This window comes from Cololabis saira, chromosome 15, assembly GCF_033807715.1.
Source record: "Cololabis saira isolate AMF1-May2022 chromosome 15, fColSai1.1, whole genome shotgun sequence".
Taxonomy (NCBI): Eukaryota; Metazoa; Chordata; class Actinopteri; order Beloniformes; family Belonidae; genus Cololabis; species Cololabis saira.
The window spans coordinates 4,804,501-4,934,981 of record NC_084601.1 but is presented as its reverse complement, the minus strand read 5'-3'; the positions used below and the strand labels follow the sequence as shown (position 1 = coordinate 4,934,981).

The 130,481-nt window shown below is 40.8% G+C and overlaps 6 protein-coding genes and 1 long non-coding RNA gene across 8 annotated transcripts; 6 read left to right on the top strand and 1 right to left on the bottom strand.

Moving 5' to 3' along the window:
- Positions 1 to 964: 964 nt before the first annotated feature.
- On the top strand, positions 965 to 30,265 carry prrc2a (proline-rich coiled-coil 2A). 2 transcript variants are annotated; one of them, XM_061742186.1, is made up of 16 exons: positions 965 to 1,063; positions 8,250 to 8,401; positions 9,419 to 9,596; positions 9,697 to 9,793; positions 11,663 to 11,744; positions 12,703 to 12,846; positions 13,037 to 13,275; positions 13,364 to 13,452; positions 14,046 to 14,173; positions 15,193 to 15,295; positions 15,410 to 15,572; positions 16,886 to 17,426; positions 17,765 to 18,018; positions 18,520 to 18,814; positions 21,411 to 21,633; positions 23,718 to 30,265. In XM_061742186.1, the coding sequence occupies exons 2-16, from the start codon at positions 8,287 to 8,289 to the stop codon at positions 26,713 to 26,715; spliced, it is 5,649 nt and encodes a 1,882-aa protein (XP_061598170.1). In that variant the 5' UTR covers positions 965 to 1,063; positions 8,250 to 8,286; the 3' UTR covers positions 26,716 to 30,265. The 2 variants fall into 2 exon arrangements, with proteins under 2 accessions (XP_061598170.1, XP_061598171.1); XM_061742187.1 differs by lacking the exon at positions 965 to 1,063 and adding an exon at positions 1,235 to 1,271.
- A 625-nt stretch (positions 30,266 to 30,890) lies between these two features.
- On the top strand, positions 30,891 to 41,594 carry csnk2b (casein kinase 2, beta polypeptide). Its single transcript, XM_061742183.1, has 7 exons — positions 30,891 to 31,014; positions 32,332 to 32,413; positions 33,582 to 33,684; positions 34,860 to 34,975; positions 36,975 to 37,050; positions 38,153 to 38,342; positions 39,568 to 41,594. Exons 2-7 carry the CDS (start codon positions 32,342 to 32,344, stop codon positions 39,656 to 39,658), a joined length of 648 nt encoding a protein of 215 aa, XP_061598167.1. The 5' UTR covers positions 30,891 to 31,014; positions 32,332 to 32,341; the 3' UTR covers positions 39,659 to 41,594.
- A 2,768-nt stretch (positions 41,595 to 44,362) lies between these two features.
- LOC133461395 (uncharacterized protein K02A2.6-like) lies at positions 44,363 to 48,430 on the bottom strand. The gene has a single exon (XM_061742282.1). The coding sequence runs from the start codon at positions 48,428 to 48,430 to the stop codon at positions 44,363 to 44,365; it is 4,068 nt and encodes a 1,355-aa protein (XP_061598266.1).
- A 12,172-nt stretch (positions 48,431 to 60,602) lies between these two features.
- spaca4l (sperm acrosome associated 4 like) lies at positions 60,603 to 83,078 on the top strand. Its single transcript, XM_061741761.1, has 3 exons — positions 60,603 to 60,780; positions 79,026 to 79,136; positions 81,775 to 83,078. Exons 1-3 carry the CDS (start codon positions 60,618 to 60,620, stop codon positions 81,999 to 82,001), a joined length of 501 nt encoding a protein of 166 aa, XP_061597745.1. The 5' UTR covers positions 60,603 to 60,617; the 3' UTR covers positions 82,002 to 83,078.
- An 18,752-nt stretch (positions 83,079 to 101,830) lies between these two features.
- On the top strand, positions 101,831 to 103,106 carry LOC133461382 (uncharacterized). Its single transcript, XR_009784189.1, has 3 exons — positions 101,831 to 101,937; positions 102,169 to 102,362; positions 102,593 to 103,106. It is a non-coding gene; the product is annotated as an uncharacterized LOC133461382 (long non-coding RNA).
- A 1,148-nt stretch (positions 103,107 to 104,254) lies between these two features.
- Positions 104,255 to 108,160, top strand: LOC133461010 (sperm acrosome membrane-associated protein 4-like). The gene is made up of 3 exons (XM_061741759.1): positions 104,255 to 104,409; positions 104,785 to 104,895; positions 107,736 to 108,160. Exons 1-3 carry the CDS (start codon positions 104,358 to 104,360, stop codon positions 107,948 to 107,950), a joined length of 378 nt encoding a protein of 125 aa, XP_061597743.1. The 5' UTR covers positions 104,255 to 104,357; the 3' UTR covers positions 107,951 to 108,160.
- A 6,330-nt stretch (positions 108,161 to 114,490) lies between these two features.
- Positions 114,491 to 117,824, top strand: LOC133461320 (protein Bouncer-like). Its single transcript, XM_061742181.1, has 3 exons — positions 114,491 to 114,639; positions 114,918 to 115,028; positions 117,465 to 117,824. The coding sequence occupies exons 1-3, from the start codon at positions 114,579 to 114,581 to the stop codon at positions 117,677 to 117,679; spliced, it is 387 nt and encodes a 128-aa protein (XP_061598165.1). The 5' UTR covers positions 114,491 to 114,578; the 3' UTR covers positions 117,680 to 117,824.
- Positions 117,825 to 130,481: the final 12,657 nt, after the last annotated feature.

The following is a 130,481-nucleotide window of genomic DNA, read 5'->3' as shown; positions in this document are numbered from 1 at the left end:
ACTTTTTTCTCGACATTTCGACTTTTTTCTCGAAGTGCATAATGAAAAAAAAATGTTCCTCCTCTAAAATATTGTAAATATCTAAATATTTTTCTCCTGTCTGGCCCTAATACTCTTCTGTACAATTGCTTTGAGAAAAGGATTGATATAAGCAGTACTGGAATTGAGGGGGGATGAGGGGGGATGACATCCCCCCTGAAATAAAAACGGTCCAAATCATGCCCCCTGTAAAACCGCCAAAAAAATCTGCCAGTGGAACAAGATTTATCTACTTATTACAAGCAAAAAAAAAATCTTGTTCCACTGGCAGATTTTTCTACTTATTTCAAGTGAAAATCTACTTGAAACAGGTGAAGATTGTTGTTTTTTCCAGTGATGAGTCTTGTTTTAAGTGTTATAAGATTTCTTTTTACTACAATCAGACATTTTAACTAGAAATAAGACAAATATTCTTGTTAAGATTGTGAGTTTTTGCAGTGATCCATGTTACTTATCCTGTGAAGGACAGAGTCATATTGATAAGTTCAGAAAAGTGTTTTTTATTGTTGTGTTTTGATGTATTTGATGTAAGTCCAGTGGATATTTAAAGCTTACAGAAGGCTGCATTTAACTGCTGCTATGTCATTCCTGCAGTATTTCTGCAGGTGTTTTGGTGATTATTATTTGTAATATATTATATTATTTGTAATCAGCACAAATTATCTGTTCCCATATGATCAAATCCACCATCCCCCCTGATTTTCTTTTTTTTTTTTTTACAACTCGAGTACTGAATATAAGTATTTTTAAGAACAACCATTTACATTATACAAAGCTACATTATATCATTCAATTGTAACGCTTATTTTAGATGATTGAGGAGTGTGTTAGAAACAATAATCAAAAATAAACTAAAGTGTGTCAGTTAGTGGTTTCTAGCGTCTCAACGGCTCCCCCTGGCGGACTCAGCCAGTACTGCCCAGTAGCCGCTGACGGCTCGTTAGGTGACGGTTCCAGTCCTGCATCAACTATTTCCTTTCTCCCCCTTTTCATTTATTTTTTGGGAAAAAGAAAACGAGTGCAAGTAAGCTTAACACATTCTATAAAAAAAATATAAATATATAAATGCATATGTGCATGCGGTGCCGGCCGTATTAGAGGTAATCAGAGGTTTGTGTGCAGGACGAGCTTCAGTAGCGGCTCCAGCTTAGCCTAGCCTAGCCTAGCCTAGCTTAGCTTAGCTTAGCATTAGCTCCACAGCTGAACCTCGAGACGAGTCGGGACGAGAGCAGGTCAGTGGCCGGACAGAGCAGCGCGGCTTTCCCCGGCACCGAGCACTAATATCTGACCGGGACCAGCTGGCCAGTACTGTACTGGTCGTGTCCCAGCCGCCGTTATTCCGTTATATTCCGTTATTTTACTGTTTTATTGATTCTCCGTGCTGGTTGTTGTGGTTAGCGCCTGGTTTAGCCTAGCGTGGACCGGTCTACCCAACGCTGTTGTGGGTTTTTATTGTTATTACTGATTACACGCTGTTTTATTCCCAATTTATCTTTTTAAACGAGTCCGTTGTTCAAATATTTGTCCTTTAATTGCGACTGTGCAGTGAGCGGATAAACGTTAAGCCTGATTTATGCCTCCGCGTTAAATCGCCGCACGTAGCCTACGGCGAAAGGTACGCGGCGACGCACACCGTACACCGTAGGGGCCTGCGTCGGTGTGACGCGGAACCATAAATCAGCCTGTAGCAATAGCTGCCAGGCTAAGTCGCGTAGCTGCAGCCGAGACTGTCGCTTTATGACACGCTTCCCCTCAGGTAAAAGCGTTTTATTGGTGATTGTGAAGCTGTGGTTTGATGTTGTGCTCGACCCGCTGCTTGTTTCTGGTTGAAATGGCCATTCTGACTCCGCGAACGACCGTGGGCCGCTGCGCCGCCATTTTGTTTTGTTCTCCGTAAAGGCTGATTTATGGTTCCGCGTCACACCGACGCAGAGCCTTCGTGCGTAAGGTACGCGGCGACGTGCACCGTACGTTGCGCTTCGCCGCGTACCCTACGCACGTCGAATTAACGCAGAACCATAAATCAGCCTTAATAAAAAGCTTATATTCCGCATCGCTCCCAAGCCTCCTATTATCTACTGATAAACGACACTGTTGGGGGAAAAAAAACGTCCAATTGCAGTCAAGTCGACTCATACACGAAGTAAAGCTGGTGATGGCTCTGGGTGTATTATGAAACTGGTTTTATTCCCCTCCCCGCCGCCAGTGCAGAGGCCCCGTGTGCAGCAGCCAGTCCTCCATCTGTCTGCTTTTAGCAGTTTGGGATCATTTAAACATTCTGACCAAGGTTGCAGATGTTGTATCTGTCACTAATATGGGGCCAATATGTGTAACTGTTAAGAATTGCGAGGCATCTTTTGTGCTGGCCGTTGCTTCGTTCCTGTTAATCCCCACACATGCAGTTGACCAGCCATCCCACGACCTAATTTTTTAATCTCATCTGGCTATTGAGTCAGGCAGGGTGCAATGCTGCTGCTCCAGAATGACCATGTGAAACCTGTAATTTCCTGATATTTTTTGCAGTGATTTGTGTCATTGCAAACATTGTACATTTTTATCTCGGCCAATGCACAGTCAACGCTGTTTAGACTGGCGTTTTAATTTTACTTAAATCTCATTAATCTTATCTTTTTGATTGCTGCCCATGAAAGTGCAAAAATATGGCTGTTTTTTTTCTTTATATATATATATATATATATATATACACACACACAGGACTGTCTCAGAAAATTAGAATATTGTGATAAAGTTCTTTATTTTCTCTAATGCAATTTCAAAAACAAAAATGTCATACATTCTGGATTCATTACAAATCAACTTAAATATTGCAAGCCTTTTATTATTTTAATATTGCTGATTATGGCTTACAGTTTAAGATTAAAGATTCCCAGAATATTCAATTTTTTTGAGATAGGATATTTGAGTTTTCTTAAACTGTAAGCCATGATCAGCAATATTAAAATAATAAAAGGATTGCAATATTTCAGTTGATTTGTAATGAATCCAGAATGTATGACATTTTTGCATTACAGAAAATAAAGGACTTTATCACAATATTCTAATTTTCTGAGACAGTCCTGTGTGTACTATATGTCCATGTCCATTACCTTCTGGTATTGTTGTCCTTACCATTGCTGGTATTTATTATAAATATAAGTTAACTGTCACCCGTGGTGACAATATATATTGTTCCTGGATTTGCACGCATTGTGGTCGTGAAATGCAAAAAATCTGTCAAGTTGTTAATGAGAAACAGGGGTGGGATAAGTTTTCTTCTTCCCACTCCCTTTCGAGTGTTAACGAATTAATTTGTATTTTGAACCTGCACCTGATAAACTTGATAAAGGTATTTGTTTAATTTTCTGTTGCACGCAGGTCACTTATGTTATGTTGTATTGCTCGAAATAAATATGAATTGAATTGAAATGCACAGTCAACGCTGTTTAGACTAGCGTTTTAATTTTACTTAAATCTCATTAATCTCATCTTTTTGATTGCTGCCCATGATATTGCAAAAATATGGATGTTTTTTTTTTCTTTTTATATATATATATATATATATATATATATATATATATATATATATATATATAGAGCGTTATTTAAAATAATGGGGAACACATGATTGCATTGAATAGATCACTGTGGACAGATTTCATCCTTCATTAATAACGGAGTGATGAATTGGTTTATGCAGACTTGGAGCAAAAATCATCCTACATTCATCTTAAGTGCAATACTGTTGTTTTGACTGGACTAAAAATAAAACATAGGTAGGCTTTGAAACTACTCCTCTGAATGGACTATGTTGGGTTTTTCATACAGAAATTGTGTATTAAAATAACCAATTTCCCCCTTCAAAATCCATTCATCAGGGCATTATTGCACTCACATAATACTAGTTTTATCAATCCGGTTTATAGTTGGTCATCTAACTTGTTATGACAGTTTTACCTTGGTGTGCATGGTCGTTTGCACTCTCCAAATCAAGCTTTGTGCTGCAGAATAAATTGGTCTAAGAAATGGAAAAGGTTCTAGGGTGCAGCAGCCAAAATAGCTCTTTTTTTTAAAGATTTATTTTGTAGCCAGACTATTTCCTTACAGTTGATTTTGTGTCAATGCATGACAAGTGGATCTTTCTGTCCTTCTGCCTTGAATGTTGCTCATTTTACTAGGATTACATTTGAGTTACTAGCAATATACAAAAAAGAAAAAAATGTGAGAAAAGGTGTAAAGTGCAGTCACAATATATGTCTGTTATTTTGCTTTTCTTGACATTGCACTTCTTCAGATGTGACTATTTTACAATATACATTTCCAAATCATCGTGTCAATAGAGTAGGTCAATAAATCAATGTTATCACTTAATTTGAGTCAATAGTATATGGTGACGTTTAAAAATGAAACTGATTTTCTCTTAAGTTTTCATGATTATGGTATTTCACTGCCATCACTTTCATAATTCCATAACAACTCCACCCCTCGAGTTCTCTTAAGAGATGGACATAAATTCAGAAAGGAGCCGTTTGTGATATATTAAGTCAGTAGTTTTCCAAAAAAGAAGAAAGAAATCCCAAAACTCGGGAGTGGGTTGTATTTTCAATGTCCAATGAAGTGTCATTCACTGTTACTGTTACGTCTGTCTATGCAGTCCATGGCAAAATAAGGGTAGCACCACAGTTGATTTTTATTTTTTTCTTTCCAGCATGTGAATTGGAGGTGTGCAAGTAAATAGAAGTTTGCGTTGTGTAAACACATGTTTGCTGTAAAGTTTGTCTACATTCTGTGGCAACTAAAGGTAGCTGCACAACTAATTCATTAAAGCTATTTTATTTCAACATCTTAAGTGAATTGGAGAAGTGTGTGGCACAGAATTTGAGCTGCACAAGACAGCTGGACCCTTAAAGGAATCGGACAACCGTCGTAATATTATTTTCCTGCAGTGTTGCATATGTTAAAGTTACAGTGTGGTTTCTCATCACTAGAAATATAGTGGTCTTTTACAATATTTCATTTGTTTTAGAATAAATTAAGTCTTAAAGTCAAGATTGTACTTAATAAATTGGCCCGATCCTGTTTTAATGACCAATAGTAGAGGAGCTGGACCAAGAAGGGCAGCCTTTGCTTAATGTGGAGGACTTTTTACGTTACCTGATGCATTTCTGCATCAGGTAACGTAAAAAGAGGAGACAAGGAAATGTAAAAACAACAATGCGCATGTATAAGGAAAACAAAAAACAAAATGCATACATTTCTTGATGTAAATCAAGAAATCTTATAAGGAAAAGGAAAAAAGAAAATATATATATTTGTGCTTTTATTTTTAATTATTTCAGTTCTAGTCTTCCATAGCCCTAATCAGTGTTGCTGCAATATATTTTGCAGCCCTTGATGTAACTGCTGTTTCTCTTCCTGGTATGCAGGAGGGCAGTTATTTAGGTATCGTAAAGATTCTTGAATTTACCATCAGATATTCCATTATTTTAATCCTTTGAGTTCTCATTTCTGGGAATGTGCAGTTCATGAATTATAACGCAGAACAATGGTAAAGTGTTTGTGATGGTTGTTCTTGGCTTTTTTAGTTGTTAAAGTGGTTCCTCTCCTCGCGAATCAGTTCACAGGCCATTTGTATAGACTTACAGTGTTTTAAGACTTAATTGACATCAAGTGAATAAAATTAAAAAGGCAGCTTGAAGGAATATTCTGTTCTTTGTAGCTGTGTTAATATGAGTTGTTTGAGGTTGTGGCAACAATTTCACCTGATGGTAGCAGCATAATCGTGCTGAAATCTCACAGATGTCAGCTCTGTGTGTTTTATTGATGTGCTGTAAAATAAGTTGAAGCTAAAGGCCTGGCTGTTGCCATGGAGCTCATCCCTGTTTCAAGGCAAGACATGGAAGAATATCATTTATAATGTGTTGCTATAGAAACCATGATTTTTCCTTTCCTTTCTTTTGTACAGTGTTTCGAGAGATGAGTGATTTATTAGATCTGCTGACTTTGATTGTGTTTACTCTGGCATGATGCAGAGTCTGACTCAATTGATATTTGTGGAACGGTAATGTATTGGGACAGTTATTGAATACTTGTCCACCAGCCCAAAAGCTGTCAGAACCAGGATTGGTTAATTGGTAAAAAGTTACATGGATGCATCTGTAATGGTTCTCATAAAATTTTAGTTGATGATAAATTATCTGCAAATAAATATTGTTAAAATATAGTGGTAGAATTAATTGTAAACATTTATGCATTTGTGAGTGGATAGAAATCATTTTAGCAATTATCCAAAAATGGATTGCCATCAGTTGTGGCCAAAAATCTCTTGATTCTCAATCTCTGATGTGTTTGTCTTATTTTAAATACCACACCTGATTTCTGATTTTTAAAGGAGCTTGAGGCCGGATTGTGGCAAGATTTATGAAAAAAATCCGTATACATTTTAAGTTTTCTAGTAATAATGTCAGATGAAGCGTTCCAAACCCAAAAGAATGAGCCCTCTAGTGTATCTCTCCTTTGCCTTGAACAGGCCGTGTGCTGCAAAATGTGCTGCAATTCGGTCCCGAATTTCCCGCGCTGGGCTGTGGATGTGACGTCACATGACACTGCATGTGCGTTCTCCCCGTTCTCCCGTGCCGGCTTCACTGTTGGCTGCAGTACCCCCGACGGCCGTCGTGGTGAATGGTGGCGCTAGAGAGTCTCATTTCTTAAAAGGAGCCTCAAGCTCCTTTTAATTAAATTATTTTCTCTTAAAATAAACTATAAAATGTCCTAAATTTGACTTTAAACGTAAGAATAAATAAAGATGTGAGTAAATGTCAGTATTAACTCTGAGGCTTAATTTATTCAAAAATAAATAATAAGCATGTAATTGGGCACTATAGCATTATAATGATTAGCAGTGTGATAGCTGAAGTTAATTGTATTCAGCATGTGGTTGAATCCAGCCCTTTTCACGGTAAATGGCCCTACATGTTTAGTGGTGTGAATCACCATTGCATGTGTAATGTCGTCCCACCACCACTTCTTATCATAAGGGATACGACAGGAAAATAACGCCACAAGTGTTGCCTAGGTCTTTAAAGAATTCCCTTGTCTTGTCCAGCGAGCAGTGGGTGCCACATATTTCTTCCACTCATCTCAGATGCTGGAATGAATGAATGAATGAGTTGTGCTGCTGCCTTAAGCTACCATGGGCTGTAGGCAGCTATGGACAAACTTTACAGCAGACAGTGGTTTGCACAACGTCGCAAAAACAAACCACTTTCAGGTTACTGTGCTGTTTCGGAACTTTCTAAAGCTTGAGTTATAGTTCTGCGTCAAAACGACGCCGTGCCTACGGCGTGTGGTACGCGTCGACGCAGACCACACGCCATCAGTGACGGCGTCAGTGACGCGCACCTCCCGAAAATTGTAACTACTTATCGAGGCGACGCAGACCAAACGCAGACCGAGGGGGCTGTGATTGGTTCGCTTGGTAGCAACGCATTTCCGGTTTCCGGTTTGAAGCAGTCGTGAACTTTCAGCGCTCTTTTCTTCGTGTATGTGAGATTTTTTTTTTTTTGTTTTTTGCACAATAGTTGTCCTTATAGCGGTCATGGGGGTTACTGCACCGCGGAGAAATGGAGTGACGGAGAAGTCCGAAGGGTTCACGACAGCGTTACGGTGACGCCGTGTGCACGGCGTTGATTTGACGCAGAACCATAACTCAAGCTTTAGGAGGAAACTTATCACGTTTAACAACACACATGGCTTTGTTATTGATTTGTTTCTATCTGAAGAGAACAGTCGATCCGGAAGCACAACTACAGAAACTTGTGGGAGTGCTATACAATGATTATGCAGAGTAAAGCAAAAATCTATTTTTCAAAGATTGTCATAACCTATCAATTTGAATAAATTGATAAAAAAACAATTTATTGCCCAGCGCTACATCAGTACAAATAATTGACATATGGCTGTTATGTAATAACGTGTATTTGAACTATTACAATAATTCTTAGTCACCAAATTGAGGTTTAATTGTATCAAATTGATAACATGCATGGTGCATTCCAACTGTGGAAAAAATGCATGTGGACAGATCCTGTCAAAGGTGTCTTTTTGTTGTTTTTAAATCAGCCAACATTGCATTTTCTTAATGGAAGCAGTTAAAAATGTAAGGGTTTTACTTTGTGAGCATACCTGGTGTCAACTCTCTTTTATTTTCCCAGTCTCAGGGTTCACCATACTCAATGAGCGGACAGCGCAATGTCAGAGCGCTCTGGGCAAACTGCAAAGGGGAAGGAAGGCAAAACCAAGTATGCGTCTCTCAACTTGTTTGATACATACAAAGGAAAGAGCCTTGAAACACAAAAGCCTGTTGGTAAGTAATTTGGATGTGTCATGAACTAGCACGCACATGCACGGTTGTAATGTCAGAGGCATATATCTCCCTATGTAGTGGCATTTATTTTTCATAATTCATTTATAAATTATGTTAAATTATGCTGATTTGTCACTCGGAAATATAGCTTATTGCCCAAAGAAACAGATTCAGCTAATTCAGTTAAATTTACTAATTGTGTTCTGATTTTGAATAAAAAAAAGATCCTTACTTTGCCGCGTTTATTCTTACAATAATTTGCTGCAATTTGAATGACTTAATTCCTAAATGATGCTTTGCTGCTTTCCAAATATAGTTTCTCAAATTTCCAGCTGGCAGCAAGCTTGTTTTTCTTTTCTGGGACAGTTACTATTGATGGGTTTTTACACCTGTCTATGTAAACTTGAACAAAGATACATTCATTTAGACAGTTCCCTAGTGTAGGTGGTTAAAAAGAATTGACAAAGCCTAGCAACTGAATGGCTTCTTAGCCTTAACACCTCACCTGAACTCTGGAAACAGAGGTGCCCTGCATCAGAGTCTTATTTGTGGATGCTGATTTACTTTTATGTCAAGGCAACAGTTTTTTTTATTTTTTATTCAGAGGTTCCCCATTAAACCTAAGCAGCTGTCTTTGTCCCCAAATTGCAAAATACACATTGACACAAAAGGTCCATGCACTGCTGGTTTCTCCAAACCTTAAGGAGCAAATGAGGGATCGATATTTAGAACACCTTCACATTTCAGTCAGGTTTTTTTTGTCTTTGATTCAGCTGGGATACAGACCCTAGCAGAAATACATTTCCTTATAAAATACAATTTAAATGTTTTTTTTTTCTTAAAATAAAATTCACAATCACCAAACTTTGTGGTCTTTAGTATCTTAATTGCTTATTCACCTAAGCCAGCAAACTACATTCCTATCATCAGGTTGTTCTGTACAGCCAATAGATTTTGTAGGTTTCCAATTTCAGTGATCCATTTCTGCTAATGAGCTTCTTTCTCTTCTCGCATCAGTTCCCCCCCGCCATGGCCTACAGTCTCTTGGTAAAGTTGCCTCCGCAAGGCGTATGCCACCCCCTGCCAACCTGCCCAGTCTGAAGGCAGAGAACAAAGGCAACGATCCCAACGTCTCACTTGTTCCCAAAGACGGCACAGGATGGGCAAGCAAACAGGACCCAGCAGACCCAAAGAGGTAATGCAATATTTCAATATTAGAGAGTTAAACTCAGAAATTTTATTCACAATTTTTCATGTTTTTCATTATAATCACTAATGCCATGTCTTTTTCTCAGTACCGATGCATCGTCAGCACCGCAGCCGGAACCGCAGCCGTCTGTGGCTTCACAGATACCTGCACCACCCCGCCCGAAAACCCCGCCAGCTTCAGAGGTGCCTACTGTCCATATAGATAATTACCGTATTTTCGCGACCATTCGGCGCACCGTGTGGAAAGGCGCACCCTCATTTTTGTGTGTCATTTTTAGATTTAAAACATACATATGGCGCACCGACCCAAAAGGCGCAGTCTACAGAGCAGAGCTGCACACACGCGTGCCGCAAAACACGCCGGCCGGAAAACACACACACCCGCTGCAGAACGCACACACATGCAGAACGCACACACATGCAGAACGCACACACAAGCACACAAGCGCTTATTTAAAAAATAGAGCGGGAGCAAAACCTCTGTTTCTGCATTAAAGAGCTCCGCTAATTCAGCTGCGCCAGTCCGAATTTCCTCGGTGTCAGTCACTTTCTGCACAACAGTAAATAAACTTTTCATACCCCGTTGTGCGGATCCTCCACCGCGCAGAGCCCGTCTCTCCCCAGCGGGGTGGAGCAGCGCGCGTCACAGCGGCTTTAACCGGGAATGTGACCTGTTCGGACCGGCTGGGACCGAAGCCACCCACCTGTATGGGAGTAGGGGCTCCCGGGGAAAGACCAGCGGCATTTCGGCCGGATCTGCCCCGGGGATGGTGCGCCCTGGCCCGGCAAACCCGCGGCGGGAGCCTGGCGGCTCCTGAGCGCATCCTCTGCATCTTGGTTAGGCTACCAGAGATCAAACCGACAGATTTGCCTGAAAATCTCGCAGGGTGAAGTTGTTCCGACCTGGGACAGACCCCTGAATAAATAAAGGTAAGAAAATAAACGTTTCATACCCCGTTGTGCTGCGTTGTGCTGCGGATCCCGACCGCGGCGGTCCCGGGTCCCGCGTCCCGCGTCCCGGGTCCCGCGTCCCGGGTCCCGCGTCCCGCGTCCCGGGTCCCGCGTCCCGGGTCCCGCTCCGCGCTGGTCCCGGGTCCGCTCCCCGTCTGCTCCCCCGCGCTGGACCCGCTCACACACGCGCTGTCGGGGAGCCGGTACCGGGGTTTGTATCCGACAGGAGCTCCAGTCCGAATTTCCAGACCTGTCTCAGCCACCTGATCATCATCATCCCTTCATCCAGCCCCCCCCTTTCCATTCGTCCTTATAATGACTCCGGCTGGAAACGTCTTATGCAAAGTTTTTCTTTTAAAAATCACCATAGGTTTCTGTCCATCAGCTGCGCCAGTCAAGCGCTACATAAATGAGAATCTGTGTGTCGCGCCGCGAATACACACCCGCGCATGTCGGGGTCCGGTACCGGGTTTGTAACCGACAGATTTGGCTGCAAATTTCGGAGGGTGAAGCTGATCAGACCTGAGACAGACCCCAGAAATCTCTGCTCGCAAAGCGGCCGGGAACCAGGTCGATTGGACCGCTTGGGGAACCAGGAAGTCGGGTTGCAGCAGCGCCCATCACCGCGCTGCTCCAGCCGCTGCTTTAACCGGGGAAAGTCACCGGTTCCGACATGCAAAACACACGCGCGCTGCAGAACAAGTGTGCTTATTTAAATAGAGCGGGAGCAAAACTTAGTTTGATTGTATTTTATTTCACTTTACACATCAAGCAAATCCTTAAAAGTTTTCATCTTCTGTTTCGCATTAAACAGCTCAGTGGATGGTCTCATTCAGCTTCACCCGCCCCCTTCTCCCTTTACCGTTCTCATGGCCGGCCTTACATTACCGTAATTCAGGTAATAGACACGGCGCACCGTTTCTTAAGGCGCCCGGCACATTTAAAAAAAAAAAAAAAAAAAAAAAAGTTGCGCCTTATGGTCGCGAAAATACGGTAAAACAAAATTAGCTGTTGGATAAATAAACCACCAGAAAAAAAATTATAGCTGTCACAGTTAACAATTATCTTATTGTATTTGTCTTTTGTGTGCACCTTCTTCAGGCTCTAGCCCCAGCTTCAACCCAGGCCGCAGGGGCAAGGTCTTGGGCACAGGCCAGTGTTACACATGGAGTACAAGGGGATGGTGAGCAACCCCTTTTTCACATCTTTTATATTTTTATATATATATATATTTTTTTTTTTTTATTTATTTATTTTTTCTTTATTATTATTATTATTGCGAGCACTGTAAGAATTTACAAGATGCATGTACATGTCAAAAAAATAATATACAAATTCAGTTCATTGAACATGCAAAACTTAAATATTTTACAGTACACTTCCTGATAGTTTGCATCATATCCAGTGCTATTTTCTCCATCTTACCACCCCCCACCCACAACCTCTCCCCACCCACACGAATACATGTACATCCATATACAAAAAACCAACACAGTAACAAAACACATCAAGACAACAAATAACACAAACAAATAGAAAGAAAGAAAGAAAGAAAGAAAGAAAGAAAGAAAGAAAGAAAGAAAGAAAGAAAGAAAGAAAGAAAGAAAGAAAGAAAGAAAGAAAGAAAGAAAGAAAGAAAGAAAGAAAGAAAGAAAGAAAGAAAAGAGCTGCTATCAGATCATATTAGTGGTCGAGCTAGTTCATTCTGATACAGTTCAGAAATGGATCCAAAGAAATTTGTTTTTTCCAAATGTATAATGGAGATCATTTCATTAAGCCATTTCTAGAAACAAGGAGGTGAAGGTGTTTTCCAGTCCAATAAGATTATTCTCTTAGCCACAATCATTCCGAGCATCAGCGCCTGTTGTTCCTCAAGAGTGTAATCCAAGAAGGCTTCTGAACATCCAAAGAGAGCTACGGTAGTTGAGGGTCCAGGGGAAAGCCCTTTGAGTAAACCTTTGAAAACCAATCATAGATGCTTAACCAGAAACCATTAAGGAGAGGACAAAACCAGAAAAGGTGTGCTAGTGAACCATCTTTTTTTTAAAAACTTTTTAACATCTTTTTTTTTTTTTACTTTTGTTAGTTCAAACTATTTGTCGCCGTTTAATCTTGTTCTGTCCCCTTTTTCTGTTTTTTAGGTGGAAAGGTATCAAACCCACCGTCGCGATTCTCTCGCGAGGAATTTCCCTCCCTGCAGGCGGCTGGCGACCAGGACAAAGCTGGCAAAGAACAGGCCACTGCAGATCAGTGGTATGGGCCCGGACCAAGCCTCCGCCCCCAGAGTGAGTGTGTCTCTCAAAATACCAAATTATTCATCTAAATTCTTTTCAAGCTGTGTGAAGTCTTTATGTGACAAGGCAGCAGTTCAAATTATTTAGTTCCCTAGACATTTATTAAAACAATGGCGTCTCTCTAAAATGCCTACATCACATGTACTTACTGACCTCTCATTCCCATGTTCACTGACCACAGACGTTACAAGTTGGCGGGACGGTGGGGGCCGAGGATTGGCACCCACCCTTCCTGGGGAGGTGGCAGCAGAGGGTGGCCCAGGAGTTCTGGTAATGGATGGGGCAGCTGGTGTCCCCCCTGGAAACTCCCAGAGCCACGGGCCACCTAGAAACCCTCCTGCAGGCAGTCCCGCCCTGCCCCTGCCCCAGCCTCCTGTGGGGCCTGGGTTTCCTCCCTATCGAGGGATCATGCCTCCCTTTGTAAGTTTCATTTTTCTTTAATCTCTTGTTTTTTTAAATATGTAGAAAGATATATCTTTATAAGCTGCATCTGTTCCTTTTGCTTTAGATGTATTCTCCCTATCTGCCGTTCCCGGCCCCTTTTGGACCTCAAGGGCCCTACAGGTACCCCCCACCTGGGGAAGGGCCCCCACAAAGGTATGTGACATGCTAAAATAAGTTAGTTTTTTTTTTTTGTTTTTTAGATGGACAGAGTTTGGCTGATAAATATACAGGACTGTCTCAGAAAATTAGAATATTGTGATAAAGTTCTTTATTTTATGTAATACAATTGGAAAAAACAAAAATGTCATACATTCTGGATTCATTACAAATCAACTGAAATATTGCAAGCCTTTTATTATTTTAATATTGATGATTATGGCTTACAATTTAAGATTAAGATTCCCAGAATATTCGAATTTTTTGAGATAGGATATTTGAGTTTTCTTAAGCTGTAAGCCATGATCAGCAATATTAAAATAATAAAAGGCTTGCAAAATTTCAACTGATTTGTAATTAATCCAGAATGTATGACATTTTTGTTTTTGTAATTGCATTACAGAAAATCACAATATTCAAATTTTCTGAGACAGTCCTGTAAATAAAAAGTCATTTAAAAATAAAATTCATAATGCACAATGGGCTTTGAATGGTCATCACTTATTTTTTTTTCCCCCTTTTTTTTTTTTATTTTAAAATTTTTTTTGAAAGTATCTCCATCACACTCATTACCTTGTCCACTCTTGTAGGTTCCCACGTGGACAAGGTGGCCCTCGTGACTCAGGTGGAGAGGTGGTAAAACGACCCCCTATCCTTAAACAGGACGACCTGAAGGAGCTGGATGAGCTGGACCATGATGGAGACGAGGGCTGGGCAGGTACAGAAATACACCCATTCACAGGCGCACATGTATATTGTGACAATGTTGTGGAATCTGTTCCAATTATAAATTTAGCATCAGGTGGAGAAAAAAAGCATACAATTGAGAGGAGAAATAAAGTCAGTAAAAGCCATTTTATGTATGTAGTTAGTTAGTTAGTTAGTTAGTTAGTTGTTATATCTGCCATGACAAAGCATTTGCCACAATTGATTTGCCATCAAGTCTTATGCACAGTTGCACTACAGTGGCTTGCTGTTCACCTCTAATGGCTCACAGCTTAGAGAGCCCAGTTCAAATCCCAGTTTGGGCTTTTCTGTTTGGGGTTTGCATGTTGTCCCTGTGTATGAGCCTTCCAGGTAGTCCACCTTCCTCCTACTGTCCAACAGTTGTAATAAAAATGATAGGTTATCATTTTTCTAGCAATTTGCATGCTTTGAATATTATACAGATGGACAGAAATCTCATCAACTTCCTCCCCTCACTTACATTTAACAGTTTCTGGTTTCAAGTATAATAAATGTGTTCAACCTAGCTACATTGTTCATTTCATTTTTTCTAGGGTTCACTATAACTAACAGTACTTGTGACTTATTTTTAGTTTATTTTATCATGTAAATCTCACACCACCGTAACCCCTGTGAAACATTTTCAATTAATTCTTTGATAAGGTCATTCTAAAGAGACACATTTGTTTATTTTCATGTGTCAAACCACATTAAAATTTCACATTCAAGTGTCAATGCACATTGCAGATTATTTCTGCTTTTGAGTAATGATGAAACTGATGGTGTAATGGCTGTAGGTAAGGTGGATGCTTCGCCACATTGTGGTAGTTTTACATATCAGATTTACTGTGAATTCAAGCAGGGGTTCAAGTTGATTAGTTACTCAGTAAACAGGGGTAAGAGTAGAGGGGAACATCGAATTTGTCACTGTAATGAGTTGTAACCAATGTTACAATTATGTTGGATCCAAAACTGTTCTTGATGTCTTAAGTATTGTTATTGTTTGGACAGGGCCTCACGAGGAGATTGATTACTCTGCCAAGCTGAAGTTCAGTGACGATGAAGGCGATGAAGATGGGGAGGATGAGGGAACTGAAAGCCAGAATGACTCACGGTGTGTGACAAATTCCCAACTATTATCACAATTTTGCTTTCTGGCAGAGTTCAGCCAGACTCAGAGCTACAGTGTATTAAGTTTCGATATGCACTTTTGTCATCTTGTCTTCAGTGAGCAACAGAGAAGTCAGGATGCTCCCAATGCGACCTCGAACTCTCGAGCCTCAGACAATGGAGGAGACACCCGTCGCACTCCTCCCAATAATACTGACAGTGGCCGGGCCGAGGAGGGTGGCAGCGGCTGGGGAGGGCAGGGAGCACCACCCAATTACCAGGTAATGTGTCCAACAGCAACAACTAAAAGTGGCCTTGTGACAAACTTAAGCAATAAGTCGTGTCCAAATGTACAACACAGGGTTTTTGTTGTCACTGTCAGGGAAAGACGTATCTGTGGCCAGAGCTATGTCAGTGTTTGTATGCTTGTGTCAGTGTAGATTTTTATGGTGGACCGTGGCTAACCCGGTCTGCCTGTATTCAGGGGCGCAGGCCTGGATTGGGGGGTCCGTGGGAGCAGGGGCCGCTCCTCGGACAAGGCCCCTACTCCTTTTATCGACAGGTTAGGGCAGGGGTGGGCAAACTTTTTGACTCACGGGCCACAATGCGTTCTAACATTTGACAAGAGGGGCCGGGCCAGGAGCATTTGGATGGAGTGTTTGGGCTGGATATAATAAAGCATTGCATGTAGTGTGAGCGAACCTCATAGCACAGTAAGAACACGCAAATAAATGTACAACCCGATTTATTAACAGAGTTGCACTGAAGATTGTCTTTCAAATGTGCAAAATAGCCCTTATTAGTTAATAAGTTTGTCTCAAGGAATATGCAAGATATGGCGTTTACACACTATTTTGCACAATACTGGAAGGAAGAAAATGCAAATAGATTACAATAGCATAGTGTACGCATTTGGATTTATCCAACCTGGAGATTACTTAAGTTTTTAATACGTTTCAATCGAAGGTACAAAGTTAAAGAAATCAACATTTATTAAAAAATGAATGGAATCACTTTCAACATTCAAAACATATTATTACTCATCGAAATACTCAAGCTCAATAATATTTAATTGTGCAAAATCATGGATGGATTATCCTGACTGCGCTCTCTCTGAGTCTCTGTCCTGTGCGATTTTTTTACAGAAGGGTTCGAATGGCGACATGAAACTAAATGAAATACGCGCCACTCTAATAACGGTCAATGTGTTTGAGTGCGCATGCGCCATCTATTGGGGAAATGTGGGCATTGCAGGGAAAGGTGGAAAATGAACAAGGTTTTTATCATAATTTGGACAAGTCCGCCAGGCCCGATTGAAAAGCGCAACGGGCCGTATGTGGCCCGGGGGCCGTAGTTTGCCCATGTCTGGGTTAGGGCCTCATAGACAAGTCATCTATGTCATAAACATCCACCAATAACAGATCTTAATTCATCTTTAGTTTTAAGTTTGTGTTTTTTTTTCTCCCCCACTTGAGTTTTATTGAAGTGTATGTAATCATTCATAGAGCATTTCCTAAAAGATGACTGTAACTATCTACAGGATTTAAATTTGCACCATAGAGCATATGTCATTGTCATGTTTTCAACCCTTCAGGATCGATCACATAACCAGGGTGCACCTGCTGGTCCGGGGAAGCCCGGTCCTGCCCCGCACCAACAAGCAGCAGGGGCTCCTGCCCCTCCGGCCCAGCAAGGCCTGCAGGTCCACGGAGCCCAGGAGGACGAGGACGAGACCTGGCGTCAGCGCAGGAAGCAGTCGTCATCCGAGATCTCTGCAGCTGTGGAAAGAGCTCGGCGCCGTCGTGAGGAGGAAGAACGTAGGATGGAGGAGGAGAGACGGGCGGCCTGTGCTGAGAAGCTGAAGAGGTTGGATGAAAAGCAGCAGCAGCAAAACAGCAGCAGCACAACAGGAGGGGGCGGCAGTAAGACCCCGAGCCTGGATGGGAATTCTACAGCTCCTGCAGTCGGCAGCCCCAGTCCGTCTGTCTCAGCCTCCTCCCCGAACATCAGCCAGCCCCCCTCCCCTTGTGTGGACCCCGAAGAACCGCCAGTGCTTACGCCTCAGCCAGGGCCCGGTACCGCAGGAAACGACCGACAGCGAGCCAGCAGCAACAGCAGCTACGACTCCAGCGCAGGTGGCCTTCTTTTTCTTACACTTTTCTTTTTCTTTTTTTGCTTTTTTAACCCTTGCACTGTCTTTGGGTCAAAAATGACCTAATTCTCCTTCCTTCCTTCCTTCCTTCCTTCCTTCCTTCCTTCCTTCCTTCCTTCCTTCCTTCCTTCCTTCCTTCCTTCCTTCCTTCCTTCCTTCCTTCCTTCCTTCCTTCCTTCCTTCTTCCCTTCATCTTTCCTTGACCCGAATACAGCACAAGGGTTAAGTGCACATGACTATGAATGAGTGCACAATTGCCCAATTGTTTAAATGAGATCTTAGGTAATGACTAAAGAAGCTGTTTCACTTGTCTTTGTTCAGATGCACAGCAGTGCCCCCAGCCAGCTGTGCCACAGCCACCGCCCACACAGGACACACCTGTACCAGGGGAGACGAAGGAAGAAAGCGCGGCCAGTTCTCACATCCGTGCAGGAGGTGGAGGTGAAAGAGGAGTTGACCAGGTGAAGATTGAGACTGTTGGTGGGGGAGCAGGTCGTCAAGCCAGCGGGCCCCCCGTTCAGGGTTACTCAAAGTACCAGAAGTCTCTTCCGCCTCGATTTCAAAGGCAGCAGCAGGTTAGGAGTTTTTCAATATTCCATTACAAATACGTTTTTCTTTTCATTCTACAGTGAACATAACCATCTGTTTCAAATAATCTGCATCATGTAATTTCCCTTCAGGGATTAACAAAGTTTAGTTGAATTAAATGTTAAAATGCTGCTAAACAAGCCTGCATGGAATGGTCCTATATTTACAGGACTGTCTCAGGAAATTAGAATATTGTGATTTTCTGTAATGCAATTACAAAAACAAAAATGTCCTATCTCAAAAAATTTGAATATTCTGGGAATCTTAATCTTAAACTGTAAGCCATAATCAGCAATATTAAAATAATAAAATGCTTGCAATATTTCAGTTGATTTGTAATGAATCCAGAATGTATGACATTTGTTTTTTTAATTGCATTACAGAAAATAAAGAACTTTATCACAATATTCTAATTTTCCGAGACAGTCCTGTATATTATGAAATTTAAGGATGTTGCATTTTTTCATTTCACCTTTATTTCTCCTCAGGAGCAGCTCCTGAAGCAGCAGCAGCAGTGGCAACAACACCACAACCAAGCGTCACAGAGTCAGCTGTCTCCACAGCCCCAGGCTGCTCCAGGTCCTGCACCAGGTCCCGCGCCGCAGCCCGGACCTGGACCGAAGCCGGGCGGGCCTCTGTACCAGCCCACCAACATGGTCCGACCTCCACCTCTGCCAATGAACTTTGACCCTCGCTGGATGATGATGCCCTACATGGACCCTCGGATGATACAAGGTCGTCCTCCGCCCATGGACTACTATGCAGCTGGCATGCACCCCTCTGGTAAGTGTAATGACAAAGTAAATCATAAAAATTATAGAGCTGCAACTAACGACTATTTTAATAGTCGACTAGTTACCGACTATTGAAACGATTAGTCGACTAATCGGATAATTAGTAATTTTTTTCTTACATTTAATATGAGGTTGCTTTAATTATGTGGCAAATGATCATAAACACGAGAAAGATGGGCACTTAAATGAAAACTTCAACTTTGCCACTGTTCATACAAAAAGTAAATGAAATGTCCTATCTAAAACCGAGGACAGTGTAGACATAAATCCATAAATAAATAAACCTCTGTCCATTATTTTTCATTTTTTAAGGACAGGCAATTGTATTACCGTATTTTCACAACCATACGGCGCACCGTGTGAAAAGGCGCACCCTGTTTTGTGTGTCATTTTTGGTTTTAAAACACACATACGGCGCACCGACCCAAAAGGCGCTGTCTACGGAGACGGAGCTGCACACACACACGTTGCAAAACACACATGCGCTAAAAATAGAGCGGAAGCAAAACTTAGTTTGATATTTTATTTCACTTTTCACATCAATCAAACCCTTCAAAGGTTCATCTTCTGTTTCTGCATTAAAGAATTAAAAAAAAACACCGGTCCCGCACATAAACCTGTCTCAGCCACCAGCCCTTTTCATTTCACTCTGGCTGGAAAAGTCTGTTTAGGCAACGCTTTTCTTTTAAAAATCACCATAGCCGGCAGGTTCTGTCCATCAGCGTGGCAGGCAAGCACAAGAGTAAATAAACTTTTCACCGGGTCCCGGTCCGCCCCCCCGCGCTGGTCCTCCTCCGCCCCCCGCGCTGGTCCCGCTCACACACGCGCTGTCGGGGAGCCGGTACCGGGTTTGTATCCGACAGGAGCTCCGCTCCGCTAATTCAGCTGCGCCAGTCCGAATTTCCAGACCTGTCTCAGCCACGTGATCATCATCCCTTCATCCAGCCCCCCCTTTTCATTCGTCCTTATAATGACTCCGGCTGGAAACTCTTATGCAAAGTTTTTCTTTTAAAAATCACCATACAGTTTCTGTCCATCAGCGCGGCAGGCAAGCACCACATAAATGAGAATGTGTGTGTTTCGCCGCGAACACACACACGCGCAATCTCGGAGGGTGAAGCTGATCCGACCTGAGACATACCCCAGAAATCTCTGCTCGCAAAGCGGCCGGGAACCAGGTCGATCGGACCCCGCTTGGGGAACCAGGAAGTCCGGCTGGAGCAGTGCGCATCACCGCGGCTTTAACCGGGGAAAGTGACCGGTTCCGACCGGCCGGGACCGGAGGAGCCCGCATGGACTGGTAGCAGGGGCTCCCGGGGAAAGAGCACCGGCATTTCAGCCGGATCTGCCCCGGGGATGCGGCGATCGGACCCCGCAAACCCACGGCAGCTGCATCCTCGGTTCCCGACATGCAAAACACACGCGCGCTGCAGAACACACACACACACACACACACAAGTGTGCTTATTTTAAAATATAGCGGGAGCAAAACTTAGTTTGATTGTATTTTATTTCACTTTACACATCAAGCAAATCCTTAAAAGTCTTCATCTTCTGTTTCCGCATTAAACAGCTCAGTAGATGGTCTCATTCAAACCGCAACTCAAGGCTTCACCCGCCCCCTTCTCCTTTTACCGGGTGGCCGGCCTTACATTACCGTAATTCAGGTAATAGACACGGCGCACCGTTTCATAAGGCGCCCGGCACATTTAAAAAAAAAAAAAAAAAAAAAAAAAAAAAAATTATGTGCGCCTTATGGTCGCGAAAATACGGGATATAAAATAAAACGTCTCGTATTTTTTCTCCATCAAGTGGGTAAATGGGTTGTGGATGGCAGGACGTTCACTGGGTTGAACTGGTGTATCATTTGTTGAAACCCGTCACCATCAACCATGAGAGCTGCTCATATCACAGATCAGTATTGACTCAGTGAGGGCAGTCGCCTGTTGCTACACGTCTGCTTCTTCTGCAGAAAGGGGTCCATGGTTGCTCTTCTTCAGACTGCATGCATTTAATTTAAAATACTTTTGTCAGGCATAACGTTAAAGCTCTCTTTTAAAGCCAAGATACGCTTAATATCTTACCAAGACGAGTCCGGTTCATTCAACTGTCCGAGGTGCTTTCTCTCCAAATGCTTGCATTACCGACGTGCTCCCGCGATAAGCAAGGTCTCCTTTTGCAAACCTTGCAAGTAATCTTTTTATTTGCCGTATTCAGGCAAAAATGCTCCCACACTTTTGAAGTTTTGTTACATGCAGCTGCTGTACAGGACGCCGTCATTTTTGTTTAACCGCTACCGCTCGGCTGAGACGATTGTATTGAAGTGAGACGCCTCACTCCATTGGAAAAACACGTCTGGCGACAATGGAATTCATTGTCGACAATTTTGATTATCGATTTTTGTCGACAACATCTACGAACGCTGCAGCCCTAAAAAATAATTACTTTAATAATAACTTTTACATACAAGACAGTTGAGGTATTACTGTGAGATTAGCGAGGGACAAAATCCTGTTTGTTTGACAGCATCTCTTTGTATATTATTAATATTTTGGATATGTATCTGAGTAATTTTTATTTTTCAGGGCTCATTGGGCGTGAGCGATCTGATTCAGGGGGATCTGGTTCAGAACCCTTTGACAGACAGCAACAGCATCCAGGACATCCTCACCGTGGGACTCCCCCTATCGATCCTAAGATGTCCTGGGGGCCAGAGGTGTTCCCTGGTGGAGCGGAGAACCGTGGGCTTGCCTCTCCCCTACGACAAAAACAAACAATGGAGGATGACGATGCAGCAAAGGGGCCCAGGTATCCACACTTTAGTGAATTTGTTTTACACTAAAATTATTCAAGATATTTAAAAAAAAAAACTGTGAAAACCTTGAGTTCTTCCCCATTGTGTCATCTTTCTTACTTTAATCCTTGATGCAACATCTGTAACATACAGGACCGTCTCAGAAAATTAGAATATTGTGATAAAGTTCTTTATTTTCTGTAATGCAATTTAAAAAAAAAAAACAAAAATGTCATACATTCTGGATTCATTACAAATCAACTGAAATATTGCAAGCCTTTTATTATTTTAATATAGCTGATTATGGTTTGCAGTTTAAGATTAAGATTGCCAGAATATTCAAATTTTTAGATAGGATTTAGATTTAGGCCCCGTTTACATGGGGCAAAAACGGAGGCGTTTTCATGCGTTTTGGCCGTTCGTTTACACGTAAACGCAGCTCAAAGCCCCCAAAAACGATCATTTCTGAAAACTCCGGCCAAAGTGGAGATTTTCAAAAACTCTGTTTTCACGTTTGCGTCTAAACGGAGGAAAACGGAGGAAAACAGAGATTTAAGCTTCAGAACGTCACATTATGCACCAGAAACTCACCAGCGTCATGTGTGCGACCTGTGTTTACAATTAGTTTGGCCACCGTCAATATTTTCTTGTATTTTACCTGTTTTATATTCTAAAGTCACACTTAAAAGTAACTCCCCCCCCCCCCGTCCAGCCTCCTGCTCATTCAAGCCTGTGAGCGCGTCAGCCAGCAGCATGAAGCCTGAATTATGGTTCCGCGTTAAATCGACGGCGTAGGGTACGCGGCGACGTGCATCGTACGTGCGCGTCGCCGCGTACCTTACGCCGTAGGCTCTGCGTTAATGTAACGCAGAACCATAAATCAGCCTTAACTGGAAGTTACACACGTGTCATTTGTTGATGTTTTTCCAGGATTCTGATTGGCTGGCATGACGTTAACAGCGTTTTTATGCGGGTCCGTGTAAACGAGGATTTTTTTGAAAACGTAGAGGGGAAAATATCCGTTTTTGTAAATACCCGGCTACGTGTAAACGTGGCCTTAGGGTGCTTTCACACCTGTGGCCCGTTTGTTTTGTTCCGTTTTAGGGGCTGAACCGATACAGTTGTTCCGTTTCTCGTTTGTGGAGTTTGTGTTCACAAGGCAACCGTCTGTACCGTTTCAAAGCTGTTAATAAATTCCATGCGCGAAGCAGCTGCTCTCTGATTGGTCAAATGAACGCGGAAGGAGTTTCCTCTTCCGCACCCCGGGATAAACAACAGACTGCAGCCGTTGGCTTTGGCTGATTTATGGTTCCGCGTTACACCAACGCAGAGCCTACGGCATAGAGTACGGCGCTGCGCAAATCCTGCCCGAATTGAACATTGTTTAATTTCAAACAAAGTTTAATTTGTGCCATGCTGGGACAACATCTCGCACGTCCAATAGGAGAGGAGTTCGTGGAGGCTGCACCGACTCCTCTTCTTGCGCCGCGGTCGCACATACACATGAATGAATGGAGTTGTCTCGGGTGCTGTGTGGATTATGTTCTCACTCCAAATTTAAAAAATGAACCGTTTCAGGTCTCGATTGGAATCGGGCCGAGACCACCTCTCCTAGGCGATCTCGGAACGCTTGTTTTGTACCGTTTCAGAACGCGATTGCTGTGTTCACATATACCAAAACGTTCCGATCTTTAGGGGGAAACGTTCCCTGTTCCGGAACAACTGCTTGAAACGGTACAGGTGTGAAAGCACCCTTAGATATTTTGAGTTTTCTTAAACTGTAAGCCATGATCAGCAATTTTAAAATAATAAAAGGCTTGCAATATTTCAGTTGATTTGTAATGAATCCAGAATGTATGACATTTTTGTTTTTGTAACTGCATTACAGAAAATTACAATATTCTAATTTTTTGAGACAGGCGTGTAGTAACTGTTTGAAGACTGTTCAGACTAATAACATCAGTTGGAACAGTCTAGAAACTTGGAGATAGCTTTTTCCATCTCCAAGTTTTTGTTTAATTATCTAGCCCTCTAAATGTTGGTAATGGATTAGGTTTGTATTTCATGTTTTTTTTTTCTTCAATTTTCTCTGTCTTAGGAGTGACACTCCTCCACACCGCTTGCGAGAGGGCACATTAGGGGCTGTCCAGCAGCCCAGCAACTCATCCAATCAAAGTCATCCTCCCGTCGGCTCTCAGGTCGCAGCACAGGGAGGCGGCCACCATCCCCATCACTATATCGGTGGGCGAAGCAACTACAGCAACTTCCCTGACCAGGGTGTGAGAATCTCTCCCCACCAGCAGAGACCAGACGACAGGGGGAATCAGCTGCACGGGTTCCCTCACCAGGATGAAGGGCCTTCCCGAGGATCTCAGCAGGGCCAGATGTGGGGAGCCCCACACTCTCATTATGATCGTAACAACCGAGCAGACCTCCCCCCCATGGATAACTCTCATTTTCACCACTCACAGCAGCATCACTTCCCTCTTCACTCTCATAAACCAGAAAATAGTCGCGACAGGGCCGGTGAAACCACTGCTAAAAAGAGTGACACTTCCCCCCCTCTCCACCAACCTTCCTTGTCGTCCTCCTGCTCTTCCTCCTCTGCTTCCTCTGCCAGAGAGGACGCTAATCTCAAAGCATCCCAGCATCATCATCACCACCCACAGGAGAGGGAGAGTGAGTCTGTTAACGCTCACGGTCCTGGTGAAAAGGGCAATAACAGCAATGTCGGTAACAACCACGTGAAGCAGGAAAAGACGGGCCCGGTTTACACGTCCCATTCTTCCTCCATCTCCAACCCGGCTCCCTCACAACACAACAGCCACAATCAGCTTCAGCAGCATCCGCATCCTAAATTAAACCAAAGAGGAGGGCGGGAGCACAAGACTGAAACCCAATGGGGCCCACGGCCCGGAAGCAGCAACATGGGCGGGGGCTCCTCTCACGGCAGGAGGGCCAACAATGCAGGAGGTGGGAACAGCTCTCGGGGAGGAGAAGATTCAAACACATCTTCGGACCACAAACCCTCCAACCAGGCAGGAAGCTCCAATCCCAACAAGAGGGCCGGGCCCATTAAGAAGCCCGTACTCAAGGAGATGAAGAAAGGAGGAGGTGAAAATGATGGAGGAGAAAAAACGGGCATGGGCTTTGGAAAGGATAAAGAGCAAGATGCGAGCCAAGCGAGCTCCACAAAGCAGGACGCCTCCTTTATCTCCCAGAACCCCTCCGCTTCGTCTAAAGATGATACAGCCCAAACGACAAAACCCAGAAATGTAGGAAAAGACCGATCCACAGGTGGAGGTGGAGGAGGGCCGGGTAAGGGGTCCAGAGATGCAGACGTCCCACCATCAGGGTTTCCAGGAGCCTCCTCCAGGAAGGACAGAGACCGCTCCTTTGAACAGGGTGCTGGCGGGTCCCACCACCACGGGCCGTCAGCTAAGAACAGCAGAGCCAGCCGAGGACGTGGGGGGGAGTTCTACGGCCGTGGCCGCGGTTACAGGGGAAGCTTCACCGCCGGCGCTGCAGCCGCCGCCGGCAGCCGCGGCAGGATGGGCGGTAGGAGCGGCAGGGACTATCGCTCAACAGTCGGAGGTGGCCACCACCAAGAACCCAGGGGTGAGGGAGCCGGTGGCCGCCACGGGCAAGATCGCTCTCAGCACAACCCCGCCAGGGCCAGAAACCGCAGTGAAACTCGCAGCGAGGGCTCGGAATATGAAGAAATCCCTAAGAGAAGGAGGGAGAGGGGCTCCGAAACCGGGAGTGAGAGCGGTGCAAGTGACCTGGCTCACTCAGACAAAGAAGACAACCAAAAACCCAGCACCAAGAATGGTTCCGATAACGTCCACGCTACAGGAAACCCTTCATCCGGCCCGTCTAGAGGTCCCCAGCCACGCGTCTTCACCCCCAGGGGAGTCCCCTCAAGGAGGGGGAGAGGCGGTGGGGGAGGAGGAGGTGCCATTTACAGGAGCAGTGGCAACATGGGAGGGATGCCAGGAGGACACCGGGTTGGACCCAACTCAGGTTCTCACAGTTCTCACTCCTCCAAGTCATCAGCGTCCGGTCGTAAACAGCAAGGTCCGCCGCAAACCTCCGCACACAAAGATGTGAATCGAGGAGGAAACGCAGGAGAAAAGAAAGACAAAGCAGCTGATGGAAGTCAAATTCAAAATCCGGGGATCAGCGCCCCTCAGCCGGCTTTGCCTGCCACAAACCCGGCTGCTGTAGGTTCCAGTGAGAACGGAGGGGTCGTAACCCACCAACCTTCAACCAATTCTGCACCCAACTCCGGAGGGCCAAATGCAACCCCTCTTCCCACCAACCGTGGGTTCGAGCGGCCCCCCAGACGTCGGCGTCACGGGCGATCTCAACACCAGCAAGATAAGCCGCCCCGCTTCCGGAAACTGAAGGAGAGAGAGAACGCTGCTCGTATCAACGGAGGAGTAGGAGTCATCGGTGGCGGGAGACCTTCGTCTCCTTCCTCGAATTTAGTTCAGGACAGTAACGGAGCACCCGTCTCTGCTCCCACAACAGGAAACGCCCAAAATGCTAATCAGAGCACCACACTGACGACAAACAATAACAGTGGCGGCGGGCATGTTAAAAATGCAAACAGCCACCACCATCACCACTACAACCAGGGAAACGTCGGTCCGGCCCACCCCCAGCACCATCACAACCACGGAGCAAAGTCTCCAGATTTTACCAACCAGAACTCTGACCAGGCCAACGAGGAGTGGGAAACGGCCTCGGAGAGCAGCGACTTCACAGAGTTCAGAGACAGGGAGGGAGGAGGCGTGAAGGCCTCCTATTCCCACCATCAGCACCACCCGGGGAAGGGCGGAGGGGGCGGTGGAGGCGGAGGTCTGGCGGAGCACGACATGGCGGGGAAAGAGCCCGCCGGTAACAAAAGAAGCTTCTCCAGCCAGCGTCCCGGGATGGATCGACAGAACCGGAGGGTCAATGCTGGAGGCGGGGGAGGTGGAGGCCGAGGCCCCCGAGGGCCACACGGTGGGGGCTCCGGAGGGCCCGGCAACGGAGGTGGCAACCGCGGGGAGAAACGTGCCAACTGGCCCTCTCCAAAAAATAGGAAGTAATGGAGTATAAAAAACATTTTAGATAAACCTCACCCACATTAAAATCCACTCCTTACATCTTAATCCCTTTTGATCATTATTTCATGGCTTATCTGTTGGCATACTTAACATATTAGTGCATTGTACAGTATATGGAGATGGTATTTACATTCACTTTAGCTGCCCTCACCTCAGCCACTTTTGTCCCCTTTTGCATCATTCTACTATTGACCGTCCGTTATTGTAAATTTATCTGTTTAATCTGTCTTGCTCTCCGTTTGTTTAAGCCCCCACCTTTTTTTTTTTCTTCTTCTTCTTCTTTTAAGTCTCCTAAGAAACTCACTCTGGTTGGATTTGACAAGCATGTGGTTGTGCAATGAAAGTGCACGTTGTTTTGATATACATTAACGCAATGCTCCGCAAATACTTGGATATACAAGCACAAATACGACCTTTAAAATTCAAACATGCAAAATAAAATGTGGGCTTCAATTGGAAAAATGTTTGGATTGGGTTAACTTTTATATTTATGTACATGTATATTTCTACCACACTTTGGCCTTGGGTGGTATTTAGTAGTACAGTCCTGCGTTACGTCCCTCGCGGAGGGAAAGACTGCAGCCTCATCTTTTAATGAGAACATTGTACCATAAGAGGTTTTGTTTCTCGCATGTGTGTTTATTTTTTTTTTTTCTTTCCTGTTTAGTTTTAGCCTCTGATAAATATTTGGAGTGTGTTGTTTTTTTTCTTTTGTTTTTTTTTTCTTTTCTTCCTCCTTTTTCTATCCATAAAAGAGGTCATTAAATACCTTTTACTAAATTCCTCAAGTTCTCCTTGATGGTTTCCTGCAAAGTGTCTGGTTAATGTGAGTGGGCCTACTGAGGAACTACTGCTCAGTGCTCACTTGCATTCCATTGATTTGTTTTTAATATCAGTGTTTTGCTGCTTATTCAATAGACTGTGTGAAGTTTTTTTTTTTTTGTTTTTTTTTTTCTCTCTAAATTGTTTTCACATTTCATTAGGTATTGGTTGCTCCTTGTGTAGTAATTAAGGCTTTTCTAGCCTCATAGTAGCATCCTCTGTACTTGCAGAAACTTCTACATACTGCAAAAATCCCCAAGGACAATAGTTTTACTCTCTTGAGGAGTTTTGTTTACCTTTATGAAGACTGTATTGATAGCGTGATGGCTTTATTTTAACAACCATTATTTCCTCAATGGCTTACATTGTTGTGGAAGCATTTATCTCCCTGAAATTGAAATATCAGTCTCGTCAGGAAGATGAGTCGGATGAAAATGTAGGTCATGATATAACAAAAACGTTTGGGTTTCACAAAATATTTTATCCTTCACAAAGTAATTGAGTATGATCTAAAAGCACTCCTTGTTGTATAAAACAAGCATCCATGGTTGCCATTGTTTTGTTTTGTTTTTCTTCTTTTCTCCCTCCTTTTTCTTTTTGATTTTCAAATTTTTTGGGGGGGGGCAAGTTGCATGTGCTGCAACAGGACAGGTACTCTACCTGGGCCCGGAGTACAGATGCAGCGTTGTGCTGTTACACCTCCTCTCCTGTCACGTGTGGCACGATTCGCTCACTGCGCCCTCGCAGATACTCCTCACGCCTAGAAGGACTCATTTTCTGAGGTGGAATTTCTCCAAGCATGTGTACACAGGATGACGGATTCATCATGTGGTGGCAACCAGGAGAATACAGGACAGTGCTGAGCAGGTGACCCAAGCGTCATCTTATACCATTCACACGGTTTTTTGAGATTTTACTTGCAACAAATAATGCTGACCTGGATGTAAGAGTAGTCCTGTTAAGTTTTATCACACATAAAAGACAAAAATGACTTGAGGCAGCATCCAAGGTGAACTAAATTGATTTTTCTCATATGCATCAATTCTTTCACTGCTGTAAGTTGGGGTTTGTTTACTGACAACAGTTTGAAGATTGTCTCTGGGATGTTTTGAGTAGGGCATTTGATGATATGTGTATATGTGTGCTTGTTTGGATGTGTGTTAATGGTGTCTGTGTTATAGCTCGGGAAGGGGTGGGGACCAGAGGGTTTAACATTAATGGCAAGCACTTTCTGCCTTGTTTGCCCACGTCTGGTTGAACCAATATAATTAAGACAATTCTACTGTTTCTTAAATACATCCACATGTATACATTCAGCTGTGTGTATATGTTTATCATTCACATGAAGAACCTACAGTGGGAAAACAACTTTTTTTTGTGTAATTTAAATATACATTCTTCCGCAGCCAAGAGAAGTTGGACATATTTTCCTTTTCACTATGAATTCTGAGCATGTACACACCTAACGGGTGCAGCTTGCATTGCCCGTTACTGGTTTATACATTGATAGCTGTACACTTAACACTGGCTCAAAGAGTCCTACAGCCCTCCTTAATTTTCGATGTGCGCATTGTTGTATGTACCCATGTTAAAAGAGAAACACATAGTGTATTCCAGCAAAATTTCTCAAAGATTGTATTGTTTCCATCATTACTGAGGTACCTGGAGTGGTTCAAACTGTTTTTAGCATTTATGGTTTTAGTAATGGAACCGTAATATACACACATGTATGTATATTGGTATGTATCTAAGTTTTGTCTACCCCAACTTACATTCCCACAAACAAATGTTGCCATTTTTAGTTCAAGGGAGCAATGTACAAGCAGAGAAGTGTCTTATTATAATAAAGTTATACAGAGAAGGCAAAGTTAAATAAACTACTTTGATTTAATGGAAAATAAAATTGCATGTCTAGTTCTTGATGAATTGGAATATTTTGAGGGACACTTGGACAAAAGTTTAATGTTCACCCTGACATGCTGTATGTCTGAATTAAAGATGCCTGTCAAGATTTTGGTTATTCAGCACTGCAATATTTATTTTGAAATTGCTTAAAACAGTAGCAGGAATAGTGTAAAATAAAATCCCAAATTACACCAACTGAAGTTCAACTTCAGGATGCTGCATAACGTGTTCAAATAGCTGAATATTACGCAGATTTGTGAGCTTATATTACAGGTTCACAGTTATAATGTATTTGTCTTTCGCTCAGTTTGTTTTCCATATATATATATATATATATATATATATATAGCTTCAGTAATATGTTGGTTTGTTTTATTTTATATTGTTAAATCCATTGAATTCCTGAGCAACTACATTTAAATTTTATTGTAGACATGATGGAAATAAAAAAATAGCTAATATGGATATTTTACTATCCTACTCTTCTATTTGCATTGTAAAATATTTATAGATATGGGAGCGTTGGTATGATAATAGGGACTTGTTACATCAACATTTAGCCCAGAGCCTCTTTAGTAAGATACATGCAGCTTTGTAAACTGACCTGCCTGTTTTATCCGTTTCCAAATAAAAAATAAATAAAGCAGGATCTAAACTGCTGAACATCCAGAATCGTAAGGTATGTATATATGAAAAAAAAATCACTTAAAAAAAAAAAAGAAAAGAAGCGTACGTAACATACTAGATAACCTGTTCTTGTCTAAACCTTTGAGACTGTAGCATCAAATAAATTGTTTATTTTCAACTGCTGCAGTATTTCTCGGTTTTTATATACGCAAGGTACATATACAGGACTGTCTCAGAAAATTAAAATATTGTGATAAAGTTCTTTATTTTCTGTAATGCAATTAAAAAAACAAAGTCATACATTCTGGATTCATTTCAAATCAACTGAAATATTGCAAGCCTTTTATTATTTTAATATTGCTGATCATGGTTTACAGCTTAAGAAAACTCAAATATCCTATCTCAAAAAATTAGAATATTCTGGGAATCTTAATCTTAAACCGGAAGCCATAATCAGCAATATTAAAATAATAAAAGGCTTGCAATATTTCAGTTGATTTGTAATGAATCCAGAATGTATGACATTTTTGTTTTTTTAATTGTCCTTTAATTACAGAAAATAAAGGACTTTATCACAATATTCTAATTCTGAGACAGTCCTGTAAAATTATACACAGAGGGCTAGAGTAACTATAGAAAATGACCCTTGATAATTAGTAAAAGGGCACTTCTTTTCTTACTGGAAACATCAAAATGATTCTCTCTGATCGCTTGAGGGTGAACAGTCAGCTGCGCCGCGAGTGTGCAGCTCGGGGTGACCAGTAGGGGGCAGCACCGGGACCCGTGCAGCCCTGCGGCAGCAGGAAGAGGAAGAGGAAGAGCGTAACCTACAGCGAGATCCCGGAGTCCATCTTATTTACACCGCAGTGCTAAGCTACTCATCTGGGGCTTCTTTGGGATAAAAAACACACCAAAACTGACAGCCGCGTAAGTTGGCAGAGTTAAACTTTTAATTGTGTTTTTAGGCTAAAACGCAGGGATGTTAGGAGTTGTGGAAAGAGTCATTTTCGTCGTTGGGGGCTGGTTCTGTCAAGATGTGCCGTGAGGGGCTTTTAGCTCAGCGAGCTAACTAATGTCGGCACGAAAAACACACTTTTGGTGGTGGATTTAACTTCGCCAATTAAATTATATTGCTTCGTGTTTATCGGTAGACTAACAAAAATATACGTACCGCAAAAAGTGTCTTGTTTTAACTCGCGATGCGTAGGATATTGCACCATGTAGCTGTTTAGCGTAGCAGCTTAGCATTTTAGGAATTAAGCCTGATTTATGGTTCTGCGTTAAATCGAAGGCGTAGGGTACGCGTGGACGCGCAACCTACGCCGTAGGCTCTGCGTTGACGTAACGTGAACCATAAATCAGCCTTAAGGCACAGGTTTCTAGATGGATTAATTAATTAACACAATGGGAGTTTTTTCTTTTTTTTCATATTAGTTTTACAAGAGAGCGTTGATATACTGTTCAGAGTGAAGGTTCAGTGTTGTAAACAGTACTCGAGTTGTAAAATAAAATCAGGGGGGATGGTGGTTTTTATTATATGGGGACAGATAATTTGTGCTGATTACAAATAATATATTACAAATAATAGCAGTGACCAAAACACCTGCAGAAATACTGCAGGAATGACATAGCAGCAGTAAAATTCAGCCTTCTGTAAGCTTTAAATATCCACTGGGCTTACATCAAATACATCAAAACACAACAATAAAAAACACTTTTCTGAACTTATCAATATGACTCTGTCCTTCACAGGATAAGTAACATGGATCACTGCAAAAACTCAAAATCTTAACAAGAATATTTGTCTCATTTCTAGTTAAAATGTCTCATTTTAGTAAAAAAAAATCTCATTACACTGAAAACAAGACTCATCAGTGGAAAAAACAACAATTTTCACCCGTTTCAAGTAGATTTTCACTTGAAAAAGGTAGAAAAAACAAGATTTTTAGCTTGTAATGAGAAGATAAATCTTGTCCCACTAGCAGATTTTCCTACTTATTTCAAGTGAAAATTGGCTTGAAACAGGTGAAAATTGTCAAATAAGTTATTTTTCTGGTGATGACTCTAAATGTTGAAATAGCAGTAAAACCACATTCATTGATGAAATGACATAAGGGATGGAAAGGAGGGATGGAAGTTTTACAGGGGGGATGATTTGGACCGTTTTTATTTCAGGGGGGGATGCCATCCCCCCTCAACTCCAGTACTGGTTGTAAATGTTTTTCACATTTCCGGTTTGTGCAGGTCTCCAGAGATGAGCAGCTCAGAGGAAGTGTCATGGATCTCCTGGTTCTGTGGACTGAGAGGGAACGAGTTCTTCTGCGAGGTGAGTCTCGTCACCATGTCTATATCCAGTGTCGCCATGCAGGTAGTAGTTTAAATATTAAAAGTTGGACCCCCCCCCCCATTTCTAACACACGCAGCCAGCTGACACCTCCAGTCACGTGACAAAGAAATTACACTTATTTTTTACCAGGCTTTAAATGTAAATGAATACACCGGACAACATATTTATTTTAGAAACACTAAGTCAGAAATTTTGAAATCCGTCTCCCACGTTGGTTTGAAAAAATTTGGCCCACTTTTCTTTAAAATTTTGCTTCAGTTCATTGAAATTTCCTGGCATATGTTATTGCTGTGTTCTTTTAAGAGGGAAGAAGCTTTTTCTTTGCAGTCCCTTTAAACAAGCTTAATATGTGCAGGGTTTCTCCAGTGGCACTATCATGTGTTTTCAGACCTCTCATATGTTGAACTCAATTTCAAGTCTGTCATTAAAGATCTATGTCCATACTACTTTGCACACATATAATGTTACCAATGACGCTTCCTTTGAAAAAAAACTTTTGTGCATATTGCTCTTATAATGGGTTTTATCGTGGGTCATTAAATGCGGGAATTGTCTACATAACAGATAATACAAAGTCAGTGGGGCTCGCTTTTCTGTCTTGGTTTTCTCTGATGCATCTGAACAAAAAAACATGAAGCCCTTAGGGTTCAAAGGTACAGGAACTAGGAGCTCCCTGGTGGACATTATATCTTCATCATGTTTCTCTAGTTAAGTTTGCACCATAGATAAAAAGACTGACGCAACATAACAGCCAGCTGGAGGGCGGTAGACCAGCGCAGATTACACTGTAATTTCTCTCACATATCAGATCAATAAACCCAAGGCTTCATTATAATTTAATTCTTCTATTTCCTTCATTGTTCTGTTTCCCCTAGGTGTGTTGAGTCTGAGATGTAATTTTTATTTTTTAATCCCCCAAGTACTTCCCTATGCCATCTTAGAAATTTTGGCTGTTGTTATTGATTTTTTTTTTTAATTGATTTTTTTTTTTTTTCTCCCAGTCACCTTAAATAGTATTTACAGATCATTATACTCATGTGTGATATAAGGGATGCCATTGAGACTAACTTGTAATGTCAAATTGTTGTTTTTTTTTTTACTTTATTCTCAGTCAAATACTTTTCTACTCTGTTTTCTTGAACAATAGGTGGATGAAGACTACATCCAGGATAAATTCAATCTGACGGGCCTCAATGAGCAAGTTCCTCATTACCGCCAAGCCCTAGACATGATCTTGGACCTTGAACCAGGTCTGTATGTTGCGGATGGATGGATGACGTTATTCATCCCCGAGGGGAAATGTTGTTCCCATAGCAGTCCGGTATAAATACAGTAAAAAGTACAATAGAATGAAATACTGAGGTAGAAAAGAGAGGAGAAAAAAAATGTAACTAAGATAAAAACCCAGAATGGAACAAGGACACTTGGTAAACACAAGATAAATATTCATGCAACAGTAGTCACTCTACTAGTTCTAAAGAATTTAGAGTCATACATTATTTTTAACATGCCGAAGGTCTATTGCATATTGTTATTTAGAAGAAGCACAATGCCCATGTTTATTTACTCTTTCATTCACGTCGTTGTGACCCGTCATGTTTATAAACAGGCTGTGGTCAGCTGACGTGTTTACAGGACTGTCTCAGAAAATTAGAATGTTGTGATAAAGTTCTTTATTTTCTGTAATCCAGGATTCCTTCTGGATTCATTACAAATCAACTGAAATATTGCAAGCCTTTTATTATTTTAATATTGCTGATCATGGTTTACAGTTTAAAACTCAAATATCCTATCTCAAAAAATTAGAATGTTCTGGGAATCTTAATCTTAAGCTCTAAACCATAATCAGCAATATTAAAATAATAAAAGGCTTGCAATATTCAGTTGATTTGTAATGAATCCAGAATGTATGACATTTTAGTTTTTTTAATTGCATTACAGAAAATAAAGAACTTTATCACAATATTCTAATTTTCTGAGACAGTCCTGTACTTGGTCATAATGGGAATGAACCGATACCTGCTGTGTGCTTCAGAGAGGAGCAGGGCAAATCACTGCTTTCTACACATTTATTACAGTTTACTACATTTTTGACGAGGTTCTTTGAAAAAATACTCAAAGGCCCCTGGGGGCAAAGTCACATGAAGAAAAATTTGGGGGACAGGAAGATAAAAAACAAGCGGCTACCTTAATTTTCAAATATCCTGCTTTTCCGTCATGTTTACAGGGATATCCGAATAAAGCGTGAGTGGCGTGTGTCTGAGAGACAACCTCTTTTACAGACTAATGAAGCCATTGTCATTATTCATTACACACTTGAAAATGGCTTTTGATACCAGTTCTCAGGACAGTTTGTATTTCCTGATTGAAAACTGATACAGATTGTGAAAATGTTTTTATGTCTGTATCTTCTTTGTTTTGTCAGATGAGGAACTGGAGGACAATCCTAACCAGAGTGACCTGATTGAACAGGCAGCGGAGATGCTGTACGGTCTCATCCATGCTCGTTACATCCTCACAAATCGAGGCATTGCACAGATGGTAGGTACTAGATCCACTGCTCTGCTGGGCTCATTTAAGAAACATGTATGTGGGTGTTTGTCTTCATAGTTTTTAGAGAAGTCAGCTGTAAATCACAACAGTGAAGAGTCAGATCTTTCACACGTGACCAGGTGCTGTAGCGTTTAATCTAAATCCTGAAGTAACAGTATTTGAATTGTGATATGCACTCAGGTGGATTATGTCTTATTCACACTGGACCAAAATTACCCCAGGACCTGCAGCAATTCTAAAGTTCCCTCCAACATCTGTATTCCATGAAATCGTGCTGGATAAGCGAAGTCTGTGTTTTACCATAATTTAGTGAAGTGACATTGAGGCCTTGACTTTTTATTAAACAATTACCTTTTTTTTAACAATAAATTGGTATATGGATTTAAAAGTATCTGATCAGACACTCCAGAGTTAGATTTTAGTGACTACACATCACATTTTGATAAGTGACAAAATCAAGAAATGGCATATGTTTTAAGCAAGTGGCAACCGCCACTTCCGCATTGACGCTCATGCCGAGCTAAATTTTAGTTGTCGTTCCTAGACTGACCAATAGAGGCTGGTTGCAAAAGCGCAGCACGTCAATTTGAAGTTGAAAAATCTCAACTTTATGCAAATGAGCACCGAGGCAGCGTCCAATCACAGACCGGGATTCCCGAAGCAAGAACCCTCAATGCAGATTGTACTTGTGTGTACACACAAACATACACTCATTCACATGCACACATGAGCAGAGCTGGGCACTCACAAACTTATTCTATCAGGAATTAATATATTTCATCCAGCAAACTGACATTTTTGCTGATTTGACTGCTGTTTTTACCTGAACTGCTCACGTGAAACACGTAACTGATGGTTGAGGAGCTGGATGGTCCCAACGATTTTATTTGCTACATTGATCCAACGCAAAATAATTAAAACCCGTGCTTATTAATCACAAAACACAGGTTAAACATAATGACCAAATCCGCTCCGACCCGGTGTGTCAGTGTCGGTGTGACAGACTGCAGTGAAGCCTGAATTATGGTTCCGCGTTAAATCGACGGCGTAGGTTACATACCCTACGCCGTTGGTGTGACGCGGAACCATAAATCAGGCTTCACCGGGAGCAAGGGCTCGCTGGCGGTTGATGTTGATCCGCGGACCAAACTTGTTAAGGAGCATCAAACTCCCATGTTAAATTGTCTGACTTTGGAGCAGAAATAAACACTTGCATTCTAGTTAGTCTAGTCTAGGTCCTTATTTCACGAGTCTGTATGAAGCTTAATGTTGATTAATTTCTATACATTTCTCTAAAAATATCATATCATCAAACGATTTGGGCTGGATAGGCTGAAGCAGTAATATTATATCACATTATGAACGGCAATTGGCACAATTACAGTGGGAAACAGGCAGAAAAGACAAGAAGAGGAATTAAAAAAACAAAAACAACATTTCAGCCCGCACATCACCGAATCACTGAGGTTAATTCAGATGGGATTAAAATCATCTCCTGACCTCGGTCTGAGCTGAAATAAGGTAGATAATTTGCAGTGGAATTTTTACTTTACAAATCACAGACATGGAGCATTCAGACGGGATCAAAATCACAGATATCCTCTGATTAATACAAATTGCTGCAGGTACCAATATAATTGTAATCCCATCTGAATGGGGCATTAGGATGTACTCTAGGTTTTTATCCATATTTTTTATCTATTATTCATGTATTTTGTATGAAATATTTCATACGGTTATTTTTTTTATTATCAAATTTTACTTTATTGTATTAAGTCCTGCTTAGTGTAGGACTTTATCACCTTTATAGTCGTCATATTTCATCATCTCAAAAAAGTACAATTTACTCCTCCTGGATTAAATTTCATGTGACTAGTTTTGGACGCAACTGGAATTTTTTTAATGAAGAAATATTTAAATTGTGGTCGGACTGTGTAATCTGATGTAAAATAATCATTCAGAAATGTCCTCATATGTACATTTACAGCTGGAGAAATACCAGCAGGGAGATTTCGGCTACTGTCCCCGAGTCTACTGTGAGAATCAGCCGATGCTTCCTATTGGTGAGTTAAAAGATCCATCCGTCTCTTCAAAAAGACTTTACACGTGTAGCACCAGTGAGTTTAATTTAATAAGTGACATCAAAGTGCACTGTCCTGTTGTCTTCCATTAAAGTGTTTATTCATTACTCCATTTCAATATGAAAAATAAAAGGAAATTTGTTCTTGCAGTAGTATAAAAGAATATTGTGCTGTAATATTGTAGAGGTCTGTCCGTGACTTTGCATGTAAAATTGGTTGCAAAATAAGGATTTGTTAATACAAAAAAGGAAATTATGTGTTTACATCTCATCAAAAGAGTCTTTGAATGAGTAGTTCTAAAAAGTGTTTCTAGCTGTGAGCAGAAAGGATCTCCTGTAGAAGTCTGTGTTGCAGCAGATCTGAAGAATCCTCTGCCTGAAGACACGGTTGTTGAATCACTGAGCTGTGAAGAGGATTCTCAGGGTCGTCCACCATGTTTGTCATTCAGTACGTTTCCATGCAGCAAAGAGATGTGATTTCTGATGGTATCAGATAAACATCCAGAAGACCCAATCACTTGTCTGAGTTTACATGCTGTTCAGAGAATGGGATAAATGTCCAGAGCATGGCTGACTCCGTGACGCTATGTGGCGCTGTAACCATAGTAACCATGGTAACCATTTCAACAAAGAGCCACTTCCGGTTGACGGTTGTTTTGTTTGGCGACAATGTACGACTTCCATATATTTTTCCACTTTATTTTGATCTGCTCCGGTGTCCTGATGAAGCTTCTGCCATCTCTTTCGCCATCTTTTTAAAGGTGTTTAAACAACTATTTAACTCGCGCCGTCTCCTTTCACTTCCGGGTGAATCCCCAGAGGAAATTCTCCAGCATGTGCAGACTGCAATATCTGATGTCTCCGTATACATGCCGTTAACATTCCGACTGTGAACGGGTTATCTAGGTGTTGCTATCCGATTATTGAATGTCCGATATCGGTCAGAAGTAGATTGGATTAAGGTGTTTACATGCAGTTTAAAAGTCTGAACGATGTCTCATACGATCACAAATCCGGTTGAACTGCTGCATGTAACCCAGCGTCCTCCTTCCCCTGCACATCATGCTCTTGTTGTTCCTTCACAGGCCTCTCAGACATCCCAGGAGAAGCCATGGTGAAGCTGTATTGCCCTAAATGTATGGATGTGTACACACCAAAGTCATCCCGGCACCACCACACGGATGGAGCCTATTTTGGTACCGGCTTCCCCCACATGCTGTTCATGGTTCACCCTGAGTACCGGCCCAAGAGACCCGCCAACCAGTTTGTCCCAAGGTTAGTGATGTTTAAAGGTGTAATGTTTATATACAGGACTGTCTCAGAAAATTAGAATATTGTGATTTTCAGTTAGATTAAGATTAAGATTCCCAGAATATTCACATTTTTTGAGATAGGATATTTTAGTTTTCTTAAGCTGTAATTTGGGCTTTTTTGGATGCTGTGTTTTTGGAGGCAGACCAAAACTTCAGCATGAGTTGATCGTTTTTGAAGTAATCCCAAAATGGTATAGGAAAATTCCTGGAGTTAGAGCTAGAGACCTCACATCCAGACCATAGTCTTTGCATATGAACAAAAAAAACAGCAAAGAAAAGGAAATAAAAAGCATAAAAATGACTGTTTTGGACAGCATCTCTGTGCAGTCACTGCAATCTCCTCATAAGCTTGTACAAGCACAAACTGTCAGAAGAAGACCACAAAAAAAGGACAGTTCATGGTTTCTGGATAAATATTTAGATATCAATGACAAATTAAGAAAGTGGAAAGGTTTGAAAAGTATTATTCTATTAAGAATACAGGACTGTCTCAGAAAATTAGAATATTGTGATTTTCTGTAATGCAATTACAAAAACAAAAATGTCATACATTCTGGATTCATTATAAATCAACTGAAATATTGCAAGCCTTTTATTATTTTAATATTGCTGATCATGGCTTACAGCTTAAGAAAACTCAAATATCCTATCTCAAAAAATTAGAATATTCTGGGAATCTTAATCTTAAACTGTAAACCATAATCAGCAATATTAAAATAATAAAAGGCTTGCAATATTTCAGTTGATTTGTAATGAATCCAGAATGTATGACATTTTTGTTTTTTTAATTGCATTACAGAAAATAAAGAACTTTATCACAATATTCTAATTTTCTGAGACAGTCCTGTAAATGACTCAAGTGCTGAACATGTTTGTACATAAAACACACGCACACTGGTCTCCAATTAAGAGTCAAAAGTTTTTTCTGATGCCTTCATCAGTCGGCCACACCCCATTCCACTCTTAAAAGTTGTATTCAGTGACGGGACATTTCCCATAAAATGTCCCATGAGCTGTCAGGATTAAGTGATGACGCGTGGCCTCTCTCTCCCTGAAAGTAAACACCATGATGTAAACGGCTTAATTGGTTTCACCTTGTGTGGGGCAAATCCCTTTTGATTTTTATGTTTTGTGCTGCTCTGAACTTTCATGGCACACTGATGTTTGTCCCTGTCATTGATGTGCAGGCTGTACGGGTTCAAAATCCATCCCATGGCCTACCAGCTGCAGCTGCAAGCTGCTTCCAGCTTCAAGAGTCCCGTGAAGGCCATCCGCTAGAGCGACCGGGACGGAGGAGGAGGAGGAAGAGGAGGAAGATTCTGAAAGTAAAGACAAGGCAGAGTTATAAGGAGAGGGCTCATCTGCAGTTCCTTTTAGATGACCCCTCCCCAGTATGAAGACTGTATTATTTTGATGTTAATTAGCACATATAAAAAAAAAATGGTAAAGATTTCCGAGTGAGTGAGACATGAAATACAGACACGACCTTGAAGACACGCACACACAAATATTAAAATGCAGCTATACACTTGGTTTTCCACGCCATACCAAACTCATGTGCCAAAAAAACAGAAGATGGGAGGAATCAGAACAATGCAGAGGTTTGTTATGGCTGCTGTGGCTGTTGGATCACATTAAGAGCCCAGTGACAAGACAAGTTTCAGGTACTTGGCACTACTTTCTTTTTTTTTTCCCCCCCCAGCCCCTTTTGCAGAAAAAGTTTTATTTCCAGAAATAAGACAGAAAGCTAAAAGTGCAGTCAAGTAGTTCTGTATTTGGCACAGTTTGGTGGAATATGGTGGCAAACCCTCCTCTCCCCTTTTGGCCCTGACGCATGCATGCACACTCAGGCTGGCGCTTGCAGAGACAGCTTGGATCGCTGCCGCGGGTGTCTTTCTCTGTATCGTTCACTTGTAAAATTTGGTTTTGTGGGATGTCTTGGCGAGCCGTCGTCGTCTGGAGCATTTTGTTAAATTTGCCTTAAGGTACAGAGAAACACCCGGATTGTTTTTGCTTTTTTGGGAGGCAGAGTTTTCTTTTCATTCATTCCTTTCTTTCTGCCGTTAGAAGACGTAGAGTAGAAACGAGTCAAACGTGGATATGAATTCATGAATCGTCAAACAATTGTAATAAGCCTGTCATTTCTCCAGCCGTCTGCGCGTGTGTCAAACAGCGGGTTTGTACTGTCCATCTTTCCCTCTTGCTTCAGTTCCGCTGCAGAAATGGTTTGACACCAAAAGTGGATCAGGCGACCTCTAGCAGCTGCTACCGTAGACTGGAAACGGAGAGAGAGCCGGCCTGGTTCATTACAGCTTCTTACTAATAAAGCTTTCTTTATTTTATGTTATTAAATGTTTGAAAGTTAAAAATGATAAATGGTCATATCATTGCTTATGTGCTGATGCTGTTCCCTTGCATGATGGACAGTGTTACAAAAAAACCGTTCTTGTCTTTTTCTAATGAAGCAAATAAGGTGTAAACATGTACTTCAGGTGTGCTGGTAGGTTTTAAAGTTTACTTGTTAAACTTTATTCACAAAAAATGGATTCCACCTGTCTCGTCTCAAAAAGTTGTTTTTTAATGTTATTTATATTTTGTCATACATGTTCATAACCTGTTAAACAAGGCACACGTTTGTACACATGGAGGTGTTGGTGTAATTAACTTTACCTGAAGCCCACAAGAGGTTCAACACATTTAACTTGTTCATAAGTGGGTTTTGTAACCTCATCAGAACCAGAACCAGGCCTGCTGTTTCTGCCGTTTCTGTCTGCTCTACCAGTCACCAGCGGTTGTTTGAACCTAGAAAAAGAGCCCTAGGTTTCGGCCCTTTCTCTGGAGCGTTCCAGCAAATATTCACCAGGTCGTCAAGCTGTTGCTGCAAAGAACAAGGAGACTCAGAGATTCTTTTGACAATCTGAATCCTTCAGCTCATTTTACTACTCCAGTCATCGTCTATCAGACCGGTCCAGAGATGGCCAGACTACTTTTTGTTTTAGTTTCTGAAACTCCGGGACGGCCGCTCAACGTCTCTCCTTCCACTTCCCCTCCTCTCCTCTCTGTGTGACTGTCATGAATTTTGTTTTTTGGAGTTCATGAACCAAGACAACGGTATTTATGTGTCGGGTTTTTAAACTGTTTTGTCCATGTTGTCTTTGTGTGACTGTGGAAGAGTGAGCCGGATTCAGAACCCAATAAACTTCTATTTTCTTTTCATATTCTTCTGTCCTTTATTCCAGTGGTATCCAGCCTTTTCTGCACTGCGGACCAGTTTAATGTCTGACAATATTTTCACGGCCCAATCGAAAGGTGTAGCTGATAAAAACTAAATAAAATGACAAGATCGGCATTAAAAACTGGTATTTTCTCTGTACTAATAATAAAACATTTTTTAAAAAATAAAATGATGGAAATTGTAAATTACCTTTTTAATATGAGTATTTTTCTATAAATGTTTTTTTGTTTTTCTCATTAACGTTATTTAAAGCCAGGCTTTTATTTTATTTGTTATATATTAAGGAGACCGATATTTAGTGCTTTTATTTTGAAGGCGTCTCACCGAGACCTTGTAAACATCCGGCGCTTCAGACTTTAACGGTAAAAGTTTAACAGCAGTAGAAAGTGTGTCTGAAAGACTAAACTAGTGTCAGGAATGCTAAAGTGGAGCCTAACTGACACAAAAAGCTCCTCCTGATAAGGATTTGTTTTCTTTGCAAATTTTGTGCCGTATTTATGCATACCTGCCAACATTGGGCTGTGAAAAAGAGGGAGATTTTCTGGGGTAGTGGTTGGAATGCTCCACTCACAACATCCCCGCCCTGATATAAACAATGCAACTTTTAATGAGCGTAAATCCATAGCTACAATGAAATGTGCTAAAATGTACCTCCCAAAATGATTTTACAGCCTTCTTGGAGCCAAATAATTGTAATATTAATAACAATAAAATACAATATTTGTAGAATTTTCCAGGTTCCCTTTGTCCCCCAAGGACCTGTTGTAATTGTAAGTGGCAGACTTTGCAGCTTCAATCACTTTCTTGGAGGGTACATACTTGTGGCCAGGGCTGGTATGGTTAATCTTGCAAGAAAGGATTGCGCAAAGAGTAGAATTATCCATACGCATTTTGTTTTCTGTGAGGATCCTTTTCACCATGCTGAATGACCTCTCTGAGCTTGCATTGCTGTGAGAGATGCAGAGCATTGATGAATCCGTGATGCCAGATTTGTAAACCTCTCCTCTTTCCCTAGAAGAACCCAGAACCTTCAACTCTCTCTTCCTGTGGGAGATCCTTGCTTGCTACAACTTGATACTCCACCAACTCTTCCCTCAGCTTTTTTTCAACGCATTTTCTCAAACAAAACACATTTTCAAATGTTCAAATAACAAAATAACATATACAGGGCTTTCACGTGACGTCACCAAACGCGAGTCGCCATTACGGAGATATACCCCCCACCCCCCCAGACCAAAACAAAGCCAGAGCGTATGAGAGACTGCACATTTCTGCTCCTTCATAAACCGTAATCACGATCCGCGTGGAAAATGGTCAATTATTGCCGTGTGTACGGTTGTACAAATCGGTCTGACCGAGAAAAACACCTGGAGTTTTACAGACTTCCAAAAGTTATCACAAATCAGGGAGATACTTGCCGAAACTTATCAGAAGAAAGGAGACGTCTGTGGCTTGCTGCACTGAAACAGAACTGCACGGGCAAGAATCTTGACAACATTCGTGTTTGTTCTTCACATTTATTGTCAGGTAAGTGAAAAATAAATATAATAATATAATAATCTACTGTATATTTAGCGTTATTGCTCGCCATGATTTATTCATTTCATAGCCTTACAACAGAGTTTCTCAAACTAAATTTCTAACACCCTACTCTGCCAGTGTACAAATGGGGGTCCATTTGGTAAAAAAAAATGAGGTAATTCACGATGTCAGGATATTTAATCGTTGGCAGAATAGTCGGGTCATCCGTGGTCCACGTTGTTTGCTCCAGCTCGTACGGATCATGGCCACCTAAAAGGTTTAATTTCTCTTTATACCTCGCCCTTTCTGGAGGACCAAGTCATTCCCGGTATCTGGTATCTTCCCCACGTTTTGCCGAGGTTTTCCGTGGTTTTGACATGGTCAAATTTTACATGTTAGCTGCTTTGTTGTTGTTGTTCAACCTCCAGCCCTCCACAGCCTCCACTCTGCCTACAAATAATCCCGCCGCTATGGCTGCCGGGTCGCGGTACCGCCCATTTCGTGACGTCGGTGAAAACCCTCTATTTTAACCATTTTCCAAACAATAAAATAACTGAAAAAATCTGAAAAATGGTTCAAATATGTTATTTTGTAACTTGAAAATTTTAAAATATGTTTATGTAATGCTTTCCTGATGAGAGAATATGTTTTTCTATTTTTCTTATTTTTGTGAGGGGGGATATATATTGTTTTTCGGCACTACCTTGTTCTCTATAGTTGATATAACATGAATTACTGTGGGATCAATAAAGTTCTTATTTTTGCCATCTGAGAAAATGAAATATATTATTTGGTGCCTGTAGTAACTTCAGGGACTACGTGGTTATTTCACAGCATAACCTTTATTCCAACTTCAGAACAACAACAGCATAACCGCATGTTTCAAACTCCAAGTACTGAACTGACTCTCACTCTGCCTTGTCGGCAGCTTCACCTGCAAGGCACACTGCTGCCACCTTGAGGCCGGGCAGAGTAACTTCCCAAATGTACTTCACATTATTACACCCTTTCCCCCTTAAGTAGTTAAACATCTCCCCTCCCAAATGTAACCACAGGAGAAATCAAAATCAAAATACACAAGTGGAACCATCCTCAACCCCACTGGCTGTATCAACCTGCTTGAAAATAAACCCAAAAAACAAAACAAAATACACAAATGCACAATGCAATTTCGCATTTTTTTTTTTTTTTTTTTTTTTTTTGAAACCCAAAAACCCCAAAGTCCCCTAGGAAACCACAAAGTCCTTTAGCCGACCGGGCAAGTTAATCCGTCTCTGTGACCTTCTCAGGCCTACCCCTGCGTTTTCCGGGCCAGATTGCGAGACCCCAAGTGCTTCAGTCTCTGCGGGTTCAGCGGCAGTCCCTGGTTGCCCCGCAGCAGCCGCAGTTCCTTCCTCCACACCATCGGGACCGATACTCTCCATGACCTGGTCGTCCAGGGCCCTGCTTCCCAGCACAGCAGGCTCACCTGCACAGAGAGGTGCTGGTAAGACGTCCCCCGTGCACTTAGCAGATGCCTCCTGTCTGGAACAGATCTGGTCCACATGTCTCCGGACCACTCTACCATCCCCCAGCATCACTGTATATGACACTGGGCCAGTCACTGTCTCTATGAATCCGGGGACCCATTTTGGTCCATGACTGTAATTTCTGACCTGCACTGAATCACCCACCTTAAAGCCTCTTTCTTTAGCTCTTCTGTCATGTACGTTTTTCTGCTTCTCTTGCTTATTCATCACCCTGCGTGCCATATCTGGATGGATCAAATCAAGAGTGCATCGCAGCTTCCTTCCCAACAACATTTCAGCAGGCGACAAGCCCGTTGTGGTCTGCGGTGTCACTCTGTAACTAAATAAAGCCCTAGACACCCTAGTCTCCAGGCTTCCCTCTGCACTCATGTTCATTAGGCGCTTGAAAATCTGTACTGCGCGCTCTGCCAGACCATTAGTGGAAGCATGATAAGGTGCTGAGGTCACATGTGAAATGCCATTTTTCATCATGAACTCTTTAAACTCGGTGCTAACAAAGCTTGTTGCATTGTCCGAAACCAAAATCTCTGGCAAACCATGAGTACTGAAACATTTTCGAAGGCACTCAATCGTCACCGTGGATGTAGAAGAGTTCACTGGATATACTTCCATCCATTTAGAATGGGCATCGATCAGAATGAAAAACATTCTTCCCATGAAGGGCCCCGCGTAATCCACATGTACTCTCTGCCAGGGTCTGTCTGGCCATTCCCAGGGGTGCAATGGGGCCACCGCTGGAACATTTCTGTATTCCTGACAAACACTGCAGGCTTTAACAGTGTTCTCCACATCTTGATCCATCTTAGGCCACCACACGTAGCTCCGTGCTAATGACTTCATTCTAGAAATACCCGGATGGCTTTGATGCAGCTGTCTCAGTAGATCTGCCTGTCCCTTCTTTGGCACAACCACTCTGGCACCCCACATTACACATCCATTTTCCACACTCAGTTCATTCTTTCGAGCGGTGAAAGGTGCAAAATCAGCCCCCTCTTGTTCCGGCAGCCAACCTCTCTGTACCATCTCTCTCACTCTTGAGAGCACAGGGTCCTTTGTGGTCCACGCACGCACCTGCTCCGCGGTCACAAGTGTGATGTCTGACGTCTCCAACATGAGCACTCTCTCCTTTGGTACACTGGGACCCAGGTTCCCCGGCAGAGGCAGACGGCTCAATGCATCTGCATTTCCATGATATTTTCCAGCCTTGTAGATGATGTGATATTCATAAGCCATTAATGTTACAGCCCAACGTTGAATACGGGGGGACACGATCTGTGGGACGGCTTTTAACTCATCAAAAAGTGACAACAGGGGTTTGTGATCTGTCACAATAGTGAACGGCCGGCCGAAAATGTACTTATGGAACCTGTTTACCCCGAAAATGACAGCCAAACCTTCTTTGTCAAGTTGCGAGTAGTTCCTCTCAGCTGAGTTTAGCGTGCGAGACACAAACCCTATAGGCCTCTCAGTCCCGTTTGGCATTCGGTGAGAAAGCACGGCACCCACCCCGTGTGGGGAAGCATCACAAGATAGGACAAGGTCTTTCTCTGGGTCATAGTGGACCAACACCTCTGCTGACTGCATTAATTTCTTTGAATGTTGGAAAGAATCTACCTGTTCCTTTCCCCACTGCCACTTGGTGTCCTTCCTGAGTAGCTTGTGGACTGGGGCCAGAATTGTAGATAGGTTTGGCAAAAACCTGTTATAGTAGTTCAATAACCCCAAATAGGCTTTTAATTCCGTCACGGAAGTCGGGGCAGGAGCGTCCTGGATTGCTGCCACCTTATCATGTACCGGGTGCAACCCTGTGGAGTCCACCTTGTGACCTAGGAAAATAACTTCCCTGCTCATGAACATGCACTTGTTCCTCCTCAAGCGCAACCCAGCCTGGGCCAATCTTTTTAGCACTTCCTCCAGTGTCTGAAGGTGCTCTTGGTCATTTCGTCCCGTCAGGAGGATGTCATCCAAAAAAACTGCCACCTTTGGTATGCCCTGCAGTACCCCCTCCATAGTGCGTTGAAATATAGCCGGGCTCGATGAGACCCCGAAAGGCAACACATTATACGTGAACAACCCCTTGTGGGTGTTTATGGTCACATATTTTTTTGACTCCTCCTCCAAAGGGATCTGGTGGTATGCGTGGCTCATGTCTAGCTTGGTGAACTTCTGCCCCCCTGATAGACTAGCGAATAAATCTTCGACTTTTGGTATAGGATATTTCTCCAATTTGGACACTCTGTTTACTGTCAGTTTATAATCCCCACAGATTCTCACACTGTTGTCAGGTTTTAACACTGGTACAATCGGAGCGGCCCACTCCGCATATTTAACAGGCTGCATTATTTTCTGTTGCACCAAACGCTCAATCTCGGCCTCCACTTTGGCTCTCATTGCATACGGGACTGTTCTGGGTTTGAAGAACCTGGGGGCTGCCTCTTTGTCCACATATATTTTGGCTGGGGCCTCATTCAGTCTTCCCAATTCCTCCTTGAAGACCCTGTCGTACTGACTGAGCACCCCCTGTAATGAACATTTGCCCTCCTGTATGTGATTTACTGCCCTCCAGACTATGTCCAGTTTCCTAATCCAGTGCCTTCCTAAAAGGCTGGGTCCATTTCCTGGGACTACAACTAGTGGTAGTGTCTTAACAGTATTTCTGTACTGTGCAGTGACATTTACAGTACCCAGTGTCTCTACTGGTTGACCTGTGTATGTTTTTAGCTTAAAAGGCCATGGTTTCAGTGGGGGGATTTTACCTTCTTCCCACAGATCTGCAAACTCCTCGCTGTTCATCACCGTCACTCCACAGCCTGTGTCAAGTTCAAATGTCTTTGCTCCTCCATTCACAGTCAATGTTTCGCGAAAAGGCTCTTCCTTGGTGAGCTCAGTCTCCTCCATGTTATACATTGTGAAAAACACTTCCTCATCATTTTCCTCTTCTTTTTTCTCTTCTAGAGTAACATGATGCGCTGCTTGTGTTCTCCCTTGCCTCTCCGTCTTTCGCGCTCCTCCCCCTTTAAACTTTTCAGCCACTGCAGTTGCACTTCTCGAACGGCACACTTTTTGAATATGCCCTCTTTTTCCGCAGCCATGGCATGTCTCCTGCGCGAAACGGCACTCGTTTGCTCTATGCTGCTCACTGCCACATCTGTAGCATGCTCGCCGTTGGGCACTCACTGCATGTTGGCTCTGCTGCACCGCCATTTTATGCACTGCCTGGGGAAGCTCCCCAAGTTGGGATTGCAAAACTTTTGCATCCCTATTTGCCGTCTCGATGGCCTGTGCAATTTTCAATGCTTTGTCGAAGGTCAAATCCATCTCCGATAACAGTCTGCGCTGAATGCGATCATCAGCAACCCCGCAGACCAGTCTATCCCGCAACTGCTCCTTCAGTTTGTCACCAAAATTACAATCTTGTGCTAACTTCCTCAGTCCAGCCACAAAATCCAACACAGTCTCCTCAGGTTTCCTGGTCCTGGAATAAAACATGAACCGTTGCACAATCTCGCTCGGTTTAGGATTATAATGTTCCTTCAAGAGAGCAACAAGTTGGTCAAACGTCTTGTCCCCCGGCTTCTCGGGACTCACAAGATTTCTCATAAGGCTGTAAGTTTGACTTCCCACCGAACTCAGCAAGATCGCCTTCATCTTATCAGCATCATCAATGTCATTTGCTTCAAAAAAATAACCCAGCACTTCGCAGTATTCCTCCCAGGACTGGGTCTGACTGTTGAATGGAGCGGTGTGTCCCACAAGACCCGCCATATTACAGTCACGTCTTCTGCGATTAAAACGTCTATTTAATCGTCGTTGTAGTCTCCCATCCGTTGGCCAGCTTTATCCTCGTCGCCATTTATGTAGTAACTTCAGGGACTACGTGGTTATTTCACAGCATAACCTTTATTCCAACTTCAGAACAACAACAGCATAACCGCATGTTTCAAACTCCAAGTACTGAACTGACTCTCACTCTGCCTTGTCGGCAGCTTCACCTGCAAGGCACACTGCTGCCACCTTGAGGCCGGGCAGAGTAACTTCCCAAATGTACTTCACATTATTACAGTGCCCAACTGTTTCCCAAGTATATTAGTGCGTGTGTGAATGAATAAATGAGACGTAAAACGTAAATTTCTTTGTAGAAAGGCGCTTTATGAAAATAAGTCCATTTACTTGTATTAGTTTACAGCGCAGTCTTGAACATCCAATATGGCGGCGACGTTGACGTATCGCAGCAGCTCCATGGGGCGGAGCTTGGACGTAGGCAGTGCTTTTGGGTTGGGTTGCCAGGTTTGTCAGGAACCCGTTAATATAATACATCCATGCAGGAACCCCGACATGTGAAACACCATTGACTCATTTCACTTTAAAATCGGGAGATAAGCGGGAGAAATTACAAATCGGGAGCAGGGCGGGAGAAATGGTTGAAAATCGGGAGACTCCCGGATAAATCGGGAGTGTTGGCAGGTATGATTTATGTCCAGCTTGAGTTTGGTTGCCACGGTTACTCATGTATTGTGGTTAACGGTAGCCGAACGAGCAGCAGCTGTGTCGGTCTGTTTTTAAGTTAAATGAAACTTATATGAATGTAGAAAGACTAACTATTTTATTTGATTCCTTTATAGCTCTTACGGTGTGTTTGCAGTGTATTTACATCCAAGGAATAAAAACATCGTGAACCATCAGTTTGAGAGTCATCCATCATCAGTCGAGGCTACAGAAATGATTTTTTCTTTCTGTGTGGCCCGGTACCAAATGACCCACGGCCCGGTACCGGGCCGCGGCCCTGGGGTTGGAGACCACTGCTTTATTCCTATTCCAGTTGTACTTCCACATTTTGTCCACCAGGTGCCACTAAAACCAGTCAAACGCCCCCATAAAAGGTCAGTTTGACCCCAGAGCCTGAGGTGTTTCTGCTCACAAAGATAAAACAGTGACCGCAGAGCGACCGACCGTACCTGCATTCTTCACCAGTGTTTTCAAGCTGTGGGACATTTTCCGAGGTGATGAAGGGTGGGACGTCTCCCTGGGTTTATTTAGGGCGTGGTTCTGTAATGCATCTCACATGACTTGAAAAATGGCAACGGTTGACAAACAATACAATTACATACAACGGACACAAAATCATAAGATCTCTGTCATGACTCTGTGATTATTTTTAAATTCGCTTCTGGATGACTTTAGTTCTGATATGTGGTGAGAGAAAAGACACGAACAAACAAAACACCTCATGACATGGGTTCTCTACATATGACTCAAAGTGTTATTCCCTTCTGCATAACATCTGTCTGGGAAAAGCACTGATACGGCAGAGTTCTCCTCATGTGGCTGCACACTCAGTTTTTCCACAGGGAGGAGTTTTCCTCATGACTCAGGATAACCTCAAACCACAGTTGGGGACCTTCCCTTTTTCTATCCCTCCTCTTTTAACAAGCACCTCAATTATCTGAGGAGCAATTACCTGGTTTTTTTCAAACATGTATACCATAGTTAGTTAGTGTATCCTGTAACCCTCCAACCCATATTTCTGACAGTCTGCAGCGTGTTGAAATGTGATGTGTCGGGAGCTTGAAGGCATTTCAAAGTGAAATCGTCTGGTAAACTCACACAGTCATGTGGAGTTTTCACGTCAAACGTTTTGCTGTGCCACACCCAGGAGCAGCGTTGCACCCTTTCCCTCCCACATTCCAGCTCTACACATGTAGATTGAGTCAGGGAACTAAAATGAGTAATATAATAAAACAGACTTCATTAATACTTTTGGTACTTGCATTAGAAAATCTGACTTTTTTGGTAGAAGCTTCCTCGTGCTGCTGAAAGTTTGGACTAAATTTAATAATAATCTAATTTTGGTAGGTATTCATGGAAGATGTGAGTTGTGGAAGCTGAGTCAGAGGCTTGTGGTTTATTAAGTCTTAAGGTTTTCACTCACTGTAACGGGTGCGGCAGGGGGGCTCGGATGACTTTTAGATCACTCAACAAATCATATGACCTTTTGCAATCAGTGTTTTTTTTTTTTAACCAACATTAGAGCACTTCATATCAAAGCTGTCAATTCCCTGGATGGTAAAAAAAATAAATTAAAAACATCTTCCTTGTCTTCTGGTTTCACCTGATTTAAGCCTTCAATTCCTCACATGTGAAATAATACACAGGGAATACAATTTTGAATGTATTTGATAATTTTTTATCTTTTTTTGTATACTTTTTTGAATTGTATCAACTTCTTTTTAAAGGAGCATGAGGCTCCTTTTAAGAAATGAGACTCTCTAGCGCCACCCTTCGCCACGACGGCTGTTGGGGGTACTGCAGCCAACAGTGAAGCCGGCACGGGAGAACGGGGAGAACGCGCATGCAGCGTCATGTGACGTCACATCCGCAGCCCAGCGCGGGAAATTCCGGCCCGGAATTGCAGCACATTTTGCAGCAACAGCCTGTTCAAGGCAACGGAGAGATACACTAGAGGGATCTTTCTTTTGGGTTTGGAACGCTTCATCTGACATTATTACTAGAAAACTTAAAACGTATACGAATTTTTTTCATAAATCCTGCCTCAATCCTGCCTCATGCTCCTTTAATTATTATTATAGCTGGGTGGTGCAGGGAGCTCATAAACTCATCAAATTTGATACATCTGATTTTCATTTGATTTTGAGTTTTTATTTCGGTCCATTTGGATACAACATAATGCAACATAAAAAAGGTCCAATATTTTAAATGGCACCGAAAAGGTTTAGGCTGAAGCCAAGGCTTATTATGCCTACCCTTTTATGAACCTCAACTCAGGAGGTTTTATACAACCAAAACAAAACAAAACTAATAATTTGGATTTAAACATTGAAAAAGAATGGATATATTGGACAAGTAACAGAGGTATCTAGACAAGAAGCAAAGACAAAACAAAAAAACATACTATAAATTGCAAGGAGTGATAAATGAAGTGGTTTTGACTAGAGACTGTACAGCGTGGAGAGCAGAGGTTATAAGTAGGGTGTGTAAAAAGTATTTAACATACCAAGTGGCTTACAGGGCACCCGGTATCCATTATTATAGGGTGACAGCTGCTCTTGGCTCTTCTTTTTTTTTAAATATGTGATTACATCCCACTCCAGGTAACCCTTGTACACTCATCCATTCACTCCCCCAATCCTCTGTGTCAGAGCCACCTTTTGTGAGTTGCTTTTAGTGTGTTTTCATTGTCTTCATTGTTATATTATCCCTCATTACTGACTCTCCCAAAACTTCTAGGAAAAAGCCACAAGACTCTAATCCAGCTGCACACCTTCATGCAACTTCCCCCACCTGTGATTGTTTAGGCGTGTCCTGCAGAAGGACAAAAGGAGGGGGATATTTATGGCAACATATAGTTTCTATATGTCGAGATCCCTTCTGATAATTCTTTCATTGTGTAAATATCTTTGCTTTTTTCACGCTGTCCTTGTTGTGGAAAAACCCATTAAAAGCTCTTCAGTGTGTTCTTTCCAACTAGGTGAATAACTGGACTGAAACTGAGTGTCTAAGTTACCAAGTATACAGGACTGTCTCAGAAAATTAGAATATTGTGATAAAGTTCTTTATTTTCTGTAATGCAATTAAAAAAACAAAAATGTCATACATTCTGGATTCATTACAAATCAACTGAAATATTGCAAGCCTTATTAATTAGTTTAATATTGCTGATTATAGCTTACAGTTTAAGAATAAGATTCCCAGAATTTTCTAATTTTTTTAAATAGGATATTTGAGTTTTCTTAAGCTGTAAGCCATTAGCAGCAATATTAAAATAATAAAAGGCTTGCAATATTTCAGTTGATTTGTAATGAATCCAGAATGTATGACATTTTTGTTTTTGTAATTGCATTACAGAAAATCACAATATTCTAATTTTCTGAGACAGTCCTGTAAGACTTGAGAAATGATCCAGATTTCAGTATATTTAATTAAACAATTGCATGCAAAAGGCTCAGAACATACATCAAGTGTCTCGATGCAGAATGATAAAGTAACAAAGGAAGCATATTGATTTTATAGGCACAAAGGATGATTCATTCTTAAGATTCCAGTAAAAACCTCTTTAAGGTCAGTGTTAATCTTTGCTGAGCAGACTCCCAGTCTGCACATCTGGCTGTTATTTTGCTGCTCTCAGCAGGTTTGGGTTTAATCAAGTAGCCGAGGCTGAATTTTTCTATCACAGTCCTCTTTTCCTGCAGTTTACGTAATTATATTGACTTGTCATTTCTGTCACTGGCAGAATAAGGATGGGTTTGTTAGGTCGCCGCCGCACGCCTCCTTCCCGAGAGCCGACAGTTGAGAAACACAAAAGATTTGTGGGCAAAACAACAGAGGCATTTCAGCAGGCGCAGGCCGCCTCCCTCTCAGCAAAGCATTTCAAAACCATGACTCTGTAGATGCCAGATTTCATAACTCTTCCTGCCTTTTGACAGAAAACCAAATTGTGTTCCCCCCAGAAGTCAGATGCTCAGATACGTCGCACACCAACTCAAAATCTACCCTGGTGAGAGCCGACTGTGAAAATACCTCCTTGCCCATGACTCAGACTGTGTCATGTGTTTGCAAGCACTCTGAGGTTAACAGGCACGCAATGTTTGAGCAAGGCGAGATGAGCCCGATGTGGTGTACTTTCCTCTTAAAAAGGCACATGGGTCATGTGATAGGTGTGGTATTAAATGAATCCATCCTGAAGTGCTGTAAAAGTAACTCAAAGTCACAGAGAAGCTGTCGGGAAAGTATTGGAACGCAGGTCGGCTGGCATTTGGTAGAGTGAAAAAAAGCACAAATAAGCACATTTTTTATTAGTTTTCATTAAAAGAAACTGCCGTACAAAAGCCGGAAAAGCCTGAATAAATACAACACACATGTGGAAACTTGAAGTTTCCTGCAGTTTCCTGCTTTGAATCTGCAGTCAGATGGACACAAAAGCAGTTAAAAAAAACATGTGAGAGTCATGTGACCCCCACATACAGTTGTTTTGTTTGTTAGCAAAATGGCCAGAAATCAAAGTAACTTAATCATACAAAACTCCATAAACTTTCAAATACAATATATATGTGTTTGGGCTTTTTTGGATGCTGTGTTTTTGGAGGCAGACCAAAACTTCAGCATGAGTTGATCGTTTTTTAGGTAATCCCAAAATGGTACAGGAAAATTATTGGAGTTAGAGCTAGAGACCTCACATCCAGACCATAGTCTTTGCATATGAACAAAAAAACAGCAAAGAAAAGGAAATAAAAAGCATAAAAATGACTGTTTTGGACAGCATCTCTGTGCAGTCACTGCTATCTCCTCATAAGCTTGTACAAGCACAAACTGTCAGAAGAAGACCACAAAAAAAGGACAGTTCATGGTTTCTGGATCAATATTTAGATATCAATGACAAATTAAGAAAGTGGAAAGGTTTGAAAAGTATTATTCTATTAAGAATACAGGACTGTCTCAGAAAATTAGAATATTGTGATTTTCTTTAATGCAATTACAAAAACAAAAATGTCATACATTCTGGATTCATTACAAATCAACTGAAATATTGCAAGCCTTTTATTATTTTAATATTGCTGATCATGGTTTACAGCTTAAGAAAACTCAAATATCCTATCTCAAAAAATTAGAATATTCTGGGAATCTTAATCTTAAACTGTAAACCATAATCAGCAATATTAAAATAATAAAAGGCTTGCAATATTTCAGTTGATTTGTAATGAATCCAGAATGTATGACTTTTTTGTTTTTTTAATTGCATTACAGAAAATAAAGAACTTTATCACAATATTCAAATTTTCTGAGACAGTCCTGCAGTTACAGTGCAAAAACAAACCTATAATATGTAGGGATTTTGAAGGATTTCACCTTTTAAGGTGAAATACAATAACCAGGTGATTTCTGTCAATCAGCTGTTGAGATGGGAAATAAAAAAGCAGAAGTTTACTACAACAGCACTGGATTTCACTACAGTCTGTTTTTAACATGACCTCTCCCCAGAGCATCCTGTTAGTAGTTTGGTTTTAGTCTCCTCTGTGAAGCTTTGTTTATCCCCTTGTTCCCTTTCATCGTGTCTTCAGTCCTGAATTCTCAATAAGAGCTCAGCCAGTCACAAACGTCACGAGTGAGAGTTGGCGGTCAACTGATAGTGTTGCATTGTTTTTTTTTGAAGAGCCTAAAAGTAGATTATTCCATCTAAACTGCAAAAACAGCCCCTCTAGAAGTAAGCATAATATTTTGTTGTCTTATTTTAAGCAAAAATATCTTTGTCCATAGGGTAAGAACATTTTTCTTGACCAGAATTCTTAAGACTAGCAAACTGGTCTAAAGTTAAAAAAGAAAATTCTTAGAAATTACTGTGTACCTTTCATCTCTTGGGAATTTTTCACGAGTAAGATTGAAAATTCTGAAATGTCAAAGGAAATATAAAAAAACAAAATACATTTTCAAACATTTCCTTCTATTTTAACCTTCAAATTCTTCCAATATTTGGAACGTCAGCAAATGTCAATAACAGATTTTCCTGGGGGAAACGGTTTTCTTTTTAACATAATACACAATGGCTAAAATCTGTCTAATGTAAAATAATTCCTTCCTTAGGCTAACTGGGAAAAATCTAAAGCTCTAAATGATGACCAGTGACACAGTTTGCTGTGTGTTAACCAAGTGCCAACCATCTGAATTCTGGATTGACGCTGACATGGAACTATGTTTCATTGCAGTGTCTTGACTGACCACTAGAGGCTGGCTTCAAAAGTGAGTCAATCTCCATTGACTCCCATGTTAAAATGTCTAACTTTAGAGCAGAAATAAACATGTTTACAGCATGGTTCAAAAAAACATTTACATCTCAATCATTTGATTTCACATTCATGACTATGGATGCCCCCCGGTCATCCCGCTGCTGCTTCCACCTGCCTGCGGTCCCCACCCCCGGTCATCCCGCTGCTGCTTCCACCTGCCTGCGGTCCCCACCCCTGGTCATCCCGCTGCTGCTTCCACCTGCCTGCGGTCCCCGACCCCAGTCATCCCACTGCTGCTTCCACCTGCCTGCGGTCCTGACCCCCGGTCATCCCGCTGCTGCTTCCACCTGCCTGCTGTGCTGCTGCCGTCCCTGACCCACCAGTGTGGCCCTCGGCAGGAGGGTCCCCCCTTAAGATCCTGGTCCTGCTCAAGGTTTCTTCCCTCCTAAAGGGAAGTTTTCGTTGCCACTGTTTGGCTTAAGGTTTTTCTCCCACTAGGGGAGTTTTTACCGTCCATTGTTCATGTAATAATTGCTCGGGGGTTTATGTTCATGTTCTGGGTCTCTGGAAAGCGTCTAGAGACAACTTTTGTTGTATTAGACGCTATACAAATAAAACTGAATTGAATTGACAAATGCCAGGAGAATTTATCTGTAGCATCAAATGTATTTCTAATATGACTGATTGACAGTTGGCTCAGCCTCAGCTGCTGCTGGCGGTGGCCACTGTCTGGAGTTATTCTCGCTGCGCCAGACTCCATTGTAGGACGAAAAGGACTGTGAGCTGAGCTGTGATTGGCATTGCACGTAATCTCCAGTGCGTTTCTGAATCACGTGTGGTGGAACATCACTATTCACACTTAACACATCTTCCTGTTCTATAGCTGCAGCTGCTTCTAAAACTTCTGCTTTCACCCGTGCAGCTTCTGCTTCCTTTTCAATTTCTCCATCCATCCATCCATCCATCCATCCATCCATCCATCCATCCATCCATCCATCCATCCATCCATCCATCCATCCATCCATCCATCCATCCATCCATCCATCCATCCATCATCCGCCGCTTATCCGTTCCCGGGTCGCCGGGGCAGCAGTCTCAGCAGAGATGCCCAGACTTCCTTCACCCCAGACACTTCCTCCAGCTCTTCCGGGGGGAGTCCGAGGCGTTCCCAGGCCAGCCGAGAGACATAGTCTCCTGGATCTTCCCCGGGGTCTCCTTCCGAAGGGACATGCCTGGAACACCTCCCTAGGGAGGAGGGACATGCCTGGAACACCTCCCTAGGGAGGCGTCCAGGAGGATCCGGTACAGATGCCAAAGCCACCTCAGCTGACTCCTCTCAATGTGAAGGAGCAGCGGCTCGACTCCGAGCTCCTCCCGGGTGACCGAACTCCTCACCCTATCTCTAAGGGAGCGTCCAGCCACCCTGCGGAGGAAACTCATCTTGTCCTTTCGGTCACTACCCAAAGTTCATGACCATAGGTGAGGGTAGGGGCGTAGATTGACCGGTAAATCGAGAGCTTCACCTTTCGACTCAGCTCCCTCTTCACCACGACGGTCCGGTACACCGACCACATAACTGCGGACGCTGCACCGATCCGTCTGTCGATCTCATACTCCATCGTTCCCTCACTCGTGAACGGTTAATTTCCAACTGTTTCTTAGCATAGGCTACCTTGGTTGCCGCTGCTTGGGCTGAAGCTCTGGCTCTGACGGCAGCCTCCGTGATAGGCTTGTAGGAAGACGAGCCCTTGGAACTAGCGCTAGACTTGGTGGAGGGGGGACGTCGCTCTTCGGCCTTCACCAATTCACTTTTGCCAACGCTTAATGCCTTGTTGGTTGACATGATTGAGTCTTTCGTCGATTCTTCAGCACGCTGTAGTAGTACTGGCTTTTCACTGTACTGTTCTCCCTGTGTGTTGAGTACTTCTTGTACGTTATCACAGTTTAACAGTCAGCCAAACTCAGGTATGACACTACACTTGAGCCAGGATTAGAGCGTCTGTCTCCCTTTATTTCCTTCCTTATATGGTGAAGTACCACAAATGTCTTTCTTACTGCTGGCTGCTCCCATTACTGCGGGTAATGTAAACACAACGGAGCCTCCGATCACACTTCAAAATGAAAGTTGGGCTTCAAAATAAAGGTCCAGTTCTCTTTAGAACTATAACAACTGAGTGTGTCTTTTTCCTACCACAATATTACTGTAACAAAAACAGTTCAAACATGTCCAATATCTATCTATCTAAACTATGAAAACAACTCTGAGGGCAGAACAGGAGTTACTGAAAATAAGCTATTAAAGTACAGCAATGTTTGTTCACTTTTCTTATTTGACATTAGCTCTAAAGTGTTTATATAAAAGTTGAATTCCACTGTAAATATATTAAACTTTGGAAGGGACCTGGAGAACTTCATTTTATGAATATGAAATGTACCCATCAGAAGCATAAGAGTTGTTATAAAGCATATTGTTTTGTCATCACATTCAAATTTCGAGATAATATCTTTGGGTGTGATTGTGATGGACTGTCCAGTTTTATTACAGATACATTTTTCCATGTCCCTCCAAAATACAATTGACGATGGGCAAACACAAAACAAATGTAGAATCGTTTTTGGCTCATCTCCACAAAAAGTGCACATTTCATCCACTTCAGCAAACCTAGAAATTAACTTGTTACAAGGGTAAATACGTATGGGCAGAAATATGTGCCACTAGAAACTGAATTTGAATCATTTATATTTGAATTTGAATTGCTCAACTTGAATAATTGCATTAAAAAACTGAATCTGAATCACATAATTTGAATTTGTATTGTTTAATTTGAATCATTGCATTGAAAAACTGAATCTACATTCCGAAAAACTGAATCTACATTCAGCTCTCACAATTCAAATTCAGTTCTTGAAATTCAATTTCAATTCTACTGTGCCAGACATCCGGGTCTTCCGGAGGAACAGCAATCGAGTGCAGATACAAAGAACTCGGGTATCAGTCACGTGACGTTTTTTCGTTATCAGCGCCATCTGGAGGACCGACCGGGGACATTCCCCCCCAGTCTCGCACTCCGCAGCACGCCGATTTTTTCCAGTGGCCAGCCGCGGTACTGCAACCAAAATCCCATGGGGCCCAGAAAGCTTTTTTCCCATAGACCGCAATAGTAAAAGAGAAGCCTCTAAAACTGTTCACAGGAACCTCCAGCTGTAATCACCGGCAATTACTAATCTTTGTATTCTATATTTTTAAGTCATGGACTTTATACATATCCATACCTGCCAACATTGGGCTGTGAAAAAGAGGGAGATTTGAATCTCTCTCTCTCTCACACACACACACACACACACACACACACACACACACACACACACACACACACACACACAGACACACACACACACACACACACACACACACACACACACACACACACCATCACCACCACCTCAGTTTGTGATTCAGTATGTATGTGGTTTAGAAGATGACATTATTGACAGCATTGTTTTTCGTTATTATTGTATGTACAATTGTATACTGTATTTTATTGTTATTAATATTAAACATATTTGGCTCCAAGAAGGCTGTAGAGTCATTTTGGGAGGTACATTTTAGCACATTTCATTGTAGCTAAGCTATGGATTTAAAGCTCATTAAAAATCGTCTTGTTTCTATCAGGGCGGGGATGTTGTGAGTGGAGCATTCCAACCTACCCCAGAAAATCTCCCTCTTTGTCACAGCCCAATGTTGGCAGGTATGGATATGTATAAAGTCCATGACTTAAAAATATAGAATACAAAGATTAGTAATTGACGGTGATTACAGCTGGAGGTGTCCTGTGAACAGTTTTAGAGGCTTCTCTTTTACTATTGCGATCTGTGGGGAAAAAAGCTTTCCATGGGATTTTTGTTGCAGTACCGCGGCTGGCCACTGGAAAAAATCGGCGTGCTGCGGAGTGGAGACTCGGGGGCTGGAATGTCCCCGGTCGGTCCTCCAGATGGCGCTGACAACAAAAAACGTCACGTGGCTGATACCCGAGTTCTTTGTATCTGCACTCGATTGCTGTTCCTCCAGAAGACCCGGATGTCTGGCACAGTAGAATTGAAATTGAATTTCAAGAACTGAATTTGAATTGTGAGAGCTGAATGTAGATTCAGTTTTTCGGAATGTAGATTCAGTTTTTCAATGCAATGATTCAAATTAAACAATACAAATTCAAATTATGTGATTCAGATTCAGTTTTTTAATGCAATTATTCAAGTTGAGCAATTCAAATTCAAATATAAATGATTCAAATTCAGTTTCTAGTGGCACATATTTCTGCCCATAAATACAAAGCAAAATTTTAAAATTGAACCTCAAATTTTATTTGAAATACAAAATTGAGAGGGACCAACTTGCATGGAACACTCCAAAAAAACCTAGAGGTGACATCACGGGGATACTGTTGTCCAGTTCTTTTTATACAGTCTGTAACATGTTAAAAAACCCAAAGAAAGCATATAGAGACAACATCTGTTGTAGGATGTGTTGTTTGGTGTTTTTGACCATGTAACAATTAGAACAAAGCCAAAAGAAACATTTATTATTAATTTGTTGATTATCCTTGCAAAATTCCACATCCACAAATCCAAATTCTTACACAAAAAACCCTCTTTTTTTACTTTTCAGTGTGAATTCAATCAGTATCTGGACTCTATTAAGTTTTCTACAAATTCAAAAGCAATCAAAACCCTAAATGTATGTAAATGTTTTGGCTTTCTGTTATAATTTCATCCCCCCTGGCTGGTAATAATTATAATGTGCTGTGCTTTTTGTTTTGTTTTTTATTTGAGTTATACTCTTTATATGTTATAATTCAACTTGAAATTGCATAATGTGAAGATTTGTAATCATTGTACTTTTTGCAAATGTTAAATTAAAAAAAATGATTACGGCAAATATACAAAAAAAATAATCTGTTGTATTAGACGCTATACAAATAAAATTGAATTGAAAAATTGAATGTTGATATAATTTTATTCTTTTTTGAATTAACATATGCTTAAAAATGCAAAACGCAACATTTTAAGTGATTTATGACTTGCAAAAAGACTTTTCTTCCCCAGGTTTCACACATACACTGCAACTCCCTCCCACCTGTTTGAAGACCCAGACCGCTCCTTGGTGCACGGCCCGGATTGGATAACGTAACGTCGGGATGGGAGGTGGAAGATTATAAATGCGGCCATGGTGGAAAAAGCTCGCTGTTTTGATCGAGATTGTAACGGTCCTCACTTCCCCAGGCAGCCCGCTCCCTCTCAGTCTGCAGTCCGCCTCGTTCTCCACGTCCAAGATGAACAGAATCATTTTCGTCCTTGCAGCTGGATTCTGCTTTGCCCTCGGTGAGGATGATGTCTGTTGTAATTCCTGCAGAAATGTAGGGTTTAGGTTATTTTTACGAGTTTAATCAATAATGCCGTTTATCTGAAAAGTAATTTAAAAAAATCAGCTTTTTTTTATTTCCATGTTTATCTATTATTTCCATAAGGAATATTTTCTATTGTAAAATTGTTTTTATTTATTATTTTTTTCACATGCAATTGATTTTTGTTTGTAAATACATAGATCATACAGTATGTTTGCTTAGATCTTTAGCAAAAACTAAACTACTTAACTGCACTGGTAAGTGTATATTGTTTCCATGTTTCCTGTTCATGAGTGCGGCGCTGGTGCAGAGCTTTAGGGCTGATTTATGGTTCCGCGTTACACCAACGAAGAGCCTACGCCGTAGGCTCTGCGTTGATGTAACGCAGGACCATAATTCAGGCTCTAGGGCTGTAATCAGGGTGTGTTCCCTCCATCCACACTGGTGGTTTTACTTCATTTTTGAGGCAACGGATCTGATCCAAGATCTGGATCCAATCTTGACTTCAACAATAACAAGTAGCGATTGTGATATCACCCACTCTCATCCCAGTTTGAGATTTGTTCTCATCTTGGTATTTAATACTGGAATTACAGGGGGGGAACTAAAGTCTTACAATTAGAATAAACCACAGCTATTGAGGCTTTTTTCTGTGCAATTATATCATGCTGGAAAGTTTTAAAAACAAAAACTTGCACAGTTAGTATGTAAAGAGAGAAGTTGTTGAGTATACAGGACTGTCTCAGAAAATTAGAATATTGTGATTTTCTGTAATGCAATTACCAAAACAAAAATGACATACATTCTGGATAAATTACAAATCAACTGAAAAGGCTTTCAATATTTCAGTAGATTTGTAATGAATCCAGAATGTATGACATTTTTGTTTTTTAAAATGCATTACAGAAAATAAAGAACTTTATCACAATATTCTAATTTTCTGAGACAGTCCTGTAGGACTGAGACACTAATGGTGCTGGGAATCTTTTGGAGCTCGTCCATCATCAATAGACTTTCAGTTTAAAGTGCTTCCGCATCAGCCTCACAGGGAATTCCATCTACCATTTAGGGCCCAACATCATCTCCGTTCATGTCTTAAATTAGCTGGCTAAGATCACAGCGTGACATTGAATTATAGCTGCATGCTTGTATAACTGATTTGATTAATAATGATTCAAATTCTGTCGGGGGTTAGGTGATTCAGCTAAAAGGGCCTTTTTGTTTGTTTGTAAAGAGGTTAAAAAGCTTTTCAGACAGAATGCACAGCCTACTAGGTTTCTCTTAGTGTTTTGGGCAAAGTTGTGGGAACAGAGCACATTTGCTGATTATTTTTTTTTTAAATCTTGCAGTAGAATTTTGTCCCGCCCTTTTTTTTTCTTGCAACACACCAAAAGTTAATTTGTACGGAGCCCTGGATGGAAATTATTATTGTTATCTTGTGCGCACGACTTTCTATCTCGTGCGCACGACTTTTTATCTCGTGCGCACGACTTTTTATCTCGCGCGTGCAACTTACTGTATCTCGTGCGCACGACTTATTATCTCGCGTGAGTTAGGAAGGCGGTCAGTGAGAACAGAACACTGGGATTGAATAATTAGGCCGAAAGGAAACCCCCAGAAGTGACATATCCGCTCACTTCAACATATACAGCTATTGATGCCAAGCATTTATCTAGTCGTCGAAGTCCGATCTCGAGAAACTGGCTTCACAAACGACGTTTTAAAAGTGGAACTATTTCCAGAGGCGGAATTGACACAAAGTGCTTCGACATTGTCACGTGAGCGTGCTGGACCAATCAGAGTGGCCGCTGGTCCAAGATCGCTGCCTACAGTGCTGATTTTATTTGTAGGAATAAGCTTTAAATTGCACTAAAATGACTACAAACAATGTTATATGTAAACGAAAATTAATCTGAATTATAAACCTAAGAGACCTGCTGAAACAGTGATAATGGGAGTCACTGTGATTTGTCCAGCATGATCACATGACCGGGTCGAAGCACTAATTTGGCTAATCCGCCACGAAAAATAGTTATGATATTAAAACATCAACTGTGATAAGAGTTCCTCGAGAATTTACTTTGACGAACTACCAAATGTTTACTGTAGATAGTGTTTCTTGAAAAAGTGAAAATTAATTAAAAAAGTTAGATTTGCAAAGACTTCTCACATTATAGCGGAGATAAAAAGTCGTGCACACGAGATAAAAAGTCGTGCGCACGAGATAAAAAGTCGTGCGCACGAGATAACAATAATAATTTCCATGTCACCTCCAGGGCTCCGTAATTGTCATGCAAGTTACCAATTTGTGTAAGGACACAAACCATTTTTTTTTTCAGCTTTCAACAGCTAAATTGATCCGCTTTTTCATTTCACACTGATACTCAGATATCCACATGAGAGTACCTGCATATGAATAACGTCCAGGAGTGGTTTTTTCCAGCTCTAGCAGACTGATTGAAAGTTCTACAAAAGCAACCTCCCTGTATCAGTTACACTCTCGCTTGGCTGTTAGCCAAAGCAAAACCAACGTCAATATACAATAACAAAATGCAAATTTGTGGCCAATATTACCACTTTACTTCAAATCAACAACAGCACAAAGTCAAAAGTCGCCCACGCCTCATAGAGTCCAAACAGACTGTCGCCACTTTTAAATGGTTGCGTTTCCGTGTAGAGATACTAATGTCACACTCTGATGGGGTTATAGATCAAATTAGCTTGGTAAAAGTCCCAAACATTGTCACTGAACACTGGAATTTAAGAGCTGCATTTAGCCAATTGGTTAAAACGTTTAAATTAAGTTAGCTAAATTTATGATTTGATTAAGCTAGCTTAAAAAGAAGTTCATGTTGCTGAAGGTAATTATTTAATGAACTGAAAATAATTAAACAATGGCTGCAATAGTTGGCTAAAAGTAATTTAAAAAAGAGCTGATGCAATTTCCTAAATGCTATAGAATTTAGTTGGGTAAGAGTGGGCTAATGACCCGTCTGAATATTTGGATTTTTCTTACAAATGATGTGGCAAAATCACTCTCAATGATCACAAGACTGAAATGTTTCAATAAGGTATGTTTTTATTGTTTATAAATGCAATAACATCCATAATCTTTTTTTATGTTTCATAGTTTTGATATAGACTTATGGATAAGGATTTTTCTGAATGATATACCACTCTTCATATTTGACAAAAATGACAACTTCTATAATCATACTGTGCAGGACGCCACTTTAGTTGGACTGGACACAGTTGTTTATATCAATAAATTCATTACCAAATGTTCTGAGAAATGTTGTGATCACGAGGAGTGCTTAGAGGTTTTTAAGAGAGTCACTGCTTGGCCTGATTTGCATGTTTTGCTCGGAAGTCATCCTTGTAGAAAAGATCATTTGCCTTCGGCATAGCAGGTTTTGCATTTCCAGACCCAAAACGGAAACTGAAGAGACTTTCAGTGCCTCCTGGACTTTAGGAGTCTTGTTTGTACTTTTACCAGCCTGGATTCATTATTTTCCTGTCCACTTTTGGAAAATACTGCAACAAATTCCATACTGAACATAACAATTTCCTTCCATCTGCTGGCATAGTGAGCTGTGCTTAGAAGCTTGGCTCTGCTAAACAAACCTCAGCGCTGTTTTCTGGGTATGACATGACAAAAACAGTTCATGTAGCCTGCTAAAGGGCGTAGATTGTTAATATATCTACAAGTTAATCATAGGCGGCCAGAAGAGATGACTGGTATTCTGATACCATGTATATAGCCCGGCGGAAGTGTTTCTGTGTGGAGTTTGCATGTTCTCCCTGTGCACTCCGACTTCCTCCCACAGTCCAAAAACATGCTTAGTAGGGGGAATTGATGATTTGAATGTGCCTATGAGTGTGAGTATGCATGGTTGTCTGTCCATATATGTGGCCCTATGATAGACTGGCGACCTGGCGACATTTTTGGTCCTTTAAAGCAACTTTACAGGACTGTCTCAGAAAATTAATATATTGTGATTTTCTGTAATCCAATTACAAAAACAAAAATGTCATACATTCTGGATTGATTACAAATCAACTGAAATATTGCAAGCCTTTTATTATTTTCAATATTGCTGATCATGGCTTACAGCTTAAGAAAACTCAAATATCCTATCTCAAAAAATTAGAATATTCTGGGAATCTTAATCTTAAACTGTAAGCCATAATCAGCAATATTAAAATAATAAAAGGCTTGCAATATTTCAGTTGATTTGTAATGAAACCAGAATGTATGACATTTTTGTTTCTTTTAATTGCATTACAGAAAATCACAATATTCTAATTTTCTGAGACAGTCCAGTACATTACTTTTATCTCTATATTTGCACCCAGATGAGCATTTTTGGAGCAGTATGGGGCTCAGTGACTTTCCCTGAGACACATGTAAAAGACTGGACAATCTGATTGTAATTGCATTACAGAAAATAAAGAACTTTATCACAATATTCTAATTTTCTGAGACAGTCCTGTATTTGCAGGCATTTCTTGTACGCATGAACAAGGTTGGCGACACAAGTTGTTTTGCTTTGATTCATGTCTGTGCAGATCCCTTGCTTAACTTTAATGCTGTTATTGCAGGTTAGGTGAGGCAATTTGTTGGTGGAGCAAAATGTTCTGTTTTTTTCCCAGACGTTTTGAAAAGACTGAATCATGTTGATACCTGTTAGCCAGTGCATGAGAAATTCCTCACGTTATAACACTCGGGGTTTGGCCCAAGTCTCAAATTACACTTTCTGCAGAGAGTGTGCAGAATGAGGATTGTTCCTGTCATTGTGTTTTAGGGGTTATTGTGATCCTGTTTCGTCCCAGGGGTCCCCTCCATCCTGTTGTGTCACTCTCGTATTTCAGACCACACCCTCCATAGTATGAACTGCATTCACATCTTGGCTGCATTTTAATTCTAGGTAGTAACTTTTGACTTGACTCTCTTAACTGTTTATTTATGTTTCCAATGGAAGAATGATTCACAGTTCCAAACGGTTACACAACGAGCTTCAGTAGTGAGCAGGAATGACGTTTGGGTTGTGTTTTTCTCCGGGGAGAGGTGGAGGATTTCAGACGGTGGTCTGGTTCATTTTTCAAGTCAACACGTTACAGGCTACTGGGAGGTTTCCCCAAGCACCAGCTGTCTGAAGAATAGACGCCAGCTCACAGCTGCTTGTAACTACTGGCTATTTCTGAACTCAGATGTCATTAGATTCCCATTGTAGAGAGTAAGAAATGTTGTTGCAGAAGGAGAAATACAATACCTACTGATTGTTGGAGTGAACTAGGGATGGGCGGTATGGACTAAAACATTTATAACGATGATTTCTGGCATTTATCCCGATAACGATAAAAATGACGATAAAAAAAATACCAATTCAACTGCATCTTTGTAACTATAAATCTATCACCACATTCAGTCTTTGGAGCCCCCAAATCACTGCTCTAAAAGATACTAAATACTACTAAACTACACCAATTAAATTGAATTAATAAAAACCAATTAAATGAGTTACACCTGTACTGTAAAACTGTAATGACTCAGATCCGCCATGTTTGTTACACAAACACGTATCAACGGGAATTTATCCTTCTTTCTTTCTTTCTTTCTTTCTTTCTTTCTTTCTTTCTTTCTTTCTTTCTTTCTTTCTTTCTTTCTTTCTTTCTTTCTTTCTTTCTTTCTTTCTTTCTTTCTTTCTTTCTGCGTTTTTTTCTTTCTTTCTTTCTTTCTTTCTTTCTTTCTTTCTTTCTTTCTTTCTTTCTTTCTTTCTTTCTTTCTTTCTTTCTTTCTTTCTTTCTTTCTTTCTTTCTTTCTTTCTTTCTTTCTTTCTTTCTTTCTTTCTTTCTTTCTTTCTTTCTTTCTTTCTTTCTGCGTTTCTTTCTGCGTTTCTTTCTTTATTCTTTCTGCGTTTCTTTCTTTCTTTCTTTCTTTCTTTCTTCTTCTTTCTTTCTTTCTTTCTTTCTTTCTGCGTTTTTTTCTCTTTCTTTCTTTCTTTCTTTCTTTCTTTCTTTCTTTCTTTCTTTCTTTCTTTCTTTCTTTCTTTCTTTCTTTCTGCGTTTTTTTTTCTTTCTTTCTTTCTTTCTTTCTGCGTTTCTTTCTGCGTTTCTTTCTTTTTTTCTTTCTTTCTGCGTTTCTTTCTTTCTGCGTTTCTGCGTTTTTTTCTTTCTTTCTTTCTTTCTTTCTTTCTTTCTTTCTTTCTTTCTTTCTTTCTTTCTTTCTTTCTTTCTTTCTTTCTTTCTGGCTCATATCTTTCCATCCATCCTTCTCTTTTTGACGGTTTATCGTGAACGGTAAAATATCACCCATTCTTAGAGTGAACATTTTGTGATATTTGATATTTCTTCTGGGTTTTAACGGGTAGATTGATAGACTGCTTTATTAAAACAGACAAGAAAATGGTAAATCTTGATGATTGAAGGTTCATGGCAAATATTCATGGTTTAAAATCAAACAAATGAAATCCAATGAAACTGAAATTGTTGATCAGCTTCATTTGAGATGTAAGGTAACAGGTTTCCTTTGGGGATCTTATTTTCTATCTTTCCAAATGAATGACTCATTTAAATGAAGGCTGTGGGAGACTTAGTCATTTCTTAGATAAATAAGATGCAGTCGCTGAGCACCTTACAGTATGTTTGATGGGATCTCTGTTTAAATGTAATTTACTAATCAGTTGTTGATATGCATGAATCAAGGGAGGGTGGAAAAAAACAAGCTGCTTCACTCCAAACATTTACTCAAGCTCGGTTACTCCCTTCCAAGGTTATCCATATTTCAACATATAGTCTACATTATGTTCAAACGCAAACATGGATTATTGAGACAGAAGAAAAGACACACCCAGGCGTATTTATCCCTCCCATTTTTGAGGTTACACTGTGAGCATAATCATTGTTTCGGTTAAGAAGAGGCTTTGAATGCAGTGTTTACAGTTACCTCATTACCTTTTAATACTGTAAACTTGTTTGTATGCTGACTTGTTTCTTTTCTGTTTCCCATGCAACTTACTATGTCTACCACAGTGTAGATAAGTATGGTTTATGCTACGCATGACATTTTCCTGACAGCAGTGGAATAAAAAAAAAACATTTTATTGGAATTTCATTGTGGCAAGATTGGTGCATTTAAATCCATCTCATGTTTACGGTACTTCTTAGCCGTCACAGGAATGCTTTGTTTTGGCCATGTAACATGTTGACACCCAAAACAGGACTTGTTTTAACTGGAAACAGACTATTTTAAACACAGACTGTCATTGATGCCCTGAGGTCTAACTTTAATTCTGATCCCTTCTCCCCAGAGTCCCAATCTGATGAAACACCACGTCTATTACAGGCTACATTAACTACCACATTTCTCAGCGTCGTGCTTTATTTTCCTCTTGAGCCTTGATATTAGTTTTTCATGAGCTTAAACAGACCTGCCGTTAGTTTTCTGGCTCTGTTTTGCGTGCTGAACGCTACAAGTTGAGCAAAGTGGAGAATAATGTCATGGAGCCTGCAGTTGCGGTGAATAACCAGCAGGGGGCAGCAGAGTTCCCTCTATAGATGGCGGAGGGAGATTTTTTTTTTCTTTTTTTTTTCTTCCAAATAAAACTTGGGCTTTAAAAAGTATCCTCAAAACTGAGAGTAGGTATATTATAAATCTAAATCTAAGTGTTTAATTCGAACTTTGAATAAGAAGGTATAATAATTTTAGCCAGTAAAGGTTGAAAAGGCTGCTCTGAATGTGTCTTAAATATTCATGTAAAATAGTCATAATAGGACACTCTAAGACATGAAATTAAGGAAATGCATTATAATGACTAAAGCGGAACTTGTCTTATCATAAATGTGGTCCACATCTGCAGTTTTCTTTGTATGACGGTGTTGACTCAGGCTCAGTTTGGCAACCATTCATTTCAAAAACCCAGTTTGTTAAAAGATACATAGACCACTACATAGAAGACAAACAGAAATAAGGGCATCGAATCAAACAGCATAAAGACAAATGGACAAAAACTGTATAAATGTAAGGGCTCCACCAGATATGGCCCAAATCTGTATTGTCCTTGGGTTTTTGGGCCACACCCGGCCCTCAGAAAGCTTGACTTAAAGGAGCATGAGGCAGGATTGAGGCAGGATTTATGAAAAAAAATCGTATACGTTTTACATTTTCTAGTAATAATGTCAGATGAAGCGTTCCAAACCAAAAAGAATGAGCCCTCTAGTGTATCTCTCCGTTGCCTTGAACAGGCTGTGTGCTGCAAAATGTGCTGCAATTGTGGGGCCGAATTTCCCGCGCTGTCCTGCGGATGTGACGTCACATGATGCTGCATGCACGTTCTCCCCGTTCTCCCGTGCCGGCTTCGCTGTTGGCTGCAGTACCCCCAATGGCCGTCGTGGTGAAGGGTGGCGCTAGAGAGTCTCATTTCTTAAAAGGAGCCTCATGCTCCTTTAACCCATGGAAAATTGAGTTTGTCATTTGAACTGCATCTGACCCATACGCTACAAACCACATTAGACACAGCGGCCAACCTTTAAACTATAATATTTAGCAGTGCCATAACTTAGCCACTGGGATAGACTGGTGACCTGTTCAATATAATTGATTCCAGTGTACATTAAAACCCCTTGACTACCACAGCCTTTGCATTTGAGAGCAGAAGCCTGAAAACAGGCTGGTATGTATTAAATATCAGCTGGCAACTAATGTAATATAGACCATTTTATTAAATATTCAAAAAGCATTGATGCATGTTAACTTAAGCTTTTTTGAGTAAAGATTTTAAGTGTGTCCACTTTATTTAGAGTACAGAAAAAGGGAGTTAAAGGACTAAATATTGCCTTAATAGCAACAAGGGTTGGTTTTTAAGTTAAAAATGTTGTCCCATAACTTGATACTTGTTTCACTTCACGTATTCTGCCACCGCCCTTTCCCAGGGGCGGGTTGACTTGGTTTTGGAAGTCAATACATAGTTCATATAATGAGCAAAACATTTTTTTTTTTTAATGCAACACAATAGATAGCCGGACAATAGATGGCTGATCAGCTCACGCAACTACGTGAGAAATTTACCCCACAAATATGTTTCGTACCGTAGCTACATGTTCATGTAAGGATGTCTGTGCTGGGTTCTTTCGTTTTTTTGTTTTCCACAAATATGCTGCAATGAAAGCGGGTAAAGACTATCAATCATGTTGAAATACGTCCGCTACAGATAACAAACATCCTCTTGGTATAAGAGAATCAGTATATTTACTAGTCCTCTGTAATTTAATGCTTCAGTAAGACTTATTATATATTTGAATTGTAAAGTTGCTGGGGTCAGGGTTGGATTGAGTAACACTGGGATGTTTTGCATCAGTCTGCTGTGTTTGGGGTTGGGACACGTCAGTAGCATGAAGATCAGGTCTGACAGGATTTCAAAAGGCAGCAGTGGAGGAGGAGTGCATGTGCAACTCGTCTGGCAGCATTGCAGCGAGCTGAGGTGTCTGGTGAGGTATTAGGTGTGGCAGCACGCACACACTCCACTAACCTTTATTTTCCAAGCTTCAGCTGAAGTCCTTGGATAACTTTTTCTATTTCTTTTTTTAAACTCGCATACTAAGAGAAAGAACTTTTTTTTTTGTTTGTTTTAGGAGATGAAGAAATCTGAATTGTATTTAAAACTGAAATATAGTGAAGCAACACTTGAATTGAAGCAACAGGAGTCCGTGTAAGGACTGTAAGGAGCTCGGGTGTGACCGAAACCGGCAGGATGGGCGTGGCACCGCTCCGTGTGCAGAACTGGGGATCAACTTTCATGAGTAGACGCCATGAATTTGGATCGTCACAGAAAGTTGTGTCAGACATGCACGTAATTGTAATTGAGCCTTATTTTAAATGTTCCTGGTAAATATTATCAAGAACTTAAGATATTTAGTAAATTATCACACACAGATTCACAGATGGGAAGAGTGGCAACTAAGTGTTTGTGTGTGTGTAAAATAATCTGGAATCAAGAATCTACTCATCAGATGAATCCTTATACATCCCATCACCACCCTACTTGAGTAATTTCTTTAGATGTTTTTCTGAATATGAAGCAGCTTCATATAAAACTGTAAGATTTGCATGCATATGCAGAAATTTGAATGATTCCGACAGATAAATCTAATAGATAATCTTGCAGCGTGTGAAACTTTGCATCTGTTCCGAGTCTATATCATTTGAATCTTGTCAAAATAAGCAAGATAACTTTGTCATGTAACTGGCGCGCCAGCCGAGCGACAAACTGCAATTGTAAATAACGGAGATTGTAACTCTTACATGGTGAGGACACATACAAGACTGTCTCAGAAAATTAGAATATTGTGATAAAGTTCTTTATTTTCTGTAATGCAATTAAAAAAAACAAAAATGTCATACATTCTGGATTCATTACAAATCAACTGAAATATTGCAAGCCTTTTATTATTTTAATATTGATGATTATGTCTTACAGTTTAAGATTAAGATTCACAGAATATTCTAATTTTTTTAAATAGGATATTTGAGTTTTCTTAAACTGTAAACCATAATCAGCAATATTAAAATAATAAAAGTCTTGCAATATTTCAGTTGATTTGTAATGAATCCAGAGTGTATGACATTTTTGCATTACAGAAAATAAAGGACTTTATCACAATATTCTAATTTTCTGAGACAGTCCAGTACGCCTGTTTACAATGCAAATTCATCAAGGTTTTGGGATAGAATACCTCAAAATATGGTTTTAAATTACATGTGAACTTATCAAAGTCACACTAACATACCCAGGTTTTGGAATCCATGTTGGATTGTACACGATGCCCTTTTGTATCAAAGAATGAGCGTTTCAAGGTATTCAGCTGATTCAGTTAGGTTTGTAAGTGCAGATGGAATGGGGATCGGACAGGAGGGCCATCAACAACAGACTCCATCAAAAAGAGGAGGAAGCAGCAAAAACCGTTCACCTTTACTGTATATGTCTGGAGGTTAACTCCTTTTACAACAGTTGCCTCCACCAGGACTAGTTTCATCGTGGTTGATGTGTGACCTGCTGCCATACAGATTGATGGTGTTTGCAAGAGACAACATGAATCAAGTTATTTTGGGTGGGTTTTGTTGATGGAAGACGCAGGTGACTGAGAACTAAACGATACTTCCTCAAAACAAGGATTCCTTATTTCCTCAAATTACTTTGAAACTGATATCTTTACAAGACAAAAACTCTTCTGTGTTACTTCAAAGCCCTTGTTGGTGTGTGTTGGTGTGTGCACATGTTCAGTCACCCGAAATGACACCGCTGGCTTCAAACATCCTGGCATGAGCCTTTATCAGGAAGTAATAAGTAGCAATTTAAAAAAAAAGAAAAAAAAAAGAACGGAAGGCAGTAACAGAGATTGACCAAGAAGGATATTGTGAATTCCATTTGTAAATATTTAATATCAATAATACATATATTGTGCATGTAAAACTAGTGAATTCACCAACTTTGTATGGTCGCTATTTGGTGCCAGCTGAAGTAACAACTACCTGACCTTGTTAAGAAATATCATCGTAACGTCATTCACCTGTACACGTAAACGTGATTTACGTCTGCTATACTATGTTCCACATTGCTGTTTTGAACCGCAGGCTGTTTTTACTAACGGAAGAACAATTAGCCGTCTTTGTGCTGCTGCTTCATCTGATCAGAATGTGCTTTACGTAATCCTCATGTCATGAGGTGCAGATATGAAACCGGATCAGCTGGTTTTTGAAGAACAGTTTCAGCGTCAGTCCCAGACCGCACAAGTGCAGCCTCTTTTCACTGCGGCCTTGAAACGGATCTCTGCTTTCTCTTGGTATAACAATGAGCAGACAGCAGGGAGGCTTTGGGGTTTTTGAGTGAAACAATGAAAGAAGGAAAAAACATTTTCCAAACTCAATTCCAACCAGAAATCTGAATTTGTTAAGTTGGAAGAGTTCTGTAGATCGAGGTTCAGATCGATCTTGTTTTTCTTTTTTTTTTTAAAGATAAAGTATGTTTATTGATTTTTTTGTTTCAGAATGTACATGTATACAAGGCATATAAAAACATGTAGTATGAACAATGGTAAACCCACCCCCAGCCAACCCTCATCTCACAATAGGTATAGAAATAAATACAAAATAAGAGATTTCAGACCAATATAAATCTCAGTCCATACTACATAGTGCAATTCCATGCAAAAACAATAGAGATAAAATAAATAAATAAATAAAATAATAAAAATAAAAACAGCAAGTGTACAGAGCATTATTAACCAGAGTATCAAGTCAGTGTAGAGCAGAGCACATAGGTATTATAGTTCTATCTCTGGTAGCAGATAGAATTATAGATTGAATAAATAATGACACTTCCAACTTAATCTAAATACGAATATAGAGCACCCTTACAGGATGTGGCAGGAGGAAGGTAAAGAATCAAGGGTCTGTTACATGTCAGTTTTTCTAAGAACTTTAGGAAAAGGCTCCAGATTTTATAAAATTCACCTCAGATCGATCTTGTACTGAAAGTGCTAACGACTTATCTCAGAGGTGTTTATTGGTTGAGGTTCACACCCTGCTTTTCTTTCTGGAACATTAACTTGACAGTTGCAAGTGACTTGATGCCTTTTTATTACACATATTCTCACTCAGCTGTAGGGCTGGGGATCCATTCAAATGTCAGGAATCGATTCGATTCCGATTCTTAAGATTCAGAATCGATTATCAAGATTTGAGTCGATCCGATTCCGATATTGATTTGGGTTAGTGTTATTAAAACTGTTTTTTGAGCTGTTGCATGAATTATATGACTGTGTAGTTATGCAACATATCACTACTAGTATTATATTGAGATCTAACAGCAAGTATTGGCAGCTAATGATGCTTTAAGGACCAATCACCTCCCAGAATGCTGATAGAACTGCTTTCAGAAACATCGTGGGTCAGAATTACCAAACAGATCCAGGGCAGCAAACAGAATGTATGAAAGGCCGAATGTTTTATTTGTTCCCACATTCCGTTTAAATTTTTTCCATTTTCGGTCTATTTCGGTTTTTACTTTTTGAGAATTTGGTTTTTAGCATTTTATGCAAATTTAACTCCAAGACAGTATATAAAGTAATGAAATATAGACAATTTATGCAATTATAACTGAAAACTTAAATGTTTTCATACCTTTAAACATATTTAAGGGCAAAAAAATGGCACCAGTTATTCTCGTGTCCAACAAAACATTCCTTTTTTGGGCATAAACAAAAAAATACCAAAAGATGTAATGTAATGATGAAAAAAAAAATCAATCTTTAGACATAGCCTACGAATCGATTTTTAGGAATTAATATGAGAATCGATTTCAACACAGGCCTACTCAGCTGTTGGAGTACAGCTCTTGTTAATTTGATCTCCAATAATCTCATCAAGCTATCTTGCAGTCTGTTTTTTCTTCTTTACGCCAGTTTCTTCTCTAGTTTCCTTAGACACCACTAAAGATGGACAGTGTAAACTTTATAATCAGTTGATTTCCCCATGAACTTCTGCAGCTGATTGGTTTCATTAAGACTATTTGGGATCTTTCTCACAAACATAGTTGCATAGTTCTGTTATTTACGTGGAAATCATTTTGGACAGATCTGGACACCGTTTGAGAATGTCCAAAAAGATCGGCTGATAGGTGGCCATCCTATAAAGAGCTTTGAGTTTGAATTCATTCATTGTGAGCAGATGTGACGCTGATGCTTCAGTTATGAAAATCATGCAAAGTCATTGTGTAATAGCAACTGGTGGCCGTTTGGTTGTGGTTGGCATTTCTGGGCAGAGGATTTAGTAATCTACAGTGGTTTGGACGTTTTCATACGTCATGTGCTGGTTTGTGGTTCCAAGGATTCTGAATGGCGACCCGTGATGTTTTGAACTGAGTTTCAGATATCAATTAACTATTTTTTGAAGATTCATTTTTGAACATCCATTGCAACATGGCAGATATCCTGTAACTCTAACCTTTGTGTCTGAAAGCAATAAACATAAAATAAAACCAAAAACTACTGTCATACAGGACTGTCTCAGAAAATTAGAATATTGTGATAAAGTTCTTTATTTTCTGTAATGCAATTAAAAAAACAAAAATGTCATACATTCTGGATTCATTACAAATCAACTGAAATATTGCAAGCCTTTTATTATTTTAAATATTCATTTTTTTTTAGATAGATTTGAGTTTTCTTAAGCTGTAAGCCATCATCATCAATATTAAAATAATAAAAGGCTTGCAATATTTCAGTTGATTTGTAATGAATCCAGAATGTATGACATTTTTGCATTACAGAAAATAAAGAACTTTATCACAATATTCTAATTTTCTGGGACAGTCCTGTAGTTTAACATTCAAAATCAGAAAAGGCTACTGACACCACTGATGTTAGACTTGTGCACATTTGGTTATTTCTATACACTTGACTCATATCTAACTATAAGTGTATTTAAACCCCAGGAAATGTTTCCGGATTCTACAAACCTAGGACGCTTGCAGGGTCTCTGGTCCTTTACCCGCCTGCTTTTACTCACAGAAACCAGAAACTAAACTGAATACTAATATATTACCCACTATTTGTATAGTGTAGACTCAGTGTGAACAATATGAGTCAACGGTTTGGGCATGTTAAAAACGATGGTTAAGTGTGTCCAGTACTGGAGTTGAGAGGGGATGAGGGAGGATGAGGGGGGATTAGGGGGGATGAGGGGGGATGAGGGGGATGGCATCCCGCCCTGAAATAAAAACAGTCCAAATCATCCCCCCTGTAAAACCTCCATCCCCCCTTTCCATCCCTTATGTCATTTCATCAATGAATGTGGTTTTACTGCTATTTCAACATTTAGAGTCATCACCAGAAAAATAACACCAGAAAAATAACTTATTTGACAATTTTCACCTGTTTCAGGTACATTTTCACTTGAAATAAGTTGAAAAATCTGCCAGTGGGACAAGATTTATCTTCTCATTACAAGCAAAAAAATCTTGTTCCACTGGCAGATTTTTCTACTTATTTCAAGTGAAAATCTACTTGAAACAAGTGAAAATTGTTGTTTTTTCCCGTGATGAGTCTTGTTTTAAGTGTAATGAGATTTTTTTTTACTAAAATGGGACATTTTAACTAGAAATAAGACAAATATTCTTGTTAAGATTTAGAGTTTTTGCAGTGATCCATTTTACTTATCCTGTGAAGGACAGAGTCATATTGATAAGTTCAGAAAAGTGTTTTTTATTGTTGTGTTTTGATGTATTTGATGTAAGCCCAGTGGATATTTAAAGCTTACAGAAGGCTGCATTTAACTGCTGCTATGTCATTCCTGCAGTATTTCTGCAGGTGTTTTGGTCACTGCTATTATTTGTAATATCTTATATTATTTGTAATCAGCACAAATTATCTGTCCCCATATGATCAAATCCACCATCCCCCCTGATTTCTTTTTACAACTCGAGTACTGAGTATGTCCAAACCTTTGCTCTTTAACCTTACTGGGGTGGATAGTGAATCCTGCAGGATGTCAGCCTTCTGTCTGATCACCACTGTTCAGTTTGCCAGGATCAACTGCGCTGCAGCTTTTATTCCATCGGCTTTGGTATTAGTTAAAGGTTTTGACTTTTTCTTCAAAAATTGAACAGAAGAAAGGCACTTATATTGGCAATTAAGGCACTAACCATTAATTGCAGAAAATTGTAAATACAATGTAAAAGACTATACTTTTCTCTAGATGTGGGTCTGATCCATGAGGCTCCCAAGTACCATGAGGGATACAAGTGTGCTAAATGTGCATAGACCAAGAAAGGTGCAACTTGTGTCTCAATAACATATTTCATTTCATTTCATTTTTATTTATTCCAATCATGGAAATATGCAAACAAAAAAAAAACAAGTAAAATGACAACACAATCAAAAGCATATTCCATAACCAGAAAGGAGCAGGAAGAAGAAAATCTTATTCTACCTGCCCCTCCCTCAAAACTAAATTGAACAATAATAACAAATGGTCTGCACAATTACTTAGTTAACATCACAAAGAAAGAAAAACAAAAAAATCTAAGATAACTTATTTTTAAATTTTAACTATTTCATCCATACATTGCTATTTTTTTCTCTTTAAATTAAAAAAAAAACTGAAATATGTTTATACAGCCCTTTAAATCATAATGTAATGAATTCCATAACTTAATTCAAACAACAGAAACACTCATCTGCTTTAAAGTTGTTCAGGGAAATAGATGTTTAAAATTTAATTTTCTACGGCTATCTTCATTATTTGAACTGAAAGTAAACATGTATTGTAAGTTTTCTGCTAATGCTTTACATTTAGCTGTGTACATGATGCCCAACATAAAAAAATGAATCCACCTACAACCAAGGTAGGTAGTAGTATAACCACTCATATCAGTGGAACCTGTGGACAATAGGAATGGGCCATATTTTACCGTTCACGATAAACCGTCAAAAAAATTCCCCACAGTAAGAATTTGTCATCTCGCGCTAAAAACGATAAATTCCCATTTTACGTTGTTGTGTAAAGCTGATTTATGGTTCTGCGTTAAATGGAAGAAGAAAGGAAGGAATTCCCGTTGATACGTGTTTGTGTAACAAACATGGCGGATCTGAGTCATTCCAGTTTTGCAGTACAGGCGTAACTCATTTAATTGGTTTTTATTAATTCAATTTAATTGGTGTAGTTTAGTAGCATTTAGTATTCTTTTAGAGCAGTGTTTTGGGGGCTCCAAAGACTGAATGTGGTGATAGATTTATAGTTACAAAGGTGGAGTTGAATTCGTATTTTTTTTTTTTATCGTTATCGGGATAAATGCCAGAAATGATCGTGATACATTTTTTAGTCCATACCGCCCAGCCCTAGTGGACAAACCCACATTGGACGTATTTTCAGTCTACGTTTGGACACATATAAAAATGCTGGCTGGGTTTGAATGAACCTGTCACCTGCCACCTCTCCTCATAAGCGTTTTAAGTACAAAATGCGTAGCGTAACGTCACTGTGAGGTAGTTTGAAGAATCCTGAGCATGCCGGGTTAATGATCGCCTCCAGACCTGTTATCTATGAACACACCTTACCTGCAAACCAGTGTTGGAGTTCATGATGTGAGAGCAAATGACTACTTCCACCTAGGTTACAATTACAGGTTATCTGCCATATTGGAGGGTTTGCATGACTGGAGACTGATTGCAGTTTTTGACTTAAGTTTAGGAAGCTCAGAAAGCTTCAAATTAGTGTCACTGGGTTTGTAATAACCATTGCCATGCCCAGATAAAAGTTCAACCTTATGACAAGTGTGAGACAAGGACGGATATTGTATTCTTTCATATTTTTTTTTTAATGTATTAACATACAGTGCAAACAGTGCGTGTAAATAATATGATGAAAGTAGATAAATAAATTAAGAATATTAATTCGAGAATAAATAAGTAAACAAATAAATTATTATCATATAGAGTGGTGTAGCACGATATAATATAAATATAACATAATAATATAGTAATATCCTAATATAACATAATCATTTTTATAATATTATAACATATAACAAGATGATATCAACATACTATAATATATAATAATACTATAGTTTAACATCCCATGAGATTTCATAACTTAATATAATAATACACTATGAAACTATATATCATGATAATGCCAGGAATAATTATTAGAGTTAGAATTGGTAATTTATGTATTGCAATGAGGGGTGAGGTCAGACCGGGGCATCTTTCATTTTTTTCTACAATTGTTGAATTTCTGTTCATTGATTAAAGAGAAAGATCATTTTTATGGGTAAGAAATAAAAGGGATGCACATTAGCACAACAATTGGGGAAAACACATATAAAGGTTAGTATTGGAATTAAAGATGTCAGGATAAAATATTTTAAGTTTGATAAGTTAGTTTCAGGCCTAGTGTCCAACATTTTACTGCCACTGATCTCTTTCATCTCAGATTACAGATCTCCCTCGTGTCTAATCATTGTTAGAGGCATTGTGTTGCTATCTTATATTCTGACAGTTATTTTAAAGCCAGTGTCTAATTGATAACAGTCATGGAAACAATCTCAAAATCTTTAGTTATTTTCAAGTGTTTGTTTGAATTACTGTCGAGTCCTGCTGCAAACCAGTTTCCTTAACCATCTTTTCTCTTTTCCCCCTTTTTTTTCTCACCAATTACAACAGCTCAAGGCCTCAAGTGCTACAAATGCAGCATTGGATTAGGTGACCTTTGCTTAACCACGGAAACCGAGTGCAAGAGTGAAGAGCATTGCTTCAGTGGTGTCGGGAAAGCAGGTGAGCAGCTCATCATTTACAAGCAGAATTTCCCCTGATGTCGTCTGTCATCACCGTCCTAATAAAACCTAACCAACAGCATTCCCCAAGAGCTTTACGGCAACCAAAATGTGAAAGAATACCTATTTGACTGCTGACGTCAAAGCATGTTTACCAAAACGAAGCCTCGTGATTTTATTTTTGTTTTATACAATGCGTATAAGTCCGATATATTTCCCTTCGGGATGCAGTGACCAAAATAACTAATTCATTATTTGATAATGTTACCATTGATAAGATTCTTTCCATGTGATTCCCATGAAGACCAGGCATATTTGCATAAATTCAAAGGTGATAAATCAAGACTTACTAGGCACAGTACAGTTTGTCCAGGGACAGTTTGTCCCTGGAAAATGTTAAAATGACATACCTGCACATTTTGTGACTATCGTTTGGTCATAGCTCATTTATCTCACTTTCCTTGAAGATGTAGATATGGCATCATCCGTGTAAGAGGAGAAGATCTCTGATTATCAACACACTATCAGAGGCCGCTCGCACTTTCATATATTAGTTGTGACACATCAGTGCTGCTTTATCAGATCATTCTTCAAGTGTCTTTGAAATGGTCACTAAATGTTAAATACTTGACACTTGTATAGTATTTTATTTTCTTGTCTTCAATGAAGAAATTTACAATATACTGTATATACAGTATCTCATTCAAACAAACTGTGAAATGCCGTTTATTTTTATTTATTTAATCTGAAAACAGTATACAGGACTGTCTCAGAAAATTAGAATATTGTGATAAAGTTCTTTATTTTCTGTAATGCAATTAAAAAAACAAATGTCATACATTCTGGATTCATTACAAATGAACTGAAATATTGCAAGCCTTTTATTATTTTAATATTGCTGATTATGCTCGCTTGCTCGTTGTTACGTTGTATCTTCAGATCTCGCCAGAATAAAGGCTGATTTATGGTTCCGCGTTACACCAACACAGAGCCTACGTTACAGAGCGTAGGTTACGCGGCGACGCTCGCCGTACGCCGTACCCTACGGCGTAGGCTCTGTGTCGATTTAACGAGGAACCATAAATCAGCTCCCGAGCCGGCGATCCTCTCATCCCTGAAAACTTCGGAGCAAATTTCTTAACAGGCGTTATTTGGATAAACATGAGCCCAGGTTGGGGATCTTAACGGTTACTTTTACGCCTGAAAAAATATTAAAACTTAATAAAGTGGCATATTAACAGCGCTACAGCGGAAATTAAAACAGCTTTTATCTCTGGGCTTCCTGATATGGTGTGACGTTTGTGCAAACGTAACTACACAGTCGCTTACGTACCCGAACGTAAACCACGCAGTGACGTAGCAAGTGGTGTCCCAATCCCTAGGGAACATTACAAGGACCCTACTCATTTTTAGGGCTAGTGGTAGAAAGTAGGGGGTGTATTGGGTTTGGCCCTAAATGAAGCTGCTTTCGGTTGAGTGTCTCTAACAACAACGGTGCGTCTCCAGCTGAATCAGAATCACAATCAGAAAAAGGTTTATATTTTCTCTCCTCGTACATTCTTTCCTTGTTTTCTCCTTCCCTTCCTTTATTCTTTTTTCCCTTCCTTCCTTCCTTCCTTTATTCTTTTTTCCCTTCCTTCCTTCCTTCCTTCCTTCCTTTCTTCTTTTTTCCCTTCTTTCTTTCTTTCTTTCTTTCTTTCCTTCCTTCCTTCCTTTTCTCCATTCCTTCCTTCTTTTTTCCCTTACTTCCTTCTTTTCTTTCTCCCTTCCTTCCTTCCTTCTTCCTTCCTTCCTTCTTTTCTTTCTTCCTTCCTTCTTTTCTTTCTCCCTTCCTTCCATCTTTCCTCCCTTCCTTCCTTCTTCCTTCCTTCCTTCTTCTCTTTCTCCCTTCCTCCCTTCTTTCCTTCCTTCTTTCCTTCCTTCCTTCTTTCCTCCCTTCTTTCCTTCCTTCCTTTTCTCCATTCCTTCCTTCTTTTTTCCCTTACTTCCTTCTTTTCTTTCTCCCTTCCTTCCTTCTTTCCTCCCTTCCTTCCTTCTTCCTTCCTTCCTTCTTTTCTTTCTTCCTTCCTTCTTTTCTTTCTCCCTTCCTTCCTTCTTTTCTTCCTTCCTTCCTTCCTTCTTTTCTTTCTCCCTTCCTTCCTTCTTTTTTTTCTTCCTTCCTTCCTTCTTTCCTCCCTTCCTTCCTTCTTCCTTCCTTCTTTCCTTTCTTCCTTCTTTCTTTTCTTTCTCCCTTCCTTCCATCTTTCCTCCCTTCCTTCCTTCTTCCTCCCTTCCTTCTTTTCTTTCTCCTTTCTTTCCTTCTTTTCTTTCTTCCTTCCTTCTTTTCTTTCTTCCTTCCTTCCTTCCTTCCTTCCTTCCTTCCTTCTTTTTTTCTTCCTTCCTTCCTTCTTTCCTTCCTTCCTTCCTTCCTTCCTTCCTTCCTTCCTTCCTTCCTTCCTTCCTTCCTTCCTTCCTTCCTTCCTTCCTTCCTTCCTTCCTTCCTTCCTTCCTTCCTTCCTTCTTTCCTCCCTTCTTCCCTTCCTCCTTCCTTGACCCGAAGACAGCACAAGGGTTAAACACACACAAGGATTCTGTCGTGGTGAAAGGTTCAATCCAACACAACAAGCGAGACATTAAATGTTTGTGTTGTGTCTTCACAGCTAAATTCGTGGACATCAAAATGAAGGGCTGTCTCAAAGTGGATGATTGCAACAAGACAAAAGATGTGACCTTGCCCGGCAGCGACAACACCACCATCTACAAGATGACCAAGACTTGCTGCGACAGCGACCTGTGCAACGCGGCCCCCGGCCTGCCCGGCCTGTCCGGGCTGAGCCTGGCGCTAGCTGCCATTTCTGCTCTGTTTGCAACTAACCTTCTGATTTGAAAGAAGACAAAACAACTGATTAAAAAGTTAATTAAAAAGTGCATCTATAGATAAATCACTACTGTACCAACATAAGTTGCTACTACAAGAGTTGAATTTAAGTACTCAGCCACGAGCTGTGTGGATATGTAACCAAAACTTTTCTTTTCTCATGTTTACTGTCTTGGAGGGGTATTATATTTTTGCTTTCATAAGTTTTTATATCAGTTAAACTAATTTCACTCTTGTATTTTTGTATTTCTGTATGTATCGGTTCTAATTGTAGCGTTGTAAATTAACTGTTGGCTGACAAATAAGTCCTAAATGAGTGTGGAAGATGACCATAGCTGAGTCACATGTTGGACATTTGCTTGAATGTAAAGAAAACTATAAAAGAAGGAACCATGTTGCCAAGTTGGTAAAAAGATGGAGACCACTCATACTTTTGTTGGGTTGATATGAAGCTACAGTTGCCAGTTGGCTCAGCTATTTGTAGTGTAGAAACTGGAAAAATAAAGGAAACTGATCGGGTAAAAGAAAATGCTTTTTTATTGAGTGCACTCACAACACTTACCGTTTATTCAAAGTGAAATCAACTTCTTTGGTCACAAATTAATGAAACCATTTGACAGGTATGTGATTAATTTCCATACAGGTTGTTAGCTTGACTAGCCAAACCAGCTTCCAAATCATACAACTTTTCTTTTTAATTTATTGCCTTTTTATCCACCTTACTGTCATATGACGGTATGCAAATTAACTTTTTTAACGTTTTAACGTTAATCCTTTAAATGTCAAATATTTGTGGTTGTTTTAGCATAACTTAACAGTGAGTTTCTTTTTCTTAGGCTCTGTCTTTCTGCATTTGTTTTCTGTGTTGCCCCTTTTTTTCTTTTCAATTTTCAAAAATGAAGAAATAAAAAAATGGCTCCAGCGCTTCTATTATACTGAGCTTTACATACACAATAACACATGGGGATGATGCATAACCGAGATTAATCTGTCACTTAGAATCTTAAAAAGTGACGCCTTCCCTAGATTGGCTCTTTTGCTTTTATTTATGTACAAAACAAATAAAAAGAAACCTGTCATGCTCTCGTCACGTGGATTGTTTTTCCTGAGAAGTTGCTCGGAGACATTTTTTCATGTGAATAAACATCCAGACCGTACGGGAAGGGCAGCTCTGCGGGTTTCAGGACCGGTTGTGCCACAACTCGTGACTATGCAGACGATGCAGTCTAATATGTCTGGGATTATTTCTGTTATTTATTTGTTATTTGTAAAAGGAACTGAAATTAAGGATCATCAGAAATCAAAAGTAAACAGACAGTGAATGATTTTAGAAATGGCTTCATAAATGAAATAGTTTAGAAGTCAGCTGGTTTCTCCTTACGTCAAATAAGTCACTTATTAAAAAATGGTATAGAACAGCTTTTTCAGTCTTTACTTAAAGATAGTCACCTGATGGCAACTACGTGCACTAAACCTAAAAGATGAATACACACATTAGCTGACATAAATGTTCAGGTGTTGTAAGATGAAAATGTTAAAATACTCAGCTTTTGCTTCTGAAAAATGGTTTCTGTGAGAAATGTGAAATATATATATAAAATTTTTTTTTTACTTATTTTTTATTGAACACAAACAGATTAATAAAGATTTACAGGACTGTCTCAGAACATTAGAATATTGTGATAAAGTTCTTTATTTTCTGTAATGCAATTAAAACAAAAATGTCATACATTCTGGATTCATTACAAATCAACTGAAATATTGCAAGCCTTTTATTATTTTAATATTGCTGATTATGGTTTACAGTGTAAGATTAAGATTCCCAGAATATTCAAATTTTTTGAGATAGGATATTTGAGTTTTCTTAAGCTGTAAGTCATGATCAGCAATATTAAAATAATATAAGGCTTGCAATATTTCAGTTGATTTGTAATGAATCCAGAATGTATGACATTTTTGCATTACAGAAAATAAAGGACTTTATCACAATATTCTAATTTTCTGAGACAATCCTGTACACTCTTTATCCATGTTAACCAGTGGCGATTCCCCTAAGACTGCAAGGGAAGCTCAGCTTCCTCTAAAATGTCAAAACATAAGTGGTCAAATATGTAGCTACAAATAAACTGACACAATTTATGATGTAAGGCGAAAATGAGCCTCCCCACCTTAAAAGACCAGCAGCCGCCACTGATGTTAACAGATACTAACAGAACAGGTGCAATTCTGTACAATGAAATAAAAGACATGAAAAGAAATGAATAATAATAAACCAAAAATAAAAGACGAGAAAGAAAAATAAGAAATACAAAAGGTTAACAGGAGGTGTTCATAGGTTGGTTAATGCTTCTGTTACTATAGCGACCAGCGCTCGCTGAACTGGTTAGTTTTTAGCCTCAATCTTGCTGTAATTTCCTCCATCATGTACACGTCTTATCCTCTCTCTCCAGTGTGTCATGATTGGGACTGTGGTTTCAGCCAGTTAATGACTGTTATAATTTTTTTGCCCACTAAAAGCAGAATTCTCAGTAAAGAAGCCAGATCTCTCTCCATCATATCATCTGGAACTGCAGGACTGTCTCAGAAAATTAGAATATTGTGATTTTCTGTAATGCAATTAAAAAAACAAAAGTGTCATACATTCTGGATTAATTACAAATCAACTGAAATATTGCAAGCCTTTTATTATTTTAATATTGCTGATCATGGCTTACAGCTTAAGAAAACTCAAATATCCTATCTCAAAAAATTAGAATATTCTGGGAATCTTAATCTTAAACTGTAAACCATAATCAGCAATATTAAAATAATAAAAGGCTTGCAATATTTCAGTTGATTTGTAATGAATCCAGAATGTATGACATTTTTGTTTTTTTAATTGCATTACAGAAAATAAAGAACTTTATCACAATATTCAAATTTTCTGAGACAGTCCTGTATACCTAGTATGACTAGGGCTGGCCCCAATGTAAAATCCAAATGCAGAATTTGTTTAATCTCTAATTCAACCTTCTTCCAGAAATCAGGGAGCTTTGGGCAGTCCCAAAATATATTCCCCAATCAGACCACAGCCTCTCCAACACAGCTCAGACATATTGCTGTATTTAGATGTGATGACAGGGGCGTCAAAGTACCGGATCTTCCCCTTCCAGTCAAACTCCCTCCATAATGGGCTATTAGTCAATCTTTGTCCTGCTTTAAATGTTTCCTCCCATTGGTCATCGGTTATTATAATGTTCGCTTCCAATTCACATTTTTCTTTGACCCCCATATTATCACCATCTGATTCCTGGTTTAGGGCTTTATAAATCATTGATACAATCCCTTTTTTAGTCTTTTCCTTTGTAAAGGATATCAATAGCTCCTCTAGTTTAGATGGAACTCCACTAATAATCGTCCATTCCTCATGTTTCTGAAGACATGTCAGTCCTGAGTTGGAAGATCAAACTCCTGCTCAAATGACTTCATGGTTTTGATTTGTCCAATATATGTCAGTTCCTTATACCCTGAGTCCATACTAGAAGGTAAAAAGTCTGGGTTTATAGCAATCTTAGTGGCCCTACCAATAGAATGTGACAGTTTAAGTTTCTTTCTCACTCTCCCTCTTTTCTCCCTCTCAATATCCCCCTGATCCCTTCATTATTGATCTTTATATTTAATTTATTTTAACTGTGTTAATGAAGCATGTTTTAAACTACACTGCTCAAGAGATAAAAAGGAAATATTCAGGAAACGCTCAATCTTCACTATTAAACATCAAGTTAGTTATTTCTCTGATTATTGAATCGTTACTGGTTTCCAGGGAATTTTGATGTAGCATTTTTTTGTTTTCAACAATTTATAAAATAAATATCCCTAAAGTTTTCAGTTACTTTTTTATAATGTGTCAATTAAGTGTCCTCAAACTTTTTTTTGAAAGATGTCAGAAATCATTCCTGACATTCCTTGTGACAGCCTTCCGACACCTCCACCCACTCCGGATTCTTTGACGGAAACATAGACAAAAAAACCTGAAAAACCCCTCTTGTCACTCCTCTCCCATCCCTTCACACCTGAGCATATAAAGGTCCTCGCACATCAGGCTCATCACTTTTAACCTCATCTCTTCACCTGGGAGACAAGGAGCGTCAATCTTCAACTGGAAGGATTTTCTATCTGTGAAACCAAGAAGCAAATCAAAACACCGAGATGGCAAAGATCCTTTTCGCAATTGCTGCTGTTGCAGTATCCTTCATTCTGGGTAAGATTAACTCATGATCAAGTGTTAATATTAAAAATATTCTAAGGATCACAAAAGGTACCAATGTGACGGTGTTAATTTGTAAATAACTTTATGAGGCAGACAAAAAAAAAAGAAGTTTCACTGCTTTTTCTTATTTTTCACAAAATGCAAGAAAAGAAAAGAAAAGAAAAGAAAACAAAAGAAAAAAATGCATTCATTGTTATTTATGTTAATAGAGTTTAGATTGTCATTTTGTGATGAAATCATTATTTAAAAATATGTATTGAATAAATTGGTCTTTTGAGGAATGAATGGGGGGGTTAAGTTGTATTATTTTTAATATGTAAAGCACTTTGTTGCTATATTTTTATGTATGAAAAGTCCTTTAGAAATAAAGATGTATTATCATTATTAAACCTCCCCTCGATAAAGTGGCCTCGTGAATAGCATCTTTTGTTTTGAGGCCTGATGTCTTGCTCTGGTGTTTATTGTGTTGTACAGTCCTTGTGATTTTAATTGTTCTTTAATTTCTCTGTTTCAGCTGAGTCTCTGGTTTGCAACAAGTGCACATTCAGTCTCCTTGGTGTTTGTCTGAATAAGGCTAATGAAACCTGCACGGGTAACACCAGTGTCTGCTTTACCGGAAAAGCCAGTAAGTCACCTCCTAATCTCCTGCAAACTCCACACCCTGTCCAGTCAAACATTACCTGACACCACAGCCTTGAGTGGTGATGATGAAGATGATGATGCACTTATGATCAACATAAAAGACACGCACTAGCTGCTGCACCAGTACCACATGTCACTGAATATTTACCTTTTACTGTCATTCCAGTCTAGTCCATTGTGATTGTGTACAAGCCGTGTGCGTAAATGTAAAGAAGTGTTAAAGAGTAGATACATTGTTAGAGTAACACTTGGTCGTAAATCAGGTAATTCAACATTTAAGACATTTACTGGTTTCAGGTTAACTGGAGAACAAACGACAGGAAGATTAGGAAAGAAAATAGAAATGTTTTTAGGTGGAAGGTATTTCAATATAAAGCACATTTGAACAGAAGTGTATGCAACCAAAAATATCAAAGTTTTTCCCCACTTCTAAACTCTAACTGAACCATTTCTCCCCAGCTTTCTCATCCCTGCCAGACTTCACCGGCTTCACCACTCAGGGCTGCAGGGCCGACTCCACAGACTGCAACAAAACCGTCAACAGTACACTGCTGGGTGCAGCCTTCGAGACCGTGACCACGTGCTGCTCCACAGACAACTGCAACCCCTTGACGGTGAGCGGGGCTTCATCCACCAAGATGACCTTCACCTCTGTCATCGCTGCCGGCGTCCTGGGCCTGATGTCTAGAAGCATTCTGTGATAAACCACAAGAACAACCGGCTGCTCAATGCTTCTCCACAAATTCACTTTTGATGAAGCGGGGTGTTTACATAATCAAATGCACTAACCTTTAAAATAACCTTTCAAGAAATAAATTGAACCATTTAAATACTTTAGCCATGTTAGGGTTAAGCCTAACAAGACACAAAACTCAGGCGTTCAAATAATGGAAGTTGAACAATGGTATGTTTCAGAGAAACATTGAGTTTGTAAATCTTCCATGATGTTGTTTTGGTACTTTCTGTTTGTCTTTTTTTAAATCATTATCCATATCTAAATAAATAAAAATTCTTATGGAAACCCCCCTGCCTCTCTGAGTACTTCTTGTATCTAAAGGTTTGCATGATTTATGCTCCACAGCAAGACTGGAGGGAGTATCCAGGTCCATTGTTACACAAATAAAAATACCAGTACCATTTTGTGTCTTGTCTGAGTCTCACAAGTCCTTAAAGGCTACCTGTAAAATTCAGAATTCAATTTAAAATTTTATTACTTGCATATAAAGCCCAAAATGGCTTAGCTCCACATTATTTGCAAGACCTGATAGTGCCTTATGTTTCTGGCAGAGCTCTCCGCTCTCAGAGTGCAGGTTTACTCGTAGTTTCCAAATGTAGATTTGGAGGGCGGGCGTTCTGCTATCAGGCATCATTACTATGGAACCAACTTCCAATCTGGGTTAAGGAGGCTGACACCACCTCCACCTTTAAAACTAAACTTAAAACCTTTCTGTTTAGTAAAGCCTATAGTTAGTGTTTAGTAAACCTCTAGCTGGTGTTGGTAAATCTCTAGGTAGTGTAAACTCTAGTGTGTTAGAGTCAGTAGTCATAGTTGCAGCTATAGAACAAAACTATAATAGTTAGTCTCAAACATAGCTTTGTGGTAGATATGCTGCTATAGGCTTATGCTGCAAGGGGGCACCGACATGATCCACTGGGCGGTGCCTCTCACCCTTCTTCTCCTCTCCTCTTCGCTTCCTCTCTTCTCCATTTCCATTTTTATTTATTATAAGTATCTCATAGCTATCATTTTTGTCCATCGCTCCTGTAGTTTCTTGTGCAGGCCCCCCTTTTCTTTTTTTCTCTTTTTTCTCTTCAGCATCCTCTGCCGGTGGCGAAGAGCATCTCTGAATGCACAACACCGGAACCTGCAGCGTGGGAGTGAGAGGGGCAGGGTAACGGCCCGGTCAGGCGGGGGAGAGATTTGTCCGTCAAGACTCCTCTCCCTGGCCCTGCCCCTTCTCAACCTTTCCCCGACCCTGAACCTAACCTAACCATAGTAACCGTAAGTATGTTCAAACTATATACTGTACTTGGATTGTTAAAAATACTGTAACTTGAGTTTCAGAAATACTGTGCTCTAGATGTGAAAGCACATTTCATTTTTTGCTCAAAGTATTTAAGTAATTTATGTAATGCATTTTAGTTTCGAGATTTTGAATTGACTTTTACATAGTAAAACCCTACAGAACCAGTTGTCACCTGCGGTGTACGATAACAAAGTTAAAAAAAAAGTAAAGTAAACGGACATAAGTACTATATTTAAGTAATAATTGAGTATCTGTACTTTACATGACAATTTATTCTATTTATTTATTTTTTTGACTCCACTGCATTATCATGAATCTTGTTGCTCTCTACTTTTGCTCTGAAGTCAACTGATGGATCTTTACTCGCTGGTGTTGCCACACTGGCTTGTTATATAGCAAACACCGCAAATGCTATTTAGATTAGATACTTCAGGTAATTGTGGTGTACAAGCAAAATGGCAGAGTCGCTACAGAGAGGCTACAGTCCTCCTGCAGCGGTCGCAGGTTTGAATCCCAGCCTGTGCACCCTTGCTGCGTGTCATCCCCATTCTCTCTCTCTACCCCCTTCCTGTCTGTATACTTTGAATAAAGGGCCAATAGAGCCACAAAAAAAACTTTAAAAAATGGCAGTGGAAGATTAGGGTTGTTCATGTGAGCATCTGTGGCCACATCTAGGGCTTTTTGAAATATGTAATTACTTGTATTTCTATTTTTACCCTGCAAATGTTTACCCTGCACAAACTTCACTGCAGATAATAAAAATGCCCACTGACAGAAAATATTTACTATTTTTTAATTCCTATTATGGTAGATACATGTAGGATGAGCCAGGAGCCTTATTTCCAGTGTCCAGCAGTGGACTGTGCAGGGCAGGCATCCCGGGGGCGGTGGGTGTGGGTAAACTTGTCTATTGCTAAGTAGTTTTCTGATATGTTGGTTATCTTTAGTTTGGTGTTTCGCCAAGGGCAATTTCATTCTGTTATATTTTCAATTAAATTAAATTCAATTAAATTAAATTTTATTTATATAGCATCTAATACAACAAAAGTTGTCTCTAGACGCTTTCCAGAGACCCAGAACATGACCCCCGAGCAATTATTACATAAACAATGGCAGGTAAAAACTCCCCTAGTGGGAGAAAAACCTTAAGCCAAACAGTGGCAAGGAAAAACTCCCCTTTAGGAGGGAAGAAACCTTGAGCAGGACCAGGCTCATAAGGGGGGACCCTCCTGCCGAGGGCTAGACTGGTGGGTCAGGGACGGCAGCAGCACAGCAGGCAGGTGGAAGCAGCAACGGGATGACCGGGGGTGGGGACCGCAGGCCAGCATGCAGCTCCCGAAGCTCCGGCCCAATCATCAAGTCCCAGGTTGGGGTGCAGGGTCGGGGAAAGGTTGAGAAGGGGCAGGGCCAGGGAGAGGAGTCTTGACGGACAAACCTCTCCCCCGCCTGCCCGGGCCGTTACCCTGCCCCTCTCACTCCCACGCTGCAGGTTCCGGTGTCCGGCAAAGGATGCTGCAACATGGACAAAAGAGAGAAAAGGGAGGAGAAGGGAGGGCCAGCACAAGAAACTACAGGAACGATGGTGGAGGTGGTGTCAGCCTCCTTAACCCAGATTGGAAGTTGGTTCCAAAGTAATGGTGCCTGATAGCAGAACGCCCGCCCTCCAAATCTACATTTGGATACTCTAGGAACTACGAGTAAACCTGCACTCTGAGAACGGAGAGCTCTGACAGGAACATACGGCTCTATCAGGTCTTGCAAATAATGCGTAGCTAAGCCGTTTTGGGCTTTATATGCAAGTAATACAATTTTAAATTGGATTCTGATTTTGTGTTTATTATGTATTTATTTTATTTTTGTATACGTGGGTTGGCAGCTGGGGGCCAGGAGCTGCCCTTTGTATGATGGAAAGAACAAATAAAGTCCCACAAATAATCATTTTTGGAAAATTTGTTTTTCAATTGACCAAGTTACTCTAAACTTGCCTTTCCCAACGTGGTTCTTCGGGCCCACAGTTTTAGATGTTACCCTGGTCTAACACACCTGGCTCAAAACTAGTAGGCCATTGACAGATGTGTGTGGACCTTGATGAAAAGCTGATGGTCATCCAATTACGTCTGTTTGAACAAAGGCCCATCTAAAACGTGAAGGGCCGTGTGCTCCAAGGAACAGAGTTGGGAAACACTACTCCCACAAGCTGACCTGTCGTAGAAGACAAAGAGGAAACGTGCTCTTTTATGGGATTTAAGGAGTTTTTATTTAATTTCTGTGCAATTTTCTGACATTGATACTGATTGTTGCTGAATATTTAACCTGAAAACAATTTCACTACAGCTAAATATGGTCAATACAGTACTGTAGAGGAACATAGCTCCTCAATGTTCACCTCCAACAGCATGCACTACAAAATGTGCCAAAGGTGGTTTTAACTTGTTAGAGGCCCAGTGATTACTCTATAGAGCTGCAATGAAAAATCACAACCCATCAAGTTGGTTCGGTCATACTTTGGACCTACTTAGCCGGTTAGATAGTTACACTGATACAAATATCTTGCTTGATCTACTTAAAAAAAATAAGTCAACTTTTTGCATGAGATTATTATGTAGATCAAGAAAGACTAGTCTTTGTATAAACTACTTAATTTTATGTATGTAAATAATACATTATGCAAGTACAGTCAACTTAATTGTGTTAACTTTACTTAATTTATCAAAATTAAGTTGACTTTAAAAAGAAAAGAAAAGAAAAAAAGAAAAAAAGGAAAAAAAAGAAGATGAAAAGAGAAAAAAAAACAAAAAAGGAAAAAAGAGAAATAATAATAATAAAACAAATTTTAAATAAAAAAATAAGTTGACTTTACTTGCAAAAATTAAGTTGGCTTTACTTGCAAATTTGAATTTGTTACATACTAAAAATTAGGTAGTTTATACTAGTCTAGTCTTTATCGATATAAAAAAAAAGTCGAAAAAGTCGCCTTAATTTTTTTAAAGTAGATCAAGCAAGATATTTTTTACTGTGGTGTTTCTACTTAAACAAATAAAGCATGTTACATCTAAACGTTGGTCAATCTTCCCAATAGATTAAAATTGTTAAAGGAAAGGTAAATAAGATCATTGCTTGTTGTTTGTGTGTAAATAAAAAAGATTACTGGGATTACATAAATACTGCTTGTTAAGGAAAAAAATGCACAATGTCTTGTTTTTTGAACAAATGCAGATTAAGTTCAAAACTATGTATTCATGTAAAGCAACAAACTTAATTTTTAATTGTTAATATCACAGATTTAAATATGTTATATTTACATGCGCTTAGATTAATTTTTTTCAGTTAGATGTGTGATTGTTGAAAGTGCTGCTGTGACTGGCTTGAATGTCAGCTTTAGAGAGCCTGATGGGCTCCTCACTTACCGGAGCTGCATCCGCAAATCTATCTTTGTCTGGTTCTGGAACGCTCCAGTCCACTTGTCCCCCAGCTGAAGCCTCAAATTCACATTCTGAAGGTTTATTGACTTTTATAGCTGTTTGTTTATTTATTTCCTCTTTTCTACGTGTGTTCAGTCTCTCCAAAGTCTCTCCAAATCCAGCAGGAGCAGATTAAAATCGGAAATTCGTTTTTACTACAAGAAGAAAATATAAATTTCCATTTATATCTGTTTTCAGAGATCAAATTGTCCAACACACCACTTTAAGAATATTCACACAATAGCAATATACAAAAATATAAAGTAAATTGACTATATAAAAGCATTTTTACAACATAAATAAGGTAAGCAACCTAAAAAAACTGATTGATTTGAATAATCTCAGAAAGCTTCATCTTTCCACCAGGTATTCCAAGAGTCCTGCAAAAAATATCTCTATTGATTATACAGGACTGTCTCAGAAAATTAGAATATTGTGATAAAGATCTTTATTTTCTGTAATGCAATTAAAAAAACAAAAATGTCATACATTCTGGATTCATTACAAATCAACTGAAATATTACAAGCCTTTTATTATTTTAATATTGCTGATTATGGTTTACAGTTTAAGATTAAGATTCCCAGAATATTCTAATTTTTTGAGATAGGATATTTGAGTTTTCTTAAGCTGTAAGCCATGATCAGCAATATTAAAATAATAAAAGGCTTGCAATATTTCAGTTGATTTGTAATGAATCCAGAATGTATGACATTTTTGTAATTGCATTACAGAAAATCACAATATTCGAATTTTCTGAGACAGTCCTGTATGCGAAAAACTACATATATCAGAGTTAACAGCAAAAACGTTCAGAGCTTTAGATATCCTGTTTGTTTCATGATTATAATTAACTGCAGCTATCTTAAGTACCATATCAGAGATGCTGTTTCTCCTCCTCTCCTCCAGGATGAATGCAAAAAACGAAACCGGCTCCGTCCTGTATGTCAACTGCACTATCACTAGGGAGTGCTGCAACACCAACTTTTGCAACGGAGCCGCTTGGGCTCAGCTGCAGCTGCAGCTGCTCTAGGGTCTGTGATGATGTTAGTGTGGAGCTGGTGGGGGCTCTGAAGACAAGGAAAAGGCTGAAACAACACGGCTTTCACGTTCCACTAAATCATTTTATTCTTGAAAGTTGTTTAGATAAGATTTGGAGTTACAGTCTGTGATATTAGAGCCACCTTTGACACTATTCATGTTTAATGTATACAGACGTGTCTTCAGTATTCACATTCATTACTCAGGTAGAAGTACAGATACTAGAGCTTAAAAATACTCCTGTAGAAGTTGAAGTATCAACTCAAGTTTTTTACTCAAGTAAAAGTACAAAAGTACTGGTTTCAAAACTACTTAAAGTATAAAAGTAAAAGTAATGTAAGGGGGAAAAAAGCCATTAAGGACGAAAGCCATTGAAAATGAATGCATCTTAGTATAATGCAAATATATTAAAGAACCATATATGTGTACTATTGAGCATTAACATGTGTTTCAGAGAGCAGGAGATATGATGACTAGTTGACTATAAGTATTGTAATGGTGCAAAAAGTCAAACTTCAGAGGCATGTTATCATTTATCCTAACCTTTATTGGAATGTACATCCAAGTTTAGTTGCAGGAATCTGAGGGAACGGATGTAAGAACAAAACTGGACAAGAACATCTGAAACAACCACAACCAAATTCACTCTATCCGGATGGAGCAATTTAACTGGATAGTTTTTATTTAAAGGCCAAAATGAAATAGAGTAACGAGGCTGTTTTTAAAATGTAAGGAGTAAAAAGTACAGATAATTGCGTGAAAATGTAAGGAGTAAAAGTAAAAAGTCGTCTGAAAAATAATTACTCCAGTGAAGTATAGATAACCAACATTTCTACTTAAGTAAGGTAATGAAGTATTTGTACTTCGTTACTTGACACCTCTGAATGTATATAGTAAAACCTTTTTTTTAAGGAGGAAGGTATAAGGTATATCACAAACCAAAACAGAAGCAGTTTAAGAAGTTTGGATTTTTAAAGAAGCTTCAAGCAACATCCATACTTCCACAGAACCTTTCTTTCTGCCTTTTATTATGTAGTCACTTTCATTTTCGCCCAACCAGACAAACAGATCTTTATCTGTCTTCTCAGTGTGACTGGTATGAGCTTTCAGGGTGTGTGTGTGTGTGTGTGTGTGTGTGTGTGTGTGTGTGTGTGTGTGTGTGTCATGGGGACAAGTGCTCCTCGAAACACCATGTACCAACAATTTCCAAAAAAGCCTTGTGACGCTCGAGAGTCTGGAGATTTTATCAGTAGGAGAGCATCTTAAGGATGCAAGATTAAGTTGTGAAACTTGATGAAAGCAGAAGAATGCAGCTGAGATCAAAATCAAGACTGGTTCCAAGAGGAAAGTGGTTTGAGCACTAAATGGTGTCTACATCATCATAAAACCCATTCAGTGTTGTCAGAGAAATCAGAAACCGATGTTCCCAGAGCACAGAATCTGACGTTTCAACTATTCAAAAGAAAAGAACAAACAAAAACATAAAAAATAAACCACAGTGACCTACAAAGCTCAGTCCAATTCAAATGACATTTACCTCAAGATATTTAAAGTAAAAAACTTCAAGTTTAACAGTGTCATGATCCGTGGTTTTGGTTGTTTCCATCTATTTTGTCTTTCAGCAGGGTTTTAGGCAAATTAATGTCTTAATTTGTTGCTAAAAATGTTAATGTTAACTAGGGTGTTTTCTGTATGGGATGTGTTTAGACTGCCCGCCCAAATCACATTTTTTAAGCTCATCCAGACCCAGATAGATTTTTTTTTGAGAGTCTGAACAGCCATTAACCACACTGATATGCATCTTCAAATCTGAATCAAAGCACACGCAGATGTGGTCTCAAATGTAAATCTAATCAGAGTTTCACTGATGCATCTCATTGTGAAAAGTCCAGTCACTCAAATAGGACTTTGAACGGCTTCAGAGCATTGATACTTTTAGCTCACACTTACTTTAATCTGCTCTTTTTAAGGGTCAGAACGATTTAACTTTTTGTGCATTTTTCCCATCTGTCCTGATTCTAACATATATCCTTCAGCTCCGGTCAGATAAAGGCCTCCAATATGAGTTTTCAACCAGTCTAACAGCTGCAACCAAGAAGGTTGGATCACGCCAAGCTACGTGGGTGAGTTTTATCAGTTCTTCAGATCTTGAAGGTGTGGACCAGTAGATTACTATTTACCCTACCATTGTGTTGCTGGTAGCACAGTGGCTTGGTGGTTAGCACTGTTGCCTCACAGCAAGAAGGTTTCCGGTTCGACTCCCAGGCCCGGCAGGGCCTTTCTGTGTGGAGTTTGCATGTTCTCCCCGTGCTTGCGTGGGTTCCCTACGGTTACTCTGGCTTCCTCCCACAGTCCAAAAACATGCACATTAGGTTAATTGGTGATTCTAAATTGTCCGTAGGTGTGAGTGTGAGTGTGTCTGGTTGTGTGTATATATGTGACCCTGCGATGGACTGGCCAGGGTGAACCCCTGAAAATGAGCTGGGATAGGCTCCAGCAGACCCCCGTGACCCTGCAAAGGATAAAGCGGGTATAAATAATGGATGGATTGTGTTGCTTTCAAACACTCACATATACAAAGTGTGCATTTGAACAAGCCACAAAATATAGGCACTGTTGAGGCAACGTCATCATTAGGACACCAACATAAACTGTGTGGAAAAAAACATAACATAAACTGTGTGGAAACACAACTCTTTGGTAGGTCTTAGTTTGTCTGTCTGTCGGAAATGCAAGACGCAAGAAAGCTTGACCCGAAGTTTGCAGTGGTTAAGCGGGTAAGTGGTTAAGTGGTTAAGATTAAAATGAGTTGTGAGAATTATTTAGGAATGACCACAGACAGTAAAACAGTTTATTTATTATTTCTGCTTCAGAGTTGGATATTTTATCACTGGGGTCAGTGAAGACTGACCCATTTTCTTGTATCGAGCTAAGGAGCCCCGGTCTCCCTTATTTTCTGGTTTTGTTCACATAAGCAGGTTGAATGTCCATGGTAGTGACATAACTGAATGTGAAAAGGTATGAAGGAGAAAGAAACAAAAACAGTTAAACAGAAATGTAAATTGAATAAAATAGCAGCCAAATATTGTTAAAGATTTAAAGCAATTCTGTGGGTCTTGAGCTTGGATTTGAGTTGAGTTCTGGATCTGTTTCAGCTGCAATGAAGGAGAGTGAAGACACGGGCAATGCATTTGAAAGTTGTCAACGGTCAGGTAGAAATTGTGTGTTCTGTCAGTGATTTGGGGCCGATGATCGACATGTCCCATTTACTGGTGTTAAGCTGGAGGAAGTTGATTTGCATCCAGGACTTAATTGAAGTGAGGTATGCTGTAGAGCAGCAGGTGCATGAGAAAAGGAGTGTTTCTTAGCATTCTTGCATAACAGCTATCTGATAATGATTGCTTGGTCTCATAGTAAGGGAAGCGCCTGAAAATCTGGGAACTAAATCGTTACCAAGAAATCTCTTCACCAATGTGTATCTAAAGGTGTCTTAATAACATGTCCTAAAAAGTTGAAATTCAACTCCTGGGGGAAACCTCATAAAATACTGCACAAAGTCGGGGTACCAATAACCGATTTTTGAAAAATCAAAAATGCTTAACTTGGCCTTAAAGGAGCATGAGGCTCCTTTTAAGAAATGAGACTCTCTAGCGCCACCCTTCACCACGACGGCCGTTGGGGGTACTGCAGCCAACAGTGAAGCCGGCACGGGAGAACGGGGAGAACATGAATGCAGCGTCATGTGACGTCACATCCGCAGGACAGCGCGGGAAATTCGGCCTCCGAATTGCAGCACATTTTGCAGCACACAGCCTTTTCAAGGCAACGGAGAGATACACTAGAGGGCTCATTCTTTTTGGTTTGGAACGCTTCATCTGACATTATTACTAGAAAACTTGAAACATATACGAATTTTTTTCATAAATCCTGCCTCGATCCTGCCTCATGCTCCTTTAATTAACTTGTGAGGGGTCAAACTAGGTTTTTTTTTTTTAATGATTCTAAGTTCATTTATAGCATTTGGTTTTCACTACAACCATTCCTTAGTGGAAAAACTGCCACACCCTTTTTTGCATTTACATAAGATTGCATTTATTACAATTCGTTTCACATTAGTCAGAGCAAACAGTGATCCCCCTTGTGGAATGCTTTATGAGTCAATGTCTGAGTATTCCTCATCAATGCCATCATCATGAAAAGCATTCTTGCAGGTAATGCCTTGACAGACTCCACAAGTAGAGATGCACTTGACGCTATTCTTCTTGAAGCTGCATCGCCGGCTGCTGCAATCTCCATGGCAATTGCAGCTTGTGAACCGGAGTAGCTTTTCAAGAGCCATGGGGTCTAGAGTTGGAACTGGCTCATAACCATGAACACCTATTGTCCATCCATAGTCACTGGGTGCCAGAGACATGCTCTGTAGAAGGAGCCAGTCCCGAGTCTGTAGGTAGCACGGAGCGAATGCTGTTGGAGGTAGAGTCTCCGGTTTGATCAGCCCAGCCGCTGCCTTACGTGAGAAGATGTTGTATCGAACTTCACCCAGAGTAGTACCTGGACCATGGTAGATGTAGTGGAAGATCGCAGTACCAGCCTGAATCACTGCATCCTTGGTAGCACGTATGTCCAGGAAGATGTCCATATGTTCATCTATGTCCCCTGCACAAAACCTACAAAAGAAAGCACTTGAAGTTTTGTTTCATATCTTTCAATATACAAATATTTCATCATGTTATAATTATTAATGGTAGTAATAGGATCATTACCTGTCAAACAGAGTTGTTTTCCCATGGCCAGCGATAGCAGAGACTGTATACCACCCAGTGAAGGTGTGACAAAAGACCAGGTAACGTCTCTTTTTTTCAGAGAGAGCTTCTTGAATCCTCCTGACATCATAAGAGCCCTTCAATGTCGTGAAGAAGAGTGGGTGTTTGATGCTTGAGCTATGGTGCACCAACATTACCAGCACGTCTGCATCTTCTGCCCGGACCTGAAAATAGAATAATATATGCAATGCATGTTCAACTATGTGAAAATATATAAATAATGTCAACACTCTTACTTTTAAAGTAGTCATAGCTAATGAAAGTGATATACTTTGCATGTACACATAAATGTTACTGACCTCAACAGATCCATCTGTAGCAGTAGCCAATGCCTCTCTCACAATTAAAGTGTCAGCATCATTGTCACTCTGCACAACGATGATGCTAAGCTTCCGGAATGCTGAAGAGAGGAGGTGAATGAGCGCACTCTTATTATGGCTGTTGTCCAAGAACTTTGCTCTTGGTGTCCAGTGTATCAGATCCGGTCGAATCTGGAGATCACAGCATGACTTCTTGGTACGTCGGATGTGGTCATGATCTTTTGGCGATCTGTTATAGCCATCAAAGACCACAATGATCTTTTGACAGTTACGGCCAAGATGCTGCAGGTAGTTTAGGTAACTGTTGGCAATCTCCTACCAAGTCTGAACTTGTTCCCACTTCACCATGTAAAGAAGCCACCCACCATCAACCACCAAAGTGGAGCAGGGTTGTTTAGTGAGGTCAAGTGGATCAGTCAACTCCTTCAGGCTAGACTTGGAAAAGCCTGCTTTGTTTGCCTTGTTCATTTTATGATCTCTGTTGCTGAAAAGGGACAATGGGACAGGAGTCAGCTCATACTTCAAGCTTGTCTCAACCGTCATATCCCGTCGGGCAAAAATGATTAGTCGGTTAAACAACTTCAGTGAGTCAAGGTTTATCTTCTTTTCGTTGATCTTAGGGATCTTTCTCAGAGAAGAGAGGGCTTGCACCTTTGACTTCACCTCCATTGTTGATGTTTTAACCTAATGTTAAAAGCAGTATATTATGTCCATCCATGATCAACAAAGAAAAGGGATGCAAATGGATCCAGCATGTTTGGTCCTAATGTTAACTCAAAACGTCCTCACGTTGAATGCAAAAACAACTACAGCAACCAGATCACTAAACACTGACTTGGCATATTCATCATGTCAAACAATAAAGAATAAACTATTATCTTTTTTTCTTTTTTTACATATGCTATGTGTGAGTGGGGGGCATTGCCAGGATGAACCTGGGAAAGTGGGTGTGGCCGTTTTTCCACCAGGGAGTGGTCTTGGTGAAAAATAAATACTTGCAATGAACTCAGAATATTGAAAAACCCCTAGTTTGACCCCTCGCAAGTTACTTAAGGTCAAATTAAGCATTTTCAAATTTTCGAAAATCGGTTATTGGTACCCCAACTTTGTGCAGTTTTTTTTGTGAGGTTTCCCCCAGGAGTTGAATTTCAACTTTTTAGGACATGTTATTAGACACCTTTAGAAACACATTGGTGAAGAGGTCTTGGTAACGATTTAGTTCCCAGATTTGCCGAATATCCCATAAGATGACCTATCAGCTGGTCTTCCTCTGTGGTTGACAGGCGAGTCCCTGACCTGTAACAGCTGCAGTGTTTGTGTTGCAGGTCGGTGCATTTTCAGCTCCTCTGAGATCTGCAGCGAATCTCAGTCCCACTGTTACTTTGGACCAATCGCGTTTCACTTGATTCATTCCATCTGCTGGCCTTGTGAGTCAATTTAACCCTCTGTGCAATGACCTCGGGTCACCCAGACTTGAACCTGGGCTCGAGATGATATGTAATCAGAAAACAACAAAAGTGTTTAACTATAATATTATTATATCGTTATATATAATAGTATGGTGATATAATTTGGTTATATGATATAATATTTTATAATATTTTATAAAAATTATGTTATATTAGGATATTACTATATTATTATTCTACATTGTATAGTGCTACACCACTCTATATGATAATTATTTATTTGTTTAACTTATTTACTCTCGAATTAATATTGTCAATTTATGTATCTACTTTCATCACCTTATCCACACACACACACACACACACACACACACACACACACACACACACACACACACACACACACACACACACACACACACACAAACTGATGTCTTCTGTTGTTGTTTGCACTGTATGTTAATAAAAAAAAAAAAGAAAGAAAACAACAAAAGTACCAAACCAAAAGTACTGAACAGTACTGAAAAACACCAAATCCAAAGGTAAAGCTGGAACAACTTACGATAAGTTACCCTTCAAGGAACAGAACAACAACAACAAGGAAGCAAAGAGTAATGAAAATGAAAAGAAACTCATGAATAAACAGTGAGATCAATCAATCTGAAAACAGGTTATGATCCAGCAAGAATGTTTTAGCACCAATCTGGTGAAAAAAAAACTCGCCAACAAGCAATCACCCTGGCAACGTCTCTGAATATAGCCTGGCAGGTTTAGCTAGGTTAGTTATGTTTATAACGATTTACTTTGAGTTGACATACACTGTAAACTGCGTGGTCCTAATAATGTGTGTTTCACATCATTAGAGGGTGAAAAGAGCACGGACTGATGTGTTATCTCACCTTGACGATAGAGCTAATCAACATGTGTGTGTGCAAACCTCTCATGCACTGCTACTCGCAGTTCTTTTCATGTTGATGTGCAGAATTTATTTTTTTTAAGAAAATGAAAGGAGGAAAGAAATGGCTCTGTCCGGGTGTTTCCAAGAGCTATTTTTATCCAGTAAATATACAAAAACTTCCTTCTTTGTTTCCTTGTTGAAGAACAGATGGGAGGATTCAGCCACAGCCTCAGCTGACAGCTGAAGGAGAGACGGAGGACACAAGAAGCTGTTTTTTGTCCAGTGTTCAAAATGTCCTCACATTGAAAACAATAGAGCAGCTTTGTGTAAAATGTCATTTAGTATCACAAGACAACTGTATGATTGTATTTTACAGAAGTCTTTTTGTAAAAGGAGCTTAATTTCAGCGGTTTTACGAAACCAGTCACAACTTCACTTTTAATGTTAATTTGATCACTACTATTCATATTTGTTTGCTTGAATTGCAGTATAACTTTGTTTGGTTGATCAATGTGTTCATCAATATAACCTATACTCAACTGTAGCTTTGAGAAAACACTTTTTAAAAATGAAATCTTTATTTTTTTAATTTGTTTGATAGGCTTCCAGACTCAAGGGTGTCTGTCTTCATCTCTGTGCAAACAGACAGAAACAGGGTCCCTAGCTGCTGACTGCCGGGTACACCATCACCAGGACCTGCTGCAGCACCGACTTCTGTAACGGTTGCACAAGAACAGCTGTCTGGATCCTGGTGTTGGGCCACAGTCCTATGTGAACATGGGAAGCCTTAATTTGAAGGCCCAGCTCTGAGGCCTCTCTCTGAGACTAGCCTTGATTTTCTTAAACAAAGGAACCTCCATAATGACTCAAAGCCCGAGCGGGCTTTGCATTTACGGCCCTTCGGTGATAAGGAATAGCACCGTCATTGGGCGTAGACTCCAAAACGCAGGAGTGGCCGCTTACCGATTTATGGCAGCCTGGGCCCAGCAGGATCACCTGCGGAGTGGAACCACCCAGCTGTTCACCAAGGAATGCTGACCGGCCAAACCACCTTTTTCTTTAACTACAAAGATCCACGTAAAAGGCTGTTTTGTGTCTAGGCAGAGAAACATAGTTAACACATTTAACTAGCGTAATTTTGCGTTGTGAGCCGGACTGCTGATCCCGACACAACTGTGTTTATTAGTTAGTTTAAGTCTGTTTGTTTATTTTATTGTTTGTCTAGCGTTGCATCCACGTCACTGGATCTTGATGACATGTTTTTCTTTTTCTTTTTTTTTGGGGGGGGGGGGTGACATCCGCTGCTAGTCCAAGACGCGAAAAACACATGGAAACGCACAACAAGCACACGAGCCCTGGAAATCTGCAAGAGAAAAAAACAAACTGACACGAGAACAGGCAGAGACACTAGCAGCAACCATCCCAGGTACCCGGGACCCAATCAAAGCTAGGCTAGGCTACTGCGACTATCTGAACCCCAAAACTGTGGAGTAAGCATGCAGGTGAACGAGCAGATGTGTGTAACTGTGTGTGTGTGTGTGTGTGTGTGTGTGTGTGTGTGTGTGTGTGTGTGTGTGTGTGTGTGTGTGTGTGTGTGTGTGTGTGTGTGTCCAGTCCAAACTACCAAATAATAATAATAATAATAATAATCATTGTTATAATAATAATAATAATAATTATATATATATATTATATATTATAAACCCAAAATTTTGTGCGTCTTCCATTGCAGGGCTCTTACATACCAGCCAGGCCAGCCCGTCCCAGGCCGACGAGGGAACCTGGGTGGAGTTGGCCCCTCCAAAGACGTTAAGTATCCTTGTTAAGTGTATCTCTATAAAATGCTGAGTGTGTATTCTAAGATGATATTAAAATCGTGGGGCGGGGAATACCGGGGCATGTGGGACAGTGTCCCCCACGCCCCGGACCCCCCGACCCCTCGGACCTATGTGTGCGGGGCCGGCCCACCGAGCTGGGCCAGGGCCCCACCGCACCCCCAGGAGCAGCCCCCCGGCGCCACCGGAGCCACCAGGCGGAGGAGGAAATGGCACAACATCCTTCCATTCACACTGACGACAGATAACATAGACACCTGGGAATGACTCCCCTCGCCTCGCAGCGCCCCTTGTGACCAAGAGATCTGGTCAGTGTTGAGAGAGAGGTCCGCCTCCCATTTTGAGATCGGAAGAGAGACTGAGTTATCTATTAACCTGTAGAGTTTCGATAGCAATTTTGGGGTGTTTAGATTAAAGGTATTGTGACATCATTTTTAACATGCTTTTAACACTATTAAAAGTCTTGGCCAACATCCCTCAAATGTGTCTAAAAGAGTGTAACAAGAAAAACTTCACTCTAGTACTCCATTCCTGGCTTTTTATGACAGTGTTTTTTTGCGCCGTGAAAAATGCTTCCTTTTCCCCCTTTCCTGTCAATCATTGCGCCGCTCCTCCTCCAAACCTCCTCCAACCAACCGCTACACACTTCTGCCGTCTTCACACACACACGCGCGCACACCGACCACAAACACCCACACACACAGCCCAGACAGGGCGACTACAGCCCGGGGATGAAGTCCAACCGGGACCAGAGGACCGGGACTGCAGCTCCCCGCGAGCAATACGCTCACAGCGGCGTCGGAGAGTTAAGCCGGGAGCGACAGGCGAAGCATGCACGGAAAAGCAGCAGGGCGAAGCAGACAGTCCACAGCAAACAATCATAAAAATAAAGGCATGTAAGCAACAGTGTCCCCTTATCTTAAGTCCAGTCAGTGGCCGCGGGTCTTCTTAGCAGTTTTCCTCCGGTGATTAGAACAAAAGAGGCTCTGGCCGTGTTAAGCCTGATTTATGGTTCCGCGTTAAATCGACGCAGAGCCTACGCCGTAGGGTTCAGCGTACGGTGCGCGTCGCCGCGTAACCCTACGCCGTAGGCTCTGCGTCGGTGTAACGCGGAACCTTAAATCAGCCTTTATGGTGCGCTGGAGAGGAGAGGAGACAGGGAGCTGGGTGGAGGGGGCGGTGATTTAGCGGGCCCTGATGTCACGGCCCGCCACCAAACCAGGTGCGCCGTTTTTGCACAGTTATGCGGAAAATCCCAGAAAGCACACAATACACTGAATGTTAAAAGTTCGTTGTTTTTTGGGTGTAATTGATGTCAAGACACCCAACAAAACACAAAAAATCAAGAAAAATGTGTTTTTCATGTCACAATACCTTTAAGTAACTCTATCATCTTAGTGGGAAGTTGCAGATCCAGTTTTCCAAAAATAAAAATGAATGAATCATAAACTTTTCTTGACGCAGGTATTTCAGGTATGTTTTTTTTTCATAAATGACTTCCTCGTTACAGATGTAACTGTGAACCGGATGAACCTGATTTTTGCATTGTTCTCCACCAGTATATATGACCATTCTTTCCTTGCTTGACAGAGTCAGTCGTTTAGACACCCAAGAGAATCACATTTTCAAAGGACTCAATAAGCCCCACTAACCCTGAGAACGATGAATAACCTCTGGAAAACACTGATCCTCCTGACTGCCTTCGTCGCTGCAAGTGAGTTAGAAATAATGTCTTATTTGTAATGTTGACATCAGAATGTTTTCTTTAATGTTGAAGAGTAAAATTCAAGTAAATCTTTATTATTTTATATATATTATACAGATATTATAGCTCTAAAGCTAATTGAACTGTTGCAATTCAAATTATTACCCTATTTTTTTATGTGGCAGTTATATAATAAGATGTACTCTTGTTCATATTTTACACTATATAAAATCTTTTGAGAAATGGTTCAGCATGGCAGCGTTGTGGTGTAGTGGTTAGCACAGTTGCATCACAGTAAGAAGGTTCCTGGTCTGATTCTTGGCAGGAGTCTGTCTGTGTGGCGTTTGCATGTTCTGAAGGATTTTTGCTTGTTTCCTCCAACAGCACATTGCTTGACCTGCCGTACCTGTCCAGTCAGCATCCTGGGGAACTGCCTGTTTGCAAGTGACACCACATGTGCCAACAACACAAACAGCTGCTTCTTTGGAGAAGCAAGTAAGGAAACCTCACTTGACTTGGGACCTACAGATATACATTTATCTCAACTCAGTGAATATGGAAATATTTAATTGAGGCTTGAGTCATTGTGTTTCTACAGTTTTCTCAGAATTACCGACTCAATTTATGATTAGGGATATTTTTATTCCAGAAGAGATAACTGAAGAGCTCATTAAAGAATAATGCGTGTTGAAGAGTTTTCCACTTTAAACTATACTTTGATGTTTTGGGGGGGGTTTGTTTTAGTTTTAAAATCAGCTCATTGTCTATTCATTTAGCGTCACTTAGGGCCCATTGAACTATAAACATGTCTCAGCCGTTCATCTACATTCCATGTGCACATGTTGCAGACACATTTGGATAACTGAAACATCAACCAGATGAAGCCGCATTCAAACAGTGGGAGTAAGGGAAAGCAATTATTAAAAGAAATTAAAGCTGCAAGCAGCGATGATCGGGCCCTCGCATTCATGGCCACCGCCCTCCATAAACATATCAGAAATGACACCACCCACGACTTCCTATGTCAAACCATTCAAAGGTTATGGCAGAAAATAGGAACTATGCAATATCGACCAATCAGAAGAAGGGGCGGGGCTAATTCAGGCCAATTATGGTCAAGGACTCAATACTGAGTCCGATGACACCACCCACAAGTCTTTATGTCAAACCATTCAAAAGTTATGGCAGAGAAAAGTATTCTAGGGGGCGCTGTTGAGCCATCTTGCCACGCCCATTAATGCAAACCATGAAATATCAAATTTATCACCAGGCCTGGCTTGCATGCAAAATTTGGTGACTTTTGGGGAACTATCAAATATGGACCAATCAGATGAAAGGGGGGCGCGCTTTTTGGCATCTAGCGTCGCCACGGTAACGCTTTTGAAAGAGAAAAGTAATGCACATCGTCGCAGGATGGAGACGCACATTTTGATGTATAACACACCTGGGTGCACGTTACGGTTCGGGCTCTGAAGCGGCTGAAGAAATGGCATAAATTTCGCCAAAATGACGACGATTAATTCAAAATGTTCAAAATGTCCGACTTCCCGTTCGGTTTCAGCCGTGGCGCCAAGAGACTTTTCTTTAAGTTGCGACATGATACAGGTGTGTACCGATTTTCGTGCATGTACGTCAAACCGTAACGTGGGGCTTGAGGCACAAAGTTTTCAAGGGGGCGCTGTTGAGACATTTTGCCATGCCCATTAATGCAAACCATTAAATATTAAATTTTTCGCCAGGCCTGGTTTGAGTGCAAAATTTGGTGACTTTTGGGGCACGTTTAGGGGGGCAAAAAGGCCCTCCTTTCGTCAGAAGAATAATAATAATTCCTATAGATACAATACGGCCTTCGCACTGTAAGTGCTTGGGCCCTAATTATACCATGCAAGATGTAGCTATAATGCTCCATTTCCACTCGTGCGTCCTAACAGAGCTAACAAGTTACATGTGAACAGAAATACAAAACACATAACATAAATGATCAATAATGAATTTAAAAAAATGAAAAACTGCCTCAGAATTTTTCAAGTCATTAAATTAAGCAATCTAGAAAAAATACTTAAATGTTGATAATATAATAATTTATTATCAGTGCAACACAAAAAGTAATTGGTGTTAGCTTAAGAATAAAACTGAATGTTGAATGGTACAATTGTCTTATTGTCCCAGGATTCAACAGTCTCCTTCTCTTTGACTGTGTTGACGTCTTTTACATGTGATGGCTTTGATAAGCAAGCATGAGTTGACGCGTTCAAAAGTTCAAAATGTTTTACTATTTCAAGAAACAATGCAGAAGCTATCCAATCTAATCTGAGTGACTCACTTCTCATCTTGTTACTGGATGTTGCAACAATCCCATATGTCAGGCCAGCCCACTGTGGAGCCTTGTCACATCGAGTCAGTGTAAATCTCACCTTGGACAACTCAGAAATATCTTAATTTAAAATGTTTTTCATGCCGTTGTACTTGATGCCTTAGTTAGTATGAAGATTTAGCTTTGCTCTAATTTGGAAACTAAGTTACACGGACAAAGATTTGCTCTGTGATGGCATTAAGCTCCATTTTAAGAAACAACCTTTGCCTTGGGCACATTTTTCCCCTCTTTTTAAGCTCTTTTTGTTATCTTTATGGTATCAATGATTGTTGAAATAATCGTTCACCGATCATTATTTGACACACGTAGCATCTTCTCAGAGAGCCCACTGCCTCAAGGTTTTGAAGGATTATACCTCCGTTCCAATATGCTTCTGTACACACACGTAATACATAGGTTTAATTGATTTCCACAGGAACCTGTGTGACCACTGTCATAGTTGTGAAATGCTTCCTTCCAATGTTTTTTTTTTTTATTTGCATAATTTGGCTCCCATGCATTTCAAAATTGAATCTATAAAATAAATGTACTGTGTAAGCTAGCACTGGAAGAACGAATACCTACAAGGCTTTTTGTTTGGAAAAACTTACATATTAGACTACTGTTAGCATTGTTGCTCCTCAGCAGCTAGGTTGCATACGAACATCAAGCCAACATCTTTTAACAGCACTATCTTGCTTTGATCATTAGAAGCATATCACATATTTAATATGGATTAACAGCATATTGAAAGAGGGCATTTAGTATTTTGTTTTGTGGTGTTTGGAGACTAAATTGTGTCGTGTACGGTGAATTTTGGGGAGAAATTATGCACCAAATCGGTTGTAGTTATTTATTTGGAAAAAAAAACACAATAAACTTCCTTCGGTTGTTTCACTTTGTAGCTAAAGTGTGCAGCTATCTTGTCATATAGTACTTAACTACTAACATTGTTTTTGCTCTTTCTCTCTCTTCCTTTTAGAATTCAATGCCACAGGTGCGGTGACCCTGAAATTTCGCGGCTGCACAGACTCTGACGTGTGTAACAAGACGCTGACTGGCAGCCTCTTTGGTGCCGCCTACACCAGTACCCTCCGGTGCTGCGAGTCGAACCTGTGCAACAGCGCCACCACTATGCAGCTGCCTCTGACTGTGGCCGTCTTCACTGCTGTCCTGTCTTCACTCTGGAGCCTCTGAGTTGTCGTCCTGTATGATCTCTTTCACTGCCCAAAGCTGATTCTTGCTTGATTGTTTGATATGATCTATCTCATCACTGAGATCAAATGAAAATCAAATATACAGGTATTTTATTCTAAATCCATATTTTTTTAAACTTCAAAAGTTTGCATTTTTGTGTTTTCTTACTTAACATGAAATATGATGAAATAAAACAGTGAGGACCTGGGATATTTGCTGTTTTGCCTTGTCACTGTGATGTTGTTCCTTAATGTGCATTAATTCCTCCTTTTGTCTGTTGTTATGTCTGATCAATAAACCACTACATTATAATAAGACTACAGGAAGGGTGTCTCCAAAATACATAATGCGCTTTTGAATAGGTGATTCATAATTTAGTATAAAAACCACTCCGAACACAACAGGAACCACCTCAGACGGAACACGAAGCACCCTGAACACAACCAGAACCACCCCAAACACAAGCAGCAGCAAGCAAGATGTTCTACAAGCAGCAGCAAGAGCTTTGGTTTGGGGCTGTAGTGGTTGTGTTCGGGGTGGTTTTATGTCAGTTTGAGGTGTTTACGGTTGCAGTTCGGGCCGTATTAACGGACGAAAAAAGAGTGCGGAATAATAATAAGAACTAGACACAAAATTCCCTGGAAATTTTGAAGTGCCACGGGACTACTGCTGGTGATTGCGATTTTCTATATCAAACCATTCAAAAGTTATTGCAGAAAATAGGAACTATCACATATCGACCAATCAGAAGAAGGGGCGGGGCTAATTTGCACCAATGAAGGTCAAGGACTCAATACCGAGTCCGATGACACCACCCACTACTCTCTATGTCAAACCATTCAAAAGTTATAGCACCTACTGGGGGTTATTTACTGTGTGTGTGTGTGTGTGTGTGTGGTTGGGGGAGGGGCAGGTTCAGTACTAGAGAAAAAAAAAATGTTCATTACTATAGAAGGGGGGGGATGAGTCAGCGCACAGAACCTTCCGGTTAACCCTGATTTTGGCTTCTGACAAGGTCTCAAATCACTCCGATTTGTGATCAAACCGTAGCTCGTAGCAGAAAAACGAAAACATTTTGAAAGACACGGAAGCCGGCAGATTCTGACAATCTTAATTTTATTCAGATATTCCTTAAAATGAGGGAGTAAGCTCAGTGCTAAGACAGAGTGAGATTCTTTTGAAAAAAACGCTTGATTACATTACAGTGAATGGGGACTGAGTCAGGTATTGGCGCCGCTCTAGCCCCCCCCCCCCCCCCCCCGTTTAAATTTTTTCTGCATACCCCGCCTGTCAAAGTCACATTTTATGAATCCCAACACCTATGTCTACATTCTGACCAAAAATTATTTGGCCGTGAACTTGAGTTACAAATAAAAATTTGGGTTATTTTTTACTGTTTCTCACACTCTACCAAATGAATTCCGCACTTGACGAAAAAGTGATTTCCAGTCCTCGCTTGTGTGCTCATATTTTGAAAAGTGTACATCTTATTACACCGTGTCCTCACTGCATGCGACGCGAGCGAGCGTCAGCGTCAAAAACAATTACATTGCTTTATTTTTTATTGCACTCTCCATAATGGTTGCGAGTGACGCGGCGTGACGCGGCGTGAGGCGGCGTGACGCGGCGTGGCGCGGCGCGCCATTTTGAGCTGGACTTTTGTCGGACGCCCTGTCTCTATTTTCTTCCTGTCGCTCGCGTTGAAAGCCAGTTGAAAGCGCTGTAAGAAACAGTCATTTCAATACAAGAACCTCAATAAAGTGGCAGCTGGCTGGAGGGAGATCGCCAGGGAGCTGGAAGGTTCTGATAAGATAATAAGATATAATAATAAGAATCTTATTAGGGCTTAATTTGTGCCGGATCCTGCCGGAACAAGATCCAGCACCTATTTGATTGGATCCGGCACCTCATTTTATCCATATTCTCTCTGTGTTTTATTTCTCATTGAAGTTACTCATAGATCGCCTGAGTGTCTATTTCGGATGCATTTAATCAGTAAAAAGAGAAGAGGGCCCTTTTCTCTGCGCTCCCGCTCTCCTGCGCAGTGCGTCCCGTGACCGTCTCCATCACCAGCGGTTTCCCAAATCCAACTCAGCCTGGATCATTTCTCGTGACCTCTGCTTTTGTCCCACATCCAAGTAATGATGTGACATGCTGACATGTTTGCTGCATTTAACACCACACGCCGCTCACTCCACGCTGTTTGCTGTTTGATTGCGTCAGCACACGCCGTTATTAATTGTTCGTTTTTTTCCCCACTTACAGGACCTTTTCTCTCCCTCCCGATGTTCCGGGACCTATATAATAATAGGATGGTATTTCTTTCTGTCACTTTATTGAGGTTTTTATAGTGAAATGAGGAGGTATCATAGAGATAACTTCTCATTTCAACTAGCTGGATCAGCCTCATCCATGACTGTTTCTTACAGCGCTTTAACCAGCTTTCAATGCGAGCGGCAGGAAGAGAATAGAAGAACATTTAAATATCACAATATCAAACTTGTTTTCTGTTTAGAAAGTACAAACGTAGGAAGATTACAAGTAATCACCCATCTTTTACCTGTCTCTTTACTCTTTTAGGAGTTATTTTAGGAGTTTCTTTCAGGAGCGCACGGGCGGGTATAGTACGGTGAATAAAGGCTGATTTATGGTTACGTGTAAAATCGACGGCGTAGCCTACGGCGTAGGATACGCGGCGACGCGCACAGTTCGGTGCATGTCGCCGCGTACCCTATGCCGTAGGGTCTGCATTGGTGTAACGCGGAACAATAAATCAGCCTTTTAAAAAGCGAGTTTCAGCTGTCAATCAAAAGAACGTGGGGGCCGATAACGCGTTCAGTGTTGACAGAGCGCGTCCGAACCCATGCAGTGCGACGCGATAGTCGGATGCTCGCGTCCAGTTAGGACAAGCTGTTAGGAAAAAACTGTTTGGTGTTTTGGAGAGAAGTTTTGAAGTTTGAATGACATTTCTGGCCTTCGGCAGGAGGGTCCCCCCTTATGAGCCTGGTCCTGCTCAAGGTTTCTTCCCTCCTAAAGGGGAGTTTTTCCTTGCCACCGTTTGGCTTAAGGCTTTTCTCCCACTATGGGAGTTTTTACCTGCCATTGTTTATGTAATAATTGCTCAGGGGTTTATGTTTATGTTTATGTTTATGTTCATGTTCATGTTCTGGATCTCTGGAAAGCGTCTAGAGAAAACATCTGTTGTATTAGACGCTATATAAATAAAATTGAATTGAATTGAATTTCTACGTGCAGGTATGAGAGAGCTAGGTGACTCAGAAAAAAGGTGAATTTTGGCTTTTTTTTTACCTTCTCCCATCCACAGTAGGCTTTTGTGACATTCTGTGCCACACACATACATGGGAAAATCTCCCCATTAGTTTGGAAATTTGGAAATGTTTTTGCACTTCGTGCGAAAACTATTTGTGCGATCGCTCTGAAAATTCACAGGACTGTAGTTTAATTCAAGACCTACAACTTTCTAAGTCGGTTCAGAATTTTTTGAGTAACGGTGTGCGAGTGGTGAGGCCCCAAAGTTCTCCCAATGCGTTCCAGATGGCCAAAAAAGCGCACGTTTTCGCACGTTGCGCAAAAAAGTGCGCACCAATTGCTAATAAAAGTCATACCACTCGATTCCCGCTTAAGTCGCACGTTTCTACGTTTTTACTTTTTTACTTTGCACGTTTTCTCGAAGCTGCGTGACTAGTTACGCGCCAAAGTTTATATGGAAGAATAAATAATTAAGCCTGAGCAATAATAAGAGTGGCTCTGGCTGCGCCAGAGGCACTCCTCCTCCATTGCTATTGCATAGCTGTGGAAGAGGAGTGCCTCTGGCGCAGCCGTGACACTAACTAGAAAATTTCAGGAAATTTTGATATGGGCATGCCCTACTGCCCATTCGTCCCCTCTTGCTGCTTTGGTTTGGGGCTGTAGTGTTTGTGTTCGGCGTGGTTCTATGTCAGTTTGAGGTGTTTACGGTTGTATTGCATTCATTCCTGTGCTCCCCGCAGGGGGTGTGGTTTACGGTTGTTAATAAACCACAACCCCTGCTTCGGGGTTGTGTGGTTTAGGGTGATTAATAATGGCCAAGAAGTAGTTTAGGGTTGTTAATAAACCGTTAAATGTTGTTGATAAACCTTTGGGGATGGGGCCATTTGGCGGGCATTTTGACTTAAAATTTATGTAAATCACAGTTTCATGAAATTTGAATATGTTGTAGTCCACAGCGAGGTGAGTTTTGAAACATTTGAATCATGTCCCTACCTACGATAACCTGTTGCCTAGCAACAAGCGTCCAAAGTCAAATGGACATTTTTTTTTTAATTGAAAGTTTAATATCTCAAAAACTGTAATAATTAACATAATGAGGTTGAAAGATGTTTTGGTCCGAAGTTAACCGAGTCTGGAAACATTTAAATGATGTCGCTACGATAAAGTTTGGCCGAGCAATAAGCGTCCGAATTTTAACCTTTTTTTCCGCGTCTTGGCATCTAGCGTTGCCACGGTAATGCTTTTGACTGAGAAAAGTATTGCCCTTCGAGGCACGATGGATCCACATGTGTTGATGTATGCTATGTGTGGGTGCACGTTCCAGTTCAGGCTACGTTAACGGATAGGTTTTTTTTTCACCGTGGTAAAAAACCCCATCCGAATGAATGGGGCCATTTGGCATGGATTTTGACATAAAATTTCCTTAAATCACAGCTTCATGAAATTTGAATATGTTGAAGTCCACAGCATGCCGAGTCGGGGAACATTTGTACGATGTCTATACGATAACCTGTTGCCTAGCAACAAGCGTCCAAAGTTAAATGGAAAGTCTTTATGTCAAACCATTCAAAAGTTATGGCAGAAAGTAGGAACTATCAAATATGGACCAATCAGATGAAGGGGGTGTGCGCTTTTTGGCGTCTATCGTCGCAGGATGGAGACGCACATTTTGATGTACAACACACCTGGGTGCACGTTACGGTTCGGGCCGTATTAACTGCCGAAGGAATGGCATAAATTGCGCCAAAATTACACGATTAATTGAAAATGGCCGACTTCCTGTTCGGTTTCGGCCATGGCGCCAAGAGACTTTTCTTTAATTTGCGATATGATACAGGTGTGTACCGATTTTTGTGCATGGACATCAAACCGTATTGTGGGGCTTGAGGCACAAAGTTTTCAAGGGGGCGCTGTTGAGCCATTTTGCCACGCCCATTAATGCAAACCATTAAATATCACATTTTTCACCAGGCTGGCTTGCGTGCAAAATTTGGTGACTTTTGGGACACGTTTAGGGGGCAAAAAGGCCCTCCTTTCGTCGGAAAAAGAAAGAAGAAAAATTCCTACAGATACAATAGGGCCTTCGCACTGTAAGTGCTCGGGCCCTAATAATAAAAGATATTGTAGCAGTGCAATTTAAAATAAATTTGAGGAGAGAAATTGTTGGATAGGAGACGTAGTTGAAATCTTCAGAGCTCAATCTGAATGTGTTAGAGTTGTGTTTATCACCAGGGAAAAACTGTGGTTATGTCACGCAGAACTTGTAGGTAAAACTGGTTACATGGATGGAAACTCAGAGCCAGAAGTTCCACATCTGGGGTGCAGGGATGCTCCTTCGTAGTCCAATGTCAAAGATTACACCATCTGTTATCATTAAGCACTGCAGCACTCCCACCACGCTTCTGTCAGTCTGTCTGAAGTATTTGGTCCACCTGCATTTTTTGAAGTATACGGATGCAAGAGACCAGAACACGCTGACACGAGGAACACAGTACTCCTGCTGCCTCCAATTAATCCTACGAGCTTATCAATCTAACCTCACACTCCCCAGGATCATGGAAAGATCCAGACTAAAAATGAAAAAAACAAAAAAAAAATTATCAACACCCTTTCTTTTAATGCTCCATTTTTCTCTTGTCTACTCCCCTCCATCCCTGACCTCTCCTCTTCAGCTCATTTGTATTTGAGGTCTTCGCTGATCAGTGGATCGTTGATCAGTTTGTTAGTCATGCTTTTTAATATGAAATCTTTATTTTTTAATTCTCTCCTCCATGAACCTTTAACATCAATGGTTTGATACGCTTCCAGACTCAAGGGTGTCTGTCTTCATCTCTGTGCAAACAGACAGAAACAGGGTCCCTAGCTGCTGACTGCCGGGTACACCATCACCAGGACCTGCTGCAGCACCGACTTCTGTAACGGAGCCACATCTGTCCAGCTCACACTCACTGCTGCTCTGGTTGCACAAGAACAGCTGTCTGGATCCCGGTGACCCTTTGAAACAACAGCAACAAAAATTCACTTTTATACCATCTATACTACTATACAAATAACTTTGTCAAGATTGGTGAACCTTTCTCCCTTGTACTTTGAACAAAAATAAATATTTAAAAAATGGGATTTGTTGAAAAAATAAAAAATGAATGAATCATAAACTTTTCTTGACGCAGGTATTTCTGTTTTTTTTTTCATAAATGACTTCCTCGTTACAGATGTACAGTAACTGTGAACCGGATGAACCAGATTTTTGCATTTTTCTCCACCAGTATATATGACCATTCTTTCCTTGCTTGAGCAGTGACAACCAAGAGAATCATATTTTTACAGGACTCAATTATCCCCACTAACCCTGAGAACGATGAATAACCTCTGGAAAACACTGATCCTCCTGATCGCCTTCGTCGCTGCAAGTGCTTCAGGTGAGTTAGAAATAATGTCTTATTTGTAAAGTTGACATGAGAAAATTTCTTTAATGTTAAAAAGTTAAATTTAGGTAAATCTTTATTATTTTAACCAAATATTATAGCTCTAAAGCTAATTGAACTGTTGCAATTCAAATTATTACCCTATTTTTTTAAGTGGCAGTTATATAATAAGATGTACTCTTGTTCATATTTTACACTATATATAATCTTTTGAAAAGTGGTTCAGCATTAAGACGCAGTAAGACCCGATTTTTGCTTGTTTCCTCCAACAGCACATTGCTTGACCTGCCGTACCTGTCCAGTCAGCATCCTGGGGAACTGCCTGCTTCCAACTGACACGGAATGTGCCAGCCACACACAGACCTGCTTCTTTGGAGAAGCAAGTAAGGAAACCTCACTTGACTTGGGACCTACAGATATACATTTATCTCAACTCAGTGAATATGGAAATATTTAAATGAGGCTTGAGTCATTGTGTTTCTACAGTTTTCTCAGAATGACCGACTCAATTTATGATTAGGGATGTTTTTATTCCAGAAGAGATAACTGAAGAGCTCATTAAAGAATAATGCGTGTTGAAGAGTTTTCAACTTTAAACTATACTTTGATGGGTTTTTTTTTGGGGGGGGGGGGCATTTGTTTTTGTTTTAAAATCAGGTCATTGTCTATTCATTTAGCGTCACTTAGGGTCCATTGAACTATAAACATGTCTCAGCCATTCATCTACATTCCATGTGCACATGTTGCAGACACATTTGGATAACTGAAACATCAACCAGATGAAGCCGCATTCAAACAGTGGGAGTAAGGGAAGGCAACCCCGGTCCCCAAGATCTACTGTCCTGCATGTTTTAGCTTGTCCTTGCATCAACCCAATCATGGTCGCCATCAGCTTGCTATCAAGATGTGCACAAGTCTGTTAATGACGCAGTGATTTGTATCAGGATATGTTGAAGCGAGGAAACATCTAAAACACGTAGGTAAAAACAGGTATGTAAAAAAAAAAAAGAAAAAAGTTAAGCAGATTTAATATAACTAATGGTAAAAGCTGAAACCAGACATAAGTAGCCAGGTGTTCATTTATTTGATCTGAAGGAATTGCCTTCCCTGGATCACCTGTTTTGTGTAGAATATTTCCAAATTCAGACCTTAAATCTTTATCACCACAATATGAACCTGAGGTATTATTTAAGGTATTATTAAAAGAAATGATGCAATGCAAAATATAGCTATAATGCCCCATTTCCACTTGTGCATCCTAACAGAGCTAACAAGTTACATATGAACAAAAATAAAAAACACATAACATAAATTAGCAATAATGAATTTAAAAAATCAAAAACTGCCCCAGAATTTTACAAGTCAGACATTAAATGAAGCAATCTCAAAAAACGTGTTCAATGTTCATAATATAATAATAATTTATTGTCAGTGCAACACAAAAAGTAGTTGGTGTCAGCTTATGAGTAAAACTGAATGTTGAATGGTACAACTTTCTTATTGTCCCGGGATTCCACAGTCTCCTTGTTAACTGCTGACGTCTTTTACATGTGATGGCTTTGATAAGCGAGCATGAGTTGAGGCGTAAAGTTCCAAATGTTTTACTGTTTCAAGAAACAATGCAGAAGCTATCCAATCTAATCTGAGTGATCACCTCTCATCTTGTTACTGGATGTTACAACAATCCCATAGGTCAGGCCAGCCCACTGTTGAGCCTTGTCACATCGAGTCAGTTTAAATCTCACCTTGGACAACTCAGAAATATCTTAATTTAAAATGTTTTTCATGCCAATGTACTTTATGCCTTAGTTAGTATGAAGATTTGGCTTTGCTCTCCTTTGGAAACTAAGTTACACGGACAAAGATTTGCTCTGTGATGGCATTAAGCTCCATTTTAAGAAACAACCTTTGCCTTAGGCACATTTTTCACCTCTTTTTTTAACCTTCCTTTATGTGCTATTACTGATTGTTGAAAAAAACGTTCACCTATCATTATTTGGCACACGTAGCATCTTCTCAGAGAGCCCACTGCCTCAAGTTTTTTGAAGGATTATACCTCCATTCCAATATGCTTCTGTACACACACGTAATACATCTACGGTTTAATTGAATTCCACAGGAACCTGTGTGACCACTGTCATAGTTGTGAAATGCTTCCTTCCAATGTTTGTTTTTTTTTGCATAATTTGGCTCCCATGCATTTCAAAATTTGAATTTATAAAATAAATACTGTGTAAGCTAGCACTGGAAAAAAAAAAAACGAATACCTACAAGGCTTTTTGTTTGGAAAAACGTATATTAGGCTGTTAGCATTGTTGCAGCTAGGTTGCATACGAACATCAAGCCAAAATCTTTTAACAGCACTATCTTGCTTTGATCATTAGAAGCATATCACATATTTAATATGGATTTACAGCATATTGAAAGAGGGCATTCAGGATTTTGTTTTGTGGTGTTTGGAGACTAAATTGTGTCGTGTACGGTGAATTTTGGGGAGAAATTATGCACCAAATCGGTTGTAGCTATTTATTTGAAAAAAAAAAACCCACAAGTAAACTTTTTTTTTTTTTTTTAGTTTAGTTTAGTTTATTTTCGGTCATGACACACAAAAAAATAAATAAAAAACCAAGAATAAAACTGACAACAAGAAAACGTTCAACTGTTCAAAGAAAACATAACAAAAAGTTTCCAGTATACAAATAAACAAATAACAAGTAAACTTCGTTCAGTTGTTTCACTTTGTAGCTAAAGTGTGCAGCTATCTTGTCATATACATAACTACTAACATTGTTTTTGCTCTTTCTCTCTCTTCCTTTTAGGATTCAATGCCCCTGGTGGGGCGACCCTGAACTTTCGCGGCTGCATAGAGCCTAGCGCGTGTAACCAGACGCTGACTGCCAGCGTCTTTGGGGCCGTCTACACCAGTACTACCCGGTGCTGCGGGTCGAACCTGTGCAACAGCGCCACCACTATGCAGCTGCCTCTGACTGTGGCCGTCTTCACTGCTGTCCTGTCTTCACTCTGGAGCCTCTGAGTTGTCGTCCTGTATGATCTCTTTCACTGCCCAAAGCTGATTCTTGCTTGATTGTTTGATATGATCTATCTCATCACTGAGATCAAATGAAAATAAAATATATTTTATTCTAAATTCGTCCAAATAAAACAGTGGGGACCTGGGACATTTGTTGTTTTGCCTTGTCAGTGTGATGGTGTTCCTTAATGTGCATTAATTCCTCCATTTGTCTGTTATATCTGATCAATAAACCACTACTTTATAATAAGACAACAGAAAGGGTGTCTCCAAAATACTTAATGCATTTTGGAATAGTTGATTCATAATTTAGTATAAAAACCTCTCCAAACACATCAGGAACCACCTCAGACGGAACACGAAGCACCCTAAACACAACCAGAACCACCCCAAACATTCCATTCCCCCCACATTCCTAGGTCAATAATACTATAAAAAGTGACTTTGCTGTTCACATAAAACTCAACTTATCATCATAAGCATATCAGAAATGACACCATCCACGACGCTCTATGTCAAACCATTCAAAAGTTATGGCAGAAAATAGGAACTATGAAATATCGACCAATCAGAAGAAGGGGCGGAGCCAATTTACACCAATGAAGGTTAAGGACTCTAAACCATGTCCGATGACACCACCCATGAGTCTTTATGTCAAACCATTCAAAAGTTATAGCAGAAAATAGGGACTATCAAATGTTGACCAATCAGATGAAGGAGCGGGGCTGATTCAGGCCAATAAAGGTCAAGTACTCACAACCAAGTCCGATGACACCACCCACGACTCTTTATGTCAAACCATTCAAAAGTTATGGCAGAAAGTAGGGACTATCAAATATGGACCAATCAGATGAAAGGGGGGCGCGCTTTTTGGCGTCTTTCGTTGCCACGGTAACACTTTTGACTGAGCAAAGTAATCTGCTTCGTCGCACGATAAAGAATGTCAAAGATTACACCATCTGTTACAGGGCTTGGTTGCCAAGTTGCATTCTGGGACGCGGCGGCCATGTTGGCAGCCTCGTGAGTGTAAACAAACAGCAGTGTAGTAGCAGTGTGGTAGCACCAAGTGAACGCAAAAAAAAAAGTTAAAATGCCGGAAAGGAACTGAAATTTACCGGCATACCTTAAACAAGGAAGCCAGGAAGCGGTATATGGAGAAAATTATTAACGGTTTGGATCCATATGAAATCCCTACTAAAGAGTTGAGCTCCGATGAGGACTTAAGGCTGGATTATGGTTTTGCAACAAATCGACGCCGAGCCTGCGCCGCAGGTTGCGCCGCGTCGCGCACCCCACGCCGCACGCCACGCCGCACGCCAAGCCGTGCCTGACACGCACCTCCCAAAAATTGTAACTACGCGTCAAGAGGTTGCAGACCAACGCAGACCGAGAGGGCATTGGTTCGCTTGGTAGCAACGCATTTCCGGTTTCCGATTCGTGAAGCAGTCGTGAACTTTCAGCGCTCTTTTCTTCGTGTATGTGTGATTTATTTTGTTTTGTTTTTTTTGCACAATAGTTGTCCTTATCTCTTTGATTCACTGTGACCGGAAAAGTCGGATAAACCATTCAGGAAAAGATCGCAACCCCCTAGAGCTCGCGGGGGGTATTGCACCGTGGCGAAATGGAGTGTTGGAGAAGTCCGAAGGGTTCACGACGGCGTCATGGCAACGGCGTGTGCTCTGCGTTGGTGTAGCGCAGAACCATAATCCAGCCTTTACTGCTGCAGTTCTGCACAACCGACGTCTTCGGCTACCTTGTTTTTCGGTGCAAGCGCCTACACTTTGTTGTTATAAGTCGTTGGAGTCTCATGTGCAGTTCACAAATGGATGGAGGAGCTTCAGATCATAAAGCCGGCAAACAGTGGGAATACGGTTATCCGGTCAAAGGTTAGCTGCACTCCATTCTAGCAACTGTTAGTGCCGACGACTCTTTATCTCAGGTACTTGGCCTCCGTGGTCCTGCCTCCATGCAGGAAAGCGGTGAAAAGTTAAACCATTAGCGATCTTTTCCCCACGTCTGTTATGTGTGTAGCTCTTGCACCCCACAACACTACCATGGTTTACAGAATAACGGAAAGTAACGATTACAAGTAAAGGCTGAATTATGCTTCTGCGTCAAAATGGTGCCGTGCCTACGGCATGTGGTTTGAATCGACGCAGACGACACGCCGTCACCTGCGGCGTCACTGACACGCACCTCCCGAAAATTGTAACTACGCGTCGAGGAGACGCAGACCACACGCAGACCGAGAGGGCTGTGATTGGTTCGTTTTAAAGCGAAGCATTTCCGGTTTCCGGTTTGAAGCAGTAGTGAACTTCCAGGGCTCTTTTCTTCGTTTATATGTGATTTTTTTTGTTTTGGTTTTTTGCACAATAGTTGTCCTTATCTCTTTGATTTACTGTGACGGGAAAAAGTCGGATAAACCATTCAGAAAAAGATTGCTAACTAGCGGCCGCGGGGGGTACTGCACCGCGACCAAATGGAGTCAAGGACGGATTATCATGACCACGGGCCCTGGACACAAACTCGCTATGGGCCCCGACCTACAATAATATCCTACGTGCACGGTGCATGCCCTCCCCAATCACTCAGTTTGGTCACACAATAGCGCAGAGAATCCACAATCACACCGTGTGATTGTGGATGGCGGGGTGGCGGAGCGTGGGTCTCAGTACAGAGGGGGAGGAGCATTCTCCATGGGCCCTTATGATAGTCATTTTAACGTCACCTCATCCTACCCATCAAACAACATTTATTCTCACTTTTATTGAGCCAAGCCTATAGGACTATGCTGCAGAAAGCAGAGTTAAGTCACAAACTTGTTCAGAAGAACACACACACACACACACACACACACACACACACACACACACACACACACACACACACACACACACACACACACACGACAGCTGTCAATCACACGGCGCTGAAAACTCAGTCACGGACTGACTCAGTTCCATCTTTGATACAGCTTAAATACAAAAAAAAACATTACACAATATATTTAGATAGATAGACACAGCGGTCTATAACAATTTCTTAGCTCTATAACAGAGAATAGTCGGCGGCAATGTTCCCTCTAAACTGCGCGCGTGCGCAATCGCGCACTGCCCGCATATTCTCAGCCCACAAGAAAGTCTATCCAGTGCTTTAAGTGGGCCGGTACGCGCCGGTACGGAGTACCCCCACTTCTCAATATTAGCCTCTGGCGTACTGGGACTTCTCATGAGCTCCGTTCTCTGTTCTCTCCTTGCGATTTGGCTACAGTGGCGTCGCAACGCGACTGCCCCTCGTGAGACGTTCACTCGCAAAGCCTGATTTATGGTTCCGCGCTAAATCGACGCAAGGCCTACGCCGTAGGGTACGCGGCAACGCGCAGCGTACTTGCGCGTCGCCGCGTACTTACGGCGTAGGCTCTGCGTTGGTGTAACGCGGAACCATAAATCAGTTTACGGAGGTCCCGCGAGTCGAGATGAGGAGAAGTATTCAAGGATTTGGGGAATACAAGGAGCTGTGGGGATCCCGGACACGAGAAAGTCTGAAGCCTCTGCTAAAAGCTATCCATACCATTGCTGTGTCTACCAGCAGTACTGGAGTTAATGGGGGATGAGGGGAGATGGCACCCCCCCTGAAATAAAAACGGTCCAAATCATCCCCCCCTGAAATAAAAACGGTCCAAATCATCCCCCTGTAAAACTGTCATCCCTCCTTTCCATCCCTTATGTCATTTCATCAATGAATGTGGTTTTACTGCTATTTCAACATTCAGAGTCATCACCAGAAAAATAACACCAGAAAAATAACTTATTTGACAATTTTCACCTGTTTCAAGTAAATTTTCACTTGAAATAAGTAGAAAAATCTGCCAGTGGGACAAGATTTATCTTCTCATTACAAGCAAAAATCTTGTTCCACTAGCAGATTTTTCTACTTATTTCAAGTGAAAATTTACTTGAAACAGGTGAAAATGGTCAATTAAAACAAAATTTTGTCAACATTTAAACTTTTTTCATAAAATTTTTGACTTTTTTTTCCTCAAAATCTCAACTTTTCTCTGGACATTTTGACTTTTTTTCTCTAAATTTTGACTTTTTTCTCAAAACTTTTTTTCCCGACATTTCGATTTTTTTTCTCAAAATTTCGAGAAAAAAGTCGAAATTTTCACCTGTTTCAAGTAGATTTTCACTTAAAATAAGTAGAAAAATCTGCCAGTGGAACAAGACTTTTTTGCTTGTAATGAGAAGATAAATCTTGTCCCAATGGCAGATTTTTCTACTTATTTCAAGTGAAAATTTACTTGAAACAGGTGAAAACTGTTGTTTTTTCCAGTGACGAGTCTTGTTTTAAGTGTAATGAGATACTTAAAAATAAAGCGTGCATATGTGATGTTGCTCACAGTCGTCCTCAGTTTGCTCAGCGAGCTTGTGTGTGTGCCCAGATACATGAAAAATTAGAGGGAACATTGGTCGGCGGTCTAGTTGACAACAACAAAGCACATTCAAATAGGCATGTGGTCAAAGCTACACAACATTCTGATAAAGAAATTATTTATGAAGGTTACACTGACTCACCAATGGTGGTTGACTCTTCCATAAAACTTTGTACATGCTTAATCCTCTTTTAAAGTTTAGCGCTCATCTCTTTCATGGCCGCAAATTTGCCGAGTCGTCAAATTGGCTCTAACTGTTAAGGCTGATTTATGGTTCCGCGTTACGCGGCACCATAAATCGACGCGGCGATGCGCACGTATGGTGCGCGTCGCCGCGTACCCTACGCCGTAGGCCTCGCCGTATCCTACGGCGGAGGCTCTGCGTCGATTTAACGCGGAACCATAAACCAGGCTTTATATCCAATCAGCGTTGGCTCACGGCCCTGATGCGTTCAGGACAGTTGTAAAGTAAGAATTAGCTACACTGACCGCACAATGCACATTTTATCGTAATTATAACCTACAATTTACAATTATATATGAACGTATCACACAAAACGGGGCCCTATCATCCCTATGAGCTTGTAAATTTATTTTAATTTACACATAAAAAAAAAGAAATGTTTGAAAGCGGAGGGCCCCCATTGGCTCCAGGGCCCTGGGCACACGCCCACTTTGCCCATGCGATAATCCGTCTATGAATGGAGTGACGGAGAAGTCCGAAGGGTTCAGCATGGCGTCACGGCTGCGGCGTGTGCTCTGCGTTGGTGTGACGCAGAAGCATAATTCAGCCTTTAGACACAACGAAGAGGGAGCACGTCTGTACACAGTGTGCAGTGGTCCGAAGAGCAGCTTCCAATATGGCGGCTCAGCCAAGTGATGACGTCAAGACGACCAAGCCCTATTAGTAAGCGCTGCAGTACTCCCACCACCCTTCTGTCAGTCTGTCTGAAGTATTTGGTCCACCTGCATTTTCTGAATTATACGGATGCAAGAGACCAGAACACGCTGACATGAGGAACACAGTACTCCTGCTGCCTCCAATTAATGCTACAAGCTTAGCAATCCCACCTCACACTCCCCAGGATCATGGACAGATCCAGACTAAAAATTTAAAATACTGGAAAAAATGATCGCGACCCTTTCTTTTAACACTCCATTTTTCTCTTCTATTCCCCTCCATCCCTGACCTCTCCTCTTCAGCTCATTTCCATTTGAGGTATTCTCTGATAATTAGCTCGTCTTTGGATAAGCTCAAATTGCTGCGTCCACATATAAACAATTTCTCTTTGTCTTGGACACTCATCATTACAAAAGTTAAAATGTACCAGTAGAAATAATTCAGGCAAAACAGCATCCAAACTAAGAAAAAATGTTTCAAAAATTGTTGAAATTGATAAAAAAAACTGATCAATAGAAAGGCAAAATTGGCAACTGCAACAGGCTAGCACTTGAGTGCTACATGTGGGAGTGGTTTATCAAGGAATTTGGGGCATTTTCACTGGAGTTTAATTGAATATCATCAGTTGTGTTACATCTGTAATTTGATTTAGTGACTGAACACGTGCTCACATCAGTTTCTATAGTGGAGTCGCCATGTGTGGATGAAGAGTTTCTCGGAAATATAAATACTGGGGTTTTGATGCTTTAGGGGTTAGGGTAACCCAGTATGAATGAATGATAAAATGAACACTTGGACACTGCTAGCATAATCGGAGGCACCATTCTCCAACAGGCACACCAGGTAAATGCTTGGGGCTCTGAGCCAGAACAGGGCCTCGAGGGCTGACCAATGGCAACAGAGCAGTGACAATGAGTAAAATTTGCAATGCAGTGGTCAGCATGCGGAGAGCAACCTTAAAGCAGCACAATGTAACTTTCAGCCGTTGTTGAGTTTGGCGGCTCCTTTGGACAAAAGCGGTAGTGCTTTACCAGAAAGAACACTACGTTTCCCATGAGCAACAGCGCGTACTGCCGGAAAGATCCTGTCCCCGTCGCATTCATTTGTTTTGATAGTGAATGAAATGAAAATGAGACGGGACGGACTTTCAGAACTACTTTTCTGTTTTCAGCGCTTGTTTGCAGGATGGATAGTGAAGAGGTAATGTATCTATTTTTGGCTAAACAATATAATATGACGAAGTTGAAAATCACTAATTTCAATTTGGTTTTATTAGTGGAGTCACCCCCGCCCCCCTGTCCTGTTTCAGCGAGATAATGCGCCCCAAATTACTACTGCACCTTTTTCCTGTCACGTTTTTTAGAGGGACTTCGTTATAAATTAGTAGTCCAACATACTTACTGACAAAATAAAAAAATACTTTATAACCTGTGAATAACTGAATGTTTTGCAGATCAGCCCTGCACAATTTTACAGTTCTCAGGAAAAATGGTAGAAATGTTCTATACATTTTCTTTGCATTGCATTGTTTCCTCTAGTGCTTGTAATGGGAAATTTTGGTATAACAATGTTTTTTTGCTTTAACACTAATACACAAATCCTGTTTTCAAGTGAACATTCCTTGGCGAGGTCATGCTCCTTTGACACAGAGTCTAGCACGGTTGCATGGGTGATATTTTGTCTAGTTGTTCCCAGCCTGCCCATTATAAGATAGCGTGTGCTTAAACATTGCTAGGGGCATTCACGGCTGACTGTTCATCTGATCAGATCGGCATTGTGTGACCCTCCATTCATTGAATGTTTTTCTCTTTTCATTAAAACTTCAGAAAGACAGCTGAGTGTGTCCTGACATTCATTTTTGAACACCTTTATTGAACGAAAAATAATTTTTGCCACCACAATTTGGCGACAACAAAGGGACCCCATCTGTGAGCTGATTTTTCTTTTTTTTCCTCTGGATCGAAGGTGATTAAAGTGCATGAAACAACCTTGTACTCCCCCATCAAGTGAAGGTCGAGAAGAGGGCCTGACGTCCGGAGAATTTGAGAGAGTCCCCTCACTGATTTGGGGCCTAGTGAACTCGTGGCTTCAGAAACACCTCGCTGTTCTTTCGGGTGAGTTTTGAGGAAAGAAACGGCCGAAATTAGCTGCGCGTGACAGTTTCCTCGCTACCTACTGAATCGGCAGTAGTGTCGGCAGACGTGCCGGACCCTGAGCCTACAGGCGGAGGCCTTGTGTCAGAGAGTGGTAGACTTACTCCAAGTTTGGAACTTGGGGGCTCTGGGTTCTGGGAATCTAGAGTGACCAGGCTGGGTCCGGGGGCGACTTAGTGCCTTATAAATACTAAGACAGGTGAAGGAAAAGTTTGTGTTTTGTCTGAGCTGTCTGTTAATGTCTGGCATAACAATTTTGACTGTCTGGAGAACAAAAAATAATTAAAAAAAATAATTAAAGTTGGAAACTTAAAACCTTCGAGAACAACTAATTTAAGGCTAAAAGCATGTTAAAAATGAGACAATGTCCCTTCAGATAGATAATGGCGTAAGAAATATGGGTTTTGGTGGGAGATTTAAAAATAGGAGAAAATGGGCCCAAGGGGCCCAAGGTCCCATGGTCATGTGTGTGTGTGTGTAAACGGCTGCAGTGTGCGTGTGTGTAAGCTCCAGGGCTGGGCGTTCACGTGGAGCTGCGTGGATGTGAGGGAGGTGTTATCTCATTATCTGTTGACATTTTTGTTAAAATGATGCAAATAACTGGCTTCTGATGTGGTGTGGTCTGTGTCTGACGAGGGAGATTTGTTTGTCTGCTGGACGACACAAGAGCTTTAGAGGACGTTTTGGCTAGTGTTTAGAGATGGAATAATATCGTTTTTTTTTAATCATTCTAGGCCCTGAATGGAGGCATGGTGACGTAGAATTGTCAAATTGGGTTGATTCACCATTCCAATGGTCGCAGATTACTTTTGTGATATTGTATTTGACCCGGATTGTATGGAAATGGGATTCTTGCCATTGCGAGTATGAGCTGTGTATGATTGGGTTGATTGTGACAAGCATGGAACATATCAATCATTTTTCTTTATTTTGTCTGTCGTGAAGTCACATACTATCACCAGAGACGAATGTGTTAAAGCTACTCTGGCTCTGTTGACCCATTTTGGCTGAACAGGGGCATAAAGCCAGCCTGTCCAAACTGCAGTTTGCTGCCCCAGAGGTTACGTTTCTGAGTCATGTCATTTCGGGGGAGGGCAAATCCCTCTCACCTGGCAGAATTAAGGCCATTCAAAGGAAAAAAATGCCAAAACCGGTCACTAAGAAACAAATGATGTCATTTTTGGGCGTCACCAGTTATTGTCGACAGTGGGAGCTGCATTATGCTGAAATTGAGGCACCATTGGCAGCAATTGCCCATGGAAAAGGCCTTAAAAAGCATCAGACCCTGTTACTGGACTGACGAAGCTGACAAAGCTTTCACTGACCTGAAACTGACATTACAGACGCCTCCAACACTTGGACTGCCTGACTGTTCATGACCTTTCACCCAGACTGTGGACGAAAAGGGGGGTCACATGACTTCAAGTGCTACTACAAGTTCTTAACCCTTACCCTTTTGCCAACAGCTGAGGACGGAGAATCACACGACTGTGTGGCAACGCAAACATCCATTTGTTCCCCAAGACCTGAATTTGAGTGATGTTGCAATAGAGAATGCTGACTTTGATCTTTTTGTTGATGGTTCTGCTTCCAGGGATCCTTCTACATGCAATAACATTGCAAGTTTTGCTGTTTTGGGGCCTTTGTCCCCGAAACACGACAGACAGCTGAACTGGTGGAGCTGACAGAGGCATGCAAGTTTGCTGAAGGGAAATCAGTAAACATGTACACTGACAGCAGATACGCCTGGGGTGTTGTTCATGATTTTGGCCAAATTTGGCGTAACAGATTTTTTTTTACTTCACACAGGTAGACCCACAGCGCATCATGTGGACGCCATGTTGCTGCCTAAACAAATTGCTGTGTGTAAGTGTGATGCTCACACTAACAAATCTGATCTTATCTCTCAAGGGAAATGTTCGAGCAGACGCAGCTGCAAAAAACTGTGTCAAAGCAACCTTTATATCTCAAGATACAGGCTGTGTTCCCTACTCTTTCCTTCCTCCGCTGTGACCTTGGCTGAGATTGCTGACCTGCAGTTAAGGGCCTCACACACTGAAAAACAGTCCTGGAAGAATGCAGACTGCAGGGTAATTGACGGGGTGTGGATGGGGCCAGGACGGCCGGCCATGTCTCCCCAAAATTACTTTTCCCTCACTATGCTAAATTGACACATGGATTACATCATGTGTCAAAGGGGGGTATGGTGAGTGAAATACGAAGACACTGGTTCACGAGAGGGTTCACAACTTACGCTACTGATTTTTGCAAAAGATGTGTGATTTGCTCAACAAATAATGTGGGAAGGGGGTTAAAGGTGCCACAGGCGGCTCACCCCCCACCAGACAGACCGTTTCAGCATTTGCAGATGGATTTCATGGAACTTACACCCAGTGAAGACAAAAAGTTTGTTTTGGTTATCGTTTACATGTTTTCTAAATGGATTAAAGCTTTCTCCACAACAAAACAGGACTCCACTGCAGTGGCAAAGGCTTTGATGCACCTGATAATTCCCAGATGGGGAATTCCAACAAAAATCAGCTCAGACAATGGCACTCCTTTTGTGAGTGCTGCACTGAAACAGGTTGGTGACTATATGGGCCTCCATGTGGCGCATGAGAAAGGGAAAATGGCACTTTGAAAAACAAACTTGATAAAGTGTGTGAGTCTTCAAAACTGTCCTGGACCAAAGCGCTCCCCATTGTGCTGATGCACATGAGGGCGCGCCAGAGAAGCAGAAATGGCCTGAGCCATTTTAAATCCTGTTTGGGAGACCTCTAAACAGGGATTTGGGTCCGTTAAAAGGCAGCTGCAAGAGCCTGGCCTTTGTGAAGATGAAATGTTACGGTACTGTGCAACCTTGTCGTCTGTTTTGTCTGATATTCACAAACAGGTTAAGGTCGCCCTCCCCAAACCGGCAGAGACAAAACTCCATGACCTCGGAGTGGAGGCTACATTGTGCTGAAAGACTTCAGACGTAAACACTGGAATGCTCGGAGGTGGAACTGACCGTTCCAAGTGCTTCTGGTGACGGAGACAGCAGTCAATGTTGCAGAGAGAGCCACGTGGATTCACGCCAGCCACTGCCGATGGTCCCTGATCCACACACATGCCATGTACCTGATCGAGAGGCCACGGCCGTACCATCCCCTTAGGCGGCTCGGATGCGGCCTAAGGGTGACGACCAGCGTCCTGCTGGTCATCTCCATAGGGGCGGGGTTGATTTTGCTGCTGTTGAAAAAGGCTGCACGACCACACATCACAGGCCAACAGCACGACAATCTCACCTCCTCCTGACCAAGATTCTGATGCGGCAACTACACCTCACCGGCTGGTGAGGTGTAGTTGGCCTCTGTAGATCTGCTGTTTACACGACAAACACGACGGCGCAGCTAGAGGACAACATGTGGTACCGTGCCATGGTCACTGTGACGAGGAAGCTGACCAACGAAATCAATATGACACATGTTGTTGCACACCTGAATAACTTTAAGCATTTACAGAGGAGGTCCTGGTTTTCCATTTCAGGGTGGCAAACTGCGCTATTCCACCTCTGTACCCCGCTCCTGACTATTCTTTTGGGTTTGTGTGTTTTTCTGTGTTGTATTGTGCCATTGGTGAAGAAACTAGTGGCTTCTGCCATTTCCACCTCTGCTGGGCAGTTTGCCCAGGAGATGGGCCGCGATGATGAGTGGGTTCCTCCTTTCGTGGGAGAAGATGAGCTACTTTAACTTTATATTCTGCATTAATCCTTCCTCTAGCAGATGTTTTCATTTAAGCTGTTTTGAACTGATTTTGAGCTGTTATATCCTGTTGACGAAATGAGAGGCAGTCAAGCATTAGCCCCGTGTTACGAAGGGTTAATACATAGAGAGTTATGCCAGGACATATGTGATATTTTGTCATTCTTTTTTTATGATTTTACCCTTTTTCCTCACATTTTATCCTTACTGCTGGGTCACTCTGTGCTTTTGAGTTTTCTTTTTTTCTTCTCCTTTTTCCTTCATGGACTATTGTGCTAAATGTGATTTGTTTTGTTATTGTTTGAAGTAGATTAGTTTATATTTCATTATGGGACTTTCCCCTTCATAGGGTTTTTTCCCCTTTCATTTAGGTTCAGTGTAAACGATTGGGGATTTGTATTGTTGGTAACCTATACATAGAGGGCACCTTTGCCTCTTTCCAGCAACTCCAAGAAAGGTTTAATTTACAGAAGAATCAGTTTTTCAGATATCTTCATATCAGGAACTATGTCAGAACACACCTCCCTAATTTTGAGAAGGCAATTCCAGATAAAATAGAGTTTATTTAACCTGTTCCCCAATCCACATAAGTAGGAGATTACCCATATCTACAGAAATCCACTCCGCGTTTTACTTCTGTTTTTTAACACGGCAGCAGCAGCAGCATCATTCAAAACATTCAGTCAGTCTGAGGCAAGCCGATGTGGAGATGCCGAGATGGACATAAGAAATTAAGTGAGTTACCAAGTTTTACCTTGAGTGGCCAAACAGCAAAATTGCGTTGTTCCATGGTCAAACACAGCAAGCTTATATATATATATCGACGCAGAGCCTACGGCGTAGGGTACGGCGTACGTGCGCGTCGCCGCGTAGGTGTAACGCAGGACCATAAATCAGCTCCGGGGCAGGCAGCAGACAGAAATCAGCCTTTATTCTGGCGAGGTTGCAAAAAACGTGCAAAAAAGTGATTATGTACATTCACTGAGTGAATATTATGAAAGTAAAATATATATTTCTCGCTGTATGACGACTAAAAGCATTCTGGGATTTTATTTTGTCCCTAGAAAACTAGTTTTTTCTTTTTAAATCAGAGGGTGTTGTGTAAAATTCCCACTGGCCTGCTTCTTGTTGCACCTCACATCCTTGATAAATACTGTAGTAGGCCTGTATGGTTCATCTGGAAACAACAGGATTGAATAAAATGATGTTGTTGTAAGCCATTCTTTTACTTTTTTTTTTATATAAGAAAATAGGGATAAGTAGTCAACTAATATAAAATAACATGACGCCGTGGGTTGGTTTTCCTCCCAACCTGCCCAATTTTTTCAGCCACCAGCCGCCACTGATATATAAAGTGTTAATAACTGGAAAGGTGGAGGATGTGGATGTGGTCAGTTCGTACCCAGAACTAAACCGCCATTCGTTGGAGGTTCAGCTGGCCATGTTCAAACTTCAGTATCCCTGCAGCACAGTCAGTGAAGTGGTGGATACATTGAGAGCTATGCTTCTTGTTGTGCCATGCTCCTCAGCAGAGGCTGAGAGAAGTTTTAGTGCCTTGAGAAGGCTCAAGACCTGG

Excerpts from the sequence above, each read along its gene's own strand:
- prrc2a (XM_061742186.1), top strand. The coding sequence starts at position 8,287 with ATGTCAGAGCGCTCTGGGCAAACTGCAAAGGGGAAGGAAGGCAAAACC. Across the intron at positions 9,794-11,662 it reads AAACCCCGCCAGCTTCAGAG|GCTCTAGCCCCAGCTTCAAC; the intron begins GTGCCTACTGTC and ends CACCTTCTTCAG. Across the intron at positions 12,847-13,036 it reads ACCAAGCCTCCGCCCCCAGA|ACGTTACAAGTTGGCGGGAC; the intron begins GTGAGTGTGTCT and ends CACTGACCACAG.
- csnk2b (XM_061742183.1), top strand. The coding sequence starts at position 32,342 with ATGAGCAGCTCAGAGGAAGTGTCATGGATCTCCTGGTTCTGTGGACTG. Across the intron at positions 32,414-33,581 it reads GGAACGAGTTCTTCTGCGAG|GTGGATGAAGACTACATCCA; the intron begins GTGAGTCTCGTC and ends CTTGAACAATAG. Across the intron at positions 37,051-38,152 it reads TCAGCCGATGCTTCCTATTG|GCCTCTCAGACATCCCAGGA; the intron begins GTGAGTTAAAAG and ends GTTCCTTCACAG.
- LOC133461395 (XM_061742282.1), bottom strand. The coding sequence starts at position 48,430 with ATGGCGGGTCTTGTGGGACACACCGCTCCATTCAACAGTCAGACCCAG.
- spaca4l (XM_061741761.1), top strand. The coding sequence starts at position 60,618 with ATGCGGCCATGGTGGAAAAAGCTCGCTGTTTTGATCGAGATTGTAACG. Across the intron at positions 60,781-79,025 it reads TGGATTCTGCTTTGCCCTCG|CTCAAGGCCTCAAGTGCTAC; the intron begins GTGAGGATGATG and ends CAATTACAACAG. Across the intron at positions 79,137-81,774 it reads CAGTGGTGTCGGGAAAGCAG|CTAAATTCGTGGACATCAAA; the intron begins GTGAGCAGCTCA and ends GTGTCTTCACAG.
- LOC133461010 (XM_061741759.1), top strand. The coding sequence starts at position 104,358 with ATGAATAACCTCTGGAAAACACTGATCCTCCTGACTGCCTTCGTCGCT. Across the intron at positions 104,410-104,784 it reads GACTGCCTTCGTCGCTGCAA|CACATTGCTTGACCTGCCGT; the intron begins GTGAGTTAGAAA and ends TTCCTCCAACAG. Across the intron at positions 104,896-107,735 it reads CTGCTTCTTTGGAGAAGCAA|AATTCAATGCCACAGGTGCG; the intron begins GTAAGGAAACCT and ends TCTTCCTTTTAG.
- LOC133461320 (XM_061742181.1), top strand. The coding sequence starts at position 114,579 with ATGAATAACCTCTGGAAAACACTGATCCTCCTGATCGCCTTCGTCGCT. Across the intron at positions 114,640-114,917 it reads CGTCGCTGCAAGTGCTTCAG|CACATTGCTTGACCTGCCGT; the intron begins GTGAGTTAGAAA and ends TTCCTCCAACAG. Across the intron at positions 115,029-117,464 it reads CTGCTTCTTTGGAGAAGCAA|GATTCAATGCCCCTGGTGGG; the intron begins GTAAGGAAACCT and ends TCTTCCTTTTAG.